General features: G+C 43.4%; 2 protein-coding genes and 1 long non-coding RNA gene across 8 annotated transcripts; 1 reads left to right on the top strand and 2 right to left on the bottom strand.

Moving 5' to 3' along the window:
- Positions 1–12,595: 12,595 nt before the first annotated feature.
- On the bottom strand, positions 12,596–56,363 carry LOC111946880 (uncharacterized). 6 transcript variants are annotated; one of them, XR_013659498.1, is made up of 7 exons: positions 54,133–56,363; positions 49,725–49,860; positions 25,997–26,079; positions 14,597–14,692; positions 14,346–14,427; positions 13,551–13,660; positions 12,596–13,446 (listed from the first exon to the last, which is right to left on the bottom strand). XR_013659498.1 is itself a non-coding variant. In XM_078956198.1 (2 exons), exons 1-2 carry the CDS (start codon positions 55,192–55,194, stop codon positions 49,810–49,812), a joined length of 1,113 nt encoding a protein of 370 aa, XP_078812324.1. In that variant the 5' UTR covers positions 55,195–56,363; the 3' UTR covers positions 48,883–49,809. The 6 variants fall into 6 exon arrangements, 2 of the variants coding, with proteins under 2 accessions (XP_078812324.1, XP_078812325.1); XR_013659500.1 differs by lacking the exon at positions 49,725–49,860 and having other exon boundaries at positions 12,598–13,446; XR_013659499.1 differs by lacking the exons at positions 12,596–13,446; positions 13,551–13,660; positions 14,346–14,427; positions 14,597–14,692 and adding an exon at positions 25,249–25,901.
- A 12,494-nt stretch (positions 56,364–68,857) lies between these two features.
- Positions 68,858–72,869, top strand: LOC144996599 (uncharacterized). The gene is made up of 2 exons (XR_013659511.1): positions 68,858–69,113; positions 72,549–72,869. It is a non-coding gene; the product is annotated as an uncharacterized LOC144996599 (long non-coding RNA).
- Positions 72,870–105,617: 32,748 nt separating this feature from the next.
- LOC144996750 (uncharacterized) lies at positions 105,618–109,673 on the bottom strand. Its single transcript, XM_078956441.1, has 5 exons — positions 109,239–109,673; positions 107,824–109,154; positions 106,849–107,045; positions 106,211–106,410; positions 105,618–106,126 (listed from the first exon to the last, which is right to left on the bottom strand). The coding sequence occupies exons 2-5, from the start codon at positions 108,901–108,903 to the stop codon at positions 105,618–105,620; spliced, it is 1,986 nt and encodes a 661-aa protein (XP_078812567.1). The 5' UTR covers positions 108,904–109,154; positions 109,239–109,673.
- Between the last annotated feature and the right edge of the window lie 12,223 nt (positions 109,674–121,896).

Here is a 121,896-nt window from a genome sequence, read left to right as displayed (position 1 = left end):
CGACGAGACGGCCTACAGAGACGAAGTCCTGAAACTCTCAAGGTGGTGTCAGGCTAATAACCTCATCCTGAACACCACCAAGACCAAGGAGATCATCCTGGACTTCAGAAAAAACAGAACAGATCCACCCCCACTCTACATCGATGGAAACTGTGTGGAGAGGGTCCACAGCTTCACCCTCCTGGGCACCACCATCTCTGCTGACCTCACATGGTCTAACAACACCATGACTGTCATCAGGAAGGCCCAGCAACGCCTGCACTTCCTGAGAAAACTTAGGAGGAACGACGTCAGCCAGGAGCTGCTGGTAACGTTCTACCGCTCAACCATTGAGAGCATTCTGTCCTATGGCATCACAGTGTGGTTTTCCCACTGCACTGAAGCAGAACGGCAGAGTCTCCAGAGAGTGGTAAAGACAGCGCAGAGGATCATCGGCTGCCCCCTCCCCTCACTGAAGGACATTTACCAGTCTCGCTGCCTCAGCAGAGTGACTAGCATCACCACTAACTCCACCCATTCTGCTTTCCCTCTGTTTGAACTGCTGCCCTCTGGAAGGAGGTACAGGTCCATCAGAACCAGGACAAACAGACTAAGAAACAGCTTTTTTCCACAGGCAATTATCATACGGAATGCACATACGTCCACCAACCACACCTCACTCTAATTTTACTACAATGCGTGCAATATCCTGACTGTCTAACCGGGTCACTGTGCAATAACTTGATATTTATTAAGCTGTGCTCACAGCAACTCATGTAATTCCATTCTATTTTATTCACAAATATTTAATATTTAACAGTTTCTGTCCATATTGTTCATTTTTTGTTAAGAGTTGTAAATACAGTATTTCTTTTTCTATTCTATTTTTATTTTTATTTTATGTAACTCCTTCACTCCAAGGCTGCTGCAATTTCATTGTATCCCCATGTACAATGACAATAAACGATTCTGATTCTGATTATATCACTTAGACACAGATGGAGAACCATATCAACTGGATTGGTAACAGCAACAACCACCGACCAAGCCGGCAAGCCCTGGCAGAAAAGATCCCCACAAGAAACACTGCAGGCTGTTCCATAAAAAATATAGTTTTACCATTGCCTTGCAGATCACAGTTGAAGTGGTTTAGTTTTCCTAAAAAAATTCAGAATGATTGAAGTTACAGGTGAACTTTTAGACAACATTTGATCCAAAAAGGTCCGAAAACGTCTTTTTAGGCAAAACTGCAAACACCTATTTTTTTGCATAACTTATCTTTCAAATATCAGCACAAAAAAATTAAAAACGGTAGGGATCTGTGTTTGCTGCCTTCCATATTTTTTTCAGACTTAAAAGTGTAACAGATGATTTATAAAAAATCCTTTTTCATCCAAAAACCTGTGTTAAATCTGTCTAGACTTAGTATTAAAAACTCTCCAAGATGAATGTGCCTGACTCCACCTGCAGGTGGATCACAGACTTCCTGACGGACAGACAGCAGTATGTGAGGCTGGGGAAGCTCGTCTCAGATACTCGGACCACAAGCACCGGATCCCCCCAGGGCTGTGTCCTTTCACCCCTGTTACTCTCCCTGTACACAAACAGCTGCACAGCTGGTCACCTGTCTGTCAAACTCCTGAAGTTTGCTGACGACACCACACTCATCGGCCTCATCTCTGACGGAGATGAGTCGGCCTACAGGAGTGAAATAGCCAGGCTGGTGTCATAGTGCAGCGCTAACAACCTGGAGCTTAATGCTCTGAAGACAGTGGAGATGACAGTGGACTTCAGGAAGGCCCCAGCCCCCCTCCCCCCTGTCATCCTCTGTGACTCCCCGGTGACCTCTGTGGAGTCCTTCTGCTTCCTGGGAACCATCATCAGCCAGGACCTCAAGTGGGAGCAGAACATCAGCTCCATCACTAAGAAGGTCCAGCAGAGGATGTACTTCCTGAGGCAGCTGAAGAAGTTTCACCTCCCTGAAAAGATGCTGGTAGACTTTTACACCGCCATCATCGAATCCACCCTCACGTCCTCCATCACAGTCTGGTTCGCTGCGGCCACGGCCAGAGACAAGGCCAAGCTGCAACGCGTCATCCACTCAGCAGAGAAGGTGATCGGCTGCCACCTCCCGTCTCTCCAGGAGCTGCACATCTCCAGGACCTGGAGGCGGGCAGCCAGGATTGTAGCCAACCCCTCTCATCCAGGACATAATCTCTTTCGGCCCCTCCCTTCTGGCAAGAGGCTCCGGTCCATCAGGACCAGGACCTCGCGCCACAAGAACAGCTTCTTCCCCACTGCAGCCAGCCTGCTGAACAGAACCCCAACTCCCCCAGGTGACCCCCCTCCCCCCCCCCCCCCCCCCCCGCCCACCAAAGGACTGTCGGTGCCACTTACAGGCCCCACCATCCCAGCCCATCTGTGCTCCCACTTTAATTCACCTTACTCTACTGTATATAGTGTGTTGTTGTTAACTTAATTTTTAACTTATTCTTAATTGCACTATACACCAAGTCAAATTCCTCGTTTTGTAAAGTGCGCTCTACTGAACCTGGCAATAAAACTTTTTCTGATTTCTGATTCTATTAATCATTGTTTTTTATTCATTCAAAATGCAATTAAATCAATATTTTATCTTTTTTCTTTTCCTTTTTCTTTTTTTTATCTCTTATATCCTTTTTTATAATCAATGTTTGAACTTCTTTTCCTTTCTATTGTCATGGTTTCAGTTTGTTGTCTTTTTTTTCGCTTTAGTTCTTGTTCTGTCTTGTTTGGTTCTGTTTCCTGTTTTATTTTGAAAGGTTTCCTGTCTTGTCATGTTTTTGAGTTTTACTTCCTTTGGTCCCCATCTGCCCTAATCGTGTTCACCTGTGTCTTGTCTGCCCTGTCTGTATATAAGTCTTGTCTCTGCCTTCCTCCTGTGCTGGTCCATTAACTTCTGCTCATGTTGATCACGTCTTCTTGTCTGGCGTCCATGTCCCTTGCCATGCCACAGTAAGTTTTTGTTTTTAGTTTTGTCATCCTGCTCTGCAGCGCTTTTTGTTAGTTAAATAAACCCACTTGCCCTGAACCCGTTTGCCTCCCGTCTCTGCGCCTGGGTCCTACCTGCTGTCGAGCCTCCCCCCCACACGACATCTATACATCCAATGAAATTAAACTACAAATCAACAAACACAACTGATAACAAATGTCTCTAAAAAATGATGTGTATATTTGCAGAACCTTAAAAACACCAAACAAATAACAAATGCTTCCCAAATAAAGCACAAAAAATGGAACACAAAATGTAAAACCCAAGTTAGAAATTGCAATTTGAAAAGATACTTTTTTCAGCAGCTTTTCAAAATCAATCACCAATTCTACTCTTCTGTGGATGAAACAAAGAACTCCAGAACAATGAAGCCATTTCTCTAAGTCTCTCTCACCTTCAGTTTTAAACAAGGTCTGTGAAAATCCACCATACATTGGTCACATGAACTCAGAGACCTGCTAAAAGTGCACAATTGTAAAAGCTCTTTTATATAGACAACTGTTTGTTTGCTTAGAGCTGTAAATATAAAAAAAAATGCTTTTCTATCACCTAGACACAGATGGAGAACCATATCAACTGGATTAATAACAGGGTGGCATGTTTAGACAACATGAAGCTGTCCATCACATTTTTGACCTAAACATGTAAACACATCCTTGGCTCTGCGGTTAGGAAATGGTATTTGGGAATCTCTTTATACCAGGAGCCAGCCTGGCCATTGGAACATCGCCACAGTGCCCATCCAGACTGGGACAGCAACGGGGTCCACTTCAGAGCCGTGAGCTGCTGTGTTTAACTCCAGCTGTCCCAGCAAGGGAGACAACTGCAGCAACATCCACTGACCAAGCTGACAAGCCCTGGCAGAAAAGATCCCCACAAGAAAAACACTGGCTCAGGCAGGCTGGTCAAAAAAAATAGTTTTGCCATTGTCTTGAGGCTCGCAGATCAAGTGGTTTAGTTTTCCAGTAATGTCAGTCAAGAATGCAAGTTCAGATTCACAATGTTCATATTCACCATATTCAACAGACATCTCCTCCAATAGCACCTTAAAAATCCTGTGCTGTTTTGCTTTGCAGCTGATGTTGTTTACGATTTTCAGAATAAGAGTCATTATATGTCCAGAGCCAATCACTTCTGCACATAAGGCCTGCTGGTGAATGACGCAGCAGTAATGCAGACATTTTGGAAAGTCTGGGTCAGCTTTACAGTGAGTGATGAAACCTGTTTGTCTATTGATCATAGCAGGAGTCCCATCTGCAGTCACTGCTACCAGCTTTTCTAATTGTACCTTTTTCTGCACAAAAACTCCTTCACCGTGTTATACATTTCAACTCCTCTTGTAGTTGTCTGTTAGGGCAGATGTGTCAGGAGTTCTTCTCTTGTGGAAACCAAAAGCTATGCTGTACTGTTGCCGTCCACAGACTCATTACACTGGACGTTAACCACCTGCACTTTGCAAGATCCCGGTCCTGCTAATTGGCCAAGTTATCAGACATAGCTGACACTCATCTAGACATTGTAGTGGAAATTGAATGAGTTCTATTGTTCTCATCCTTAGGGACAGTGATAGCAATTATCATCATTGCTTGAATTTTTTTCATGCTATATGCAAAAGTCTTTGTCCCTTAAGGCAACAGATTACAGCCCCCCCCCCCCCCCCAAGGCTGCTGTCGTATTAACAATAGCTTGGAGCTCCAGAATGGACAAGAAAAAACGACGAGAATGGCTCGAGCAGGGCGTTGCTCACGGGGCGGTCGCTCGTGCCATGCGGTCGCACGTGCTCGGGCCCGCTAAATGCTACTTGTAGCTTTAATTTGTAAATAAATTTGTCATATTTTTATGGAGACATTCATTTGGTGTTTTTGTTACAGTTAAATTATTAGCCAAAACTTTACTTTGTTTATGTTATGCCCCCTCGTCGCCCCTAGACACAAAGGGGGCGTAACATTGATACTTTATCATTTAATTTCTGATTTATTTTTCTTGTTGGGGTTAGGTTTTTGGTCTTGTGCTTTTGTTGTTGTAAAGAAAAATATAACCCCTTCATCTTTATCTGGGCTCACTAACTTTTTTCTTTTAAATATTTTTTGATACATTTATGCACAAAAAATAAGTGGATTATAAGGGATAGTAAGCACAACAAGAGTACAAAGTAAACTGAAGTTATGTTGACATAAAAATAACTTCCTCTGCCCATTTGTCAAGCACACAGTAGGATTTATCTAAGATACAACCATTACTACCTTGCATAATTTCCCTCCCACGTGCCAAAGGGGACAGGATTTTATGTCTACAACCTCTGTGCTGTCTTTGTGACCCCACCCGTACGTCGAAGCGTTATACCTCCAATGGCAAAGGTGGACAGGATTTTATGTCTGCTGGGACGCCAGTGGAAATAAGCCTAAAATAAAATAGTTCACGGCACTGTCTTTTGGGGTCCATATGACCCCACCCTTTTGTTGACGTGTTATCCCTCCCATAGTAAAGGTGGAGAGTACTTTATGTCTGACAGGAACACCAGTAAAATTTAAAAAATTAACAAAAAACATCAGCGCTCTGTGACTAGATGACCTTCACTCCAATGTTACCTTGCTGAGGTAAAGAATGGTTCAAATGCAGTACAGCTGGGATAAAAAATATGAAAAAAGTCAAGGGCCCAGACGAAGGTCAGATCTCAGTGCGGAAAGAGAAAAACAAATGCCAAGAGCTGAGATAATCCCAAGGTGAATGTGGAGAAATGGAAAAAAAAAGGATGACCTGGTAGTTGATGGTGGAAAAACAAACTGTAAAGTTGGCACCATCTGGTGGCAGAGAGGGAGCATGGTGCCTTCTTGTGGACTAAGACAAAAAAGAGATGTCTGGTCCCGAGTACCCCTAGAGGCAAGGGGTGGAAGTAGACAAAGGAAAAAAGACCTCTGCTGGCCAAGAGGTGGAACATAAATGACAGTAATGGCGCACCCACGTGGACAAAGAAAAGAAAAGACAAAAAAAGAGACGTGCGCTCCCGAGTGCCCCTAGAGACAGGGGTGAACGGGGAAACAATACTTCTAGGGGCCAAGAGGTGGAACGTGAATGATAGAAATGATTCCCCCTTTTGGACAGAGAAAAGAAAAAGACAAGAGACATAGGGTCCCTATTATCCATGGAGGCAGGGGATGGAAGTGAGCTAAGGAAAAAAGAACTTAAGTGGCTGAGAGATAGAATCTGAATGACAAAAATGACGCCCCCTGGTGGCCAAAAACAAAAAAGAGAAATGGGGTCATTTTTGGCATCATGGAAATAAGAGTAACAAAAACAGTTCAAAGTGAACAACTAACACAAAAGAAAGACAAAAACGTAAACAATCCTCCATATCGAGAGGAGCTAGTTGAAGTGGCTCAAGCAACTAGTCCGTATGCCTCCTGGACGCCTCCCTTAGAAGGTGTTCCGGGCATGTCCCACTGGGCGGAGGCCCTGGGGAAGACCCAGGACCCCCTGGAAAGATTATGTCTCTTGGCTGGCCTCAGAACATCTCATGATTCCCCTCCAGAGGACCAGGAGGAGGCTGTTAAAATACTAGAGTGTAACGATTTGCTAAAATCTCAATTCAGTTCGATTCACAATTTCAAAGGGCTCGGTTCGATACATTTCAGTTCGGTACTGCTGTTAAACAAATCTGCCTGAAATGAACTGCCAATTTATGAACTATTTTTTTATTGTTATTTAGTGTGTGTTTTGCTGCCGGACACCCGGATTTCTCCCTTGGGAGATTACTAAAGTTTTTATCTATCTATTTATTTTCGGTACAAAAAACTAAGGCAGAAAAAAAATTACTTACAAAATGCATTTGTTGGCTTTTGTGGTCAGCAGGGTAGTCATTGCTTGGTGATCTGTGCGGAGAGTATTATGTTGTCCCCATAAATATGTTTGTCACTTCTCAGTTGCCCAGACACATGCAAATGCTTCTTTCTCAACAGTAGAGTATTTCTGCTCTGTGGCAGTCAATGTGCGGGAGGCAAAAGCCACCATCTTCTCAGTGCCATCAGATTGCTCTTGGGCTAACGCATCACCCAGTCCACAGTCACTGGCATCAGTGGACACCACAGTGTGTAGTGCTGGATCAAAAGGTGCCAAAGCAGCGCTAGTCACCAGGAGTTTTTTAACTTTGTCGAAAATGGTTTGTGCAGCTGAGGTCCAGGTAAATGTGTTCTTTTCCTTGGCACAGATATGCATCGGGGTTGCACAGTTGCACAATTAGGCAGCAATCTGGAGGACCAGGAAAACAAACCCAGGAAAGATCACAGTGAAGCAGCATCAGATGGAGGAAGGGCTTTCAGTACAGCCTCAATGTGGTCCTGATCAGGAAGAATGCCATCTGTAGTAACATGACCCAAAAGTGCAGTACTGATTGTCCAAAATTTCATTTTTGGTCATTGAGCAACAGTCCAGCTTCCTTGAGCCTCTGGAGGACAGCATCAAGGTTCTGATCATGTTACGAAATGGTTTTGCCAAAAGCAATGAGATCATCCAAGTAGTTTTGGAAGCCGAGAAGGTCTCTGAGGATTTCTCTAATTATTTTCTGGAAAGCTGAGAGTGCAGAAGCGGGTCCATGCAGAACCCTGTGACATCTGATAAGACCATCATCAGGAATGAATACTGTGAGGTCTCTTCTGTCTTTGTGCAGAGGCAGCTGATAGTATGCATTAGGCAGGTCAATTGTGGAGAACATTTTTGCACCCTGTATGTTAGCAAAAAGTTAATCCATTTGTGGCAATGGACAGCAGTCAGTGCTGACTGCTTTGTTTCGTTCCCTCAAATCTGCACACAGCCCTCCACCATTTTTTACGTCCAGTGACAACAATAGGTGAAACCCAGGGTGATGCATCAACCTTCTTCTCTATGACACCAGCCTTTAGTAGCAGTTCTAGTTCAGCTGACACGGAAGCCCTCACAGCAAGTGGCATGCGGCGCAGCTTCTGGCGTACTGGTTTCACTGAATGGTCTATTTTCACTTTGTGCACAAAAGCATGGACACATCCAATGTCAGTATCAGTAGGGGTGCAAGAAGGCAGTGATGGTTTTGCTGTCATCACAGGTGATGGCAGAGCTTTGTGAGGAGAAAGGACAGTATTGCCAAAGCCTCCATGAAATCTCGTCCCAGGAGAAGCGTGCCTTTCTTTTTTACTATAAAGAAAGTAGCTGAAGCTGTCTTGCTTCTTTGCCCACTGTAACATTTAAGCAGCCTATGACAGGAATTAACTTCCTTTGTCTATGACACCAGTTGAACTTTTTTGTGGGCATAATGGTGTATCCCAAAAATACTGCTTGTGGTATGGCAGAATAGAGACTGCAGAGCCTGCATCATGAGTAAATTCAATGTCTTTAGCAGAAGATGCAGAAGTACTAACTGTAATCTCACACTGTACACGGTGTCTCAGATATAGTACAGTCAGTTAAGGCAAATGTACTTCACGCACCTGTCTGGTCTTGGATGAACAGCAGACACGAGCGAAATGCCCCACTTTGTGGCAAAGCTTACATGCGGCCTACCAGCAGGGCACTGAGGAAAAGTGTTAGATCTGAACCACACCTAAAACAGCTTTAAACAGGTTTTCGGGCTGCAGCTGGATGAGGACATAAGCGTCAGGGGAACTATTGGGAACATTACAACTATATTGTTATAACTAATATTGCTTAAAACCCAATGGAAAGAGGACTTGGGCTTAAATATCACTAAGAAGATATGGGAAAAAGCTCTAGACAGAATATAATAATAATAATAATAATAACAATAATAATACATTTTATTTAAAAAAGCCTTTCAGAACACTCCTCCTGAATTTGCTTAATCACATGATCACTCAATTTAAAATTGTACATAGACTCCACTGTTCTAAAGCAAAACTTACAAACTTCATTCCAACTATTAACTCCTTTAACGATCGATGTAAACAATCAACAGCTACTATCTCACATATGTTTTGGTCCTGTGTAAAATTCACCCTTGTGCTATCCTTGGCACTTTAATGTTGGGAGTTGGGTCATCTAGACCAGTGTTTTTCAACCTTTTTTGAGCCACGGCACACTTTAACCTTGACAAAAATCCCACGGCATACCAGCATCCAAAAAAAAAAAAAAAAAAAGGAAAAGCTCATAGTCTGTATTGATCTACAGCCCCTCTGCAATCTCACATGCATTTTTGTGATAATTGTTGCAGAAAAAGCTGGAAGCTGCAGTTGTTTTTTTCTAAAATATGTACTAAATGTTAAGTTAAAAGATTCAAAAACTGTTTGATGTGTGTTCGTTGTTTTAAGACGTTAAGAGGAGAAACTCATTGTGCGCTAAGACAGTCACTTTAACCCAATGCATCATGGGAGATGTAGTGGAAAAATCCGCCGACCGCAGAAAGACCAGCGTCTCTGAGCTTCATTGTTTTGTTTACTTGATCCACGGTCTGACACCGGATTCTGTGGAAAGCTACACCGCTAAAGACGAACTTTAGCTGGTATTTTTGTTAGAACTGAGTGACTTTTTGAGCTAAATCGAAATTCTTATCAAAATGTCTTTAATAGAATCAAATAAACACAAAGAAAAAATAATTTTATGATCTTTTATATTCCTAACTACTCAGTGTTTTATCAGGGGTCTGTTTGGATGAACAAAGAGCTGATTTCCTGGAGATGGGAAATGTTTTTAGATCAGTTAATGAGGGCATTTTCCCACAGCACACTTGACCATCTCCCACGGCACACTAGTGTGCCGCGGCACACTGGTTGAAAAACACTGATCTAGACCCACTAGACAGTGCTCTGAACCTTTTTTCTTCAATGATTTGTGATCTTCACTGGTGTCCATGGATTACATGAAATCTTTCCACCTTTATCCACCTTTGTCATGGTAGGGAGAACACGTCAATGTAAGGGTTGGGTCGTCTTAGAAAGCCCAAGGGTTAAGTTGCTCTTGAGAGTCAATATTTAAAGTATTTTCAGATGTTCTACAAAGGCCTATAAAACCTTCGGTAATTTCTGTAATATTTGGTGTAATACCCACAGGATCTTAATCTCAACCAGAAAGCACAAAATATAATTATCTTTGAGACCTTGATGGCAAGGAGACTTATTTTCCTCACATGGAAGGATCAATTTTCTCCCACTTTAATGATGTGGATAAATGATCTCTTACATTATTTGGTTTTGGAGAAAATTAGCTTTTCTGCTAGAGGTTGTTCACAAGATTTCTATACCACTTGGTATCTCTTCTTAAATTATATTAAGAACTTAGACTACACTGCTGTTAAAATATGTAACGGTTAACTCTGTATTTTGGAAATTTGTGTAAGAGGTTTATTTTCTTTCGAAAATGTATATTTTACAAAATATTTGCAGTTTGAAAGAGTGGTACAGTACAACCCGGCCATGTTTTTTGCTCACGGCAGGCCAAACCTCCAAAGTCACGTGATCCTGAGAAGGCTCGTAGAAAATGAATCGAAAAATGAAACGTATCCCCCTCACAGTTTAGGGGGCGTTTTTGTAAAACTCTCACGCATTTCCATGTGGACAAATGTAACTACTACACATTTTAGGATGAGACTGGGTTGCACAGTAATGGGAGGGAGGGGAGGTGTGTGGAGGTGTGTTATCAGTTTTTTAAACTTTGTCAAACTTGTATCTTTGTACCCTCTATCTAAATGTGAAATACCTATGAAAAAGACTTGGTGTAAAAAATGGTTCAAGCAAAAGTCTTTCTCTTATGCTGGAGCTAGAGACGTGTTTGATGAGCTGGTCACAAATCATTTCGTCCATCTTGTCATCAAATCCACATTTGGAAGCAAAATCCCTTAATGCGGCTACATACTGCATAACTGTCTCATGTGGTAAATGTGTTCACTGTCGTAAAGAGTGTCTTTCGATGTTGAGTTTGGGCAAAAAGTGCCTTTCCAGAGCAGCAACAGCTGAAGCAAAAGTGTCACCTGTGTCTGGCAGAGAGTAGAAAATCCACTGTCCCTCGGTTCCAAGGCAGTGAAGTAATGTGGCTATCCGTCTGGCTTCCGGCCACGTATTACCCGAGGAATTTATCACAAGCAAGTAATTGTTGAACATATGCATCCACATGGTGTGCGGTAGCAGCGGTTCTCCGGTACACGGCAAAAACACTGGTGGTGGTGCACCTTTTAAAAGTGAATTTGGCAGAAAGTAGCACATGGACTGCAGCACAGCGCTCCACCTGAGGACACTGAGGATAATCCACTCCTGAACCAGGTTATCACAAAATCATATTGTGTAAAGTTTCATCTTGTTTGTGATCCTTATGAATGTAACTGTGTAAACACATTAAATAGACAAAAATGCTGCTCTTTTCTAAATTGATTAAACGAGGTGATGAACTCAGCAGCAGTGAGTGGACAGAGAATGGGAGCAGCACTGGTGAAGACTGATGAGATGCATGATGTACTGTATATCACAACCCACTAGTGCCGAAGCTGTAGGAGGAAAACCAGCAGCTTCACCTATCTGTTGAACAGCAGTTTGAAAGGAAGAACCGCTGAGATGCCACCAAAGCCATTTCTGCACAGGAAGTCCAGACGGATCATGAGGGACACTGACCAATGGTGGCAAATAAGCGTTAGCGCTCAAGAGCCAGACACAAATTTTGAGAATGCAACATTCATCTTTGACCACACAAAAACAACAACTGCTTTTCACAGTTGGACTGAAGCAATGCACACTTACTGCATTGAAATGGCAATTCTATTGACCTGTGTGCGTCTGTTTTTTAGTTAATTACAGTGGTTTATTTGTTCTGTTAGCATTAGAGTGAAGACACAGCTACAAGTGGGTTTTTTTAATCATCCGGTAGATGCTGGTTGTTGCCAATTTGTGAAAATCTTAAAACGATATCTATCTTATGTACTATTATCAAATTTATTATCTAAACTTTATTTGAGACATATTTTTCATAATTGGAGAAAAAACTCAGGTGTCGAGATAAGAAATCATTACAACAGGCATCTTTAAAAGCACCTCAGCTAAAAGAACTGCTTTCCTTTCATTTGTAATGGCCCACTCCCCCACTCCCACCAACCCATATAAAATGTTCTAGCTTTGCCATTGACTATCGCCTTTCCCAGGTTTGGCTGGTGTTGGTAGACGCTTTCGGCATTCTCACCCCACAGTTGTGGCTGTTTTGGTGTATGATTGAAGTGCGGCCTAAGGTATTGGAGGAGTGCGTGAAGGGTACATGTGTACCAGTTTCTCATGTATACATTTTCTCAGGTCCTCTAACATCGAAGCCCCTTTTTTTCGGGGTGGGGGGGGGCACTGCGTAGGCTTGGACACTTTACAACCAACATGTCCTCCAGGGACACCTTCATGGCTTGCTTCACAGCGAAGGGACCAGTGTCCTGGCAGACCACGGAGTAAGCGGTCCTGGCCAACAAAGGCTCTTTACATAGCCACCACATACCATTATTCATTATTCCTTTACTGAATATGTGAATAGACTATATATTCATGTCATGGTACCTCCATTAGTCCTCTCCTCCCCCCTCCCCTCTCTACTTCCTTTACAGATTGAACCCAGCTGTTGGCACTTACCTTATATCTTGTCCAGTATTCATCGCCAGTTCATTGCCTTCTATGGTGCAGTACCTGGTGATTTGTTATCTCGTATCCAAAAGGTAATCTTGTCTCGCAATTATTCTCGTAAGTTTTCGATCTGCCTACAGGACATCTACTCCTAAGGTGCCGACCTGGGTTCAATCACAAGCTCCACATCTTCAAGTCCTCCTTGCCTGTCTGAACCTCCAGCCAAGCCACGACTCCAGCCATCTCTCTTCCACTATCAAGCCACGACCATGTTCTACGCCCAGCCACGTTGCTCCCAGCCCCAAACTCCATTACTCGTCGTCTCATCAAAATCCCCGCTCATCACAGAAGAAAGACTCACCTTCATATCCACGCCTCGCAGTCCTCCTCTCTGGTGACGACTCATTGCTACCTCCACAGACTTTAATAAATCCTTTCTCGCCAAGCTCTGTGCGTGTCTTCCTGAGATCCAGCGTTTGGGTCTGTTCACGACTCAGCCGAACATGACAATTAGTTCAATGTCCTTTATGTGGTCTTCTATTCACACATATTATATTAGTCTTTTATAATCACACTCAGCAATATGTGTATTCAGTACAACACAACACCACAACATACATGGGTGAAGGAAACAATATTTTAACCAGAATCTGAAAGAAATTCTAAAAGTAACTGATGGAACCTGAATTTAAACATCTGAGGCAGACTGTCAATTAATGTAAAGAAACTACTGAAATAGCGTTCAGTGTCTGATGGCGAGTGGGGTGGCCGTGGGAGAGGCCCGGCCTGCAATGCACGGAGGATCTCCAGGTCTATCTCCGATGGCTCTTCATGGGCCCGTTTCAACTTTCGTTTGAAACCTATGGGACATGACTGTAGGATTATAATTAGCTGGGGTGGTCAGACATTACAAACGCAAGTAGCTATCATACAAACAATGTAGTCATTTTGTGTTATCTACAAATGCCTGCACATACCCATTGGTCCATCTGCAGCTGATGGTCCAGCTGCAGCGGATGGCCCGGTTTCAGCGGATGAGCCAGGAGGGATTGAGGAGCCAAGCGTGTCCTTGTCTTGCAATGCTCCACTAAAATCAAAGTTTGTTTGGTGAGGCTAGAAGCATGCAACATTTAATTTCATGTTGCTCAGCACATTATATTTCGGAACCACGTTGATTGTCTATACCAGCTGGCACTTCCGTCTTTTGAAGCGGGGGACCCGATACATCACAACTAAATCCAAGTACATAATGGTCACAGTGCTACATTGCAGCGATTTCTAGCGTGAAAAAGTTCAACCAGTTGAACTTTCAGTGCGCAATCAATTAATGCCCTATTTGTACGTAGACCGCACACAAAATCTTGCGTAGCGACGTGTGTTCTTGTGTGTTCCAGACGCGGAACCCCAAAATTCTGGTCTATGCGTGTTAGCACAGACTTTTTATTGAAAGTGGCCGGTTGAATGTGGGTCGATGCAGCATGTGTGGATGCACCTTAAGAGGTAAATGATAAGTTAAAGTGGTAACATTCATCCATTCATCCTTCTTCAGCCTGCTATATCCCTTATGAAGTCACAGGGCTGTCTGAGCCTATACCAGCTACTAGAGCCTGTACCAGCTACTATTAGGCCTTCACCTAATAGTGGCACACCCTCCACAGGTTGCCAGTCTGTGGCAGCTTAAAGTGGTAAGTTTATATTTTATACCACAAACTACCTAGATGTGCTTCAGTCAAGTATCTTTTTTCATGTATTAAAGTTTAACTTTATCTTACCTTGGGATATCTGACTTTCTTTTCAAAAATCAGGGCTGTTCCAGGCAAAAATCTGACTGTAGCCACAACAAAAGCATCAAAGCTGAAAGAAAAAAAAATTTCTTTAAGGAAAAACAAAATTCTTCAAAGCTGAAACCATATTTCTGCTGGCAGAGCGATTAGGATTCTGCTTTAAAAAGGGGCGATGAGAGAGTCTGATGTAAGCTTCAAGGGATAGAGAAGCCAATTGCTCACTGTAACCCCATTACTACCCTTGGCTGAGTGAAGATAGCAGCCTGCAGGACCTCCATCAACATTTGTGCTGACTTCCTTCACAGCCGGGAGGAATAAGCGCGAGGAGCACCCTCCTGTGGGACCAGAAAGCAGTACGCCTTTTCAGTGTGAGCCGCAGACATAGTGATTATGTAACATGGCCTGGGAAGTGTTTTCTAATTAAGTATCCCTCCGTTTGCTGTGAGACAGAAATAAAACTTAATCTCTGAAAGCAGCAGAGATGCCTGTGGAAAAAAAATCTGCAACGCTTCTTCTCTGTCTTCTTTATCATCTGTTTTTTTTTCATTAAAAAATACATGTTCAAGGAAAATAACTGAAATTATTTAAAAAATATATGTGATTGGTTAATGAAAACTCAATAAAATCAATAAAGTCAGATTAGTGGTTTGCCAAATTACTGTAGATGGAGAATATAGCTCCAACAACTGTGACGATTGACTGTTTTAATTACATTTCTATCTCTTAGTTATATGATAACTTAAATGATGAGAGGCAATAAAAATACATATAAAATAAATATATAAATATGACTCAGCTGTCTTTATTTTAATGTGAAGTCTGGAAGTAAGAAGAGTAGAGTGCAGCTGTGAATGCATCTGCTTCTCCCACCCATCCTCAGCATGGCGTTACAGGCAGCTGACGTTGAGGCTCTCAAAAGAGCAGTTTTGCTAACAGTGACCATTTCTGGTCTGGGAGTCAGAAATCTTGTAACAGATGTTTGAGATTTTTTTTTATGAAAAAAGAAATCTATATTTTAAATGAAGAAGTGCCAAGAACTGGTGGTGGACCAAAATGCAGGAGTCCATGGTGAAAGAAACAAAACATTTCATAAATAAACCAAAACATGAAATAAACTGAAACATGAGAAAACCACAGAGAAACACAAAGGTGACAGCAGAACAGAGCAGATGACCTGACAGGGTAAAATTGAAAACCAGACATTTAAATAGACTGAGGGCTATTTACCCTTGTGCTATCCCAGGCACTTTAACATTGGGAGTTGTGTCATCTAGACCAGTGTTTTTCAACCAGTGTGCCGCGGCACACTAGTGTGCCGTGGGAGATGGTCAAGTGTGCCGTGGGAAATCACCCTCATTAACTGATCTAAAAACATTTCCCATCTCCAGGATTTCAGCTCTCTGTTCATCCAAACAGGCCCTGATAAAACACTGAGGAGTTAGGAATATAAAAGATGTAAAATACATTTTCTTTGCGTTTATTTTATTTTATTAAAGACATTTTGATAAGAATGACTGTACAGTACCGCGATTCAGCTGCACCTTCGGCTGTATTTTGGAAAAGTCCCGCCCCTTTAACTGTCTCCACCAATCATTCTTGGGGAGCTTAATCACATGTCATCGGTCTGACCAATCAGAAGTGGTTAAAGTCTTCACTTCCTTGTCCCGATTTAGCTCGTAAAGTCGCTCAGTTCTAACAAAAATAGCAGCTAAAGCTCGTCTTTAGCGGTGTAGCTTTGCACAAAATCCGGTATCAGACCGTGGAAAAAGTGAACAAAACACTGAAGCTCCGAAAACCGATCTCCAGCCGTTTTATGCACTACATCTCCCATGATGCATTGGGTCATGAGATTGACAGCGCACAAGGAGATCTGTTGTTAAACGTCTTGAAACAACGAACACACATCAATCTGTTTTTAAATCTTCTAACTTAACTTATATTGCATTTTTTAGGAAAAAAAACAGCTGCAGTTTCCAGCTTTTTCTGACACAATTATCTCAAAAATGCATGTGAGATTGTGGAGGGACAGTAGATCAATACAGACCATGAGTTTCTCCTTTTTTTTTTTTTTTTTGGATGCTGGTGTGCCGCGGGATTTTTTTTAAGGTTAAAGTGTGCCGTGGCTCAGAAAAGGTTGAAAAACACTGATCTAGACCCACTACACAGTGCGCTGAACCTTATTTCTTCAATGATTTGTGAACCTCACTGGTGTCCATGGATTACATGAAATCTTTCCACCTTTATCCACCTTTGTCATGGTAGGGAGAACACCTCAACGTAAGGGTGAGGTCATCTGAGATAGCACAAGGGTTAAGTAAAATCAGGACATCTGGAATACCCCCCCTGGATCTGGGGGTATTCCTGAAGGCACGTTTAAACCACCCTGACTTTAACCCTGAACTCTGGCTGAAATCTGCCTGAACTTACTTACTCTGGGTATGTCGGTTCCAAAGACCGGATATGAGTTAGCGTAATTACGCCCGACTTGGTAACCCTGGGTTAATGCGTGTGCACGTCAAGTACGTAAAGACATTCTCAATGGATCGCTGATTTTCAGAGTCACCATGGAAACGCGTGGAGAAAAAAAGGGAGCACTATACTTCAGTTAGACGGAGTCAGAGATTTAAATGACGGCATATGAAGATCATTAACCCATCACAAAGGTAATACGGCTGCATCAGCAAAATAAAGAGTTTCTGAAAAAGAACAGACAAGTAAACGCAAGAGTTTCTATCTCATTTTATTTACATTGTGATGCATATATATATAACTTATCCAATTTTGCCAACTTAAATGAATTAATTCAGTTGGTAACAAATAATTGAGTTAAATTTATTCAACCTAATTTCTTACGTTTATAAAACTTAATTAGTGTTTATACAACTCAAATTTACATATTTATCTAACTAAATGTCATATTACTCCAATTCAATTAATCTTTTTTCCATCTTAATTTATTATAATTCTGGAACTGTCATATGTCTAAATTTGAGCCAGCAGATATACTTATTTTTATAACAACAGAAAAGAAGACACAATATTCACGGGAGGCAAATATTCATTTACCAACCTTCCAACGTTATCTTTACAAGAAAAGTATATAGGGGTGCTATATAAACTCATCATCCTCTCCTTCCCTCTCACTCATGGTGCAAAGACATAAGCACAGTAGGACAAAATAAATTGGCAAAACACAGTAAATCAGCAAAACAACTAAACATATTTGGTCAAAAGCTCACACTTAAACCCAAATTCGTCCAGACAGGCAATGGGAATGGTATCCCACAATCCCTTGCAGTGCCGATACAACGGCAGCACCAAAGTTACACCTACTTAATTGAATTAATTTGAATGAAAGTAAAATAACTGTCTGAAAACTACGTGTTATTTTTAAGCTGACATAACTAAAAAAATGATTTATCTTAACTGAAGCAAATAATTAAGTTAGATCAATTTAAAAAGTTTATCTTTCCAACAAACGTGGTCTTATCACCCTCTCACGGTGGAAAAAGTATTATCTGAGCTTCTTCATCCACTAAATCATCTTGAAATGGACACGCCATGCTGCTTCACCTCTCTGAAAACAAACTAACATTCAAAGGTGGGAGCTAGCACAACCTGCTTTCTGGAATACCCCCCTGGTGTGACAGACACAGAGCATCTCAACAACAACAACAAAAAACAAAACCACATAATCCTCACACAATTTATTTTTTTTAAAAGCCCAGTGAAGTGCATAAATAATTAACAGTTCACAATTTTTGGATTAAGGATGTTTTTTTTTTAACCCTTTGATGAAATCCACAAAAAGAAGGTAAATATCATTTATTTAGATAGTATCCATTATGATAGCTTTGGGGCTTTTGTAAGTTTGTATTCACAGCAATGTTAGCTTAACCCAGTGGTTCCCAAACTTTTTCTGCAGGGCCCCCCTTTCTGAAGATTAGAATATTTTCAAGCCCCCCTACACTGACACAAACATACAAATCCTTTGTTTCTTAATTCCACCACGCCCCCCCCTGCAATACCTCCGCGCCATTGCAGGAGGTTTTAAACCACTGGCTTTACCCTTGTGCTATCCTATGACCCCACCCTTACATTGACGTGCTATCCCTACCACAACAAAGGTGGATAAAAGTGAAGAGGATTTCATGTAATCCATGGACACCAATGTAGATCACAAATCATTGAAGAAAAAAGTTCAGCGCACTGTCTTGTGGGGTCTAGATGACCCAATTCCCAATGTTAAAGTGCCTAGGATAGCACAAGGGTCAAGATGCAAAACTGACACGAGTGTTCATCAAAAAGAAACCATATTTTTCCACTGTCTCAAATTTGATGCACAACTTTTGCTTCCTCTAAATGCAGCAATAAGTCATTTAAAGAAATGAATAACAATAGATGAGATATTTTCATTAGCTAAACCTTTTCCCACCAAAGGTGTTTTGTGAGATTTCATTGAAGCAGCCATTTGAAGTGACTTGACAAAAAAAATTATTCTGGGGATTTACTTATTCATTTTAACTGGGTTTTCATGTAAGTGATAGTCTTTAAAATTCTGTAGGTTATTGTTGATTGGCTGCCCCATTAAAAAGCCTGTCATTTCAAGGCTAATCAAACCTAAAAATGTGTGTTTTGTTGTTAGAATTATGAAGATAATTACAATAAATGCCATTTGTTATGGTTACTACGTTTTAAGAAGACACCAGTTTTCATTGTTGAACTGCGTTCACACTGAACACAAGTCCCGCAGCAGAAGCGGCTAGTTTCACTGTTTAGCCCTTGTGCTATCCTAGGCACTTTAACGTTGGCAGTTGGGTCATCTAGACCCCCTAGACCAGGGGTGGCGAACAAGTTTGACACCAAGAGCCGAATTTTTTCACTGTGAGAGTCAAAGAGCCACACCACACACTGACCTGCCAAGACGCACACACACACGCACACGCAATTACAGCCGTATTATTGTCCTTAACACACTCCTCTCCCTACAACAGAACAGCAGTATTGTACTTGTGTTTATTTCAAGGAAAGAGTCCACCTTCAATACACACACCAATGCAGCTTAGCCAGAGTTAACACAGAGACTACCCTAGAGGTCAGATACCCCCTCCACACACACAGGCACCTCTCTCTCATTTCATACACACTCTCTCTCTTCATCTCACTCTTTTCTCTGCCTCTCTCTGACACACAACTACTCAGTGACAGGCAGTAAGGTTGATGCTGGTGAGAATGTGACTCCTCTGAAGTCAGATTTATGATGATAAAACTGAATATTTCATTGTTTATCCAACAGACCTTTAACTGGTAATTCTTTGTGTCTCAACATTCCTCTTTCAATGATACTTACACCAAAAAAAATACACAAACATCTGGACAGAACATCCTTTTGGTGTCTGAGTCATTCATATTCACAATAAACACATTAAATACATTACATTTCAGTTGTGTGCAACTTAAATTAATTTTGACCTTCATAAGAATATCTTGCTTTTATATGTTTTTTAATTCAAAATTGTATGACTGACATTTGCATCAAAAGCAAATAACTTATTAAATATTAATACATTGTAATGAATCAGTTTATACTAAGGAGTAATATTCCAACAAGTGCTGAGTCATAATTTAACTGACTGCGTCATTCACGTCCTCCCCTTCCTGCTCACATTAGGAACCCGGTAACTTCGATACACACTCATTTGCCCAAACCGCATGCAACTCAATTCTGCTAACAGCTACCTGGCTCGTGGTTTTACACTGAAAATCCCCCCCTTCCCATGAGTCTCAGGGGCTGAAGGCGGGGCTAAGCCCCAGGCCAGTTGTAGCCTCTCTGATCGAGTAAGTTGCTCTGATCAGCTCCTTTAAGGCCCGTACACACCGGGACGAATGTTCGCCAGGCGTTATTCGCCAGCGTTTTTCGCCACGTTTTTTGTGTTCACACCCAGGCGATTTTCGCTGACGATGAGCCGAGCGAACATGCAATTTCATTCCCTGACATTAGATGGCGCTTAATGTAAACAGAAATACTCCTGTACACAAGGTGGCGCTGCGCAACTTTAGGCTTCTTAAAATCGCTTTTCACTCAGAAGAAGAGAGCAAGTATTTACGCGCTAGTCAGAATAATACAAAGAAAACATGAATATTTCAAGCACCAGTAGCTCCAACTGGTGCTTGGTTCGGGGATATTTTAGAATGTCCGTCATTGTTTCTTCGCGGCAGTGTAGACGCTACTTGACGTCTATCTTCTTCGCTGGTATGTGTGCTCAGCAAGGCAGTTTTGTGTTTGAGCGCCCCCAAGTTGTGTTTTACTGTAACTTCAGAAGCTCCAGACACGTGTGCAAAAGCGGCATTCTTATTGGTCGAATAGATTTCGACGCGACGCGTTGAAAAAAAAAAAAGAACCCAAGGCGGGTTTTTTTTTTTACGCTTTGACGCGTGGCGTTTTTTTGCGTCGGTGTGCACACTCTCATTGGTGCCCTTTGTTTAGTCACGAGGCGTTAAACGTTGGCGAAAATCGCCGGTGTGAACGGGCCTTTACGTGAGTGTCGGTCAGAACGGACCGATGTCTGTTCTCCAAATTATAACAGGGCCTTCTTTCAAAGAGATTTCTGCTCATTTATCTCCGGTTCTCTCGCTGCCTCATCAGTGACCAGCAGGGATCTCAGGGAGTCAGTCTCTGCATTAAAGGATCTATGAGAAAAGGGATCTGCGGTCGTTTCCGTCCAGTTGCGCAAGCAGCGTGACGTTCTGCGCTTTATTCATTTTGATTGCAGCTTTCTGCTGTGAGCTCCGCAAAGGAGAGTGGGATGATTGCCGTTTTGAATATGCACTTTGAAAAGCTTCAACTTGTTAATAAAGGAGACAATTTGTGTCAGATCAGGAAGTTTTTTGTTCTTTTCTGCCATGACCAATGTTACTGCTTCCAAAAGCTCATAATGATAAACATAGTGAGTTGCCATTCTGTCCAGTAAAAAGTAAGAATCTTCCCGTTCTTCCAGAAACATCCTGTGTTTATCTGTATACTTTACCATTTTGACCATGAGGGTAACGGTCTGCCGCACATAAATCTTTATCTATGTGTTCCGGCAGTGGGCGTAACCCGCGCAAATGATTGGCGGTCACGCATGTGTCGGGGGCAGAATCAAACACACACACTGCCAAATTACTTGTATTATTAATTATTTATTTTTAATACCCTCTGATGGTTTGAGTGTGGTTTAAGAGGGAAAAAATTATGAAATGAGGCACAGTATATGGAAAATACGATGAGACGCAAAGAGCCGCATGCTCATTGTCCAAGAGCCGCATGCGGCTCGAGAGCCGCGTGTTCGCCACCCCTGCCCTAGACAGTGCTCTGAACCTTTTTTCTTCAATGATTTGTTAACCTCACTGGTGTCCATGGATTACATGAAATCTTTCCACCTTTGTCCACCTTTGTCATGGAAGGGAGAACATGTCAATGCAAGGGTGGGGTCATCTAAGATAGCACAAGGGTTACTCAATGGTACAGATGGGATCTGAGGTCCTGTGTCGCAATTTGAACAGCGGAAGCAGTGCAAAAGTCTGGCAACCTGACTTAGGCAGCACGGCACAAACTTTGGCAATGCAGCCAGAGTTGTTCAAGTATCTGAATTTTGGCTAGGTTGCCACCAGATGCAGCTTTGGGCATGTGACGTTTTCAGTGAATCGATCAGCTGGTAGAATATACATCTAATGCAAGCGTTTTTGTACTGAACTTTCATCTATTTTGTAAAGCCGCTGGGGCCGCAGGGTTACCGAAGCCTACTATTGGGCGAAGGCGGTATACACCCTGGACAGGTCACAAGCCTGTCACGTCCATGGTGGCTCGCTGTCTGTTGGCCAACCAGCTGCCTGAGGGCTGGCGGAGCTTGCTCGCTTGCTACGCTGGAAGACAAGGAGCTGGGATGAGAAAGCAGCCTGCTCGGGCCTCCTGAGCTTTGCGATATTTTTCTTGTCTTTTTAGAGACAATAATAAAAAAGTCCCCCAGTTTGATTTTTTTTTAATGCAGGACAGTGAGTCTTCAAACTCAGAAACACAGTGGAAGTGGCTGTCATACAGACACAGCTCCAGGAGTGATTCTCCAGGAGAATCTTTGAATGATCATTTGAACTCAAACATGGAGACGTGATTACCGATGTTTTTGTAGAGCTCTTCATAATAAGTAAACCTGATCTCTCAAGGGGAGAGATTGGCAGTCTTCCATACATTGTAAACAGCATTAACACAGACACTGCTCCATGTAGCGATCAGGCTAAAAACAATAGCTGGAAGCTCCTCCCACAGGCGGCTGCTGTGTCAAGTTCAGGAAGCTTTGGACTGGTACTTCAGTCAACTTGTCTGTGATAGTTTTAAGGCAGCCTATGTCTGGTGTTGAAGTTATTGCAATTTCAAATTATAGTGTTGCCTCAAAAGCAGATGTGTCCTAATTTTCAGGACAACCGAGAGCGGGGGCACACATTTTCTGCAAGCTGCACTCACCCAGCTGGAGATGAAACAGAGCGGTCAAGTGAATCCAGGGGAATGACATTAACCTTTCCCACTTCCTTCAGTTAGATCCAAATGAATCATGATGAAAGTCAGATGAAGATCAGTCACGGACAGATCACCTTTTGTATCCTTATAATATATTGAATGAATAAAACAAAATTAAATAAAATGAATGTTGTTCTTGAAAGGTTACTATGCATTTTATGTGTCATCAGTGTCTTTTTCTTATTAAATTACCTCAAAATGATTGTAATCAAGTGCATTTGAACGTACTATGCATTGTCATGTTGGTTAATTTTAGTCTTCTAATCCGACACTTGCGTAGTAAATATTTTTATCTTTGTTACTTCTGCAGGTTTTATCAACCCCCGCACCCCCCCATCTGATGCACTATTTTACATTTACACTTGATGGCAGTCAAGTATCAGTCATAACACATATGGAGGCTTTATTTATTTTTTATAATTAACTTTCTACAAAGAATTTACACAAAATGAAAAACTATTTTCTTATCTCTTTAATCTTGAATATCCCATCCACATGGGACTGCAGCTCCCAGATGCATTTTAGTTTTTGGCTTTGTTTCAATCAGCCTGACAGAAAACTGAGTGCTTCTCTCACTTTGAATAGGAACACAGCACAGTGTGTGTTGTTGAACTGCAACATCTGAACTAAGCTGCATTTCTGGGTAGACCTGAGACATACATTTCACAGGATGCTCTTTATTGAGAATAAATAATCAAAAAAAAATTTTTTTTTAATTATTTATCTTTTCCCCCCAGATTTTTTTCTTTGTTCTGCAAAGCAGAATGCAGAAAAAGTATTTATTGCAGAAAAGAATTGTCCCATGTGGGCCAAATGATTGCAGGTAATTAACAGATTCTTGTTCACAGGAGCACCAGGATCAACACAGTGTCGCACACGTTATTGATCATTTTGACCCAAATGGCTACCACATCATGCATTACACTGACCTCCAGAGGACTAATAGAAGGAGCTTATTTCATATTAGAAATTCCACTGGGATTTTTGGCTGTAGCAATGTAACAGATTTAGGAATTACTGAAAACCCGGACTGTACATGCGCTGCAGCCGGGTTAATTTTTTACCTGAATATTCGCTTTTATACTTTTTGGAGTTGAGTTTTGATGAAAACTTTTTGTTGCACAGTCAAAATTCTTGTTTTTGGTTCATCAGAATTTGTATAAGTATACAGTGGGCAAAAAATAAGGTTGAGCGTGTCTATCTTTTAGCAAGATTTTTGTTTAATCCCATAATGTATACTATTATATTGCCCCCATCTGTATTTGGTGGATTATCTTGCAGGAGCTGAGGCGGTCATTGAGCCACATTCACCACTAGTACGTACTCCCCCAGGGTCAGCTTGTACTGGTAAACCCATGTAGTTGGCCCTCCCGTACACCACCCACACCCCATTATCAATGTGGATGGAATTGCAGTGGCTCGGGTAGACATGGAAATCCAAGCAGTCTCTGTCGCATTCATAGCGGTGACTCTGGAAATTCTTGTCCTCATTGAAGATAATCTGACAGCCTCTCTGGGGCTGTCTAGAGAGTTTTTATTTTTCTTACTTTGTTTATTATGTGCTAGAATGACCCCAATTGCAACACGTTATTGTTTGTTACTCTAGTGTCAATTGTCTGTAATTTTTGCATGGTAACCCTTGTGCTATCTTAGGCGCTGAACCTTTTTCTTAAATGATTTGTGATCTTCACTGGTGTCAATGGATTACATGTAATCCTCTTCACCTTTATCCACCTTTGTCATGGTAGGGATCACACGTCAGTAGCCGCGGTTACATGGGCAGAATATCTTGATCGGATCAATGGTCGGGTTAAAATTCACCTTGCACATGGGATCAGAAAACCTTTTTCCGATTAGAACAAACGTTCCCATGGCTCACACTTTCGGTCGGAATGAATCATTTGGGCATGCGCAGTAGTGTTGAAAAGGACTGAGCGACATTTATTTCTGCTTCCCCAAACTCGCTGCGTGAGCTGGCGGCTCTCCTGAGTCCTGCAGCTGCTAACCCAGAGCGGCGGGACGGCTCGCAGTCTGAATTCTCCCACACATAACAAAACAAAAAACGCACACTGAACAAGCATCCTCCCCCCCTCAGACACGAAGTTATTAATCCAGCTCCTCTGCTCACTCGGGTGCCAGTGGACCGAGTGAGCGTCGGGGGGCACGAAGCGCTCCTTCCCCGCATCTCCCTCGTGAGGGGTGAAAGAGAGGGGAGAGCAAGCGGGGCGAGAGCGGAGCGGCGCTTTATACACTGATGGTGGCTCTGCTCCTGAACACTAATCATCAGGAGAAATGTGGGGTTTAGTGTCTTGCCCAAGGACGACTCAACACATGGGAGGGCAGGCAAGGCAGGAAATGAACCTATGATCTCCCAGTGAGAGGTCAAACATTAACTCTGCACCACGCTTGCCCATTGACTGTTATACAGATTAAGAAAACTTGGAAAAAAATTTAAAGCAACAAGTTAAACCACAACACATTTCCCTACTCTTTCGCAAGAAGTTACTTTCATGATTTCAACTCAGTATAGCATTTTTAAAATCAACCAATTAGGGATTTAGTGTTTTTATGTGTTTTTATCTATTCCTTGTCTTAGATACATACGCTCACTCCCTTTATACATAAATGTCCTTGCGCTTGACATGAAAAAAAGACTTCCTTTTCAAAGAATGTTCAGAGGGTCCTTATGTTGGATCTGGAACTACACAGGTCACAATATTATGCAGGCTTAGCTGTTGCCTTTCAGACTGTAAAATTCAAACTCACTGCTTTGCCATTTACAAGAAATAACACCCTAACTTCTTGAATTTCTCAGAAGTGTGTTTTTGAACGTGAAAATTGCTGTATCTGATCAAAAATAACAATGGGGAAATACCCCTTAGAAAAAAAGAAACAAACACATTTTGGCATTAAGAACAAAAGTCAAAATGAAGCTGGGTGTGCCACAAACTTGCTTTTAAAACTGGATGTGTTTTTAAGGGGCCGGGAGTCTGCAGAAAAAGAAAAAGCTGAGGTATAGTTATGAAAAACTATGTCTGCTGAATTCTGTGTGGAATAAAATTATGACATGGAGGAAAATACTTACATTTTTATGATGATGTGCCACAGAGGCCATGTTATTTAGCTCAAACAGCTGGTCAGCAGCCAGGCACGTCAGGTTGCCCTGCTCTAAACAAAAAGAACGAATTGACAAATTGAGCAATCCAAATTACTAAAAGAAATTAGACTGTTTGACACATATTTGGTTAAGCACAGCAACTGTATCTCAAATACAAGTTGCTTTTATCCAAGCAAATTCATAGTGCTTTACTTTTGGTTTGTTGTATACTGTATATTTGTTCTTAAAGGGAACAGTAAAAATGTTCTGATTTACACAAGAAAATATTTTTAAGTATAAGAAAAACAAAAACAAAGAATGACTGTGCCTTAACTAATACAGTTCTAAAACTATGATTGAGGAAATAAAGTGTTTATTTCCAACATTGATAAATGTACGTGGGAATGTAAGTGTGCATGGGTGTGTGATTGTGGCCCTGCGACAGACTGGCGACCTGTCCAGAATGTTTCCCGCTTTCGCCCAAATGTGGCACCAGCAGCCCCGTGACCCAGAAAGGGAACAAACAGTTTAGAAGATGAATGAATGAATGATAAATGTAACTTCTCCAGTACTGTAGCCTACTTTTAAGCAGTTCAGGAGCCTGAGCGAGGCTTGAAGGGGTACTTGTAAAATAAGGGAAAAAAATAATAAAAACACCACTTCTCTCCAGAAACATCAAAGTGTGATGGGTAGGGCTGGATGACGCCAATAATTTCCAGAATCGATTCAATTCACCAGAGCTTGGATTGATTTGATTCACGATTTTTTGTCAATTCACTTAATTCAATTCAAATGATTCTGTTTTCAATTTGCATGGTTTACAAATTTAGACATTATGTGTATAGAAATACATTAATAATCTATATCTGTTTTGAATTGGATACAGTTTACATACTGGAAAATGTATTAGGTAATATATAAACCAGTGAGATTGTTAACACCACACAGTGTTACATGGTTTCTCAAATGGAGAATCTCCAACAAAAATGTGCAGATCATTAACATTGTAAAGGCTCTAGAATGGCTCATATACAATAATACTGCTCATATATAAATATATATTTTTAAAGGTGTCCTTAAAAGAGTTTAGAAAATTCATCTCTAAGTATATAAAGCTATTCATTTAGTCAGCCATGTATATGTTTAGGTCGACCTTCTAAAGGGAAATTCCAATATATGTTAGCATCAAGCAAGCGGACTTTGGTATTACTGCTATTGTTAAAATTACACTGTAGATGTAACATATATTCTATGAACCTTCAGATTGCTTATTGTAAACTGTCTAGCACATATGTGTCAAACTCAAGGCCTGCGGGCCAATTGTGGTCCGCCATGTCATTTTATATGGCCTGCGAGTGCATAAAAGTTTTTATTTCTTAGAATAAAAAATAAAAATTGGTGTATATTTATTCATATCTAGGGGGAATTAGACTTGAAATATTTGACTGGGCAACTAGACATTAGGACTTAAACACTGTCAATATAACCTAACCCGACAGAATCAAACTTTAAAGGATTGATGCTAGAGTAACAAACAAACAAACATATGTTTTCTATGCAACTGTAATTGTCACTTTAAAAAGTTATAGTAAATAAATAATGAGTTATTTAACATTAAGGAGTAGTTACATTTATTTTTTATTACATTTAGCTATATGTATAAGTTTTATCTAAACCTTCGAGGACAGCCGCTATGCTGATGTGGCCCTCGGTGAAAATGAGTTTGACACCCCTGCTCTAGCAGTTTTACAGTTGTACACCATGATTGTTTCAAAGCTTGATCTCGCCAAATCTCATAAAATCTCACCAGAGTAGCGTTAGGTCACTCACTCAGTGGATCACTCTCCACTTTAATGGATTGATTATTGATTTATTAAGCTTGGATCGATTCAGATCAATTCATCGATTTTATCAACCCAGTGATGGGGCAGAATGACAGGGTGAAGGAGGGCTAAGAAGCTCTATTCACATGGCAGTCTGCACTGCACTGCACTGCAACGCTGCAGCTCCATTTTTTCACACAGAGAAGTAAACACGTATTTCACTGCTCATCGCCACAGCGTTGGCCTTTTTTCAGAGCGTTGTACACGTCACTCTGACTCCATCATGTCACTGAGCTAGAATCTATTGCTGAGATGTTATGCAGAAGTTTGGCATACTTTGCCAACAAATTTTGACTGAGGCTACGTGCATGAGCCGCACTGCAGCTTCACTGCGTCACTCGTTCTTATCTGAACCCGCTACGATGCACTACGTTTTTATTTTCCCTGGGTTTCTCAGCAAAGCCCTATATGATTTCTGAAGAGCTATGCTTCATTACATATTTTAAGTATGTCCATTATCAGCATTTATAATCCAAATGGTGTATGGTTTGTTTCCAAAAAATCTCTGGTGTCATAAAACAAATGTCTTTCTATAATGGACAATTTGATTAAATGAATGTATCTACCAACATGCTAAGCAGTAAAACGTTTTTTGCTATTCTCTTCCCAGAAATATTTTGCTGCTCATATCAGATTTAATCAGTTTACTGATTTGTTTTATGACCAAAGGACTCCCAAGCCTTTTTTGCCAACTGAATTATAAGGAAAACAAATAGATTTTGTTGAGTAAAAATGTCGATGCAGCTGCAGATTAATATACATGTGTGTTATCTAAACTGCCTGAACCCTCACAGTCATCACAGGACTGCAAATGTTATACTATTAGGAAGGATGCTCCAGAGATGGAAGCAGCTGTGCCCAAATATGTTCCGGGCAGTAATGCAATCTGTTCAGCTAATACAAACAATGCTACGATTCTCATGTCAAAGTGAGTAACTCATGCTTTGCCTTGAAAAGATACAGTTGGAGTAAAGCTGGTTTCAGCCAGAATGACTGCTTTTGTGAATTAGCTACAGAAGCATGCAGACAGGCAGAGCTCTGCTAGAATTTCCTGCCTGCATTCGTCATTCCTTGTGATACTGCCTGATCTCGGCCATATTACATCAGAGCAAAAACACTTCAGATTATTTTGCAAACCTGATATTCAGGAAAGGATTAGAAAGTACCTCGGGTGCGATGGGACACCATATCTTGTCTCGTTTTCTTAGTTTAATATGTAAATAACATTTAAATTGATATTATCAAATGCAAATGTTATGATTAGATTAGCAATATCTGCATTTGCACTGTGTTAAATAAATGGGGAAAATGGTGAGTCTTTGACTAATATAGAGGTTTTTTCTGAAATATTAACCATATTTAAGCTTGTGGAATTAGTGGCTGGCCGCAGACAGAGGGCTGCCGCCAGCAGATACATTACAGCCAGCTCGGACCTACCAAATGTTATGATAATTTTCTTATATTCAAAAGAACAATTATAAAAAGATCCTCTACCTTGATTCTTGTTTTTATGTTTCCCCTCTTGAACTAATGTGGGTCACAGAGACACGGAAGTAGCAGCAGAATGATGTTTTTGCAGCGGGAAACTGAATGATCTGATAACCAATGGAGACATGATTACAGAGGCTTTTGAAGAACTTTTACTAATAAATAAATCCGATCTCTAAGCATCCTTTATTCCTTATTCATAGTTATGATTTAATGGAAACAGTGTAATTGTGAAATTCTGTTTTTTCAACAGTTCTAGAATTTTAATAGTTTTGCAGATTTGTGTAATGTAAACACAGACTGTATTCAGCTTTCCCTATACAGTCAATTATGTGGGTTCGGGGGAATTGTACAAGCCATTGAAAGAGGACCATTTGAAAATTTTAATCTGAAAATGGTAATTTAGCATTTGTTAATCTTTATTCTTATTTTTAGCGTTTTTCATTCCTGGTTCATCCATGTTTAGCCTGATAGACAGGAAAATCGTTGTGGTTTTTTAATGCTTTTAAAAGAATTGCAAAATAATAAAGAAAAGACTTTCACAGATGGCATGGATCAAGTCTGCTGCCATTGGTTAGCCTAAATCTGTAAAACAGCTCAGACGTCCGATGTCATACCTACATGCAGGCATCGGATTGGTCAGATGCCCGTTATTACACTTTGCTAAAAAAGTTTTTAAGTCCGGTCATAAGCTCTACGTACATATGTACAGCTAGAGCTGTGACGGTGTGCGATTTTGATGAAGTAGCAAAAGCCCCCCCCCCCCATCAAACATTAAACCCAAGAACGCACGCAGCTTGTAATGGTAATGAACACAATGGAAATTAATAATTAGAACGCAGTATATTTAATAACAAACAAACAATTAACAGTACAACGACTAATTAACTAACTATAAAACAGGTTGCTAATATTTACCTGTAAAGTGCAAAATAGAACAAGAAGTGAACAAGTGCAGCTGAAATGAGTCATGCTGCTGCTGCTTTTATTTGACCGTCTTCATGTTGCATGACAGGAACACCAACATGTTAACCTTGTCAGGTTTCAGCGAAGACCTCAATGGGTTAACGATGTTGCCAGCCGCACTGAAGACACGCTCCGATGGAGAGCTCGTAGTGCATACAGAAAAATATTTTCTTGCCACTTTTGACGGAAGAGGGAATTGAGCCTGATTATCCCGCCACCAGTCTCTTTTGTCTTGCTTAATTCACCTTATTGTTTGCCTGCGCCATATATGACATAACTTCCCAAATAGCCCATTTATTGATGGTCTGCTTTATAATCTGGTGTGCCTCATAGTTAGGAAAAAAAGACTGTAAACTTTCTCATGGGTGCTTTACTCAGATTACAGAATCAAATCTGAAAATCGTATCTCATATTCAATTTTTCATTGGCATAATGGCATTTGATAATTCCCTGCCTCCTTTTTTTCTTCCTCTGAATTTCATTGTGTCTGCATAATCAGCCAGAAGCAGAAATGATCTGCTAACATTTCTTTGCTCTATGAATATTTGATTGTCAAAGATGGGGTGGGGGGGGTTGGGGTGGCAAGGGTTTGGTTTTGATTTGTGATTAAACTATCAAGAAATCAATTTCATCTGCTTTGAATAATTCAAGGTTTAATGGAATGAGAAATGGCAAAATGAGCATGGGTTTATAAGATGGCCTAAGCATATGAATATGAATATGTGTGTGGTATGTGAAGAGGAAGAGCAATGCTTTGGAGAGATGTGCTTCCAGAATTTAGGACCACGATGAGAAAAAAATCCTGGAGGATATATTTACATACAGTATATGTATGTAAGTATTTTTTTTTCTGTTTCTCACTTAAAATATCCAGATTAATGTCAAAATGGCAAGAATAAAGTTCAAATGTTGAGATTAAAGTCGAGATCTTGAAAACAAAGTCAAAATTTAGTTTCGAGAAATAAATCGAAATGTTGCTCGAGAGAAGTCTGTAACCCTTGTGCTAACCTAGGCACTTTAACTTTGGGAGTTGGGGTCATCTAGACCCTACTAGACAGTGCGCTGAACCTTTTTTCTTCAATGATTTGTGATCTTCACTGGTGTCCATGGATTACATGAAATCCTCTCCACCTTTGTCATGGTATAACACATCAATGATGGGGTCAAAGGATAGCACAAGGGTTAAGAATAATTCAGTCTTAAGAAAACTGAATAGCTAGTGTTTTATATGTAAAAGAAGTAGCTCAGAGACACATTTGGGTGTAGAGGACGGTAACTTTATTTTCCCTTTCATTCACATACCCAGAAGTCCATTTGTTGCCTTACTTCATTAACATGTCATGCGCAGAACACCAATGCGGAAGGTAAAAAATTTTGAAAATGCTAAAAAGTGCGCCCTCTCAGACGGTAGCGTCACACAGACGTAATAAATCATAAATCAAATAAATGAGCTTCCAAACAAAGTAACGTTACCTTCATTTGCTCATGTCAGTTCAAACAGACGCAGCACTTCTGTTCCTTGGCAAGTCACAAATAAATAGATCTGCAATGTTGTACTGCAGATCTATCCAAACAGAATTTAAAAAAAAGGTAGATCGGATTCATATTCTGGCATAATAGTGAAAAAATTAAAGGAACTGCGCGTTAAAAGCTGAGATGCTTCTTGCTAAGCTCGAGCCTTCAACTTGAACTCTGGTGGAATACGTCAACATGCTTTGTAGTTCTTTAAAAAAAACTTACAAAACATAACTCCAGGAAGTCAACTTTATGTAGTTATCCTTGAATTTCAATCATCCGCTTCTTCTTTTTTTAGGGTTTCTCTTTTTCAACTTTATTTCAAAGGTTTTTAAAATTACAGTGGTGCTGAGCGACAGAAGTTGTTGAACAAACTTTTCCAGAATTTCTTATTTTAGGTCCCATCACTTGCTGGAGCAAAAGCATATTAACAGAAACCTAAAAAGACCAGTATTTCTGTACTACAGAAGCATTTCTATTAGAGAAATGTAACTTAATATTTAGGAGGTAGGGTAAATTTAGTCTGCATTTAGTTTGTGTTGAGGCAGATGAGGTGTTACGTGTCACTCGATGTAGGTGAAGATCACAATTAACTTATTTAGTTAGTGAATGTCTCTGTTTCACTCATCTTTTTCTGGACTTTCTCATGTTGTGTTGTCTGTTTCATTCCAATTAAAAGTGTAGTCTCTTCCTCTAACTTTTCCTGAGTATAATCTTTCTCCATTTTACTCGTCTATTTGCCAAACTTTCACATAAATCTGGTGCAGTTTGATGATTCTCTACCTTGGTTTTCAGTGAATAATCTCTGCCTAAATTGCCTCCAACTCCTGTGTCTGCTCAACTTTTATAACCTGTAAAGCACAGATTTGTTTGGCTGACACTCATGCAATTTCTAGACACTCATGCAATTGGTCTGTAGAGTTTCTAAAGTCTGCACAGGTTAAATCTGAAGTGCCCCATAAAGTTTTTCCTACATCTACACATGGTTAGTAAGGGCAGCATATGACAGGATTACCTGTACGTCCTAAGTGTGTATTCCTTGCATTCACCTTACAAATACGTCACAATACACTCACCCCACACTCACACGGCAATGGTATGTCCCATTTTCATGACATCCCTTAGGGTGTCCCCAAGAGTCTCAAGGGAACTACAAGACACACCTGCACTGCCTTTAAAGATGTGGCTACTCCTGTCAACAAACCTCTATGCCCCGGGACAATCCAAAAACCCGCAGCACCCGTGTCGGTCAACCCCTGTACGGATGCATGTTATGTTAAGCCTTTAAGAAAATGTTTGCAGGGGTCAGCATGAGGGAGTTTCTGAGTGCACCTTTTAGTGACGTTTGAGTAATTCTTTCCAATGTTGCTACATTTCAATGACAGCTTGCAAAGTAAATGAAATCTGGATGAGAAAATAAGGCCGTAGATGTTTCACCTGTATTTTGCAGCAAGGATAGTGTAACAGATAAAAAGTTGCTCATCCACTGCATGCTTATGTGGATCCCTGCTTCCTCCACGGTCCTGTCCAGCTCTAACCCGTAATCAGTAGTGGGACAGTTTATATCCCACACTGGTTTTCAAAACAACAGAAAAATAAAGTTTTATGAAAGATTGAGAGTTCATTCATTCTGGTGTTTATATAAAAAAAGTGTTTAGTTTTACAAAAATAATAATGTGTTTGGGTTGCTTGAGAAAATACAGCACTAAGAAATCATTCTCCTGAAGTGATGCTGCACCGACAGCATGCGCCCTCTGCACATCTATGCAATCCATATCTGTCCAAAATCACCACCCGGCTAATGTGACAAGAGTTCCTAATAACCCATAGAAGAATTATGAGTAACATTAGGATCCATGTGGGCTGAAAATACATTCTGCATTTACTTTTCATGGCTCAATCCTGTTTTGATGAGTCCCTGAGAAACCCACGGAATTCCTTCCAGCAATGGGTTCTGCTGATATGTATTAAGAGTGATCTGCTTACAAAAACAAAAGAAGACTCTGCTCTTATCCTTATTACTTCATTCAATTAAGTACAAGGCTATGCTTTTAACCCCGGGATCAGATGGAAGAATACTATTCCTTCAGAACTGCAAAGTGCAAGGAGGTGTTAGTTCTTGCTAAAAGATTAGAAAAAAAGTAAATATTCATTTTATTTAATAAATGGAGCATTTCATTGAAAACTGTATAAACAATCTGTTTCCAAGGTCCACCAGAGAATGAAAAGGAAAAATGGGTTTCGTAAACACCCAACATGTACATTGTACAATATTTCACTTTTGCAATTCACCCAACATTTACATTGACTATTCAACTACCATTTTCTAAGTTGCAGATTTTGTTTCAAGCTTTTTTGAAGATGACCTTTTTTTAAGCGGCACTCAAAAATGTCAGTCTGTTTTTTTACAAGTTGCAAACAAGATTGCTTTTTATTTTAAATATGCTAACATGGCTTACATGTAGCGGTGTCTGACTGTTTTATTTTTACATGTTATTACTAAGGTTGAGAGCTACCATAGAGGTATCAGTTTTTTCTTTTATGTCTCACTAACATGGCTGAGAGTTGCAGGTATTGTGAATACGCCAATAATGCTAACATGAAGCATGTCACAAAAGAGTTCTAGAATGACAGTGAACGCAGTTACGACTGACTGAATTCTTGTTGACTCATGTAATCATTTTTTCTCATGTAATGCGGCTTATAGATGACATAAGTTCGAAAATAGACCATTTTTTAACCGTAAACCTTACAATCGAGGATGCCATAAAGTGTGGAAAATACGGTATAAAAAGGAAATATGTATCACAGAGGTCTGTTTTGGACACTTACTGTGGCAGGATAACAGGCTGTGTTATCTCATTTGAATTCACTCTTTTGTAATGTTTCAGGGCTTGACTTCTGACCTCTTGTCAGCAGTTTCTTCATTCTGGATTGCTGAGGCTACATTGATTAAATGGTCATGAAAAATCAACTTTTTTGAGTTTAGAGTGTAATAAAATGTTATTCCTCGCTAAAAACAACCCCAAAGCGGTATTTTGCTCCTCTGAGCATATGGAAGCATATGTGACTCATATTTTAAAACAGTGACGTGCGGTGAGGTTAATGGCTGGTGAGGCACTGACGTCAGTCAGATTTACAAACATATGAACTATACTGAGTAACTTATTCACCATTTGATTGACAACAGTTAACGTGTTTTGTTTAAAATATCATTTCAACGTGTTTTTTTTTTCATATACAAACTGCAGCATAGAAAAAAACACAAACGTTATTATCATCTTACTTTACTTGTAAATAAAGTCCATACGCCGCTCCTTCTGAAGAAAATGACTTGCTATCACTTATTCTATTGTTTTTTAGCGTCATAATCTCAGGGCTCACCGGCGCCCCCTAACATCAGGCACGAGAATGTCTGGCCTCACCCAGCGGCTTTTTCGCCGGCGTTTAGCGCTCAGCACAAGAAACACGTCCCTCACATACAGTTATTTATAAAAACAAACACTGTACATTATATACATCTTCTAAATTATGTAAACTCAGCTCATACAGTACAAGTGATTGAACCGACACACAGAGAGACAGCAGTACTGTCTGACTGCATAGGTATTGCGCAATCTAAGGTGAGGCTCAGCGGGCTGGTGCCTCACCGCACGTCACTTCTTCTTATCTGAACGGCAAATGCGGAAATTCAGCGATTTTGAAAAGAAAAAACACCCAAAAATGGTACATTTAAATGGAAAATGACTGCAAAGCACAAATTACTGATTAAATATAATAATTGAATTTATTTTTTCTCTTTTCTTCCCATAATGACAGGTGAGGCACAGCCTCACCTGCCTCTCCTGACTGCACGTCACTGTTTTAAAAATAAAAGTCAATACCGGAAATGCTTTTTCATTTTCACAATTAAGCTGCATCTATTGACTCAATAATAAAATGTAAAAAATCAAACCGCCAAACGGCTTTTTCTTTTTCTACTTTAACACCGCTCATCCTGTCACTTAATTGAAATGATAAAGAAAATAATATTCGAAATTTCATTTTCAAAATGTTCTCTAGTAAATGTGTACCAAAATTCAATTAGAAATATCTAATTTGACAATTAAAAACATTTCTTTTCTACAGGTTTATCGAATGGTCTATGACCTTGATTTTTTGTGCGGGCCATCTGTGTGTCCCATTACCTATTTTTTGCCAGCGAGCCTGTATCCATCAGTAAGGGCAGTTGTGACTTAGGCTTAATACTGGTTTCTCTTAACAACAGGGATCTTTTTTTGAACTCCTAATCAATGACTCTCTTCAGCACCTCTGCCACAGTGCAAAGGAAGTTAACTTTTACCCCCTAGATGTTGATTTCCTCTTCACAACCATGGCTCTAGGTAGAATTCAAATGTAGAGCCTTCCCTGTAGCCTTTTTCTTAACCACAGAGAACCATTCAGGCCAATAATTGCAGTGCAATGTCTGAAATACAAGGAACATTATGTTTAGCTCAAAAATGTTTTATGCTTAAACACCACCCACTTCAGCTTCAAGAGAATTTTTCAGACAAAAACAAAGCAGTATTAGGAAGTCCCCTGTGTCTCCAATCATTGCAAACCTATACATAGAAAGTGGAGAAGAAAGTTCTAAACTTCCATGGCATTATGCTAACCCTCTGGTCCTTAACTGGGTTAAATTATTATGACCAAGAAGTATGGCCCTTCAGAGGCAGCATAAATGCAGTGGACATTGGCATCTGTTTCACCAGAGAAGACAATGAAGACAATTAGCTGACCTTCCTGGACTGTGATGTTCACAGGAGAAAGGATGGCAAGCAGGAATTTAAATCTACAGTAAACTACTCTCACATGAACACCTGCTTTTTGACCTCCACCATCCTTCACAAAACTGGTAGATATTAGGCCATTATAACACAGAGCGGAAACATCCCCATTTTTACATATGCCACACAAGGAAACTTAAAAACAATCAACGTGGAGGTTATCTGAGTTTGGGTTTAGTTTAAAAGGTCTGTCAGTTTATTGTTATGCTGTTTCAATGATGCTCTTAACTGAATTTGTTTGATAAATGTAAGCCCTCAATGAAATCATAGTTTAAACATTGTATCTGTCATTTCAGTTGAGGGTGCTTGTTCTTCTTGTGCATGTGCTTTTGCTTTGAGTATTTCTAAGAGTCCAACAATTTTAATTAAAGATTCTAAGGAATACCTCCTAAAGAATGACATATGTGTTATTAAGTCTTTGTATTTGCGTGAATTCTAAGTACCCCATATAGTAGCGCACATATGCAGAAAATAAAACTATCCTGACAGACCTCCTAAAAATGTATGGTAATTTTTCACTGTAATGGAATATAAACAATATGTGTTAATCTTTACACTCCCTGGTCACTTTATTAGGCACACCTGTCCAACTGCTCACTGCAAATTTTGTCAATCTACCTAAGATTATTAATCTTAAAACTAGCTGTAAAATCTTATTGATCTTAATTTTAGATAAAAACAGCAGCACGTGTAAGATTATTAAACTTGTTTTAAGAAAAATATGCATTACCTGTCTTGATCAGTTTGTAAATCTAGAAAGTACCGTAAATTCCGGACTACAAAGCGCACCCGATTACAAGCCGCACCCACCCATATTCACGTGTTTGACTGTTTTTATACATACACATGCCGCGTCAGAGTACAAGCCGCGCATGTGATAGCCGATATTGTCATCCTGACAGATCACGCCCAGCATCCCAGAGTGAGTGCAATTCATTAGCACATTGTGGGTGGTGCCAATTTTGCCTCTGGGTCACGTATTTAAGTGTATTGACATCTGACAAACAGCATGGAGCTCTATTCTGTTCACAAGTCCCTCAGTTATGGTGTTTTTATTTCATTTTTTTTTTTACTTATTGACAATCTAGGTATCTAACATAAAATTACAAACAGTAACCATATAATCAACATTACATCCCTCAGTTATAATGAGGAAATTTACATCCGCGATTCCACATTTCCCATGAGTCTTAGGGGCTAAAGGCGGGGCCAACGCCCGGCTCGCCATTCTGTTGTACGTGTTTAAGAATTAGCAGCAGTGCATGGAGGGGTGAACGGGAAAAGCTCTCCTTCCGCTTGTGTCGCAGCAGCGTTATGGGAGTAACAGGACTGGTTAGAAAACACAACGGTAAAATAAAGCAGCGGCGACTGAAAAGCGCGCACCTCAGCGCGATACGCGCGCCTCAGTGCGGCGCGTGCGTCAGAATTCAGAAGCCTCTGCACTCCGCGGACGCCTCTGCGCTCCGCTCCCGCCCCGCGCGCTCCTTGTCTCCCCTTCCTATCTACTCCAACACCTCTGGCCAGGGCGGCTTCAAGGAGGAGCACTTCGTCCCCGTTGCGCCGGTGGATGGAGCAAATCGTTTCTGTGCAGAGCAATCGGACTTAAAACTGTACGTTTTGTGTATGAGGGGCGGGTGCGTTGTTACGTGTGGGAGCCTTCAGACTGCCATCGGCCCCGCAGCTCAATCAGCAGGAGAAGATGTCTCCAGCTCACACGGAGGCTGTGAGTTTTTCAAAGCAAAATTCCGCTTTTACTGTTTCCTTAGAAACCGTAAATGGAGTGTAAATTCACTCCATGCGCTGTTCTCTCCGTCACGCAGCAAACCGGCTTTTCCAAACCCGTTGGTGACGGTGGACTTTTTTACGCTGCTTTTAACGATTGCTTTTAACTTGAAAGCTTCATCATATTGTAGCGGCGATCACGTGCACGTTGGGTCTAATGGCCCCAAAGGATTCTGGGATGCGGCCGGGCATGCATGTTTCGTTTTGTTGAACCATGACTGAAGTGTCTAAGACCTGAAGTCAAGTCCATGCTGTTTGGGTGCTAAGAGGTGTGTTGAATAAAAATGCCTCGTGCTTGGTGTTGGATAGAGAATTCAAACTATTCACTGAGTTCGAAAATACGTACATGGCGGCCGCCAATTAAATCCACAAATTAGCCGCGTCACTGAAAAAGCCGCAGGGCTGTAAGCGCAGGAAAAAAGTAGCGGCTTGTAGTCCGGAAATTACGGTAGTCATTTTACATGCAGAACAAGAAAAAAACACTGCAAGCCTGATTTAAGGACAGGAAAACGTCCTAATTTAAGTTTATTAAACTTGTTTTAAGACAAAAATATGCATTTCCTTTCTTGATCAGTTTGTAAATTTAGAAATTAATCATTTTCCATGCAAAACAAGAAAAAATACTGCAGGCCTGATTTAAGCACAGGTTAAGGTCTTAAGTTTATTTTAGATGTAACCATATTATCTGATATCCAAAAATGTACTTGAATACTGATGTTCAATAGCTCATCCAATATTTATAGGATAAACAATAGATACGTATTTTTGTTTTTAACTGCAATATCGTCATCAACATTATATTTGATCAAAACACTGATTTTGAAATGATATGATAACCAAGCTTGTTTTCAGCATTTATAAACGTAAGCAAGATTAGGTATAGCTAGTTCATAAGCAAGAAGGTCTCTGTTAAAACAGTGTTTCATAAACCTTTTTTTTTTTTTTTCAACTTGTCCTGTCCAACAGCTGGGCAGACAGATGAGAGCTGAGGGCCTCTTGTATTGGACATATTTTACTTTAACAAGAGGGGTTATTAATCTTGAGACAAACCAAAGGTATGTCTGAATAAACCCCTTTTGTAATTGAGGCCAAACTTTATTAATTTCAATCATGTCTGAAAATCTTTGGTGTTGGACCGGACGGAAAAGGAAAGAGGGGAAGAATTGAGAGGGACGTTAGAGAGAGGGGGGGTAGGGGGTGATAATAGGAGGGGAAGGGGGATAAGACCATGAAGCAGCATAAAGCAACAAGTTTACGCGTTGTTAATCATTATGGTAAGGTTCAAATGTAGTTAAAAAAAAAAAAAAAAAAAAAAGGGCGGAGCCTGTCCACACACACACTCAAATGTTATAAACACACCTGCTAGCTGCAAAAATGTCCACCTGTCAACATGTACACAAAACAGATAGTGTTCACACGCATACTTATGCCTTAAAACCAACTAGTGTGAAATATTTCAGTCATTCGGTCATGCAAACTGCATGACTGAATGACTGAAAGGTGCAAAGGTGAGCTAACACCAGTGCTCAGGTGAGTGTTTATGTTCTTCTAAAATGGATGGTGGAACGTGAAAAGAAGGAGGGAGAGTGCCCAGCCATCCCCACCCCAAGACCCCCACCGCAGCAGCAGCGGCAGCCGGAATCCCCCCAACGCCATACGTGAACCGGCAGGGAACAACCGCCGCCCGGGCGACCAAGCCCGCCACCCAGGACAGGGCCAGCAGGGCCGCCGCAAGGCCCCCAGAGCCAGAGGCCAGGGAGGCACGGAGGGAAAGAGAGCGCCGCCCCAGCCCAACCAGGAGAGCAGCCCCCCCGCCGCGCCGGGAGAACCCAACGCAGGGCCCCACCGGAGAAGGACGCCCACAGCCCCAAACGAGCACCCCACCACCACCCAGGAGTTCCGGGCATCCCCCCGCCCCAACCCCAGGTACGAGCCAGGACCCCCCAAGGGAGACCCGCTCTGCACTCCAGGCAGCCATCCGCCCGGCCCACGGTTGGTCCAGGGAGGAGCGAGGCAGGGGCTCGCCGCCCCCGCCCAGGAGGGGGGAACCCCGGGGAAAAAAGAGGGCCCACAAGGGGTGTTGTAAATATGGCCCGACCAGGCTCGGCCACAGTTGGAAATTTGGCGGGGCCCAGCACTCAGGAGCGAGGACAAGAACCCACCCCCAGGGACCAGACACCCTCGGCTCAGATGTAATGTGAACCCCCCCACCGCGCGGAGAGAGCACCGCCGGGCCCAGGAAGCCGGCACCCCGGGGACACGGCCGCCGTTGCAAAGGGGCCCATACCCCCCACCAGGGAAGAGGCAGGGGACAGATGGACCCAGGTCCCACCTTCCTTGCAAAATGTGTGTGCGTGTATGTGTGTTTGAGAGGGTGTGTGTGTGCATGTGTGTGTGTTTATGTTGGGATGTATATATTGAGGGGGGAGGGGTGTGTGTACTAAGGGGGGTGCAGTTAAACTTGGCAGGTAGGGCACTAAGGGGACATCTCCAGATTACTCACAGTGACGTCCCCTCACCCTCCCCACCAAGGGGCCCTAAATGTCTAAGGTGCGGTTAAAATTGGCGGGTAGGGTGCTAGGAGGACATCCGCTGCTTGCTGGCAGTGATGTCCAAGCACCCCCCCTACCAAGGGCCCTACATGTCTAAGGTGCAAATAAAACCGAAAGAGGGGGGGCCCACTCCATACGGCAACCATAGGAGGGGGGCCACTGCCTAGTAAACCCCCCCCCAAGGCTCATCGCAGGCTAAGCCCCCCACCCCCTCACCCTATTATGAGGTTATATGAGGAAGGGGGTAAGTTGGGGACAGCTGATAGACTGTCCCCCGGTGGTCAAACAGCTGTCCCCCGCCCCTCCCCCAGCAAGGGGGCTAGGCCCACCCAGCCCAGGGGCCCCACCCCCGGAGGCGCCGACACCCCAGGCCCAGCACCAACCCCCCACACAGAGAGAGAGGAGCCAGAAAGCGCTGCCCCCCCCCGGAGCAAGCCCAGGCCTCCACCCCCAAACGCCAGCCCTAGAAGAGCTCTGGTCAGGCCTCGACGGGACCGAGGCAGCCAACCGGCCGGGGAAACCGCCGATGGCCTCAGCGGAGACCCCGACCCGTCAACCCCCCCTGCCCCGTACCAGTAGTGCCCCCCCCTCCCCCAGAATGCCCCCCCACAGGACAGGGCCGACAAGACCCACCACCCCACCCCCCCCCAGACCCCGCAGCCGAAGCGGATGACACCCAGAGCGACCGGGGGCCCCAAGAGGGTTGTCCCGTCCCGCCCCAGAGCCAGGGAAGGGCCGATCCCAGCCCCAGGTGTAGATGGGAAGCCCATCCAGCGCCGCTGGGCCCCCCCCCGAGCAGCGCCCCCTGCCAACCCCCCCACGCACAGGCAAAGGGACCACCCCCCCAAGCCAAGCCAGACCACCACCCCACCCCCCCACCACACACCCCCACACCCAAGCCCAGAGGACCACGCAGCGCCCCAGCCCGCCCCACCCAGGCGCCGGACCCGACCCCCCGACCAACGGAGCCCCCACCACCCCCCGCCAGGCACCGGAGGCCCCGACCCCCACCCCGGCCCACGGCAGAAGGGCAAGGAGCAGCGACGACCAGCCCCCCCCCCCACCCCCTAAGTCATGGAGTTAGCTATGGGAGACCAGAGAGACCGAATTCTTTCAAAGTTACTTGAACTTTGGGCTGACATTTTTTCCAAGCTGATATGATCAAGCAGCAGATTTCTGTGTTGACTTATATTTATATATTTTTTGCTTTTCCAATTTATTAAAATAGTTTTTTTTAGCAATGCAAAGAGTTATGAAAATGATAGAGCCTAATCCTCCTTCTACATCGATGGCACTCATGTCACCAAGCACACAAAGTGACGGTGAGGCCGTGATTGAAACCTTAAGCCAGACTGATAGATCGGCACATACCTGCTGCCAGAGAGCTTGGACAGGCGTGCAGAACCATAGTGCATGCATGTAATTGTCGGGTAGATTACTGTCACAGTGCTGACAAATGTCTGAGTTACTGAGACCCATCTTGAACATCCTTTGTCCAGTGTAGTAAATTCTGTGAAGAGTTTTGAAATGGATTAGCTGCAGATTTGGACTTTTTGACATTTTAAAGGTGTTTAGACAAAGTTCTGACCAAAAACTTTCATCTGTGCTGATGCTCAAATCCGCATCCCATTTTGTTGTCGGAAGTGAAATATTGTTATCTAAATTACATAAAAGTTTGTATATTTTGGAGAGAGTTTTATTCATTGAGAAATTGATCAGAGTGGTAACTACATCTGGTAGCTTTAAATCGTTGTCGCTGTATTTAAACTTTTTAGTAATAATTGATTTAAGTTGCTGATATTCCAAGAAGTTATATATTCCATGTTTGTCTTGAAGTTCCTGGGGAGCTATGAATCTTCTATTAATAATTACTTCCTCTAGTTGTTTTATGCCCCCTGCTTGCCAAGCTGGGAAGTGGATAATTTTTTTGTTTATGAGGATGTCTGGGTTGTTCCAGATGGGTGTCATTTTGCACGGTTGAATTGATGATTTTGATATTTTGAGAAATTCCCACCAGGCTGTTAAAGTGGCATTTATATTAATACTTTTGAAACAATCCTGTTTTTTAACTATTTGGCTAATAAATGGAAGATCTGACAGGTTGATCTTCCCACATAACGCCTGTTCCAAGTCTAACCATGAGTTGGTTTCTGGATTATTTTTTAACCATTTTAAGATGTATTGTAATCTATTTGCAAGAAAGTAATTGTGGAAGTTAGGTAATTCTAATCCTCCACAGCTTTTTGCAGATTTTAAAGTTTTTAGACTAATTCTTGCAGGTTTATCGTTCCATAGAAAGCTTGATATGGATGAGTCTAATGTTTTGAACCATTTTAATGGCGGTTGTGTGGGAATCATTGAGAAGAGATAATTAACTTTGGGTAAGATTTTCATTTTAACCGTGGCTACCTTGCCCATAAGGGACAAAGGTAGGTTGGTCCAGCGTGTTAGATCGTCCTGTATGTTTTTCAGTAATGGGGTGTAGTTTAGCTGCACCAGTTCTGATATTTTGGGGGAAAAATAAATACCTAGATATTTTATATTGCCTGATTTAACTGGTATTGTGAGTCCTTGCTCCGCATTACTGTTCAGTGGTAATAAAACAGATTTATTCCAATTAATGGAATAGTCTGATATAGAAGAGAATTCATTAATGGTTGTTGCCGTTTCATTTACAGAATGTATATTACTTAAAAACAGTAATATGTCATCTGCATAGAGACTAATTTTATGATGGCTGTGTTTGGTTTTAATTCCTTTAATACTCTCATTCTGTCTTATTGCTGCAGTTAGAGGCTCGATAAATATTGCAAAAAGAGAGGGGGAGAGTGGGCAACCCTGTCTAGTTCCTCTTCCAAGAAAAAACCTGTTGGAAGTCTGTTTATTAGTTCTAACTGATGCATTGGGGTTGTGATATAATATTTTGATCCAATTGATGAATGATTCTCCAAACCCAAACTTATGGAGGGCAGCAATGAGGAACTTCCAATTTACTCTATCAAAGGCTTTTTCAGCATCCAGTGATAGTATAGTCTTTTCCTGGTTTTTGATGGTGGCAAAGTCTATTATGTTAACGAGTCTGCGGACATTGTCATCCGAGTGTCTGCCTTTGATGAATCCAGTTTGATCAAAGTCAATTATGTGAGGAGTGACTTTTTCTATTCTCTGTGCTAGTGCTTTGCAGATAATTTTTACATCTACATTAATTAAAGAAATGGGGCGATAGCTTGAAGGACTCGTGGGGTCTTTGTCTGGTTTTAGAAGAAGGATAATGTTGGCGGAGTTCATGTTAGGTGGTAGAGATTGGCTTTCATTGATAAATTTTACCGTTTTATAAAACGTTGGTGCCAGTTGTTCCCAGAATTCCTTATAAAACTCTGCAGGAAAGCCGTCAGGCCCTAATGTGTTTCATAAACCTGGCTTCAATACAATGTTGTCTGTCTTGTCAACAATCCATTGTTACCACAAAATCTTTTGTGTAGGTCCAAAAGTAAGTATTGTTTTATTTGCAGAAATGATAATTAGTGACCTTTCACATACATATTTGTTAATATTGAGAACAAGCAACTTCACTCTAACAGCATGGTTATCTGATTTAAATTTAAATTATAAACAGTACTTTGCAATCCACAGATGATGCAATCATAATTCTACCGCGCTTGGTTTGGGCAATACCAACTCAATATTTTGTGCAAAGATCTATTTTGAATCGAAAGATTGTACAAATCAGACAATGATTATCTTCCTTAATAAAAGAAGTTATTTGTTATATCAACCAAGGTTTACGTAGAATATTTGATCTTTTATAATATGTATTTTTCATGTTTTGTCGTAATTTTTCAATGGAACATTCCGGCGGGCACAAGCAAAAATGGAAAAGTCCATTGTGACCAAATGAAGGGGGATTAATATGTTCAGAAGACTTGCTTAAGATAAACTAGTAGAGCCAACAGGTTATATGCTGTTTTATAACTTATTTATTTTCATAATAATGGCATAAGGAAGTGTAACACAAAAAAATTAATTCTATTTATTGCATTTTTGGGATACCCTTTGAGTATTTTCATATTGTGACCGACCCAGCGCCATCTTGTCACATTTGCGACGTACATCTGATGATCCAGAACAGGACGAACAGGAAAAACAATTAGGAATATGATATTCGGCGGACAAGATAAAAGGAGGTAAGCTATATTAAATTATATGACATAGAATAAATCACCATTACGCTCCACGCAGCTGGTAAAGATTATAAAGTGGGTTTAAACATCTTGAGAAGCAGGCTAACGGAGCAACTAGCTAGCTTGCGCTAGCACTATTTTAGCTACTCCGTCACTTTTTTGTAAGTATCCTGTATACATCATAAATATACTTTAAAATACAATTAATGAGATTTTGGTTCTGTTTAAATATGTTAAATTAATTTTTTGTTTAGTAAAAATGTATTTCAGTGTTAAGAAGTATGCTATTGTAGTAAGCTAACTTGAGTTATTGCTAGCCCAATACTGCTCAACTGTAACTCAGTTTTATGCTAGGGTTGCTAGATTGGGCAGTTTCCCACCCAAATCGGCCAGTTTGAAAGACTGTTTGTCATGTATGCTTGATGATCTTAAAGTTAGAATGAAAACTTGCTGTTATTAAAAATTGTGACTTTAACATTTTTAAGTTTGAGAATTACTATTGTTGGCAGAAATTAAAACACAATTTTTGATCACTTCTAGTGAATAAGGATAGTATACAAGTACAAGCTAGGCATTATAAAACTCTGCAGGAAATGTACAAAAAGTAGAAGCCCTAGCTGATCTTAACAGTTTTTTGATCTGGAGTTTCAGGCCAAACGAGCTTACATTGATTGTGGAGCCATAAGAGGAGATACCAGAGCTTCATCCATCGTGGATGTTTATCCAGAGAACTGCATCATGCAAGTATTATGTAAAAAGTATAAAGTAAAATTTTAAATGTATATATATTTTTCATCACTTGGTTTGTCATTGCAGGTGCCTAAAGAAATGCATTGAGTCTTTGCTCCCCACTATGAATTCATTGAGGAAGTCAGAATGTGATGGGAAGATTGCTGCGCCAGGGTCATTTTACAGAGTATGAAAGAAGGCAATAAAGCCACCAATCAACAGGGATAAAAGTAAGTTTATGCCTTTTTGATACATGTAGTTAGATGCGTGAATGCTTCTTCTCAGAAAACACTAGGTTCTATGTGTTTCTTCTTCAAGAAGTAAAATTTATTTTATTGTGTTTCAGTGGAAGCCAAATTTGCTCTGGTGAAGGCCCTTCCCATTCTCTTTCCCCCAGTGGCACCTCCATCAAAGAAACTGGGGTGTGCTAGTGAAGCTTTACTGCATGTTCAGGAGGTAAATTTTTATTTTTGCCCTAAGCAGATACATAAAGAAATTACTACATTGGAGATACTAAAGGAAAAACGTTTTTTCTGCTTTATAGTCAACAGAAGATCCAAACGTCTTCATCCAGAAAGAGGCCTGTCAAGTCCAGTCTTGGTGTTCGATGGCAGCAGATGAATCGTTGCTATTGGTTTGATGCCAGTGACGTTTGAAAAAGAAAAGCTTCACGAGGGTCTGATTTTCTAAATGGCATATTATTAGACACTACATCTGACCTACACAAATTGCGTGGCCACCCTTCTGTCATTCAGACAGAGATCCTTCAGGATACAAGTCACAAGTGGGACATCACCACCACATGAAAGAGCATTAAAGTAAAGAATTTGTTGGAAGATAAACTGCTTTTGCAGTTCAATGTTTATGTCTGTTCTTTAGATGAGTATTCTAATTGTGTTGTTAAAGAAATAGTTGTATTCCTAGTGCCTTTGGGTAAATTTGTATCACAGATATCAGTTTGTAAGTTGAATAAAAGAATCGAAAAGTGAATTTGTTTTCATTCTTTTTAGTATTGAAACAAGAAAAAATATCTTTTGCAACAGCTTGTTTCAAGATGTATTTTCTGAATTTTAGTAGGCAATAAATTTTAATCAAGCTCCTATATCCTAGTTTCTAGTTTTTTTTGTCTTAAATTACTGCTTAAAATAAGTGTTTTTGCCTGATTTCAAGATTTAACCGATTTACTATGGCTTAGATATTTTTACTTAAATCAAGACATCTTGTTAAGTAAAATTTACTAGCTGCATGGACAGATAATTTGACTTATTTCTAGTCAATTTCTACTAAAAACAAGTACTTTTTTCTTGAATTAAGATGGTGGTTTTTTGCAGTGCTCATTAATGCACATTTCTACTCAGCCAAACACAAGGAAGCAACTCAATACAATTAGGCATGTGGACACAGTCAAGTATGGTGTCAAATTAGCGCCTAAAGTGTTGCGCATCAAAACAGTAAAACCGCGCATCAAAACCCCAAATCTGTGAATCAAAATGCATAAATTGAGAACCAAAAATCACAATTTGCAACCAAAAGCTATAACCCAAAGCACAATCCTATTTCTCAGCTGGTGATTTGTTTTCTCGCCTTTCTGAAATCCTGTTTTTGAGTTGCAGTTTTATTTTGAAATTGTCCTTTTGAGTTGCGCTTATATTTTTTGAGTTGCGCTTTTATTTTTTGCGGTTTTGATTCTAAAACCTGTCGACACGTAAAAACAGCGACATGTAAGTCAAGGGGCGGGGAGGCGGGACCTCCCCTGATATCCAGAAGCTCATTGGCTGCCGAATAACACAGAGTCTTACGTCAACAGACCAGTTCAGAATGTGCCGGTAAGTTTTTCATGTTTTTCAAATCTTTTACTATATTAAACGATCAAACTTGTACTTTATTTAACCAGAGGACGCCAGCACAGTCAGATGAGGAGCTCCACCAGTAGCTGCTAGTGAAAAAAGATGTTAGAAAGTTAGATGTTGCATGACAAACTACCACCATTGTTCTCCCGTGTTAGCTTGCTAGCTAGCTCAATGCTAGCGGGGTTTCCAGCTCTTTTCATAACTTTTATGGATTAAACAACACAGTGTCAGGATCGGTCATGTAAACCTGGGAATAAATGCCCATGAATTGTCACTAGGGTTAATCAAATATGTTATAACCTATAAGGTTTCTCAATATTTTTCAGGGTTTACAGACAGAGGGAATTATTGAACAGAGCAACAATATTGCTGTGCCATATTTACAAAATGCATGCGTCTGCACTATGCAGACTGGCAGAATTCTAAGTAGTAAATTGTAGCAGACCAGTAAAAACGTGCTTTATTCCCCTTAAAATTACTCCAGTATTAGACATCAATAAAATTATTAGTTTCTTTTTAATTAGGTGGTGGTTTTAAAATGGACTATTGCTGTATGTCTGTTGTTTTCTATAAGGGCCGTTGTTATGCATGCCATAACAAAAAAGGCAGGAATACTGAGGCAGCTACGACGTGGTTGTCTACAACTTCTTGAAGGTAAAGAAAACAATTTTAATCTTAATTTTTCTCTTCTTTTTTTGGTTAATTAACTTTGCTGTTTTTGTTTCTTTCCACATGCAGGCCCCAAAGACGTCCCTGGTGTGATGCAAAGGCTGTCCAGCAGGCTCACAGAAATCTCCTGTCAACTGAAAGACAAGCATTTAAAATAGTTGTCCATTTTGACCATGATTGCATTGAAAACATGCCCAGGCACACTGTATGCTTCCCATTTCTCAGTGCCTGCATGAAAACAGTGACTTTTCCACCTCAAGTCTTTTGAGGAGTTTTAAAAACAGTTATTTTAATTTCTCTGAATTGTGGTTCAGAATTTCACAGAATCTAATACACTTGACTCTGTGTTTCAAAGATATTTGCAAAACCATCAGTCTTTTGTACAAAACACATTTAATGGTCAAACATTAAAAAATTAAGCTTTACAAAATACCAGTGGTGATTATTAGCCATTTATTTTCTTAAGGGGGGCAGTATTTTGTAAGGCAGATGAGATCTGTTCACATTGTTAGTTTTTGTTACATCCTGCTGAGATGACATGCATAGATCAGTACATAAATGTTAATGACTTGGCCATGGTTTTCCGATGTCCCACAAGGGTTGAACAGATCTGAGAGGAGAGAGGACAATCTACATCAGACCGATCCTGACACTGTGTTGTTTAATCCATAAAAGTTATGAAAAGAGCTGGAAACCCCGCTAGCATTGAGCTAGCTAGCAAGCTAACACGGGAGAACAATGGTGGTAGTTTGTCATGCAACATCTAACTTTCTAACATCTTTTTTCACTAGCAGCTACTGGTGGAGCTCCTCATCTGACTGTGCTGGCGTCCTCTGGTTAAATAAAGTACAAGTTTGATCGTTTAATATAGTAAAAGATTTGAAAAACATGAAAAACTTACCGGCACATTCTGAACTGGTCTGTTGACGTAAGACTCTGTGTTATTCGGCAGCCAATGAGCTTCTGGATATCAGGGAGGTCCCGCCTCCCCGCCCCTTGACTTACATGTCGCTGTTTTTACGTGTCGACAGGTTTTAGAATCAAAACCGCAAAAAATAAAAGCGCAACTCAAAAAATATAAGCGCAACTCAAAAGGACAATTTCAAAATAAAACTGCAACTCAAAAACAGGATTTCAGAAAGGCGAGAAAACAAATCGCCAGCTGAGAAATATTTCAGAAACTGCTGATCTACTAGTATTTTTACACACAACAATCTCCAGGGTTTACAGAGAATGGTCCGAAAAAGAAAAAAAAAAAAAATCAATGAGCAGTACCGTAATTTGCATGTGCCCACATTGAAACTTGTGATGTAGAATGAGGATTGTATGTGCTCGACACATGTACCGTATTCCCCTTGTCTCACTCTTTCCTTTTCTGCTCGACCGCCCTAGCGGCCATTAGAAAAAATGCCTAAAAAAAAAGAAAAAAATGCATAAATTAGCTGCATCATTGAATAAACCGCAGGGTTGAAAGCGTGTGACAAAAGTAGCGGCATATAATTTGGAAATCACGGTAGTTCTGTGGACAGAAATGTCTTGTTGATACCAGAGGTCAGTGAAGAATGGCCAGACTGGTTCCAGCTCATAGAAAGGCAACAGTAACTCAGAAAACCCCTGGTTACAACCGAGGTTTGCAGAAGATCATCTCTGAATGCGCAACACATTCAACCTTGGGGCAGATGAGTTACAGCAGGAGAAGACCACATCAGATGCCACTCCTGTCAGGTAAAAACAGGAAACTGAGGCAACAGTTCAAACTGCTCACCAAAATTGGACAATAGAAGATTGGAAAACGTTGGATGCTCTGATGAATCACCATTTCTGCTGCAACAATTTAGCGTCAACAACATGAAAGCATGGATCCATTCTGCCCAGTGTTACCGGTGTCGGCTAGTGGTGGTGTAAATGGTGTGGGGGATATTTTCTTAGCACATTTTGAGCCCCACAGTACCAACTGAGCATGATTACAACATCATAGCCTACCTAAGTATTGTTGCTGACCCTTTATGACCACAGTGTTCCCAACTTCTGATGGCTACTTCCAGCAGGATAACACGTCATGTCATAAAGGTGTAATAATCTCAGACTGTTTTTTTGTAACATCACAATAGCTGCAGTTACATGGACGAAAATAATCGGAATGAACACCTGAACAGAATAAAAATGTGTCATGTAAACAGGCCGTTCGAATTAATCTGCCCCGATCAGACTCATTTGGATTAAAATTTCTTTACGATCGAGGTAGGTGGGATATGGGATTGTTGATCCGATCAAGGTGCATATAAACAGTTTATTCCAATCGTGGGTCATTACTGCACTGACTTTGCGTAATGCATAAATGGTGCGGCGCTCCAGAGAAGGGTTTGGAGCGCAAACAAGACCAATCACCTGCTCCACACGTGTAAAGCATGTCTCTGAGCAGTGTTTGCGGGCAGGGGAGGGTGCTTTGTTATGGTGTGCACCCCAAAGGAGGCTTTGGACAGCAGTCCGTCCGGCTGCTCTGCTAGAGCTACCTGCTGAACACAGCTTTTGAATGGAGAAATGCTGCGCAGTCCTAAGAAACCATGTAAACAATCCTATGAATTCATGTTTCCAATCGTCTTGACAAAATAAAGGCTGATCTTATTCCCACATATTTACGCTCAGTCAAGATGCACATTGCAGCATTGCCCGCACAGATTTTAGGTGCATCCAAGGCTTAATGTTGTTGTTGGCATGTATTAGCCTAACCCTAACCCTTCCTATCCCGTTCCACCAATAAAGCACAGATTTTAACAGTTATGAGCGAACAAGTACATATTAATAATCATAACAATAATAAAAACACGTTTAGAAGATCATCTTTGTTCACAACGGTACGGTGGCCGAGAGGGCTCACACTACATACAAAAGAGACAACACAACGGCATTAAGAGACAACGCAACGGCATTAAGAGACAACGCAATGGCAATACCCGAAGCACAAAGGCATTACCCGGAGCAGAACGGCAGTACCCGAAGCATAACGGCATTACCCGGAGCACAACGAAAGTAACCACAGCACAACGGAATTAACCGCAGCATGACGAAATTAACCTCAGCACAACGGAAATGAGTACTATTTTTTTTCCTACCGGGGGGAAAACATTATTTCAGTTTCAACCTATTCGGCGCTCCGTACAATATCACGTACAATATTGATATTGTACGTGATATTGTAAGATATAGTGTGAACAGCCCATTCACTATGGATAGGCGACTAAATTCAGTTCACAGCTTCCTTAGTCTAATGGATGACCCTCTCCTGCGCACTGGGGGTGGACCCGTCCGACCCTGGTCCAACCAAGTCACCACCACACTAATGTCAGCATCTTCCCTCTGTAACTGATGCAGCTCCGCATCATCGACACTCAGAGAAGGTAGAAGGAGCTCCTGATCAGCCGTGGAAACACAGGCAGAAACATTCACCTCACCCAAAACAGGGCGTCGGGACAGTGCATCAGCGTTCCTATGTTTCACCCCTTCTTTGTGACTGATTGTCCAGTTGAATGGGTCCAGTTCTAAAATCCAGCGACCACGACGTCCTGAGGGATCATTATCAAGAGACATCTTTCTGAGCCCAAGTAGGGGGCGATGATCTGTGATGATCATGAAAGCTGAAAGTCCCACATAGTGTTTAAACTCACGAACTGCCCATACTATAGCCCACAGCTCCCTGTCAAAAGTGGACCACCGTTTTTGAGTGTGCGTTAGAGCCTGACTGGCATACGCCACAACACGTTCCAAACCTTCCACCTCCTGAGCTAACACAGCCCCAACAGAATGGTTAGACGCGTCTGTATATATTTTGAAAGGTAAAGAAAAATTAGGTAAGGTCACTACCGGTTCAGAGGTAAGTGCCTTCTTCAGGTGGGTGAAGGATGCTTCACACTCAGCTGTCCACTCAAAGGGGACATTCTTACCTGCCAGGTGATTCAATGGGGCGGCATGATCCGAAAAGTTCCTCACGAATCGTCTGTAATATGAGCATAAACCCACAAAGGCTCTCACCTCGGACGGTGTGCGGGGAGTTGGCCCATTTTTCACTTTGTCAGTGTTTCGTGGGTCTGGCTGAAGCCCCTCCCTGGAAACAACATGACCTAAGAAAACCACATTATCTCTGGCAAAATGGCACTTTTGAGAGTTAAGCTTCAACCTTGCATCCTTAATTCTCGTTAAAACCACTTCCAAGTGGTGCATGTGATCCTCAAAAGAGCGGCTGTAAATCAGAATTTCATCCAAATACACCATGCAAATATGCCATGGCAAGCCTCGGAGCACGAGCTCCATCATCCGCTGAAATGTGGCAGGCGAATTACTTAGACCCATGGGCATAGCCCGCCACTGATAGAGCCCCCTGCCTGTCGTAAAAGCTGTCTTCTCACGATCTTCCTCAGCCACTTCTACCTGCCAGTAACCATTCGAAAAATCCAGCGTGCTAAACCACATGGAACCGGACAGGGCATCTAGGCTGTCATCCACTCTTGGCAGCGGGTGCGAGTCTTTGATCGTGACTGAATTTAAACGGCGATAATCAATGCAAAAACGCCACTGGCCTCCCTTTTTCTTCACCAGCACCACAGGGGAAGCCCAGGGGCTGCAGCTCTCTTCAACCAACCCATCAGCTAGCAGGTTTGACACTTGCCGTTCAATTTCAGCTTGTTTATTTGGCGCAGCCCTGTATGCACACTGTTTAATGGGAGGATGGTCACCCGTGCGAATATGATGTTTGACCAACGTGCAGCGACCCAGATCTTTGCCGGAGGAACAGAAAAGAGAGCAAAATCTCCCTAGAAGGGCAGAAAGTTTAGCTCTCTGCTCTTCAGTAATTGGGGAGTCTTCCAGGGTGAATGACATGTTTGGTTGAGCCTGAATACCATTTACTTCGGGGACAGACAGAAAGGGTCCAACCTCAGTTGGAGTTAATGCATACAACTCACCCAAATGTAGTCCCCGTTTTAACTCGACCGTGTTACCCGTGGGGTTAAGGACTCGTGCCACAGAAGCTCCCCCTTTGACTGCTGTCACTGAATGCGCGACCACCAGTCCAACTTTCTCCGAAATATTGGGCTCCAAGTAACCATCAAAGTTCATAGTTGCTAGGCTTGTGCCTGTTGAAGAGGAAACCGTTACAGGGACCAGAGCTTCACTCAGTGGTGGAATCATCACCATGTTGGCCAGAGACACGTTACAACGCTCAGGGACCATTTCTTGACCTCGCAACAGAGGAATACGCTGAAGCTGAAGTTGACCCCGCCTGAGGTCTAGTAACGCATGGTGCTTGACTAGGAAGTCCATTCCAAGCAGCACAGCCTGTGCAGATTCACGAAGCACATAAAATGTGTGTTCCCAACACAGAACCTAACCGAAATGTAGTAGACATAGTGCCCAGGGTGTCTAACATTTGTCCGTTAACTGCCCGTGAGAACACAAAATTTTTCTTCAGGGGTCGGTTCTTCAATGAAGGGACTGACATGCGAAACTCTTCACTTATGAGTGACACTGAGGCGCCTGAATCAATTAAGATGGGAACCTCGGCACCTTCAACCACCCCTCTCACATAAGAAACAGGGCAGTTAGCTGAATCAATCTCATTCACCGTCTTATTGTCCTCCTGATGCATGTTGTCTGAAGAAGAACACGGGGTCTGTGTACTGACTCTCACCTTAGAAACATCCCCGCGATGTTCGCTGTCGTCACGTGGTCTCTGAGGCAGGAAACGCACTCCTCGTTTTCTGGGAGTCGAATCATGAGAGGCTCCCCATCCTGGGCTGGGGCTCCGCGCTCTCCACCATCTTGAGTCGGAAGGCGATGAGTACCGTTGGCGCATGGGAGCTTCGTAGTCCCATCGTGAGCGAGGTGGCTCTCTGTCCGGAGAGTGGCCCCGATGACTTTCAGGAGTTGGCCTGGGCTGGCAGCCACTCTCTTCACAGGCACAGCGGGACACGGATGGAGGAAAAGCTCTCGGGGCATCCCTCAGTCTCCTGTTCTCATCCGAGAGTTCTTTCATTTCCATCCTCATGTGAAACACGTCCTCAGTCAGTTTGTCTATGGCTTTATGCAGGCCCTCAGTAGTAGACACAGACTGTACTTGCAGCTGACCCCCAGCGCAGGAAGCGCGGCCATAGGGAGCTGCACAGTCTCTCTGCAGAGCCTCTCTGGCATTCTCACACCTCTCTGCAATCTCCTCCAAATCAGTGGCCCCCTGCTCCAAACACTTGGCTTTAAGTGCGGGATCCAGACCAGCGAGGAAACGCCGGAATTTCTCCTCTCGTTGTGCCACGTCTCTGTACAGCGGGAACGCCGCCATGACGAGCCGACTCACATCCGCGGCGAACACCTGCAGGCTTTCTCCAGCCGCCCGGGTCCGCGCTGCCAGGCTGGTCCTGAAGCGCTCCAGCGCCTGCCGCTGACCGAACGCCTCTTCCAGCTTCTCCTTTGCGGCCTCATAGTCCGACTTCACAAAGTTCAGGAGGCTGTCCCACAGCAGAAATGCGACTCCGCTGAGGCGGGTGGGCAAAATGCGCGCGAGCTCACCTCCACGAGGTCCGCCGGCTCCCGCCGTTGCACCGACAGCCACCTCCAGTTGTCTGATCCAGCTCTGGAAAGTCTGTCCATCATCTCCAGCAAATGGAGCAGGCAGATACATTTGAAAGTCCCCGCGGGGAAAATGCCTGCCGACGTGTCCCGCGCCTGGTTTAAACGGGTCCTCGTCTCCGACCCACATGGTTGGCAAGCTAGCTCCCGGAAAAAAAAAATCGCCAATGCTGTACAAGCCGTGACGTTAATCTTCAGCAGCGCACGGTCCATTGTCACTCGACAAAAATAAAATAAAACCACCACTGCCACCAATGTAGCCGGCCTCACAGGGTTCGGTGTCGGTAGATGTGAATGAAATTATGGCGCTCAGACATACACGTTTGTTCATTCCACAGGTCTCTTTATTATAAATCTTGCACAGCAGAATACATGCCCCCTACAGTCTCACTACCGTAACTGCAGTAGTAAATGCATGAACATGAGACACTGCATGGGCTGCTACATTGTCAACTGCTTTACCTTCAGCAGTATTTCATATGCTCTGAACTCCTTTTGGCGAACTCTGCATCCACCACCAGCTTCTGTACGTGGTCTGTTCGACACGCACACAGTTTTTCCAGTTGTCCCACCCTCCGATGTTGTGATTGGATTAAAATAAAAAAACCAACCAATAACACTCACAGAATCCGTTGATAGACAATCTGACATCCAATTAGGTTAGCCTACACATTGAGCACACTTTATACACTCACAGTAACTTAAAAAAATAATAAAACAAATAATAAAACACTGATAATACTTTAGTTAAATTCCTTGCCAACAATTTAACTTAAAATAGATAACTTCACTGTTTATCTAAAGAGAACTTAAACAAATATAGATATTTTTATGACAAAATACTATTTAAATGAACAGCTAATGTTTTTCGTCTTTTAAGACCGGGCTACATCTCGATATGGGTGGCCCAAAAAGAGAATTTCTCTCCCTACTCATGAAAAGGCTAAACCAGAGACGCATTTTTGATGGATGTGTCTATCGTGCATGGTGGACCTGGACCAAATTTCCTCTCAAAGGATCTGGTCAGCTACATGTCAGGGCAGTCCAGCTTCAACTCATCTGTAGAAGACATCAAAGATGAAGTTATAGGGACAGTGCTGCAAGAGGTACAATCGTCACTGATCTTGGTAAAGGCAGATCTGAGGTAGCTCTTAAAGGTCGATATGTAAGATCGCGTCGGACGGTTGCTTCTGCGAAGTGCGTTAATTTCTGATAATGCACACTTGGTCTGCCATTAACCCTTACATAACTTTTTAAACATATGAAATGAAAGTTGTAATTTTTCAGATACTGAATGCATCCTCGCTGGAAAACCTGCAAGACCTAATGCTAAGGCACAGCACAATGCTGCAAACGGTAGGGTGCTTTAAAAGCGTAGCATCAGTACAGGAAAAGCACTCAGTTCCGAGGGAGTACCTCAGGTGATACATAATTGAACGGAACCACAGTGCAATTGAAAGGTAGCTTGGTTTTTTACTTTACTATTTGTAAGGGAACATCCATCAAAACCTTTGACAAAAGTGCTAGCTTCTATCCATATGTGAAGTCATTCTATTCAGTTTTATGTGTGTTGATAACCGGGAAAGGCAAATGAGTTAATCCATTTGGGATTTGAACTTTGTTATAAGATATAGTGTGAAACCTTAATGCTGATATTTTAATTATTTGTTACACATTAGACAGGAAAAATGTGAATGCTCACTCATTACCTTCTCAGAAAATCCTACATTTAACCTTTTCATGTGACCTGTTTTTGAATTCCAGATTCAAAGATGGTCTTAATTGCTTGGACTTTTTGACAGCACTGCAGCAGCACCCTGCGGTCATGGCCCCTCTTCTCTGCCATGTGGATAAACGGCTATCTGCTTTGGATATTGAAAATCTGTTCAAACCAGACCTCAGTGAAGCTGGAAGCAACAAGAGGAACCAGGACGAAAAAACAATCAGCTTCTGGGCAGACTACCTTCTGGATTGTGAAGGTTAGTTTTCTCTGTGTAAAATCTTATTTCTACACATTCAGAAGCCAAATTGATGTCATGAATTCTTTTTACTTTTAGAAAGTGACAGTGTTATGTTTGCTACGGGAGTGTCCGACATCCCTCCTGCTGGCCTGGAACCTCTACCAAAACTTGAATTCCTTGAAAGGTCAAAGTTTCCCATGGCAAACATATGTGCCAACATTTTAAAGCTCCCTCTCCTGCACTGTAAAAAAAGTCCGTAAAATTTACAGTACATTTTTGTAAAATACCAACACAATTTTACTGTAATTGAGAAAAAAACAAGATGGTGTATTTTTTACGTGCATATGTAGTATTTAAAATAAGTAGATATCCTTGTTATTTTTACAATAAAAACATGTTAAATATGTAGATATTTCCTTGTAAAATATATGGGTCACAATAAAATAAACACATTTGATTTGTCATTTAAAAAACAATATAATCTCCTGCCACCAACAGCATAAATTTGTGAAAAATACATTTGTCCTTTGTTAAGAAAAGACATTGCTGTGTGTAAATGTTTTTCATTGCTGATGTATTTTTTGTTTTCGTGAGACCACACTTTTATAAGTATATTAGTAATTAGTTGTTAATTCATTTTTTTTTTTTATCATTGTCTTTATATACTAAACATTTACCTATACCTCTGCACTTTGGCAAATGAAACCAGTGGAACAGGTCAGATAAAGGGCAAAAAGATCTTTATTGGTGAGAAAGGGGCTGTCCTTTATCACCGGTTCTGTTCATAGTCTTTATGGACAGAATTTCCAGGCGTAGCCAGGGCTAGAAGGCGATCTAGTTCAGGGACCACAGGATTTCTTCTCTGCTCTTTGCAGATGATGTTGTCCTGTTGGGTTCATTAAGACAGGACCTTCAAGATGCATTGGAGTGGTTTGCAACAGAGTGTGAAGCAGCTGGGATGAGGTTCTCAGACATAGCGGTGGTAAGCCTGAGACGACTTTACAGCTAAATCTGGGGCCATGGTTCTTGATCGGCGAAAGTTTGCCCTCTCTGGATGGGTGGAGTACTCCTGCCCCAGGTGGAGTAGTTTAAATATCTTGAGGTCTTGTTCACGAGTAAGGGAGGATTGGAGCGGGAGATCGAAAGGCAGACTGGAGTGGCATCCGCCGTTAGGCAGGCAGTATACTGATCCGTTGGGGTGAAGACTGAGCTAAACCAGAAAGCAAAGCTCTTAATTTAACAGTCAATCTTCATTCCTACACTCATCTACATGATCCATGAGCTCTGGGACATGACCGAAAGAACAAGGTCCTGAATACAAGCAGCTGAAATGAGCTTCCTCGGCAGGGTGGCTGGGCACTTCCTTAGAGATGGGGGGAGAAGGTTCGTCACCCAGAGATCTCGGAGTAGAGTCGCTGCTCCTCCACATCAAGAGGAGCCAGTTGAGGTGGCTCAGGCATCTGGTCTGGATACCTTCTAGACATTTTCCTATGGAGGTTTTCCAGGCATGGGCAGAGGCCCCAGGGAAGACCCAGAACAATCTGGAGAGACTATGTCTCTCAATTGGAATGGGATGCCATGTGGTCCCCCTCTACGAGCTGGAGGAAGTGGCTGGGGAGAGGGAAGTCTGAGCATCTTTGCTTAGACTGCTGCCTCTCCAACCCGGTCCCTGGTTGAGCAGAAGAAGATTGATGGTTGGATGGATGGGTGGATCAGAATTGGCCAAAAAAGTACAAATTTCGAGTTAATCTTTAGTCATAAAGATGTGGATGTTAACTAGTTCTCATTAAACATGTTCACCTAAAATAAACAAGGCCTGTCTGAATCACATGATTTAGCATTTTTATATAAAATTGGAAATTAATAAAAAGGACAAAAACAAACAAGCAAACAAAAATTCTATGTTGAAAAGAACTGTTTCTTTAATGTAGTGAAACATTAATTTGTCATTTTTGCTTATTTCAGTCCAAAAAGTTTTTTTTTTTTTTTTTTTTTACAAATGGCAATTATTAATAGTTTCTTTATCTGTGCTCTAAATAACATTTGGCATTTTTCATTAAATATAGAAATGAATGAAGAGAGTAAAAACAAACAATCAAACATACAAAAACAATTGTAATTTTCAAAAACAGTTTTTTTTATTTTAGTGAAATATTAATTTTTCACGTTTGCTTATTTTAATGCAATATTTTTTTGTTTTTTACACATGGGATCGATTAGTCGTTACCTTAACACAGGAATTACAATGCAACATTCCCTCCAGAAAACTGGGTTAGTCTTTAATTTCAAATTTTAGGCGCCTCACCTCCCCCCTATCGCTGTGCAGATTAGTCTGCTTCTGTTTGCTGATTGGACCAACAAGAGCGCACAGTCTGCCCTCCTGCTGCTGGAACTTTCCATACGTGACTGACAGCCACAACAGAAGAGACTTTCGTGCGGTAAGCTTTTCTATTCCTTCCAAACTCTGTAAAACGCTAATATTTTGATATTTTGCCGAGGTTAATCTCATGTGTTTGTATTTTTAATGCTCCTTTATGCTACTGTATTTTTAATGCTACGCTACTTTCGCTAATAAATACCATGCTAACAGGTTTGTCATCGTTTACGTGTATTTCTGCTGCAGACCGTCGATGTTAGCTTAACATGCAGTCATGCTGTAATGTGGCGCTAATGTTTGTTTCATCCTCACAGACAGAAGCTTCATAGAAAACTCCACAGATATGTGGGATTTATGACACGTTCTTCTTTTTAGCTGTGGTAAAAAATGTAATGATATTGTGTAATAGTATTTATGAGTTGTTTTTTGTGATAAAGGTGAAGTTCATTCAAATGCATGTTATTAGTGCTGAGAAAAGTTATATTTTATACTGGGCTCTGAGTGTTGTCAAATCACTGAGATTTTATAGAAAAGTCTAAAATCTACATATTTTTATTTGACTGATTAAATTAAGATGTTTTTATTTATTTTATTTTTTTCCGTCTTAGAGCTTTTAATTTTAAGGGTTGTTAGCCAGGACACACCAAGAATTTATAGAAAATTCAGGAAGTTGGCACAGGGGAATGTTCTGACAATAAATATGTCAATGTCTCTTGAACAATTTTGTCTTTGTACAACATTTCTGCATAGTTTTTAATTAATTTTTTTCTCTCTCTTGTTTCTGTTTTTCAGGTGCAGTTATTGGGCCTTTCCTAAAGGACTACAGTTGGTAAATATGATTACATGTCAGTTTTGCAGTTGAACATTAGCAAAATTAAGGGGATTTGCATTGTATTGTAATGTTCACAGAAATGAACCTAATAGTGTTTTTTTTTAAGTGCCATGGCCCAAACTGCAAGCGAAGATTTACTACTTATGCTGCTTTTAGGGCCCATTGTTATCAGGTTTACAGTTTTTCCACACTAAAACTAATGCTTCTTGTGTTGGCATAGATTTAAAATGTGTTTTTGACCTGTGTGTCAACTTAAGAGCTTGTAATTTTAAAGACCTGGTAAGGGAGGGTTGCTTTGTATCATGTCCAGTGAGTGGTTTTAAAAACACATTTAATGTGATGTATTTATGTCCAGGAAAAATAGAATATTCACATTGGAAAATATGTATGTAGTATTCAATAAAACAGTTACTAAGCCTTCTGATGTCACCTATGCAGTGATCTGCTGCTGCCCGACTTGGATGAAAAGGAAGATGCAATGTTTTACCATGTGGATGACGTGTGCCTTCCAGAAGAAGTACCGGTAAATACAGAGGACGTGAATTTGACTCTTTGTTGTTTTAGTATGCAGTAAGTAATCCATTTTATTTTTTTATACTGGCAGGTGCAAATAATTGATGATGGTAAAACAGATCTGTGGCTCAATGAAACTGTTTGCACGAAATTTAGCCTTTCACTAATTTCTCCTCAACCCTTTGTTTAAACTATAAGCCAAAACTAACATTAGTTTAGCAAAAACTGGTGAACAACATTGGAGCAATGCAGCCGTACAGTTTTGATCCAAATGACAGCTGAGAGGAGAAAAATGAAGACCAACATGGATCTTTTTTGTCTCCAAGTGGAGAATTCAGAATTTGAATGGAAGACTTTCACCCACTCATCGCTTTTTCAAAAACAGGGTTTTTATCTGCTCCTCATCCAACACAATTTGAATAAATAAATACTCAGAAGCCCAATTTTAATCTTAAACTATTTTATATATATTCCTCATCATGAGAAAAAGGCTACAAGAACCTGTTAAAAACACCCGAAAAAGGGGGGTCTTGGAAGACCCACTCCATTGGAAAATCATGTTCTTGCTGCTTTGTGGTGCAGTTTAAAAAAGTTTGTGTTTGTGACACAGCAACTGCGATGGGCGAGCTAAAGTCTCCCTGCTCTGATAAAATTGCATCTGGCTCAAAACTGTACAAATGGATTGCTCCAATATTGTTTCCACTTTTTTGTTTGCTATGTTAATGTTAGCTTGGGGTTTTGAGGAGCTGTAAGCTAGCGAGAGAGAGTCTAAACAAAAGTATTTGCTAACCCATCCAGAATCCAGAATCAGGTGTCCGGATCACTTGGTCTGGCCGCAGGTGCATTAAATCAAGCCTTGGGTTTTTAAAATTACATAAACCTAACCTGTTTTTCTACTCTTCCTCATTTTTAGGGCATTCATGCCTTTCTACAAGAAAGTTCATGCTAAGTCTGGATCGAAACCTTGTGCAGGCCAACAATGCTTCTGTAACCGTTTTCTGGTCTCTGCTCTGCGTTGTGTGATTTTTGTGCACCATGAAGCCACGAGACACCGGAGGAACTTTCTTGGAGCAGTTTTCTTTATTTTCTTCTGCTGCTGCTGCATGTAACAAAATATGGCATCAACACGTGCTGCAGTCAGATAATGCCCCAAAACTCTTCCCGATTAGAATGGCAAAAAGGGAAGAGAGGGAGGGGGAGCATGAATTTATACCCAAGTCTAAAGGACCCTGATGGCATGCTAATTAATTGCCAGATGTAAAATAAATTAAATAAAAAAATACAATTTTGTGTAATTATATAATACTTCTGTAAACCCGTTACATTCACCCCCCTAGAATTACACAAAATAAAGCATGTATAAAGGAACCCAAACACACCGGTCCCAACACTCTGAGGAGTAGGTACGATACAATTACAGTTACAAATCCCAGTTTAGAAAAACATCCCAAAGGATCAGCGTGAAGAAAGGAATGGCCAAAACCCATCCACACACATAGGGAAAAGAATATGCCCACTTACATATCACAAACAAATGCAACTGTAATACATGACTCCAGGAAAGAAGAAAAAAAAACTGAAAACACAAAAAGACAACATTACAAAAATGTTGCAAACACTGTTAGCATAAAAACAAAACAATCACACTCCTACATTCAAAAGGCCGACGCAGATCTCTGGTGCATCATTTCAATAAGTCGAGTCACTGGTCTCAGAAAACGTCCAGCTCTAGATCTGCGGGGAGGGACTCTGTCAACTGTGAGCACAGTACAGTCAGTAGTCAAAACAGAGTCAGGGGCAACAGTCTCCAAGTCTGGGCATATTGCAGGAATAGGGTCGCACACTCCAGCATTCGCGTCTGATGCGTCATCACCCACTGCAACACCCTGCGGACCGTTTTCCTCAATCGTCAAAACACTGCCAGATGCTGACGGCAGCTCAGACACCCAAACTCTCGTTCTGAACTCAACTGATGCAGAGGAAACATCACTTGCAGACCTGTCATCCCTAGCATCCACAGAGCTTGAAACCAAAGAAATACTTGGTTCCTGGGCAGTGATGTCAGAGTCATGAAGAGGCAGAAAATTAACAGGCATGAGCAGATTACGATGAACAACTTTCGAACGCCCACTCGTGGGGTTCTGAATCTTGAAAGTGTGGCTCTGATCATTTTTCTCAAGCACGACATAGACTGTATTTTCCCACCGATCAGCGAGTTTTCTCTTCCCACGTTCACCCTTGTTGGCTAACAACACATGATCACCCACATCAACTGGTGCACCACGCACTTTCCTGTCGTACAGTTGTGAATGGCGCTGAAGTTGTTTCACTGCCATTGACTGCGCCACGGCCATAGCCTCTTTCATGGTCTTGCGCAGGGATTCAACGTAACGGTCATAGTCCACAACCTCCTGATCATGAAGAACAGAGCCAAACATAACATCCACCGGCAAACGTGGCACTCGCCCAAACATTAGCAGAAACGGGGCGTAGCCTGTTGTTTCGTGCACAGTGCAGTTATAAGCAAATGTTAAGGATTTCAAGGCATTAGGCCAACGATGTTTCGCTCTGGGGGGCAGTGCTCGAATCATGTTGCCTAGAGTACGGTTCATTCTTTCGCACGAACCGTTACCCATTGGATGGTAGGGGGTAGTATGCGATTTTTGTACCCTGGCAACACTCAACAACTCCGCGATGAGCGCACTCTCAAAAGTGGCACCCTGGTCAGAATGTAACCGTCTAGGAAATCCATAGACACAAAAGTAGTTGTGCCAAAGTTGGTGAGCAACTGCTTTGGCCGACTGATTAGGACACAAGAACGCGTGCGCCATTTTGGTGAAATGGTCAGTGACGACGAGCACATCCAAGGACCTGTTGCTGGAGTCTTCAGCCGACCAAAAGTCAACACAAACCAGTTCAAGAGGTTCAGAGGTATGAATGCTCTCCAGAGGCGCCCTAGCTTCAGGCTCAGGTGCTTTAGAAACCACACACCGTCTACAGTGTTTAACATACTCCGCCACATCGCTAGAAAGCCCAAGCCAATGAAACCTCTGTCTCGCCAGGTAAAGAGTCCTATGCTGTCCCTGATGACCCGCTTCATCGTGAACACCACACAAAACTTTGCGGCGCAAGGAAACAGGAACAACAAACTGGTAGGATTTCTTTTTAGTCACAGGATGCACAGCCACACGATACAGAACCCCATCTCTCATAGTGAGTTTCCCCCAGCTCCTCAAAAGGTTTACGACCCCAGCAGATTCCATGGCTCGCTCCCTCCTTGATGGTCTTCTTCCTCTTTCTAAAAAGAAAATCACTCTGCTCAACTCCAGGTCTGTCCTTTGTTTTTCTGTCAACTCATCGAGAGAGAGAACTGCTGAGCCAACATGTGGGGCAATCAGGACTGTCTGGGGAAACTGAGGCAAAAGCATAGCATGCTGGACCAACTCCGAGTTAAAATTTCCGACGCGGTCGAACACAGCAGCAACTTCATCGGACGAAACAGAACCAGACTGAACAACTGTTGCGCACTGCATAGCGACAGGTTGACCACACACTGAAGTCACATCACGTGGGTTAGCAGACCATCGAAAAGCATCCTGGATGCCAGTGGCCCCCACTGCAGCAGCCCCAGCAAGCAACTCAGCATATGGCATTCTGGTTAAGAGATGAGATGCGCTGGACTGCACAAATGGCTCCCTGCTCAGAGCATCAGCAACGACATTACGAGGTCCCGGAATGTACTTGATGACAAACTGAAACGGAGCAAGTTTAGCTATCCACCTCTGCTCACACGCATCCAGACGAGCTTTGGACAAAATATAAGTTAAGGGGTTATTATCCGTCCACACAGTGAACGGATGACCCTTTAACCAATAGAGAAATTTATCACACACTGCCCATTTGAGTGCGAAAAACTCTAATCTGTGCGCAGGATATTTTGACTGAGCAAAACTGAGGGACTTGCTTGCAAACACTATAGGTCTCGCTATTTTACCACCAACAGGAACTTGTGACAAGACAGCGCCTAAACCGTCAGCAGAGGCATCAACAGAGAGCAAAAATGGTTCATCAAAGTTAGGATGAGCAAGCATGACCTGGTCCAACAATGCCTGTTTGAGTTTGCTAAAAGCTGACCTACACTCATCAGTCCAATCATCAGCACCAAGCTTCGTTTGAACATGGCGCTTTCTGCCAACTCCGCGTGGACGTCCAGAACCAGATGTCAGTCTGAACAGCGGCTTAGCTATGGCGGAACAGCCCTCAATAAACTGTTGGTAGTACACCACCATACCCAGGAAAGAACGGACCTTGCGGCGTGAAGGAATATTCGTGCCGTTCTCCATAAGGTCAGCTTCCGTTATGGATGTGATTGCCGCCACTTTATCTCGGTCAGACTGGATGCCATCGGCACTGATGAAATGTCCCAGGAACTTAACTGAACGTCTCAAGAAATTACATTTCTTTGGCGCGAGCTTGAGGTTGTGTGACTGGAGTCTCTGAAAGACCATTTCCAAACGGTCAAGGGCCAGACTCTCAGTGGGAGCAAACACCAAAACGTCATCCAAATAACACAACAGACTGAGAAAGTTCGGATCGCCAAAAATGCCCAACATCATCCTCATGAACGTCGCCGGACTGTTACAAAGGCCCTGGGGCATCCTGTTGTACTCATACAAACCAAATGGCGAAGGGAAGGCTGTAAATTTCTTGTCGTCCTCATGAACTTCTACATTGTAATAGCCAGAGGTCAAATCCATCGTTGAGAAGAAGGCATTACCACCTAAAGCAGACAATGCATCCGCCGGATGGGGAAGCGGATGTGCATCCTTGACTGTGCGAGCATTAAGCCAGCGGAAGTCATTACAAATTCTTAAATCCCCATTTTTCTTTAAGACCACCACAAGGGGTGACGCATACTCACTGCTGGACTTCCTTATAATGTCACGCTCTTCCATTTCATTCAGAGCTTCTCTGAGTTTCTCATACTGGGTCGGTGGTATGCGCCTACATGGAAATCTGAAAGGTTTGTCATCTGTTACTCTGATACGGTGTAGGCAACCAGTGGCCTTACCACAATCTAACTTCTCCCTAGAAAAGATAGACTGGTATTTCACAATGAGATCTGTCAATTTAGCTTTGTACGCCGGAGAAACTTCACACGACTCAACATCAATGACTGATAAACCCAGTTCACCCAACTTTGACTGAGGTGAACTGGCTACAGTGAGTGGTCCGACTTGAGGACGGTCTGGCAAGGTGGACGTGTCGGACACAAGGCTGGACACGGTCACACGGAACTGCACTTGCTGACTAACTGCAGACCGATCAGCATCAAACTCCTCAACCGTCTCACAGAGAGACACATCAGCCAACTTAGCGTTTCGTTTAATGGTTACAGGTTTGTGAGATGGATTGATCACTTTGAGAGGCAGCCAACCATCCTCCCTCAGAATAGCAACTGATCTTCCGACTATAACTGATCTTGGTCTGGTTCTAGCACGCGTAGGCTCAACTACCACTACACTGCCTGCAACCTGTTTGTCCACCAACTGCAGCTTGGCCCACACCAGATGTTCGGTCACAGGCTCCAGAGTGACAGCTTTCCTGAGTTTGACAGTTCCCACCGCATCTGGGACCTTTGTCTCCACTCCAGCTATTAAACTCAGCAGTTGCTGTCCTGAATCACTCTCGCAGTCACGCGCTGTAGTGTCACTGTCAAGACGTTCCTTCTCCAGGCCACTAATCACGTACCTTAACAGGTTACTGCCAACAATCAAGTCCTCGCTCTGGTCATCCACCACCAAAGTAGGGACTAACACACTGCATCCATAGAGTTCCATCGCAATGTCACACATGCCCACTGGTAAGGTCTTCGAGCCCCCGCACCCAATTAGCACAGCGTCCGTAGGTTGGAGGTTGGGGTCCTTCAACACAGCATGTTGTAACAGCTGAGGAATTACTCTAGAGCTTAGAGTACAAGCCATCGAACCACTGTCCAGTAATGCCGAAACAGTCACTGTACCACCCAGCATCACCTTTTCATAGAATAAGTCATCATTCTGTTTGAGTCTTCGAACATTCTGAATCACCGGTATCCGTCCCATTTTACTCTCTTGGCACACACTTTGATACACTTGATCCATATCAACTCTGTCATCTTCAGGGGGAACACATTCAGGCCCAACACTTGCCCCTACCACATGCAGGCCACCTAGTTTTCCTGCTGCCGTACATTTTGTTTCACTGGACTGGAACACTCTGCCTTCGTGTGATCGGGTGCAAAACAACGAAAGCACAGACGGTCAGACCTGCAGTGGTAGACAGTATTGTGCTTCGAATCTCCACAGACAGCACAGGGCACGGTGGCTTTAGCTCCAAGTTTCCGTGTGGGCACAGCGCTCGTGCTATGCGACCTAGGCTGTTGTTGCGCAAGAACACGTTCAAGCATGGAAATGACCTTGTCCAGGCGATCCTGAGAGCTCTCAATTGGCTGTTCGACAGGAGGCGCCGCAGCTGCAGCTCCCGCGAAGACAGGGGGTACACTTTGCTGCGTAGGAGATACACCCTGCTGTCGCAACAACCAAACACTGTCACCATGTTGCATGGACTTGCGTTTGTGGACCTTACAATGTTCAACCAGCCTTTCATGAATGTCTGCAACGGTCCAATGAGTCATGGGCTTACACCTCAATATCAATGACAGTTCAGGGTCTGGACAGTTCTGAATAAACATTGTGACCAAGTCACGTGACAAACAGTCAAAAGTCACATTCTGTCTTTTTAAGGTGTCTTCAGTCAACTCCAAAGCCCTGTTTAGTCGCAGCCAATAGTCAAACAGGTGTTCACCAGAGTGGGGTCTTGTCGCATAAAAATCAGCTAAGGGCAGATTAGAGTTCCCTGTGTCACTGAAATGCTGTTTCAATAACTCAAAAATCGGCTCTGGGCCTTCAGTCAACGTTAACACTGGCTTGCTACGTATGCCCACTTTAACGACCTCACGCGCCCTCCCAGCTAATTTTGATAAAACTTCTTCAGCTTGTTCAGGCACAAGGATGCCCCTTTTTTTCACATAGGACAGCATCAAAACTTCCCACTCGGTAACAGAACATGTGTCGGTACCATCTCCTCTAAAACTCACTGGTTCCTTGACATCCTGTCGTAAAATGACATTTAACATGGAGGAGTCATTGATGGCTGACCCAGACACACCTGTAACAGCACCACCAAATCGTCGCTCGATACATGATGCAATGCTCTCACCAATAGAAATGCCCACCTGAGAAGCTATCTCGGCTAATAGTTGACACCATCAGTGACACCATCCTTCGAGTTTGCAGTCGCATCACATTGTGAAGAAACATCAGCATCAGCGACTCGGGACGATTTTTCAAACTGTGGTTTAGGTGTCGATGCATTTGGAGGAAACATGGCTGTACCTCTGCCTCTACCATGTGCAGGAGAGAGAGCAAAAGATCCAATAGATCTGTCCTTATCCATAGTTTGAAGAAAGATTGGGAAAAAAAACAATGCAGCTTGTGGCAAAACTAAAATAACATTATCATCTAACACTCTCTAAATCCCCTATTTTTTTTATTTTTTTTCTTCAAAAAAAAAATACTCAAGGAATTGAAACCCAAAATGTCACATCACCTGTTGCATGAAACCTTTCTCACACACCTAATTTACTGACGTCAACCGTCCACGCAGGTGGAAATCAGCTCCACCGGATACTCTTGTCAATCACTGCTGAAGCCCTCCGCTGCAGCGACGCGCGTGCTCGGCGCCACGTGCACGCGGCCCAGGTTCGATGACGAACTCCGCTTCGATTCCTCTGCTGCGCAGCGATCCCCCAGATCAGGCGTGTTGGGCGAGGAAAAACCTTCGCGCCCGCCTGACGAATCCGAAGAACGGGTCACGGCACCAATGTAACCGTTTTCTGGTCTCTGCTCTGCGTTGTGTGATTTTTGTGCACCATGAAGCCACGAGACACCGGAGGAACTTTCTTGGAGCAGTTTTCTTTATTTTCTTCTGCTGCTGCTGCATGTAACAAAATATGGCATCAACACGTGCTGCAGTCAGATAATGCCCCAAAACTCTTCCCGATTAGAATGGCAAAAAGGGAAGAGAGGGAGGGGGAGCATGAATTTATACCCAAGTCTAAAGGACCCTGATGGCATGCTAATTAATTGCCAGATGTAAAATAAATTAAATAAAAAAATACAATTTTGTGTAATTATATAATACTTCTGTAAACCCGTTACACTTCCCACATTTCTCTGCTATGCATGATCTTCGCAAACTACTACAGCTTCAACATCCACTATCCATCCACCGGAGCTGGCATCCACTTGGGAGTTTCTACAGAGGTTTGCCTTTTAACTTCAAATTCTAATCTTACAGATTTTGATGGCTCTAGAACAGTGTTTCTTAAACTTTTTCAGACCAAGGACCACTTAACCCATAATACAAACACTCACGGACCACCTAATTCTGATTTGCTCCCAAAACAACAGCTTTACCAATATCAAAGTCTCTACTCACTCACTGTCTTTTTTGCCATCTTAATGGGAAGTGCTGCTTTTTCTGGGCCATGAGTGAAGCAATGTCTGGCTCCAAACTGGAGAGTTTCAGTCTCATATCTTAGTCCACACTGATTCGGTTGTGCTGCTTTGTTTTCAGGCCAACAAGTGTGGAAAATCCAACTTCACAGGAAACGGCATCAACAGTTTCAGAGCAGAGTCAGCCAGCTCGGGATGCTCAGGTTGGATGTGGAGCCAAAAGTCAGTCAAACCTTTCTCCCTGAAAGTTGTCTTCAGTGTCCCATCTGATGCAATGTCCACAAGGCTGTCAACCTCTGTTGGTGAAAGCTTGGAAGTGAATTGCTCAATGTGCGTTTTGTCTCCAAATGGATTTCTGATCCAATTAAAGCTTGCATCTAATTCTGAGAAATATATTCCTCGCTGTGAGTGTAGGTCTTGCAGATGTTGTTTGAAGGATGCAACTGTGCTCCCATCTACATCCTCTCCAGCAGCAAGGAGAAAATCAGCGAGTGTTGGAAAACTGTCGAATTATCTGCGATTGAGACGGCCACACCACAATTCCATCTTGAGGCGTGTAAGCTTTCATTTTGTCCTGGACATTGAAGATGGTGACAGTCTTCCCTTGCAGTGCCACATTCAAAGTATTGAGAGTGCTGAAAATATCAGCCAAGTATGGCAACTTTGCAAGCCACTGGAAATCATGCATTCTGTCGTACAGTTCATCACTATGGTGCAGGAATAACATTACCTCATCTCGCAGTTCAAACAGACGGGTGAGGACTTTTCCACGCGACAACCAGCGAACTTCAGTGTTTTGTGTGTTCACTTCCCATTTCTTCACACACAGCTTTAAAAAGACGCGAGTTGAGTGATTTTGCTTTGATCTTGTTAACTATTTTCACACTCTCATCCAGTACTGATTTTAGGCAGTGTGGCATTTTTTTCACAGCCAGTTGTTCACGGTGGATGCAACAGTGTGTTGCTGCTGCAGATGACGCTACTGCGCGAATGCGCGCTACGAGGCCTTTCTGTTTTCCAGTCATTGAGGTTGCACCGTCGGTGCAAATCCCGACACATCTTGACCAGTCCAAGTTATTCTTCACAATGAAATCATTGAGTGAAAGAAAAATTACTTCTCCTGTTGTGTTGGTTGGTAAGGAACAACAAAAGAGAAACTCATCATGCAATCCAGCGGCATAAATGTATCTCACAAAACACAACAGATGTGCTTCATTCCCCAGGTCAATAGATTCATCCAACTGTAGTGAGAAAAACTGACTTTGGCGTAAACGTGTCACCAACTGATGTTCGACACTTTCAGCCATAGCTTTTATGCGCCGCTGGACGGTGTCATTGGAGAGAGGAATCCTGTTAATTTTGTCGCCGGCTTTTCCCCCAAACAATGTTAGCCATCACCTTTGCAGCTGGTTTAACTAAATTCTCACAGATTGAATGAGGTTTTCCTGCTTTAGCAATCAAGAGGGATACCTTGTATGACGCCTCTGTAGCCTTCGCATATTCTCCAAGTGCAAAAAACTGGGAGGTCTCTTTCATCATATGTTTCTTCAGTTCATCGCGTTTTCAATAGGTTTCCCCTGGTACTCCTTGTGCTTAGTTTCCAGATGCCTCTTTAGTTTTGCAGGTTTCATAGTATTAGCTAACGTTTCATAGCACAAAACACAGTGTGGTTTGGGATCCTCCTCCTCTCCAGTCCAAAAAATCCCAAACTGTATGTAGTTGCGGTGATATTTTCATTTCACCTTAGCGGTGGATTTTTCACGCTGATGGCGATTTTCACAGCTTTGCGGCGGGGGGGCTCATTTGATGACTTCGCTATGACGTTAGCGACATCTTCCTGGGACTACGTAGCGTTGTTAACGGAACTACTCGAATTTCCATCAACTCGTAGCACCTTTACAGTTGTGTCAGATGTTTCATCTGAGTTTCTTTTAAGCGACCCTGTCCTAAGCCACTGATCCATATTTTAAGTTGACGTTCAACTCCATTGCAGACTAACTTTCCCGTTTGCCGCCGTACCGCCTCATGGACCACTAGGGGGCGCTCACGGACCACCAGTGGTCCACGGACCACTCTTTGAGAAAGGCTGCTCTAGAACAGGGGTGCTCACAATTTGTCAGCATGCAAGCTATGTTTGACACTACAAGCTCCAAAAGATCTATATATATAAATTTGAAATGATCATTTCTGTGCTTAGAAGATAACATGATAAAAAGTTTCCAGCATTTTCCCTTCAACAACTTGTTGATTTGTATCGTGTCAGCGGCTCCGCTCGGCTTCTGTGTGCGTTCTGTTCTAGTTTTTTCTCCTTTTTTGAGTGACTGACCTCAGGCCTGTCGAGACGAAATAACAGCTTCATCTACGGTTAGGAGTCTGACACTGAACCTTCACACCTCTCTGAAGACGAGGAAGAAAAACTCCACTTCTGGCGCTCATTTTTTTACTTTTAAACTTTGAGACAAGCATATGCTATTGGTAGGATCAACCAGGCGTCCCCCAGGAGCTAGCCTGTATGGGAAGGCAGTGGGGGGGGTCACTGTCACTCACTCAGGCTCTGTAATGGATGGTGGGGCTGGTGGTGAGAATTGGTGGCGACAGATTGCTTGCCGTGCAGCCCAGCCAGGGCCCCGGTCCTTGGGTAGGGCTTGAGAAGCACATGCTTCTGGACGACGCTGCTGCCTGAGTGGGCTCGGATCCCTTGGGCGGGAACTGCGGACTTCCCAGCAGTCGCCATGATAGGACGGCTTGATCAAACGGGGCATTTCTGTCTCGCTTCTAATTAAGGATAAATAAACACTCCTGCGGGTCGTACTGAGCCTCTTCTGGGACCTGTCACACAGCTGGGCCAATAGAGGCTCTCTCCCATGTCAGCCACAATTTGCTAGTCAATCACACATCTGGCACTCAGTGTAGTTGAACACGCATGTGCAGTGACATGTATCAGAGGATGTTTGACTGGCCATTGTTCACGTCAATCAAGTGACATCATGGTGAGGAGGATTATTCCCTGACGGCAATGTTTTAAAATGTAATATTTGTATTTTTTTGAGTATTTAGTTTTGATGTCCCACGGTTTATTGGGTAACACGATTGACGTAATGAGCACCCCTCCTCTAGAATACTGGAACTGTTCACCCGCAAACTTAATATTTATTTAAAGTGAGCCCTTTCATCGAGTGTGTATTAGTAATGACTTGCACATTACTTTCTAACTTTGACCCTTTTTTTTCTCTCTTTCTGAAGATGCTTTTTCTCCATCAACCCAGAGAGAGAGAGACCAGAGTGGACAAGAAGGGCAAATCTCGTCTCATCTTGAACCCAAGAGTCCTAACCTTGATTCAGGAACGGTCAGATTTTGAGTGGAGAGGCGTGTAAACACTGTAAGCAACATTGCAAGCATAGTTTTAAGGTTTCTTTGCTCTTTGTTAATCTTTTGCAAAAAAGTGATTACATAGTTTTCTGTTTTAGGTGCAATGTTTTTTAAAAATGTTTTATTATCTACAAATGATAAACATTTGCTGTGTTTAGAGGCAAAAGGTTGAGTAAAATAAATGAATGTAAAGACGTCTTTGTATTGAAGTGATTCTTCGGTTTGAATTTTGCTACACAGCAGATATTTTGAAACTGGGTTACATTTTCAGTACATTTTGTTTCTTTTTAGGTCTTAGCAAAGCAAATGAGCAAATGTAATAGACCTCAACAAAAAAGTAAACCGTGCAAATATTTTTTATCAGGATTGTTGAGCAATGCTTTAAATTCATCAGTAAGATTAGGAAACACCTAAGTTCAAATTTCTAAATTACATTTTATATTCTCTATTTGTAAAAAGTGTCTTGGTTTCAAAAAAGTAATTAAACACAAGAGTATGTTACTGTGATTGCATTTTTAAGAACAACATGAAAAAAAAAGAAAAATGTTGTTATTTTTACGAAAATAAATTGGCAGCAGTGGTTGCCAGAATAAAAATGTAGAAAATACGGTAAAAATGTAAACAACTTTACAGAACATTGTATAAATTTAACGTCATAATCTTGTAAATACAACAACATATCCTAGACTGAGAAACATCAGGTTGCTGGAGATAAGACATCATTTTATGTGAAATAAATGTTTATTGCTGTTATTTTTACCCATAATATTGGTCAAATTAATCTTAAAATTCAGTATTTTCTCTAAAATATGACTGTTATAATTACAGTATAGCCCAGTAAATTAAAAAAACATTTATCTGTACTATTTATCAGAAAATAATTTTAAATGACAGCTTATTTACTTAAATTAAAACAATAAATTATGTCATTTTAACGGTGTGCTTGTAAAGTTGTTTACATAGTCGATGTATTTTTTACAGGTTTTTTCTGGCAACCACAGCTGCCAGTTTTTTTCTGTAAAAACTACGGAATTTTTTTTACAGTGTGGACAACTACAACACATTTAAGGAAAATATGACTTTTGGGATCAGGCACTATCCTGGATTTAGATGCATTTAACCATAAACCATCAGCCATTTTAAAAGATTTAAAGATTCAAAATATTTTTTATATATTGTTATACGTACCCTAGCTAGGCAATGTTACAGATTAGCCATGTTCTTATGTCTTAAGTAGTTCTCAATGGCAGCTTCCCAGTTGAGAGGAGTTGGCAATCCACTTTGTCTCTGCAGCTGAGATGGGCGAGCTTCCAGATCCTCATCAGCATTTCAGAGTAGTTGCAGGTGGCATCTGGCTGCTGAACCGTCTCACGGCCTCTGCAGATGTTGGGAACCCACAGTTCCTTACGTTGAACCTTGGAGGAAAATTTCAAGTACAGACAACCTTTTACTGTAATCACACCATTTATTTTTTGTTGAAATAAATAATTACCGTAAATTCCGGACTACAAAGCGCACCCAGTTATAAGCCGCACCCACCCATTTTCACGTATTTAACTACTTTTAAACATATACAAGCCGCGTTAGAGTACAAGCCGCATGTAGTAGGCAACAAGGTGAACCTGAAAAGTCACGTCCTGACTCCCAGAGTAAGTGTGATGCATTAGCACACTGTGGGAGGAGACAGCCTTGCCTCAGGCTCATACATGTGGCTATACCCACATCTGCCAAACAGCATGGACCTCTATTCTGTTCACAAGTTCCTCAGTTATATATTTTTTTTTAGTTTTTTTACTTATTGACAATCTAGGTATCATACATAAAATTACAAACAGTAGCCATATAATCAACATTACATCCCTCAGTTATGATGAGGAAATTTACATCCGCGATTCCCCATTTCCCATGAGTCTTAGGGGCTAAAGGCGGGGCCAACGCCGGGCTCGCCACACTGTTGTACGTGTTTAAGAATGAGCAAGTATCAGCAGTGCATGGAGGGGTGAACGGGAAAAGCTCTCCTTCCGCTTGTGTCGCGGCAGCGTTATGGGAGTAACAGGGCTGGTTAAAAAAACACACCGGTAAAATGAAGCAGCGGCGACTGAAAAGCGCGCCTCAGCGCAATACCAGCGCCTTAGCGCGGCGCGTGCCCCGCGCGCTCCCCTTCCTATCTTCTCCGACACCTCTGGCCAGGGCGGCTCCAGGGAGGAGCAAATCGTGTCTGTGCAGAGCAATCGGACTTAATACTGTAAGTTTTGTGGATGAGGGGCAGATGCGTGTAACCTGTGGGAGCCATCAGACTGCCATCGGCCCCGCAGCTCTATGTGATGAGCAGCAGGACATGTCTCCAGCTCACACGGAGGCTGTGAGCTTTTCAATGCAAAATTCCGCTCAGTTCTTAGAAACCGTTAAAACGATCACGTCGATTTGTGTTTCCAGTCGTGTCCCGACAAAATAAAGGCTGATGTTATTCCCACATATTTACGTGCAGCCAGCCGAGTCACTATGACTCAGAGGTAAATTCACTCCTGAGCATGCGCTGTTCTCTCCGTCACGCAGCTGACCGGCTTTTCCAAACCCGTTGGTGATGGTGGATTTTTTCACGCTGCTTTTAACGTTTGCTTTTAACTTGAAAGTTTCATCATATTGTAGCGGCGATCACGTGCACGTTGGGTCTAATCCCACCAAAGGATTCTGGGATGCGGCCGGGCATGCGTGTTTCGTTCTGTTGAACCATGACTGAAGTGTCTAAGACCTGAAGTGAGGTCCATGCTGTTTGGCTGTTTAATGTGTTGAAAAATAAATGACTTGTGCTTGGTGTTAGAAAAAAATTCAAATCATTCACTGAGTCCGAAAGTACGTACATGGCGGCCGCCAATTAAATCCATAAATTAGCCGCGTCACTGAATAAGCCGCAGGGCTGTAAGCGCAGGAAAAAAGTAGCGGCTTGTAGTCCGGAAATTACGGTACTTCAAATAAATCCGTTGACTTTGTCATAGTGATATTCAACACTTACCTGTGAGGCACATGGTACATTGCCTGTGGTTTGCCAGATGGGCACTGGGACTGACGAACTGGGCGAATGGTATGAGTGTTCCAGAACTGCTTGTATTCGTCCAGTTCTTTCTGCAGGACATCCAGGAAGCAGAATCTGACTAAACAGGTGTGCAGATTGCTGCCATTGAAGAGATGTCGCTCCCTCAAGTCACCAAAGGAATCCACCCAGAACTGACTCCTAGTTAAGAGTACATATCTTTTTGACATCACAATAGCCTTTTAAAAAGGTGTCCCATTTGAAGAGGTGCTGCAGAAAGAGTGTTTAAATCTTGTGCCCTACTTAAAGAAAATCTCATTGTGGTGTAATGGGACAATTGTGTTTACATCCAGTCTTCCATAGAGGCACAGTGTATTGAATTTTATATGTCATCAAGCAAAATTCAATCATATTCAAAATTTTTAAGAATCCTAGATTTTCTCGATTCAGATCCAACTCTATAAAATTATGTTCCAACAATAAAGGAGTAGTGGCATTAAGAGATGATGGTCAATATGTTTTCAAACCTCAAAAAAGTACAAAAAAAAGGAAAATACAAGATGTTGGCTCAAGTAAAAACAAAATAAGTAATTGAAGATAGGGGGAAGAACCGTTTCTTTTGGAAATAGGACCGCCAGCTTTCAATGCGTTGGTTGGATGTAGACATTCCATACATGTGGCTTTTGGCTCCTGAAAATTCATCTCCATGCTCTGATCTCAGGCAACAGTGAAGGGCTGCCATCAGACAATTTTCTGTGCCACAGTCAGTCCGGAGGCGCTTAGGAATAACACCAAACTCAGCTGCACACTGTATGTACATTTGAACAATGTTTGCTGGATCATTGTTGGACTTTCCACATTTGAGCCACATAATTTTTCTGGAGTAGCCATCCATACACCCAGTTATTGCTATTCCAAAAGGTTTAGGTTTATCGTAGCCATCAACGTGCCAGACATCATTAGGTCCCATTGATTGATAAACTCTTCGAACAAATCTGCGTTTAGATCGGTTTTCCACTCGAATCGGATCAATTTCTGCCATTAGGCGCATTACATCATCTCTTCTGAGTACAAAACTGTATTTCTGCTTAAGAGTCTGCCACATTGCTCTGTAGCCAAAAAGCTGGCCTGATCCCTTCAGTTCATCTGTAATTGCTGCCTGTACTATTGGAAGTGGAGTGTAGTTTATCTTCCTGGTCAGGCCAGCATCTTGCAATCTTCTCTTTAGGCTGCTAAGACTCAATGAAATGCTGTGCTTGGTGGCTAGAAAGTCCACTATTACTTCATAACTGTGACCCTCAGTGAAATACTTGGCAACAAGTTCTTCCACCATTGTAGCGTCATGGCCTGAGGAGAAGAATTGAGAACACTGAGAGAACAACATCTACTGGATTTATGCTAGTGGTTTTAAATTACCACCTAAGGTGAATAAAAAGTGTACAAAACAGTTTATAATCTATGTGGAAGTTCTTACTTGACAGTGGTATTAAGATGTACACAAAGAAAGTTGATAAGTTAACTCTAGCACCATGCAAGTACTACTGACGCTTTAAATTTTCATTTGGATGATATAATAACTCAATTAAATTTCCATTCTATGTGTGCTTGGTGACATTAGTGCCATCGATATAGAAGAAGGATTAGTATCTACTATTTTTCTATTATTTTCATAACTCTTTACATTGCTAAAAAAACTATTTTAATAAATTGGAAAAACAAGAAAATATAAATATAATTCAACACAGAAATCTGCTGCTTGATCATATCAGCTTGGAAAAAAATGTCAGCCCAAAGTTCAAGTAACTTTGAAAGAATTCGGTCTCTCTGGTCTCCCATAGCTAAATCCATGACTTAGGGGGTGGGGGGCTTGGTCGTCGCTGCTCCTTGCCCTTCTGCCGTGGTTCATGGTGAAGGTCGGGGCCTCCGGTGCCCGGTGGGTGGAGATGGGGGCTTCGTTGGTCGGGGGGTCGGGTCCGGTGCCTGGGTGGGGCGGGCTGGGGCGCTGCGTGGTCCTCTGGGCTTGGGGTGCGTGGGGGGGGGGGGGGAGTGGTGGTCTGGCTTGGCTTGGGGGGGTGGTCCCTTTGCCTGTGCTGGGGGGGTTGGCGGGGGGCCCTGCTCGGGGGGGGGGGGGGGCAGCGGCGCTGAATGGGCTGCCCATCTACACCTGGGGCTGGGATCAACCCATCCCTGGCTCTGGGGCTGGACGGGACAACCCTCTTGGGACCCCCGGTCGCTCTGGGTGTCATCTGGTTCGGCTACGGGGTCTGGGTTGGGGTGGGGGGGCTTGTCGGCCCTGTCCTGGGGGGCGTTCTGGGGGGGAAGGGGAGCTCACTATTGGTACGAGACCTTGGGGGGTTGACGGGTCTGGGTCTCCGCTGAGGCAATCGGCGGTTGCCCCGGCCGGTTGGCTGCCTCGGTCCCGTCGAGGCCTGACCAGAGCTCTTCTAGGGCCGGCGCTTGGGGGTGGGGGCCTGGACTCGCTCCGGGGGGGTGGCGCTTTCTGGCTCCTCTCTCTCTGTGTGGGGTGGGTGGTGCTGGCCCTGGGGTGTCGGCGCCTCCGGGGATGGGGCCCCTGGGCTGGGGGGACATGGCCCCTATGCTGGGGGGGGGGGGGCTGGGGGACAGCTGTTTGACCACCGGGGGACAGTATACCAGCTGTCCCCAACTTACCCCCTTCCTCATATAACCTCATATTAGGGTGAGGGGGTGGGGGTTTAGCCTACCATGCGGCTTGGGGGGGGGGGGCTACTTGGCAGTGGTCCCCCTCCCACGGTTGCCATATGGAGTGGGCCCCGCTCTTTCGATTTTATTTGCACCTTAGACACGTTATTTACCTATTAGCAAATTAACCCTTGTGCTATCTTAAATGACCCCACCCTTGCATGGACGTGTTCTCCCTAACATGACAAAGTTGGATAAAGGTGCAGAGGATTTCATGTAATCCATGGACACCAGTGAAGATCACAAATAATTGAAGAAAGAAGGTTCAGCGCACTGTCTAGTGGGTCTAGATGACCCAACTCCCAGTGGTAAAGTGCCTAGGATAGCACAGTGGTTAAACACATGGATTTTTCTGTATTTTCATTTTTTTAAATATTTTTAGAAAACACAAACAAAACATTAAAAGAAATTGTGACCCAAAAACCCTAATATTTGCTTCTATTGTTGTGATTGTGAGCACTTGTTTGTGCAACAGTGAAAAAGAAAGTCACTTTAGGATTTGGTTGCATACCTTACATATATTTAGGACGTTTTTTTTCCTGTCATGTAGATTATCTTATCTTTTGATTAAAAAAGCAACAAAAGGTCTTATGGAAATATTTTTATACTTCTCTGTTAAAATAAAAATACATTTTTCAAAATATTTGCTCCTCTAAGTGTGTTGCATGCCTGATATCCCCCCCAGGGGTCAGTTTCCGTAATTCCAGAAGAAACATAGATCGATGTCAAAACCAGTTATATTCACAGATATGCATTTATTTTTTAAGTCCTTTTGGCCACAAAAATACTGAGGCATGTAAAAGGAATGTCTTCCTTTAAGTAATGTCTCTGTGGGCTGTTATCTTGAGATCCTCTCCTGTCTAAATAATTCACTGAATCCAGAACATACTGTGATTTTGTAAATTACCTATGTTTGGCTTTGTTGCATGAACTCAGAAACCCCTGTTTTTGTCTGAAGGTGATGAAAATATTCCTACCCCCTCATTTCAAGTTTCAATATATGCTTTATGAAATCTAAAAGCTTGGCTGTGTTTTTTGCTCAAAGAAGTATTCACTACCAAGCCATAAGTGCACTTTTCTGGCCTCGTCTTCTAATTAAATTTTTTTTTTTTTAGCTTTGGCAATCCTGCAATGATTCATCCTTTTCTTTGCAGACTTTTTTTTTTGACCAAGTCTGTATTTACAGGCACTTTTTTAATGTGCATACAGATTTTTTTTGTATTAGTGTTTTTTATTCTTTTAAAGGCAGGAACAATTGAAACAAACTGGCGGGAATTGCTGGAGAAAATCCAAGGCTACAGCAGATTCTGCCATCCTTCACCCATGTTTATTCTTCTCTTTTTGCCTCTGTTGGTGGGAAAAAAAAGGCCCAGACTTTCACCCCCTTATGAATCCTACTTCAGTTAATTGAGAATTCATGATCAACTCCCATTTAAGTGCCCTGTTTTGAACATAAAGGGGGTACTTGTGTTTTAGTATTATTCAGTTTAATACAAATACTCTTTTTACCAAAAAACAAATACATGTAAAATGGCAACATGCATGACAGAATGCTGCCAAGCATGCTCTCAGTGGTCTTTTATAATTATAATTATAGCATTTTTAGCCCATCTCAAAAGATCTTTCGTCTTTTAGGAAATAGCTTCTGCAGAGCGGCAGGAGTTCAATAGAAATTCGCCTCTGGTGTTTTGTTTTGTACTACGCTCTTACTTGCGATCAGCTGTTTTCTATTTTGTCATTTGTGTTGTAGATTTTTAAGGAACCCTCGTGTCACTGGTGTGGGAATGTTTTGGTTGGTTTCCTGTGTATCATGCTCCAAGTTTTTGGTAAGGAACAAGTAGGACGTGCTAGTTGCCTTGACATTCCCCTGCCATCCGCGGGCGATCTACCGCCTTGATGGGTTTTTTCTTTTATTTTTCAGGATCTGTGGGGCTGCATATCGAGGATGCAGGAGCAAGATGGATACTTAACTCCGCTGGAGAATTCTTCATCACCCCCCGGACATATTATACTCGGTTCCCCGGAACCTTATTTTGCCTCCCTTTTGTGTCTAGGGGTAACATAAAAGTAATGTTTTTGTCACTAAATGTAAATGAACAAAAGCACCAAACAAATGTCTCCATACAAATATATAACAAATTTATTCACAAATATATAAACAACAACCAACAATAACTAAAAGTGAAGCAAAAAGGCTTCAGGGTGAACGAAGGCCAAAATAACAAACAAAACCCCACCTAACTGAAATATGTAATCTTACCTGTAAATGAAAGAAAAGGGAAATCAATGACAAAACACTAACCTCCCTAGACTAACAAAAACAGGAGAAAACAAGTACTAAAGAAAATGGCAGTTCACCCCTACAGCTTCACTTAACCAAAACTACTACAGTAACAAAAGACTAAACAGAGTGGGCCTTGACACAAAACTACAAGTACAACTAAGTGCAACACACAACAAAACAGGTGGAGACCTAACAAAATTGGAGAAGAGGGCCAAGCTGCAGTGGAGACCGGTTGCAGCCAAGCTCCCTTCTCACAGGCTTGAGGCCCAAATAGCACTTTTGAAAGTTGTCTCCAACAGTTTGGGTCCAATGGGAGCCACGCCTTCATGCACCACACCTGAAAATAATCAGACAAACATACAGACAAAGATCCACAAATATCACAGAAGTCCCACTCTGATATAGAAAGAAAATACACAACACACAGAGCAAAAAGAAATCCAAACCAAAAACGGCCACAGCCGTAACACCCTCCTACCCAAGATAAAACTTCTTTCCAAAGAAGTTATTATCCCAAGAAGTAGCGCATAGATAAAGCGATAGCTCTCACAGAGTACGCCACACAAACTCAAGATGTGCCACACAAAATGCATGTCACAAACTCAAGATGTGCCACACAAAATGCATCTCACAAACTCAAGATGTGTCACACAAAATGCATCACACAAACTCAGGACGTGTACGTGGGCCCTGCAAAGCACGCGCCCATCAGCTCAGGTCGCACGCCCCGCAAGACATGCGCTCATCAAGATAAGGATGCGGGGTCCAATAGGAGCCACGCCTTCATGCACCACTCCTGAAAATAATCAGACAAACAAACACACAAAGATCCACAAAAATTACAGAAGTCCCACTCTGATATAGAAAGAAAATACACAACACACAGAGCAAAAAGAAATCCAAACCAAATACGGCCACAGCCGTAACACCTTATGATGGTTGGCCTTGCCTCCTGCACACTGCATTTTCAGTTCAACCTGAGCAAGTTTCCTTCTAAACGGAGCTCGGTGGCGTTTGCTCTGAGCTTCCTCATGGACAAACCTAAGCGGTGAGAATATAACGTCACCGGGAGCACTGAGGACCCAGAAGCAACAAGGCCAGTTTCCACAAAACACTAATACAAAAACCTTTAACCATGATACATAGGAAACTAACCAAAACATTCCCACAGCAGTGATTCCATGTGTAAGGGTTCTGTTTAAGTTTGGTTTTTATGTTTTTGATTTGGTTCTGTACCGAGTTGCCCTGTCTGTCAAACCGGGCTCAGATTGTTCATCCGCAATTGTTGTCATCATTTCCTTACCCTCTGTGTATGTAAGTGTCTGGTTTTCAGTTCCTCAGTGTCAGGTCATCTGCTCTGCCCTGCCCATTTTTTTGTTTCTCACTGATTTTTGTTATGTTTAACTTTATTTATTAAATGTGTATTTGTATGTGTATTAAATGTTTATTACATGCATTTAGGGTCCTAGACCAGTCCTGACACTGTGAGGGTTACTTAGCTACAACAGAAATAACAAAATAGAAACACCCCTGTCTGTGATGAGCTCGGATGAGGAAAACAAAGATGTACATGTATCTAGTCATGGATACATGAAGCTGCGTTTACAGCAAATGTGACTCACACAGCACAGGAGGCCAATTTTATTCTTAAGTCAATGGTACAGACGCAATACGAAGTCCTGCGGTTTGTTTGAGCAACAGCCACGCCTCAAAGATCTGGCAGCAGGGCAATTTGGGCTGTGTAACGCAGCACGCCAGAGCTAAAAGGTCTGAACTCTGTGAGCTCGCTGCACGCACCAACCAATCAAGGAATCAAATTTAGGCTTGTGACGTTTTCAGTGACACTGGTAGAATACACATCCATTATGGTGGATCGATCCAAAGCTCTCCTGCTGAACTTCCATTCATTTTCTTAACCTGCTGTATCCCTTCGGGGCAACAGGGTTTCCGGAGCCTGCCCTGGCTACTGTTAGGCGGAGGTGGGTACGCCCATGGGGCTGGAGCGATCATGATCACTATGCTATGGAGCGGAGCAATGAGCTTGTGGCCCACCCAGCATATTTTCTATGTAACCAATAAACTGTTTTTCAAACAGCATTTTTTTATCTGCTCCTTGTCGCGGGGTCCCGCTGGGAATAATGCAGAGGCACCAAGGTGAGTGGGTTCTTTCTTTATTACAAGAACCATGAGCATTACGATTGCTTCATGCAGGGCCACAACAGGTCATGTCACCTCCATCACTCATTCATTTTCACTTCCTGTGACACTTCCTTATACCCCTACGCCCACGGGAGGTGCTCTCCATTAGGCCACAGGAAGGAAACACGGTTAAACATAAAATATACACACGGTGTGGGCCCCCTCACGATCTGATGGGGCCACAGCGTCACACTCCTGTTCCACAACGATTAGATAAAGAAATACTCAGCAATACAACTTTACTTCATCAAAGTGGATCTTTAATAAGATAGCAAAAACATTATGAAATTGGTACAGAATATGGTAGAAACATTGGACCAAAAGGAGTATTTGCACGAGGTACAGCAGAAATTTAATTATTTAGTCCAATAATAATACCCCAGTGAGTGAGGACCACAAAGCACACACTGCTGGGGCTGTAATGGGGTTTTGAGGATAGTCAGGATTTTAGATCAGAAGTGATCTAGTGTCAGGGGTAAACACCAAGGAGAGACACTGGAGGATTTAGTCGGAGAAAGCTGTCCTCTCCACGTGAAACTAGTATCACTGTGCTCTAAAGTACAGCCGTTTCCCACGGTCATTTTCTCAAGCATCTCCAGTGGGGATTTGGTTATCCTCTCTGAAAGGGCACTGAAGTCTTATAATGTTGCTCCTCCACAAGCCAGGGTGAGACGGGGAGACAGATATTGCATCTGCAGTAGACAGGGATGAACGGATAGTCAGCATGAAGAGCAAAAAATGTAAAAAGTCATAGAAAAGCCTTTCCTGTAGAGTATCTTCAAATAAATTTCATATGAGGCACTTTTTCTCTAGTAAATTTAGGAAAAAGTTGCAGCCAGCATTTAAAAAGTTTAAATCTTCTCAATAAAATATCATTAATAAACATTTAACAAAATGAAAGCTGCAAGCAGCATTGTATCACCCGCAGGCGCTACCTGCCCTCACTGCCGCCCCTACACACAACCGGCGCCCTTGCCACCTGGGTCTAAAGGCGACCGCTGGTCTTACCAACCACCCTTGACTCGACTTCACTAGCTGGGACGCAACTACGCACCTCTAACTCCCCCTTCTCTTTCTGTAAGGCTGTCTGAGCTGCATGTGGTTGAAAGTGTGTGCATTGCTGTCAGTATAATCGCCGGTCACAAAAAAGTACATTGCTTATGATGCTAATTAAGCTAACTATGCTAGTTATGCTAATATGGCTAGAAGTGCTAGCATTGCCTTTAGCATCGTCAACTGACTCAGAAAAACACATGCCTATTATTCAAAGTCCGAACTGTAGGGTGAACGTGATGCTGTAGTATCGCGAGACCCAGCGAGACGAGTGTGGTGAGTCGACTTGGCGGCGCATAAGCATTTGAACAAACATTTTCGATCTTGTTTCATTTTTCCGCCATATTAAAATATTTCCTGCAAACTAACATAACCTGTTAAGAGTATTAAGCTTCTGTCAGCCTGGAGGACCTGGAGAATTTCATTGACGAGTTTTTTAATACCTGCAACATGGTGAAGCCCAGAACCGCCACCACCACCCCCTCCGCCAGGCGTGAACGGCCTGAGGACTCTCCCGGGGCTGTGTCCTCTCCAGGCAGCGGAATGAGCGATATCCTGGATTCGATTGATAAAAAGCTCTCCAGCTTTGATTGCCGCCTCAATTTGCTGGAGATCCTCCATAGAGAATTTCAAGGTCTGCGGGAGTCTCTGGAATTCAGCCAGCAGCAGGTGCAGGAGCTCGCAGCGGAGAACCAGGCCCTCAGAGAGACCGTCAAGATCCTGGGCAATGACACCGCCCGTCTCTCCGAGGAGAACCGATCCATACAGGAAACCCTCCTGGATCTTCAGTCGAGGAGCATGAGGGACGATCTAGTGGTCGTGGGGGTTCCAGAGGAGGCAGGAGAAGACCCCGAGGCCACCGTGAGGTCCTTTTTAGAGGTCCACCTGAAGCTCCCCAAGGAGGAGGTGCAGAAGATCTCTTTCCACAGGGTTCACCGCCTCTGAGGAAGAAGGTCCGACCACCAGCGCCCGCATCCTATTGTGGCTAAATTCGAACATTTCAAACAGAAGGAGTTGGTGAAGGGCCGAGGCCGAGAACTGGAAGGCACGCATTATAGCGTTAATGACCAGTTCCCGGCAGAAATCCTCCGTAGAAGGAAGATCCTGTTCCCGCTGAGGAGGAAGCATCTTGCTGCTGGTTCGAGAGCGGTTGTGGCCGTTGACAAACTTTACGTGGACGGCCGGCTGTTCCGGGACCCGGAGATCACCCCCTGGCTGTGCTGAAGGCTTTCAGATCCGCGCTGAGAACATCTGCGCTGCCCAGAAGAAACCCGCTAAACTTACATCAATGAATGGAAAACCGGATCATCAATAATCCACACCTCGATCTCAGGAAAACAGTCTTTTTTTTCTTCTTCACCTCAGTCCCACTCATGTTTCTATTGTTGTTTTGTTGTTGTTTTCATTTTCCCTTCTATATCTTTTTTTCTTTCCTTTACTCCCCCCCCCTCTCCCCCCTCATCATATGTAAATCACCTGGAAGCAACTCATCCTCGGTAAGTATTTATTTATGCACGGAACGGGCGCACGCGCACACAAGCGCACACACGGGCGTGCACATGCGATCCCGCACACACACGCCGACATACTGCAAAGACCTCACACAGGCTCTCATAGGACGCACGCGACACGCAGCACACATAGCCAGAAAACATTCACGTGCACAGCGCTTCTCAATGCGGGCACGCGCACACGGACTGGTACACAAGCACTACTTAGCTTTACACCTTTTCAGTCAGAGCAGTTATGAACAGTCTTAACATCGTTAGCTGGAATGTGCGTGGACTTGGCTCTGAGCCAAAGAGATTGAAAGTGTTAAATCACCTGGATGGTCTAAAAGCAGATATAGCTCTACTGCAGGAGACCCATTTATCGAATTCTTTGAATCACCTTATGTGCTGCTTACAATTTCCAGTTATATACTCTGCCAGTTACAACTCCAAACAACGAGGAGTTGCTGTTTTAATTAATAAAAATCTTAATTTTACTCATAAGGATACAGTTACTGACCCAGAAGGCAGATTTGTAATCATTAATATATCCATTCAGAATAAGGACTTTTGTATAGCGAGTGTTTACGGCCCTAATGTTGACGACTCTTCCTTCTTTCACAGATTCTTCACCTCACTCTCAGTTCACTCTGACTCCCCAATCATTATAGGAGGAGACGTCAACCTTGTTTTGGACCCTGAACTTGACAGACTCAGCACAGCAGCAAATCAGCGTACATGGGGGTCTGCAAGTATTCTAAAGCAGTACATGAATGATTTGGGTCTCTGCGACGCGTGGTGCTCATGTCACCCAAGCACTAAAGGGTTCACCTTTTTCTCTCCAGTTCACCACTCACACTCCCGTTTAGACTATTTATTAATCAGTAACTCTCTTTTAAAAAATATTCAAAGCTCCAATATCCATCCAATTATTATCAGTGATCATGCACCAGTCTCTGTAAACATTTCTAGGGAAAAATCCACACCCTCTGGTACAACCTGGAGGTTTAATACGTCTCTGTTAAAGGACCAGGAATTTCTTGAATTCTTTAAAAAAGAGTGGGCAACCTTCTTAGACTTCAACAATACTCCAGACATCCCACCGTGCATTCTTTGGGAAACAGCAAAGGATGTCATGAGAGGGAAAATCATTTCTTATTCAACGCACAAAAAACGCAAAGAGAAAGCAGATTTATTAGAATTAGAAAATAAAGTATTCCCCCAATAAAGTATTGACTCATTTCTTAATAATGTAAACCTACCCAGGCTAAATGAGGATCAAATCACAAACTTAGATTCTCCGCTCTTGCTGTCTGAACTTCATGAAGCTCTGTTACTTATGCCTAATGGTAAAGCACCAGGGCCTGACGGCTTTCCTGCTGAGTTTTATAAAGAATTCTGGAAAAACTGGCACCAACATTTTATAAAACGGTCACATCTATTAATGAGAGCCAATCAATGCCACCTAACATGAACTCAGCCAACATAATTCTTCTTCTAAAACCAGACAAAGATCCCACTAGCCCTTCAAGCTATCGCCCTATTTCTCTAATCAATGCAGATGTAAAAATTATCTGCAAAGCACTAGCACAGAGAATAGAAAAAATCACTCCTCACATAATTCACTTCGACCAAACTGGATTCATCAAAGGCAGACACTCGGATGATAATGTCCGTAGACTAGTTAATATAATAGACTTTGCCACCATTGAAAACCAGGAAATGACGGTACTATCGCTGGATGCTGAAAAAGCCTTTGACAGAGTAAATTGGAAGTTCCTTATTGCCGCCCTCCATAAGTTTGGTTTTGGAGAAGCATTCATCAATTGGATCAAAATATTATATCACAATCCCAATGAATCGGTTAGAACTAATAAACAGACTTCAAACAGGTTTTTTCTTGGAAGAGGAACCAGACAGGGCTGCCCACTCTCTCCTTCTCTTTTTGCTATATTCATTGAGCCTTAAGCTGCAGCAATAAGACAGAATGAGAGCATTATAGGAATAAAAACCAAACACAGCCATCATAAAATTAGTCTTTATGCGGATGACATATTACTGTTTTTAAGGAATTTACATTCTGTAAATGAAACAGCAATGATCATAAATGAATTCTCCTCCATATCAGACTATTCCATTAATTGGAATAAGTCTGTTTTATTACCACTCAACAGGAATATGGAACAAAGACTCACAATTCCAGTTAAAACAGGAAATATCAAATATCTGGGTATCTACTTTCCCCCCAAACTATCAGAACTGGTGCAGCTAAACCACACCCCATTACTGAAAAGCATACAGGACGATCTAACACGCTGGACCAACCTGCCTCTGTCACTTATGGGCAAGGTAGCCACGGTTAAAATAAAAATCTTACCCAAGGTTAATTATCTCTTCTCAATGATTCCCACACAACCGCCATTAAAATGGTTCAAAACATTAGACTCATCCATATCAAGCTTTATATGGAACAACAAACCTGCAAGAATTAGTCTAAAAACTTTAAAATCTGCAAAAAGCTGTGAAAGATTAGAATTACCTAACTTCCAAAAATACTTTCTTGCAAATAGATTACAATATATCTTAAAATGGTTAAAAAATAATCCAGAAACCAACTCATGGTTAGACTTGGAACAGGCGTTATGTGGAAAGATCAACCTGTCACAGCTACCATTTATTAGCTAAACAGTTAAAAAACAGGATTGTTTCAAAAGCATTAATATAAATGCCACTTTAACAGCCTGGTGGGAATTTCTCAAAATATCAAAATCATCAATTCAACCGTGCAAAATGACACCCATCTGGAACAACCCGGACATCCTTATTAACAAAAAAATGATTCACTTCCCAGCTTGGCAAGCAGGGGGCATAAAACAACTAGAGCACGTAATTATTGATAGAAGATTCATAACTCCCCAGGAACTTCAAGACAAACATGGAATAAATAACTTCTTGGAATATCAGCAACTTAAATCAAGTATTACTAAAAAGTATAAATTTAAAGACAACGATTTAAAGCTACCAGATGTGGTTACCACTCTGATTAATTTTTCAATGAATAGAACTCTCTCCAAAATATACAAACTTTTATGTAATTTAGATAACAATATTGCCCTTCCAACAAAAAAATGGTATGCAGATTTGAGCATCAGCACAGATGAAAGCTTCTGGTCAGAACTCTGTCTAAACACCTTTAAACTGACAAAAAGTCCAAATCTGCAGCTAATCCATCTCAAAACTCTTCACAGAATTTACTACACTGGACAGAGGATGTTCAAGATGGGTCTCAGTAACTCAGACATTTGCGAGCACTGTGATAATTTATCGATTGCCGATTTATCAGTCTGGCTTAAGGTTTCAATCACGGCCTCACCGTCACTTTGTGTGCTTGGTGACATGAGTGCCATCGATATAGAAGAAGGATTAGCATCTATCATTTTCACAACTCTTTGTATTGCCAAAAAAACTATTTTAATAAATTGGAAAAACAAGAAAAATATAAACATAAGTCAACACAGAAATCTGCTGTTTGATCATATCAGCTTGGAAAAAATGTCAGCCCAAAGCTCAAGTAACTTTGAAAGAATTCAGTCTCTCTGGTCTCCTGTGGTTGACTCCATGACTTAGGGGGTGGGGGGCTTGGTCGTCGCTGCTCCTTGCCCTTCTGCCGTGGTTTGGGGTGGAGGTCGGGGCCTCCGGTGCCTGGCGGGGGCGGTGGGGGCTCCGTTGGTCGGGGGGTCGGGTCCGGTGCCTGGTTGGGGCGGGCTGGGGCGCTGCATGGTCCTCTGGGCTTGGGTGTGGGGGTATGTGGTGGGGGGTGGGGTGGTGGTCTGGCTTGGCTTGGGGGGGTGGTCCCTTTGCCTGCGCTGGGGGGGGTTGGCGGGGGGCCCTGCTCGGGGGGGGGGGGGGGGGGCAGCGGCGCTGGATGGGCTGCCCATGTGCACCTGGGGCTGGGATCAGCCCTTCCCTGGCTCTGGGACGGGACGGGACAACCCTCTCGGGGCCCCCGGTCGCTCTGGGTGTCATCCGCTTCGGCTGCGGGGTCTGGGGTGGGGTGGGGTGGGGGGCGCCCTGTCCTGTGGGGGGGCGTTCTGGAGGGGCCCATTATTGGGGCTAACGGGTCTGGGTCTCCGCTGAGGCAATCAGTGGTTGCCTCGGCCGGTTGGCCTCCTCAGTCCCGTCAAGGCCTGACCAGAGCTCCTCTAGGGCCAGCGTCTGGGGGTGGGGGCCTGGGCTTGCTCCGGGGGGGGGGCGATGCTTTCTGGCTCCTCTCTCTCTGTGTGGGGTGGGTGGTGCCGGGCCTGGGGTGTCGGCGTCTCCGGGGGTGGGGCCTCTGGGCTGGGTGGCCCTGGCCCCTTTGCTCGGGGGGGGGGGGCTGGGGGACAGCTGTTTGACCACCGGGGGACAGTCTACCAGCTGTCCCCAACTTACCCCCTTCCTCATATAAACTCATATTAGGGTGAGGGGGTGGGGGGTCTAGCCTGCGATGCGCCTTGGGGGGGGGCTACTTGGCAGTGGCCCCCCTCCTATGGTTGCCGTATGGAGTGGGCCCCCCCTCTTTCGGTTTTATTTGCACCTTAGACATGTAGGGTCCTTGGTAGGGGGGGTGCTTGGACATCACTGCAAGCAAGCAGCAGATGTCCTCCTGGCACTCTACCCGCCAATTTTAACCGCACCTTAGACATTTAGGGCCCCTTGGTGGGGAGGGTGAGGGGACATCACTGTGAGTAATGAGGAGATGTCCCCTTAGTGCCCTACTCGCCAATTTTAACTGCACCCCCCTTAGTACACACACCCCTCCCACTTCAATATATACATTCCAACATAAACACACACACATGCACACACACACCCTCTCAAACACACATACACACACACACATTTTGCAAGGAAGGTGGGACCTGGGTCCATCTGTCCCCTACCCCTTCCCTGGTGGGGGGTGCGGGCCCCTTGGCGATGGCGGCCGTGTCCCTTGGGTGCCGGCTCCCTGGGCCCAGCGGTGCTCTCTCCGCACGGTGGGGGGGGTTCATATTACACCTGAGCTGGGGGTGTTCGTGTCCCTGGGGGGTGGGTCCTGGTCCTTGCCCCTGAGCGCTGGGCCCCGCTAAACTTCCAACATGGCCGAGCCTGGTCGGGCCATATTTACAACACCCCTTGTGGGCCCTCTTTTTTCCCCGGGGTTCCCCCCTCCTGGGCGGGGGCGGCAGACCCCTGCCTTGCTCCTCCCTGGACCAACCGTGGGCCGGGTGGGTGGCTGCCTGGAGTGCGGAGCGGGTCTCCCTTGGGGGGTCCTGGCTCGTACCTGGGGTTGGGGCGGGGGGATGCCCGGAACTCCTGGTTGGTGATAGGGTGCTCGTCTGGGGCTGTGGGCGTCCTTCTCCGGTGGGGCCCTGCGTTGGGCTCTTCCGGCGCGGCGGGGGGGCTGCTTTCCTGGCTGGGCTGGGGCGGCGCTCTCTTTCCCTCCGCGCCTCCCTGCTCTCTGGTTTTGGGGGCCTCGCGGCGGTCCTGCTGGCCCTGGCCTGGGTGGCGGTCTTGGTCGCCCGGGTGGCGGTTGTTCCCTGCCTGTTCCCGTGTGGCGTTGGGGGAATTCCGGCTGCCGCTGCTGCTGCGGCGGGGGTCTGGGTGTGGGGGTGGCTGGGCGCTCCTCCTCCTTCTTTTCACATTCCACCATCCATTTTAGAAGAACATAAACACTCACCTGAGCACAGGTGTTAGCTCCCCTTGCACTTATAGTTTGCATGATTGAATGAATGAAAGATTTCACACTAGTTGGTTTAAAGGCATAGGTATGCGTTCGTGAACACTATCTGTTTTGTGTACATGTTGACATGTGAACATTTTTGGCAGCTAGCAGGTGTGTTGATAATATTTGAGTGTGTGTGAACAGGCCCCGCCCTTTTTGTACTACATTTGAACTGTACCGTAATGATAAACAACCAGTAAACCTGTCTTCTCTATGCTGCTTCATGGTCTTACCCCCCCCCCCCCCCCCTCTCACTATCACCCCCCCCCCTCTCTGACATCCCTCCCTCTTCTTCCCTTCTTTCCTTTTCCGTCCGGTCCAACGCCAAATATTTTCAATCATGGTTGAAATGAATAAAGTTTGGCCTCAATTACAAAAGGGGTTTGTTTAGTCACACCTTTGGTTTGTCTGAAGATTAATAGCCCCTCTTGTTAAAGTAAAATATGTCCAACACAAGAGGCCCTCAGCTCTCATCTGCCTGCCTAGCTGTTGGACAGGACAAGTAAAAAAAACAAAACAAAAAAAAACACATGCCTTAAGATCCTAATAATGCTAATATTTTCTAAAATTGTTTCCTTAGACGATTGATAAAAATCCCAAGCACGAGTGTTTGCATCTGTTACTAAAGGTGTTTTTTTTTTAATTCAAGATGGCGGGCTCTTCCCAAGGTCCACGGTCAAAGGTCAACGAAATGCTGTGGTGTTTGTAGACTGGCAGCATGTTTGTAGAGCTAGCGGCCTGTTTGTGTGATTTCGTGAAAATCGAACGAATATTGTCGAAAAACACATAAATTGGCAATTCTCAGAGTTCGACACAAAATGGCAGCCAAGCCGTAGGTTGTGCGGCCATCCCTTTATGATTTCAAAACGTCCTTGGGGTATCCCCGACACGTGTGTTTAGGTTTCGTTACAGATTTTTTACTTTTTTCTTTTGACTCCATTTGCGTTTTTTGGCCCATTCATTGGGTTAGTGTTTTGCCTATTCATATAAAAACACGAAAGCTCCTCACCATGCATGGAGGGTTCCATCCCAAATCCAGCACCCTGAGACTGTATGCTAGCCGCAAGGAAGGAGGCCGAGGACTAGTGAGCATGGAAGCCACTGTCCAGGATGAAACATCCAATATGCATGAATACATCAAGCTCAAGGCCCCAACTGACAGTGTGCTCAGTGAATGTCTCAGGCAATGGAGAGCAGAGGATACAGTGCTGGAGGACAGATCCTCATGGGAGGACAAACCCCTGCATGGGATGTACCACCGGACCATAACTGAAGTGGCTGATATCAAGAAGTCCTACCAATGGCTAGAAAGTGCTGGCCTACAGGACAGCACTGAAGCACTCATCCTGGCAGCTGTTACGCCCCGTTCTGTGTCCAGGGGTACCTATGGGGGGCATAACATAAAAAAGTAAAATTTTGGCTACTAAACTTAAATTAACACACCAAACAAATGTCTCCATACAAAAGTACAACAAATTTATTTACAAATAAATAAACCACCAACAAGAACTAAAAGTGAAGCAAAAAGGCTTCAGGTTGAACCAAGGCCAAAATAACAAACAAAACCCCACCTAACTGAAATCTTGTTTTCTTACCTGTACAAAGGGAAAACAAAGACAAACACTGACCTCCCTAACCTAACAAAAACAGAAGAAAACAAGTACTAAAGAAGATGGCTGATCACCCCTACAGTTTTACTTAACATAACTATAAACCAAAAGACTAAACAGAGTTGGCACAAAACCACAAACTACAAAAAACCACAAAGTACAAAACAAGTGCAACACAAACAAAACAGGTGGTTAAGTCCAAACCAAAATGGAGAAGAGCAAGGCTCCCTTCTCACATACTGGAGGTCCAAGTGGTGCTTTTAAGGCGGCCTCCATCAGCTTGTTCAATGGGAGGCCACACCCTTTCCAGCACACCTGAAAATAATCAGACAAACAGACACAGAAAGATGCACAAAAACACAGAAGTCCCTCTCTGATACAAATCCAAATTCACAAAAAACACAGAACAAACAGAACCGAATACGGCCACAGCCGTAACACCCCCCTACCCAAGATAAAACTTCTTCCCTAAGAAGCATTTATCCTAAGTGGAGCACATATACAAAGTGGTTGCGCTCACAGCACGCCACTCAAACTCAAGATGCTACACAAAATGTACCACACAAGAGGCATCACAAACTCAGGTCAGGTCCCCCTCGAGACACACAACCCTCAAACTCAGGACATGCGTCCATCAACTCAGGATGCGCGCCCCCCAGGACATGCACCCATAACCTCAGGGTGCGCACCTCGCAGGACACGCACCAATCAACCCATCAACACCATGACACGCACTCGTCAACTCAGGACGCGTGTCTCGCGGGGCACGCGCCCGTCAAGACTAGTCTTAAACTAGTCTTAAGGCCCGTACACACCGGGACGAATATTCGCCAGGCGTTATTCGCCAGCGTTTTTCGCCACGTTTTTTGTGTTCACACCTAGGCGATTTTCGCTGACGATGAGCCGAGCGAACATGCAATTTCATTCCCTGACATTAGATGGCGCTTAGTGTAAACAGAAATACTCCTGTACACAAGGTGGCGCTGCGCAACTTTACGCTTCTTAAAGTCGCTTTTCACTCAGAAGAAGAGAGCAAGTATTTACGCGCTTGTCAGAATCATACAAAGAAAACATGAATATTTCAAGCACCAGTAGCTCCAACTGGTGCTTGGTTCGGGGATATTTTAGAATGTCCGTCATTATTTCTTCGCGGCAGTGTAGACGCTACTTGGCGTCTATCTTCTTCGCTGGTATGTGTGCTCAGCAAGGCAGTTTTGTGTTTGAGCACCCCCAAGTTGTGTTTTACTGTAACTTCAGAAGCTCCAGACACGTGTGCAAAAGCGCCATTCTCATTGGTCGAATAGATCGCGTCGAAAAAAAACAAACAAACCCGAGGCGTTTTTTTTTTTGACGCTTTGACGAATGGTTACCCAATCCCGGACCTCTCGCACCCGAAGCGAGAATCATACCCCTAGAAAAAAAAAAAAAAAAAATTCGTAACAGCAGCACAGGAACAAGCCCTGAGCACCAGAGCCATGGAAGCTCAGATCTACCACACCAGACAAGACCCAAGGTGTAGGCTGTGCAAAGAGCCACCTGTGTCATGGTGGCCTGTCAGGCTCCTCCCCCTCCCAGCTCTGCTCACGACCTGCAGCTGTTACTACTCACCTCATCTACACACCTGCTATTTAAGGAGATCCACCTCAAGCTTTCTTCGCAAGTTCGTTAACCTTGATGGGGCTTACCTCACCTCATTCCACGTCTGGCCACCTATGACAAGCTTAACCTTGCTTACCTTGTTTTTGCTGTGCTTCAGGTCTGCCTTTTCTCCACGAGAGTAACCCGAGTCCACATCCATCTCGAGCAGAAGCTGAAATCCTCCATGCTCCTCAAGAACTCCAGCCACGCCACCGTCAAGAACTCTGGTCTCGCCACTGAGAAACTCACGTGCTCACCGCAGGTCGAAGACTCCTCGTCAAGCTCCACGCCACATCCCCCTCCTGGATCCGCCGGCCCTTTCTGAATAAAAGCCGATTACTTACCTTTCACCAATCTGCCTCTTTCTTTCGGGTTGCAGCATCTGGGTCCACCTAGTTCAGATCATGACAGAATTACTGGCCAAAACCCAGACCCAACTGACCCGGAAGGACTCCGTCTGGCCATAAATCAACAAGGCATCATGTTAGGACGCCAAGACGACGCCCTTTCCCAAATGGCTTCAGCTCAACAAAACCTTTTTCGCCGTCTCGACGGTATGACACAAACTTTATTAGAATTAACTGGACAATTTTCTGGTTCCACAGCTCCAGTCCCCGCTCCCCCCTCTGTCAACCTGGGAACTTCCGCTTCCTCCTCTAACACGGAAAACTACAGTCTCCAGCCAGAACGGTTTTTGGGTGATGTAGAAAATTGTGGGGGTTTTCTACTCCAATGTCAACTCTTATTTCAGCAGGCTCCCAGATATTATCACTCGGACCATAGCAAGATTACTTTGGTTGTGAATTCCCTGAGAAGTAAGGCACTCCAGTGGGCTCAAGCCTTCCTCGCAGCCAACTCCTGTTACGGGGGGATTAGGAGGGACGTACCCAGGCGCAGAGAGGAGAGGAGGCAGGAGGTTGAAGGGGAACAGGATCTTTAATAACTAGAACTAAACAAACCAAAAACCACTGCAGAGCAGGCTAGAAACACTCAAAACTCGAAACTCGAAATACACTGGAACAGGGAAACATTAACCTATGGAGCAGAACAGGAGGAAGGGAATGACAAGACTTAAATACATGCAGACAAACGAGACACAGGTGGAAACACTCAGGACTGATGGGGAAAGGTAAAACTCGAAACAACAACAAAACAGGAAATACTACAAAATAAAACAGGAAATCAAGGAACAAAACACAAAGAAACTAAAACCGTTACATTACCCCCCCCCCCCCCCCTCAAGGAACCGCACCGAGGTTCTATCTAAAAACAGGGAGGAGGGGACCCAAAAGGTTAACCCAAGGGCCAACAGCAGTCTGGTGAGACGGGTCCGGGGGACCACCGGGAGGCCGCTCTGTCCGGCGAGGCGGGTCCGGAGGACGGCCGGGAGGCCGCTCTGTGGGCTCGGGCCAGATGTCCGGTGCAGTAAGTGGTTGAGGTGTCTCCGGTTCCCTCCGGTCTGCCTTCTCCCTGTCCAGGACTCCCCTGGGAGCAGGAAAGGGTCGTGGTGGGTCCGGCACCCTCCTCGGAGCAGGAACGGGGCGTGGTGGGTCCGGTACCCTCCTCGGAGCAGGAACGGGTCGTGGTGGGTCCGACACCCTCCTCGGAGCAGGACCGGGTTGAGGTGGGTCCGACACCCTCCTCGGAGCAGGACCGGGTTGGGGTGCTTCCAGGCCCACCTCCGGAACCAAGACGGGTAGTCGAGAAGGGCGGCGGCGACGACGGCGGCCCCCTCTTACAGCCAGACGACTCCCGTCAAAAACGGAGGTGGGACACCGGAACCAATCAGCCGAGTGTTCTCTCCTCCTCCTGGCAATAGGCCTTCCACAGCCACATATCCTGATCAGCTGTGTCGAGGAAGAGGGCCCCTTGGAGTGCGTCCGGCTCCACCACAGGAACAGGAGAGGAATGTCGCTGGGGGTGGTGGCGATGACGGCGATCCGCCCTCACAGCCAGGCGACTCCCCTCAAAAACGGAGCCGGAGAACTGGGGCCAGTGGCATCTGGTCCTCTCTGCCTGCAGGCAGTAGGCCTCCAGGAGCCGCATGTCCCTCCTCCCCGGGTAGAGGAACTCGTCAGGCTGGTTTTCGTCTGCCTCCTGACAGAATGCTCCAAAATGCAGCATGTTCCCATTTATTGTTTGGACTGATCATAAACCCTGCTGGGTTAAGGTTTGGCTGCTCCATAATGTTACGGGGGGGATAGGAGGGACGTACCCAGGCGCAGAGAGGAGAGGAGGCAGGATGTTGCAGGGGAACATGATCTTTAATAACTAAAACTAAACAAACCAAAACCACTGCAGAGCAGGCTAGAAACACTTAAAACTCGAAACTCGAAATACACTGGAACAGGGAAACATTAACCTATGGAGCAGCACAGGAGGAAGGGAATGACAAGACTTAAATACGTGCAGACAAACGAGACACAGGTGGAAACACTCAGGACTGATGGGGAAAGGTAAAACTCGAAACAACAACAAAACAGGAAATGCTACAAAATAAAACAGGAAATCAAGGAACAAAACACAAAGAAACTGAAACCGTTACAACTCCATCACCCACTTGCCGTTCGAACGCTTCATTGGTGAGTTCAGACTCGTTTTCAACCAGCCTCGCAAGCAAGAAGAAGCCACCAGGCGGCTTCTCAATCTTAAACAATGCAACCGGTCAGTCAGCGACCACGTGGTAGATTTTCGCATCCTGGCGGTGGAGGCAGGCTGGACAGATCCCGCCCTGCGAGGTGTTTTTTACCAGTCACTCAATGAAACCATTAAAGATCACTTATGTACCCAACCAGAAGCCCTCTCTTTTGAGGAACTTGTAGCCGCCGCCTTACGCTCTGATATCAGGCTAAAAGAACATCAACATGAACGCTCATATCCTGCTCGTAAGACCACCACGGTCAGTTCTCCACAGCTGCCCCTACTGGAACACCCACCGCAGGTTTATACGTAACTATAGCTCTATAGCCGCTCCCCTCACTCAGCTCACCTCCGTCTCTAAGCCCTTTACCTGGGACCCTCAGGCCCAAGAAGCTTTTGACCGGTTAAAGTCTCTTTTCATCTCTGCTCCAATCCTTATTCAACCTGATACCACGAAGCAGTTCATTGTTGAAGTCGACGCCTCGGACACGGGTTGGGGCCGTCCTCTCCCAAAGAGAGGAGTCCTCCAGCAAAATCAAACCCTGCGCATTCTTCTCCCGCAAACTATCCCAGGCGGAACGTAATTACGACGTGGGAAATCGGGAACTACTAGCCATTAAGTTGGCTCTGGAGGAGTGGCGTCACTGGCTGGAGGGAGCTACTCACCCATTTATTGTTTGGACTGATCATAAAAATCTTGCTCACCTGCGCACAGCCAAGAGACTGAACTCTCGTCAAGCTCGGTGGTGTCTTTTTTGACCGCTTTAACTTCACAATTACCTACAGACCCGGAAGCCGCAACACCAAACCCGATGCTCTCTCCAGAAAGTACAGTCCAGACGATGCTCCTGAACCCGCTCTGGAGGCTCTGAGAGTCCGAACGGGGTGTTAACGTGCCTGCGCCTTAACACCCGGTGCGCCTTTTGTATGTGTCAAAGACTGAAAAATCACCCATAACAGAGACCGCGCCTTATAACCCAATGTGCCCTATGGTCGTGAAAATACTAGTATTTATTGGAGCAACCGTTAGCTTGTTTTGCTTCATATTAGTTACATCCGACAGCATTTTCCATATTTACTTCGTTGACATAATATCATGTTGTCAATTTCATAAGCAATACTCTTAGGAACATCCATTAGATGAGAGAGAATGAACAACCTCTTTTTTTAGGAAACCTAGCAATTAATACATTTTAACTTTCCAATGTTTTTTGTCATTTGACTGTTCTTCAAATGAGACTTGCAATCGTTTTCTGTGATACTTGTAGGATTACCTTTTCACTGCAAGTTGCTCATCTCATAAAAGTTTTATATTACACATTTCTTCTAAAAATAATGTATGTGGAACTACTATCATACAATTTTCTTATATATTACCAAACCATACAAGTTTTATATCGTCCAATTTTACTAAGGATCTTATAAGTGTCACAGTCTTCAGGCCCCGCCCCTTCTCCTGGTGCTCTCCATGTGTGGCACTCAGCTTTCTGCAGTTAGGCTAATTTGTTTGTACACTATTTAAGTCTGTCTGTTTCTGCCTTCTGTGTCGGAGTGTGTTTCTTGTTTGGTCTGTATCATGTTGGTTCCTAGTCCTGTTATGTTGTGGAGTTTTTTCCCCCCTAGTGTGGTGTTTTTTTGTTATTAAAGACCTCTAGATTTTTTCTCAACTTTGGAGTCTGGTCCTGCATTTGGGTCATCCTGAGATACCGTAACATTACACTCGGACCATGTCTGACCCAGCAGGACAAAGTAAACCCAGTGATTTTCTTTCTCCAGCAGAGGAGAGGAACTCTGCCTTTATTCAGGACATGCGCAGCTGTTTGTCTGGAATGCAGCAGCTTCGTGATCGTCTCTCCATGCTGGAGCACGCACCTCCATTTCCACTCAGATAGATTCGTCTGGGCCACCCTGAGCCATTTGATGGGACTGCTGAGGACTGCCGGGCGTTCCTTACCTCCTGTCGCCTCCATTTCGAATTCAATCCAAGTGAGTTCCCCTCTGAACAGAGCAAAGTGGCTTTCGCTTTGAGTTTTTTGACTGGTCGAGCTAAGCGATGGGGGTTGGCAGAGTGGGACCGCAGAGCTGAACTGTGCCGCTCTTTTCGGGCATTCTCCAACCAACTTTTGACTGTGTTTGATCCAACCACTCCTCACGGAGAAGCTTCTGAGCTTCTCCGTCTCCAACAAGGAGCCCGCAGCGTTTCTGATTATGCAGTCGAATTCCGGACTCTGGCTGCCAGCACCGGCTGGTCGGACGACGCGCTGGTTGACGTTTTTCTTCAAGGCCTCTCCAACGTACTCAAGGACGAGCTGGCGGCGAGGGAGGTTCCGGAGCAACTGGAGGGGCTGATCGATCTGACCGTGCGCATCGATCGGAGGATGAGAGAGCTGGGTCAAGAGCAACGCAGCATCGCAAGCCTTAGGATGCCGCTTCCTGTGTGTGTTTCACCACTCCATTCCAACACCTGTATTCCACGTCAGGATTTCCCTCCTTCCCCAGAGCCCAGGCAGCAGGGATCAGGACGACTAACCACCGCAGAGCGACAGAGACGCATGAGTGGTGGCCTGTGCTTTTATTGTGGGCAGTCACGTCACTACATCAGAGGTTGCCCAAAGAGACCTCAGTCACTAGCAGCGGGGCAGCTGGTGAGTCGTACTTCACTTTTTTCGTTGCCCACTCAGGAGGTTGTGAACAGACTAAAGATTCCAGTAGAGCCTCTAGTTCCTGCGTTACGGATAAATGCTATAAATGGCTCCTTGATTCACAAGGTCTCGGCAAAGACAGTACCAGTTACTGTAACTGTATCTGGTAATCATACTGAACTTATGTCATTTTTTGTGGTAGAGGCAATGAGTCCTCATATTATCTCAGGTTTTCCATGGCTTTGTAAGCACTCTCCTCACATTTACTGGTCCTCAGGAAGGGTGTTATCCTGGAGCACTTTTTGTTTAATGAACTGTTTGAATGCTGCTCCTGTTCGTTCTTCTGTCTCTTTCTCTCTGCAACCTCCTCCGAACCTGAGCAGGGTCCCTCCTGAATATCATGATCTCGGAGAAGTGTTTTGTAAGACTCGGGCAAAGTCTCTTCCAACACATCGGCTGTATGACTGCTCCATTGACCTTCTCCCTGGAACACAGCCACCTAGATGACATATATATCCTCTGTCCTCCCCTGAGCGGGAGGCTATGGAGCAGTATCTACAGGAAAGTCTCCAGGCTGGCATACTCCGACCTTCCTCTTCTCCAGCTGGAGCAGGGTTTTTCTTTGTTGGAAAACATGATGGAGGATTACGTCCCTGTATAGATTACCGGGGTTTGAACATTATCACTGTACGCAACACTTACCCCCTCCCACTCACGAACACTGCTTTTGACTTATTAAGGGGTGCTAACATTTTCTCCAAGCTGGATCTCCGTAGTGCATATCATTTGGTACGCATCAGAGATGGAGATGAGTGGAAGACAGCCTTCAATACCCCCACTGGACACTTTGAGTACCTTGTCATGCCATTTGGTTTAACTAACGCTCCTGCAGTTTTTCAAAGTTTGATCAATGATGTACTTAAGGACATGATCAATAAGTTTGTTTTTGTTTATCTGGACGACATCTTGATTTTTTCTCCAGACCAGGTTACCCATGTGCAGCACGTCAGAGCCGTCCTACAGCGCCTGTTGGAAAGCCAGCTCTTCTGCAAGGCTGAGAAGTGCGAGTTCCATACCACTGAAACAAAGTTTCTCTGGCATGTGGTCACTCCAGGCGCTGTTCGTATGGATGTTTCCAAGGTTCAAGCTGTTTTGGAGTGGCCTATCCCTACTGGCAGAAAACAACTTCAACACTTCCTGGGTTTTGCCAACTTCTACAGGCGCTTTATTAGGGGCTTCAGTGGCATTGCTGCACCTCTCCATAGGCTGTCTTCCGAGAAGGTACGTTTTGTCTGGGATGAGGGGGCCAACAAAGCGTTTACCAAACTTAAGAGATGTTTCTCTGAGGCTCCTATTCTGGTTCAACCTGACATCTCCAAGCAATTCATTGTGGAGGTGGATGCGTCTGACTCTGGGGTGGGAGCCGTATTATCACAGAGAGCATCCGATAATAAAGTCCATCCCTGTGCGTACTTCTCCCGCAAGCTCTCTCCTGCGGAGAGAAACTACAATATAGGGAACAGAGAACTGCTAGCAGTAAAGATGGCTCTCGAGGAGTGGCGTCACTGGCTAGAGGGGTCCGAGCACCCTTTCCTTGTTTGGACCGACCACAAAAATCTAGAGTACATTCGCACTGCTAAAAGACTCAACTCCCGGCAGGCAAGATGGTCGCTGTTTTTTGATAGGTTCAGGTTTACCTTGTCATATAGACCTGGCAGTAAGAACCTTAAGCCAGATCCACTCTCTCGTCAATTCCAGGAGGAGGAGAAGGACAGAGCTAGTGGTTCCATAATTCCACAATCTATTGTGTTGGGGACAAATTGCTGGGCCCTGGAACGCAAGGTTAAGGCTGCTGTACGTGATGAGTCTGCTGTTCCTGCAGGTTGCCCAGCTGGTTGTTTATATGTCCCTTCAAGTCTCCGCCCCCAGGTGCTGAGATGGGGACACTCATCTCGTCTGGCATGCCACCCTGGTGTTACGAGGACTGCCTTTCTGGTGGCACAGCGTTTTTGGTGGCCTTCCATGTCCTCGGACATAAGGGCCTTCGTCTCTTCGTGTCCCGTCTGCGCCAGCGTGAAGGTGCCACGAAGACCCCCGGCTGGACTCCTTCAGCCTCTACCTGTGCCTTCTCGACCTTGGTCCCATATAGCTATGGACTTTATCACCGGTCTCCCCAACTCAAGAGGTAAAACGGTCATCCTGACCATTGTAGACCGTTTCTCTAAGTTGGTCCATGCCTTTCCACTGCAGAAACTTCCCTCAGCCAGAGAGCTAGCCATGGGGGTCAGGGTCAGTCTGAGGTCAGGATTCCATCCACAGACAAACGGCCAGGTAGAGCGCTGCAACCAGGACCTAGAGACCACACTACGTGGTCCACCCAATTAACTTGGGTGGAGTATGCTCTTAACACTCTCGTAAACTCCACTGGATTCTCACCTTTCCAGGCAGCTTATGGATACCAGCCACCTATCTTCCCCCACCAGGAGCAGTTGGCGGCTACATCTGGTCCAGCTGCTTTAGTACGGCGTTGTCAGCGCACCTGGAGGACCTTCAGGAGTCGTCTGTTGAGGAACCAGAAGAGGTTCACGGTTGTGGCGAACCGTCGACGGACTTCTCCTCCAGTGTATAAGGTGGGAGACAGGGTTTGGCTGAGCTCAAAGGACATTCCCCTCAAGGGTGGCTCCAAGAAGCTGCACCCCCGCTTCATCGGCCCCTTCACCATCAGCAGGATCATCAACCCTCTGGCCGTGAAGCTGGACCTCCCGCGCACCCTGAGGGTACACCCTGTGTTCCATGTGAGCAAGTTGAAGCCAGAGAGAGTAAGTCCCCTCCATGCAGCATCAGAGGGACTCCCTCCTCCCCGTCTCGTGGATGGTGGTCCAGTGTACACGATCAAGTCTCTTCTTGATTCTCGGAGGGTGGGTCGGGGTGTCCAGTACCTGGTGGATTGGGATGGTTATGGTCCGGCTGATCGTCAGTGGGTCCCTAGCCGACACATCCTGGACGAGGACCTGATCTTCCGGTTCCATCGGGATCATCCGGACCGGCCATGTCGTCCGTCTCGTAGCCGTACGTAGGGAGGGGGGTTCTGTCACAGTCTTCAGGCCCCGCCCTTTCTCCTGGTGCTCTCCATGTGTGGCACTCAGCTGTCTGCGGTTAGGCTAATTTGTTTGTACACTATTTAAGTCTGTCTGTTTCTGCCTTCTGTGTCGGAGTGTGTTTCTTGTTTGGTCTGTATCATGTTGGTTCTTAGTCCTGTTATGTTGTGGAGTTTTTTCCCCCCTAGTGTGGTGTTTTTTGTTATTAAAGACCTCTGGATCTTTTCTCAACTTTGGAGTCCTTTTAATGGTCCTGCACTTGGGTCATCCTGAGATACCGTAACAATGAGTGGTTTGATTTTCTTATGCTGAATTTACAGGTTTCAGATAAAAGAGACAAAAATCTTTGAACATTCATATAAATCATTTCCGTATGGGTTCATATCGGTGGTATATAAGAACAGCGCCATTTTGGACCACTGGTCGTTCGCAACCCAGAATTTGAGCATGCAACATGATCATGTCGATTTACAAATTTTTAGACAACATGTCTTCCAAGAAACCCAGCAAGGGCAAAGCCCCAGCGCCAAATACAAAGAGATCCAAGCTGTCCAACCAGCACGGGGCAGGGGGGTGGCAATCTGAAATCGTCTTATGAGATGATTGGAGGTCCTCCTACCACCTGCCTGTCACTGGAGTGCCACCACCAAAATGTGCCCGGGCTGCCACTGATCGATGTCAAAAATGTATCTGGTTGCCGTAAAATGTTTACTTTTTCTTAAAATCCTGTAAAAATGTGACTGCCGCCCACAAATTACAAAAGCTGTTGTGCGGCCACCTGCCAAATTTGCTGAAAAACTTGCATTTAGGTCGCTGTGTAGCGGCATTTTAGGAAATGTGACAGAAGTCTTACCTATAGGTTAAAAGCCTCTCTCACCACAAAAGCAAAATGTTTTTTTTAACCTTCTCATGCTGATCACTTCAGTTCCCTCAGCAGGGGGCAGGCTCCTTACCGGCAGCCCCAGAGTTGCTGATGCCGTTTCATCTTATGATTGGCTCAAATTCACTGAAACCACAGCTCTGTCTTACAGCAAAGCAGCAGCTCACCAAACAGCCGCATACGGAAACAGATGGAGAGCATGCCGGGACTCACTGAGATGAGCTTCACATCTGCCGCTCACAAGGAATTGAGCTCACAGACGGTGGGGGGATTACGCAGCGGAAAAGGAGTCATTGGTAGGAATCTGGATTCAACTTTAACCCCTCTGACCCGGAGGTGTAAGAGTCTGGCAGCAGTGCAGAAAAGCCAAATAGACAGGTCAGGTTGTGAGATTAATGAACGCATCCATTCGGGAATGGTAAGATTCTGCTTGACCTAGATGGAGATACATGCAGCAGTTGATGCTCACAAGGCTGTATTTAACCAATGAAATTGATAAAACACACAGTCAGCCTTTGTAGACAGCATATTTCTCCAGCACACCTGCCCTAATTAAAATTAATTAGCACAATGCACTTGATAACTGGAAAGAAGGGCGCCTTGCAAGACAGGGGAGCAAAGACTAATGTGGCAAATGTATATCATGAAAGAATTGTAAAGAAACATTTTCTTTGGGAAATCAATGGTTTGATGTAAAGTAAAAGTGACCTCTGTTACTGGATATCATAGAGGACGTTGATTGAACATGCGTTTCAAAAAGAATTATCATGCTAAATGCAATCACAAGTGGCTAACGATTCAGATTCAAGATTCAAAGGGTTTATTATCATATGCACAGTAAAGAAACGGGTTTCCCTGCACAATGAAATTCTTTCTTTGCTGTCTGCTCCAAATGCCAAACGTATAGACCATGACAGGTGCATTATATAGTTTGTTTTTGATAAATTCCAAATCAAGACAATGCACTTTAATGTCACACAAGTTTCAACATTCATGGAAATGCTTTTAGATAAAGACAATTAAAAGACTAGAGGCATATAGTTTGAAAATTATGCAGTTTTGATTACTCTAATCTATTGGTGATCATCAACCACGCTGTGCAACAGTTGTACATTTGTTTTTTCAAACGTTACTAAGAGTGTAACAATTAATCGACTTAATCGATTAATCAATTTTTATTCCTTTGACCAGACTGATCTGTCTGAGATTGATCTGTCTGTGGCAAGTTCAAATTGGATTCGACCTATACCATTAAAAAGTTGTTTCAAAATGAAATAAATCCAGCCATCCATCCATATTCTTCCGCTCATCCAGGACCGGGTCGCGGTGGCAGCAGTCTAAGCAAAGATGCCCAGACTTCCCTCGCCTCTGCCACTTCCTCCAGCTCCTCTGGGGGGACCCCGAGACGTTCCCAGGCCAGCCAAGAGACGTGGTCTCTCCAGCGTGTCCTAGGTCTTCCCCGGGGCCTCCGCCCAGTGGGACATGCCCGGTACACCCCCCCAGGGAGGCATAAATTAGGTATCTGAACTAGATGCCTCAACCAGCTCCTCTCGATGTGGAGAAGGGGTTCTACTCCGAGTTGATGGCCCCTATTTCAGAAAGAGACGTTTGCCAAACAAAAATTGAAGATGGTGCATACAACAAACCATGCCCCATTCAAGAAAGTGCTAAACGAGGGTTCTTCAACAACCGTTTAGCCAATGCTGTTCACACTTGACAAGTAAAGAGGGGGTTCCTTTTTCTTTTTCTACTGTTTACTAGTGCAGGCCCACCACCTACAGTTGAAAGAGGCTTTGTACGAAATGTTGAAGCAGTGATCTGCTTTCCAGGCTTCTGCCTCTACAACTCTATTCCAATGTATGAAAGATTTGGTGTAGATGTATTGATCTTCCCAAAGGATGCTGAAAACTCATTCATACCATTGATGATGTCATGACGTGGGACCAGGGGCGGCTAGGAGTAGACAGGGGATGCAGGAGACCAGAGGGTGGAGAAGTGGAGGACTTGGAGCGAGCGCAGGTGGTGCAGGCAGCAACGTACTCCTTAACGTCCTTATGCATGGATGGCCAAAAGAAACGACGACGGAGGAGGTTGAGGGTTCTGGTAACTCCGCCATGACAGGCAATGCGTGAGGCATGAGCCCAGTTGATGGCATCGGACCTAAGGGAACGGGGAACATAAAGGGTGCCGTTAGGGGGGTCCGGGTGATCGGGATCCTCACCTTGAGCCTGTAGAACTTTATGTTCAATGTCCCACGTGATGTTCCCGATTATACTGGTCGAGGGGATGATGGTGGCCTCGGTGTTGTCCTGGTCGTCAGAGGAGCAATATTTCCGGGAAAGGGCGTCTGGCTTGATATTGCGGCTTCCTGGTCTGTAAGTTATGGTAAAGTTGAAACGATCGAAGAAGAGACACCAGCGGGCTTGACGGGAATTCAAATGCTTGGCGGAACGGAGATAAGAGAGATTTTTATGATCAGTCCAGACTATAAATGGATGAACCGCACCCTCCAGCCAATGACGCCACTCTTCAAGAGCAAGTTTAATAGCCAAGAGTTCACGGTTGCCCACGTCGTAATTGCGCTCTGCGGGTGTAAGTTTCTTTGAATAGAAGGCGCAGGGTTTTAACTTGCCAGTCTTCTCCTCACGTTGGGACAGGATGGCTCCTACGCCTGAGTCTGATGCGTCGACTTCAACCACAAATTGTCTGGTGGGATCCGGTTGAATAAGAATGGGTGCTGAGACAAAAAGGCTTTTAAGGGTGTCAAAAGCTTCCTGGGCTGCAGAGTTCCAAAGAAAAGCCCGGGCCGTGGAGGTGAGCTGTGTAAGGGGGGCGGCAATAGCGCTGTAATTTCTGATAAATCGTCTGTAAAAATTGGCAAACCCCAAAAACTGCTGCAGTTTCTTGCGCGTATTGGGGGGTTCCCATTGGGAAACTGCTTCAATTTTTGCAGGGTCTGGACGGATGCTACCAGCCTCGAAGATATATCCTAAGAAAGGGATAGTGGTGGCGTGAAATTGACATTTTTCAGCTTTAACAAAAAGCTGATTTTCAGATAAACGGAGAACTAGACGAACATGATCGGAATGTTGCTCAGGATTTTTGGAATAAATGAGGATGTCATCGAGGTACACAAAGACAAACCGGTTGATATAGTCCCGAAGGACGTCATTAACAAGACGCTGAAAGATGGCAGGAGCGTTGGTTAGCCCGAATGGCATTACAAGGTATTCATAGTGACCAAGTGGGGTATTGAAAGCAGTTTTCCACTCGTCGCCCTCCTTGACCCGAACGAGGTGGTAAGCATTGCGCAGGTCAAGCTTAGTGAAGATGCGAGCTTCCTGAATGGAATCAAACACAGAGCTGATAAGTGGAAGGGAGTATTTATCCTTAACGGTGATCTGATTAAGTTCTCTAAAGTCAATGCACGGTCTGAGGGTTTTGTCTTTCTTCTCGACGAAGAAAAACCCCGCCCCGACTGGAGATGACGCGGGACGGATGTGTCCCGAAGAAAGCGCCTCCTGGATGTAATTCTCCATGGGTACTTTCTCGGGACCGGAAAGATTAAACAGCCTACTCTTGGGAAGAGGGGCACCATCTAATAAAGTGATGGAACAGTCATAGGGCCGGTGAGGGGGTAAGGCACCGGCCCTAGCTTTGCTGAAGACTGTGCGTAGATCATGATAACAGCTAGGTACATTGGAGAGGTCAATCTCCTCCGGGGATCTTAACGGGGAAGAGCTAATCGGAGGTACCGCCGATTGTAAACAATTGGCGAGACAAAACTCGCTCCAACCGGTGATGCGATGACGCACCCGATCAAATTGAGGGTTATGACGCTGGAGCAAGGAAAAACCCAAAACGACTGGATTTTGAGAGGTGCGAGTGACAAAAAAACGAGTATATTCTCTATGATTACCGGAAGAAACAAGTAAAACAGGTTCGGTGTGGTGAGTAATGATAGAGAGATGCTGACCCCCCAAACCAGCGGCTTTAACAGGCGACTGAAGGGTTTCCGTGGGCAAAGACAGACGTGACACGATACTGTGATCAATGGTTTTGTTCAGCACCAGAATCAATTAAGGCATGGAGTTCTAAAGTTTCCGAGGCATGACATACCTTGATGGGAATTTGAAGAAAATCTTTAGGAGATGATCTGACATAACCCGCCCGTGGCTGGTCTTCTAGCGGGGAAGCTTGGGAGTTTGAACGTAACCCGCACTGGTGTACCTGGTGTCCTGATTGTCCACAGTAAAAGCATGCTCCCTCTGCACGTCGTCGCTGCCTTTCCTCTGCGGAGAGCTTGGAATGCCCGATTTGCATCGGTTTGACAGGTTGGCTGTGGGGATTTACAGATGGAATTACTGGTGGGACGTGTGGCTTCGTACCTTGTGCGGGATTAGATGAGCTCTTGCGTGTGGGAGGAGGACTCTCATGCTGTCGTACACGCAAGCGTGTGTCCGAGCGGAGAGCTGCAGTGACGAGTTCCTCGAAGGAGTGAGTCTCAGGTTGTAAACAAAGGTGGTCCTTGATGGTTTCATTTAAGGATTTGTAGAAGACCCCGTGTAGCGCTGGATCCGTCCAGCCTGCTTCCACCGCCAGGATTCTAAAATCAATAACATGGTCGCTGACCGACCGATTACGCTGTTCGAGAGCGAGGAGCTTGCGTGCAGCTTCCTCCTGCTTACGGGGTTGATCAAACACCAGCTTGAATTTGTCGATGAAACATTCATATGTTAACTGAGAAACAGGATTGATGGCTAGAAACGCCTGAGCCCACTGTAGGGCTTTATTACGGAGTGAATTAATAATCAAAGTAATCTTGCTGAGGTCAGAATTATAGTACCTTGGGGCTTGTTGGAACAGCAACCGGCATTTCAGCAGAAAACCTCTGCAAGCTTCGCCGTCACCGAAATATGGCTCAGGTTGTAGGCGGAAGTTTTCAGGTGACGGAGCGGAGGTTGAAGTAGCGGCAGTGACGGGAGCAGGAAGAGTAGATACGGGAGCAGAGATTTGGCTGGAAAAAATCCTTATAGTATCGTTGATACCGTTGATACGTGAGAGAAGATCCTCTTGGACTGTGGTGACACGGGAGATGGCGCTGTACAGGAGTTCCAAATATAAACTGTGTTGGTTAACGGCGAAGCGGAGTTCTTCTGGGTCAGCTGGGTCCGGGGAATGGCCAGTTCGTTCTGTCATGACGCTCTAGCGTGAGGACCCAGATGCTGTAACCCTGAAGGAAGACAGGTGAGGGATTTGGCGAGAAAAGGTTTATTATTCCTGCTAGGAAGATGGTAGGAGTTGTAGCTGGGTGAGGTCCGGACTTGACAACGGCTGGTGGCGTGGCTGGAGGGCTTAGTGCGGTTAAGGAGAGCCGTGGGATCCTCAGGATGTCTCTGAGCAGCAGGAGGGAAGAGAGCGCTGACGTCACTCGTGAGGTGCTGGTAATCCTGAGACAAAAGGCAATAATTAGTTTGAGGCTTGGAACAAGACAAGAGTTTGCAGAGCATAAACTTAAGACCAGGCATAGTCACCATAAGGGGTAACGAACTGGCGTTGAACTGATGAGTAAGGTCTCCTTTTAAGCAGTATGGCCGATGAGGTGAGTGGCGTCAGCTGGTGGCAATCAGGGAGCAGAGCAGGAAGAGCTGGAGGGGGAGGAGTCTGACAGGCACCATGACAGATGATGCTATCTGAATTTGGAATGTTATTGGGCTATAAGCTCAACATATCATAAACACAAGTGATGACGTTGAACCTTAGGGCCCCAAAGCCGTACAACGTAAATATAAACTGAACTGGAACACAGGCTTATTCAAATATTAAGGGATCATTCTTAAAAAAGAGCCTTCTTAATTTTAGCAAGTAAATTATGAACCTCTATCTTTAAGCATAAAATTGGACTTGCATTGATGGAGCCCTATTCCCTCCCTTTATCTAACCTCAAGAATAAACAAACTAAAAATCAATATCCTCCCATGGCTTCTATTTGTTTATGACCTTACGAGGTGAGTGACAATCAATTTAGGGAATGGGATAAATGGATATCTCATTTCATTTGGCAGTAAAAGAAACCTAGAATCCAGTTTTCTGTTTCGCAATTAGGAAAAGGGGGGAAGCAAGGCTCCCACGTCTAAAATATTGCTATTATGTCTCACAACTAATCCCGATGTTGCATTGGTGTAATCCAAACTATAAAGCTAATGGTAAAGCAATAGAGTAACCTCTAAATTTTCTTTACAGGCTGCAAAAAAATCACACACCAATTTGGTTCAGGTGCGTGTGCGGTATAAAGGGGAACAGGCGTGTGTAAGTTTAATGGCAGGTTTTGCGGTTCGTTATACAGTTGCTGCTTATAGTATGTGTTTGTTTTCACATTATATAACATGTTTGTGTATGTCATTGTGCATATTTTTGTATGTCACATTATTGTGTATGTCATCTTCTTTTTGTTGCAGTACCAGTGCTTTGGTTTGGCTGTACAAAATAAATAAATGGATGTGAACCTGTCCAATTTTCTTCACTCTTGTTTCTGCCGTCATGCCACGCACCTGCTGAGGTACTTCAACATTTGGCGCTATGAGCAGAACCATTGCGTTACGGAGCGGGAGGTGGCCTGAGTCCGATATGCAAACCAAAGCAGCGGCTCGATCAGGTCATCTGCGGGTGACATCACAGGATTCCAGGGATTTGCCACAGTCATCATGGAGGAGCTGCGGGCAGAGCTGCAGGCTTTGAAGGAACGAATAGCTGTGGACAAAGCAAGCAGGGATGCTTTGCGGAACATGAATGACATGTTGACGAAGAGACTGTGGGGGCAGGAATCTTCACCCGCTGGGTCTGGTTCGTCGGCCGCTGTGGCACCCCAATTGGTCGGAGCAGCAGGTGGTTCTTCCTCAACTGGGCAGAGAGACCGTGTGATTTACCTCACTAAGGGGAAGAAATGCCGCACTTTTTATGGGGGTTCATGTGCAGATTTTTATGAGTGGCTGGATGAAATCAGCTCAGTGCTAGGCTTCCGTCATGTTTTATAGAGTGAGAAAGCGATGTATATACAGTAAATGACCATCTTGTGGGCGAGGCAAAGCAGGACATAAAATAGCGGTCTTCCACAGAAAAGGCTGACCCTAATCGTGTGCTGGTGATACTAAAAGAAATCTATGGACAGCCGTCTTTGTTGACTTGCCCGCAGAGACTTTTCTTTGACAGAACACAACATGATAGGGAAACGATCCGTGAGTACTCGCCCGTGCTCATGGTCATCATTGATGAAATTAACTGCCGTGGGGTAAACTACACTTAGCAAACTTATATGGAATTACGTTTCTGCCATAAACTGAAAGGGCGTAAAGACAACTAAGCAGGCGTATTTAGGAACTGAGTGAGTGAACCTTAAAACCGCGCAGGCGCAATTCTAACTGAGAAGTGATCTTGCGCGGTCAATTCCTTTTTGCGCGCTCATGTGGATTTACGCTCAGTGTTAAGGGGGCGTTTTTGTCACTTTTGGGGCAGGAACATTTCTGGTTGATCTGATTGGCTGAAATTTGCATGCCAAGCAGCGGGGCGGGACTTTCATTTTGGGGATTTAATAGAAAAGGAACGGTGGCTGTAACGTGGATTAAAAGCATTAAAACGGTAACAAATGCAGTGAATTTCACATGAGAAAAACTTACACCACAAATAAACCAGCTGCACTTTCTTACCTCAGTTTTGGGTCGTTGGTTAATGTTTTAATCCACGTTACATCCGCGTTTTTTTTCCTATGATTGCCTCTAACGGGGGGGGGGGACAAACAAGTTTGACACAAAGAGCTGACATTTCTAACTGTGATATTTAATGAGCCACACCACACACTGACCTGCCAGACAAACACACAATTAAAGCCATGTTATGTGCCAAAACCCCCTCCTCTCATTACAACAGCGCCGTTTCAGTTTTGAGTGTTTTTTCTGTATTTAACGTTAACACACATACCGGTGAAACGTGCACGCTGGAGTGTGTTTTAAAAAGGCAGCGAGCGCAAAACTGATTTGGTTGTGATTTATTTTTTCAGTCATCAATCAGCATTTCTAATCCATCAAAAACTCATCTTCTGGATCTGAAACAGCTGGACTACATCTCTATCAGACACGCCGGCTTCCCTTTCCTCATCATCAGAGTCCGTCTCTTTGCTATGCGGCTCCAAAGAACAGTGAAAGCAGACACCTCAGGCCAACTTTATGTCCTGCAGTCCCAAAGTGTGGCGTAAGTCGCCGGCGCTGCGTCCCGGTAAGGGGGGAGGATGGTCAGCTTTTCACGGTCATCTGCTGGAAGTAGCAGCGCTGAGCCTCGAGTCGATCTTCCTTCACAGGCCTTTCCTTTTACGCGGAAACTCAGCTGCTGCTGCGTCTTCTTGACTTGTCGGAGTTGGTTTTCCAGCGTCCTCACTTGTGAACCATGGATTCATCATTTTAAATTCTCTGGCAGCTGAGGTTCGATAAGTTAGAAAGATCTTCACAGATTCAGACTTCCTGCTTCAAAAACTCTTCTGATCAACGTTCAAATATGTCAGCAAGTATCTCAATACTTTTGTTTTAACACAGAGAGTGAAACACAAATGCATTTCTGAAGAAAAAAGATCGTTTTGTGCCTTTTAATCAGAATTGTTCGCTTCAAGCTGTGAATGCAGACATGCAGCAGCCGGCTGTCAAGGGACCGTCAACAAAGTGCAACCTCTGTGAACTGTGAAACACCACTGTGTAAAAAACAATAATCTTACAAAAAAATCATAAAACTATTATAAAGCATATTCTTGTTACAATACATATTTTGTAGGAAAGTCCATCTTTATTTTATCTCGTTTCATATACTCAAATATCAAATTTTAATAGATATGAATCATGACTAAAGTTATCAGTAACTTGACATGACCTTATTGTCATACTAAAATAAAGAATGTCAATAGTTCACTTTGTTTATTTATAGGAATTTTTCATAATTACAAATGGATCAGATTTGGTCAAAAATCCTGAATAGCTCTGAAGGTGCCAAAATTGTTTTTTTTTTTTGTATAATCTTTATTGTAGTAGGAAAATAAGGTCATGATTAGTCAGTACAGGAGGTTTGGTGACAGAAGCTTTAGTATCTTCAGAGCTATTGAGCATTTATGTTATGATTCATATCTCTATTAAATTTTAAAAACTATAAGCAATAAAATAGAGGTTGACTTTCTAACAAAATTTAGTATAATAAATAATAATGTAGCATGACTATGCTGACGAGTCTTCATTACCAGTTCATATAAATATAGACATTTATTCACTTTTTAAAAGTTCACTGATTTTTACAGAATGGTGTTTCACAGAGGTTGCACTTTGTTGACGGTCTCTTGGCAGCCGGCTCGCTGCTCTGTTTGCATTCACACCTTGAAACGAACAATTCTGATTAAAAGGCAATAAAAACGATCTTTTTTCTTTAAAAATGCTTTTGTAGTTCACTCTCTGTGTTAATACAAAAGGATTGAGATACTTGCTGGCACATTTGAACGTTTATCAGAAGAGTTATTGAAGCAGGAAGTCCGAATCTGTGAAGATCTATTTTAACCGAACCACAGCTGCTCTATTCCCGTGTTCCTCCGCGTAGCTGATAGCTTGCAGTTTAAACTATGCCTCATAATCGTGTCTCTTTGCATTTCCAGGGTTTCCAAAACGAAGTATTTCTGCATTGTGCTCATATCTGCTCCTTTGTACTATGGGGGGGGGTCTTCTTCCACGTCCTCTCCTCTCTCCGTACCGTCATCATGCTGTTCTCTCCTAGATCCTCTTTACCGAAATAACGCAATAACACATTAGGGCCGCTCTGTACATTTTGGAGAAAATGTAAGACTTTCACCTTATGGTTGTGAAAGTAGTGAATATAGAAAATATGATAAAAGGCAGAGAGCTGCATGCAGCTCAAGAGCCGCCTGTTAACCCCCCCCCCCCCCCCGCGCACTGAAAAAGGAAAGTCCCGCCCCTCTGCCTCGGCGATAAGCCATGCAAATTTCAGCCAATCAGATCAACCAGAAAGGTTCCTGCCCCAAAAGTGACAAAAACGCCCCCTTAACACTGAGCGTAAATCCACATGAGCGCGCAAAAAGGAATTGACCGCGCAAGATCACTTCTCAGTTAGAATTGCGCCTGCGCGGTTTTAAGGTTCACTCACTCAGTTCCTAAATACGCCTGCTTAGTTGTCTTTACGCCCTTTCAGTTTATGGCAGAAACGTAATTCCATATAAGTTTGCTAAGTGTAGTTTACCCCACGGCAGTTAATTTCATCAATGATGACCATGAGCACGGGCGAGTACTCACGGATCGTTTCCCTATCATGTTGTGTTCTGTCAAAGAAAAGTGACAAACACACCCCTGAATACCGCCCCCAAGTGACAAAAACGCCCCCTTAACACTGAGCGTAAATCCAGGTGAGGGCGCAAAGGAGAACTGACCGAGCAGGATCACTGTTCAGTTAGGATTTCAGCCGTTCAGTTGTAAAATACGGGGTCGCTTGGTTAGAATTGCGCCATCACAGTTTTAAGGTTCACTCACTCAGTTTCTAAATACGCCCGCTTAGTTGTCTTTACGCCCTTTCAATTTTTGGCATTTATGTAATTCGATAACTTATCATGCAAGGCAAAATCACTTCACTGAGAATGTACGGGACTCAGTTCTGAGACGGGAGTTGAAGCGCATCATCTGCCAGGATTATGCCATTTTTTAACCTGAGGAAAGACTGTGGGAGGATGGGGATGTGGCTGCGTCTTACGGCTGACTTAGAGCTGATGGCTGTTACAGTTACAGTTAAAACTGTAATGGATCAAACTGCTGAATTAGCCAAATTTCTGAATTAGCTATGAAGGTGTCAGATCTGATAGTGGAGACAAGTAAGACAGACAGCTGGCTGGGGGCTCCACCCACACCCTGACTCAGAAGGGAAACCCAACTGTTTTGGTTGTCAGCAGGTGGGGCATGTTGCTCATCAGTGTAGATGGGGAGCTCCGGGTGAAAAGACCATTTTTGCATCACGTAATGCTTCCGGTCGTTGCGACTCAGGCATTGTTCAGGCATTGAGCAGCAGGGAAACTCTCTGCCCCTGTGGTGAGGAGGCCAAATACAGGTGGGGATGTGATGGGCTCTGAATCAAAGAATTCTGACAAACTCAAGGTTGAATGTTTAATTGGAGTTTGTCCCTCTGCCAATGTTTTCATTGGTGATGTATAGGTGAAATGGTGAAACAGCGGTTCAAACGTGTCAACCGAGTCACTGAGTCATTTTTTAACAAAAAATTCCGTCCGTCTTTGAAACATTGTGAATGGCTTTCACTCTGTGGATGTCATGGAAGAACAGCTGACTGTGGGTTCAGATGTGGGCAGTCTTGACGTAAAGGGACTTGCATTAGAACAGTCCAAAAAGGTTATGCAGCTTTTGAAAAAGCATGAGGATGTTTTTGCAAAATCAGAGTTAGACTTGGGATTCACTAACCTTATAGAGTAGGGGTGTCAAACTCCGGGCCTCGTGGGCCGACCTCCTGCTGGTTTTTCAGAAAACCTGCGTCATCTGCTGTTGATTACCTGGATCAGGTGTGTTTAGCCAATAAGGAGCTTCAATGGCAGGTTGGTCAGAAAACAATGCAGGACACCAGCTCTTGAGGCCTGGAGTTTGACACCTGTTATATAGAGCATGCAATCCCTGTCCTGAATGATGCCCCATAAAACAGCGTTACAGACGGATTCCCCCGAATCAGTATGAAGAAGTCAAAGCACACATTACTCAGTTGTTGCAACAGGGCATCATCAGTGAGAGCAGTAACCCATATTCTTCTCCTCTCGTTACACAAAAAAGAGGGTTCACTTCGGATTTGTGTCAACTACCGGCAGCTAAATGCGAATACATGAAAGTACGCTTTTCCTCTTCCATGGATTGATGAGTCTTTCGATGCTCTTGGTGGGACTAAATGGTTTTCTACCATCGATCTGGCTATTGGGTACCACCAAGTCGGAATGGCTGAAAAGGATTGCTGCAAAACAGCCTTTTTTACGCCGTTTGGTCTGTTTGAGTTTACGCGCATGCTATTTGGGTTGTGTAATGGGTGTAAGGCTTTTGAGCAACATCTGGAGCAACTAAATCTAGTGTTTTCCTGTCTAAAAAAATACAACCTTATAGTTTGACTACATAAGTGTTCCTTTTTAATATCTCAAATGACATACTTTGGACATTTGGTTCCTGCTGGCACAGACCCAGACAAAATAAAAGCGATAAAATTGATATTAAAGCCCCTTTTAAGCTTTGCAAGTTTTTTGCAGGAAATTTGTAAAGAATTTTGCCAAGATGGTGACGCCTCTCCATGCCTTAACGCTGTCGGCAAGAAAGGGTGGTCAGCCCACAAATGGGTTTCGGCGATTATGGGATTGAGTACGTGAGGAAGCTTTTCAATGTTTGAAAAACAAACTCACTTCAGCACCTTTTCTCGCATATGCTGATTTCAGTAAGCCTTTTTTTCTGGAAATAAATACGAGTAACCAAGTGCTTTTGACACACAATTACATTAACTTTTCATTGGAAGTGGCCACTTGCACACTTGTTTACAAGGGTGGTGTGAGCGTAGCTAAACACTGACAATAGTTTTCCCTTTCTAATTCTCATTTTTTTATCCATCTATTATAAATATAAAAATACATTTAATAAAACATGAACATTTTAACAAACCAACAAATACATCTTTTATTTACTTACAACTATAGAAACATTGTGTTACAAGTAAATGGTCAAAAACAAAATTTGATTAAAACTATGAAGATTTATATGTAGAAACAATACAATTTTTCAGCACATGAAACCATCTGATTGGTTCTAGTATATGGACACATTCTTAATTTAAACAGAAATAATATTAAATGCTATTAACTAGATTATATTAACAGATTTACAAGAAACAAGAAAAGCTTCCTACACCATTCATTTAGGCGTCTGTAATAATGGCACAACTAAGGTTCGTCTTTATTCCATTTTCACTTCTCAGTTGCTAAATTCATGCAAATCTATAAAATTCCAGCCTTTGTGTGCAGTCACACTATTGAAGGAACACAAAGGGTGGAACCAGTGCATCTCGTCATTGTCAGCTGTTGCTCCAGCATCACAATGATCCAACGATGCTCTGCCCCAACCCTATCAAGCAGTACCCGTTTTCAGCCTTGGACCGGCCTTTTGGATCACTGACAAAATCATACTGTGCCTCTATACACCTTCTGAAGATTCCCCTTCTTTCCCTACTGTGCCTCCTGAAGGGAGATCACCACTCCATCTTCATTACAGTAAACTACAGAAAACTCTTGAAGAAGAACTCTTCTTCCTGTTGGCCATTGTGCACTTGTTCCAACTCTGCAGATTCCTGCACCTCCAGCTGGCTGGAGGAGGTCACTATGCTGATTTATCTGATCCTGCTAGTCTCCTTCAGTTTCAAATAAAAAACTCTGTTTTCAGTGGTCTTTTAATCGTGATTATTTCGTTTTTACCCAAAAACAACAACAACAACAAAAAAACTGTTGTTTTCTAGGACATAGTCTCTGCAGAGCAGCAGCATTTCATTAGAAATTTGCCTTTGAGTTGTGGACAGTTTTTGGGGAGTAAGCTCGTCTCCATTCCCCAAAAACATGCTGTTTTTTCCAACGGCATTTTTTTGTCTGCTCCTGATCCACCATGATTTGCATAAAGAGTCCTTTGGGGACAAAGTTATATACTTAGTTTTCTTTATATCTGTCCTCCATGAGAAAGTTGTTGCACGAACATGTTAAAAACTTTATTTTCATTGGAGTGGGTCTTAAAAAAACACAACCAAAAGCTAAGAGAAAGTAGTTTTTCGTCTTTATGCTTTATTTCCAAGACTGTCCGTAATACCAAAAAAGCAAAGAAAGACTAAAGAGAAATGATAAGAGCAAAATAAAAATGCAGTCTATCGTTAAGTGTTAAAATTGTATTCAAAAATAAAAGTTGCACTCTTCATTTTTTATGAAACAGGAAAACACTTGACACACGCATCTAGAACATGCCTGGAGTACCAAGTTTATGTGGGGCACCTGTGATCAAAAATGAAAGGGAATGAATCTTTCTTTGGCGCCTTTGCGAAAATGATCATTTCGGGGTGTTCAGCAGAACGTAGTTTATTCCAATTTGAATTTAGCATGGCCCCACATGCAAAGCTTTTCCTTAAAGCTATTTATGGTAAGCAGCGGAGGCTTTTGAGATGTAGCGGAACTAGTTGTTTGATGAATGAACAGAATGCAGGATCGTAGATTTACACAATGAAACAGATCCAGCAAAGTGCTCCACTGAAGCCAGGTAAAGACTGTGGTGAATGAAGAGTCATTGAGATTCATCCCAAGACACCTCAAAGTCAGATATCAATTTAAATTGTGGAGCTAAAGCACATGTGAGTTGCAGTGTAAAGGGCTCTTAGTGTGAAGCTGCAGAATGGGTGCTGACGGCGTGTCACAGCTGAAGAAACTAATTATGACATCAAAAAGGTTTGCAGGGGGAAATTCAGAGGACTTCTAGAGCCATGTGTGCGCATCTATTCATTTTTAAGAATCAGAGCTAAATTAAAGTTAAATTTCATTTTCAAGCAAACCCAGAAAACAGCACAAAAACTTCAAGTGACTTTTAAGACATAGATATTGTGCAGCATGTAAATATCTGTTTTAAGTGGGGTTGCTTTTATTTACATCTAAACTCCTAAATTTACTCTGATTACATATTTATGTCTGAACTGTTTTCTGGGTTCTCTCAAATTTGGTATTAGTTTTGATAAATAGGAAGCTGAATTTGTGAACCATTCTCTTCTCTGTAAATTGCTCATGCTCTGTTATTTTGTGTACAAAAAACTAAAGCCCTGTTTTTTTAAAGTATATTTTTTCTTTTTAAATTTGAATTAATGCATTTTGGTTAAATTCTTGTCATTAAAGTTTCGCTCTGATAATCTTTGGATCTTTTTTTAAAGCGTTTCCGGTGGTCTTTTTTATTAAGATTATCTTGGTTCTAGCCTGAAAAAAAATAAATAAAAAACTGTTTACTAGTTTCTGCAGAGCAGCAAGAGTCAATTAGAAATTTACCTCTGGGTTGTGGGTAGAATGGTTGATGTGGAATTAGCCCGCCCCCGTTTCTTATCATCCATCTGTTTACATCCTTTCATGCTAGCTTACAGTCCATATACCCCAACATAACATTGCCATCAATAATTCATTAGAACAACGAAAATGGCCAGATGTAAAGTTTTGAGTCAGGTGCAAATTTAGATTTTAGATTTGCCTCACCCGCACTTGGCCACCACAAACATCTATCCCAGAGTTTGTTCAAACATTTAATTCTGACTTTATTGCACATATTTAACATTCACATATGCTGGAGCACAAGGTGCATTCAGGAGCTGCATGGAATTTCCACACTTATTACATTCATTAATGGAGCTTGCTGTTGCTGCATTCAGGTCTGCTCGGAATTTCTAACAGGCAAGTATACGGGTTGGGAGTCGGGCTAAAAGCTTGAGATTAAATAGTGTGAAAACAGGTAGGTATATGGGCTGGTAGTCAGGCTGAAAGCTTGACATTTCAGCTGCAAATAAAGCGCTGTCGCAGTAATTTAAGTGGAGGCGAGCAGGTGGAGGGAATCAGCATTGACGAGCAGCCGCTGCTCCCCATTTAAAAAAAAGGGAAGTCCACTCGATCAGAGGAGTATGTAGTCTGAACCCAGTCTGTTAAAAAATAAAAGAAGGTGCTTTTCTCTATTCTTCAACAAATCTGATCACAATTGCAAAGAAAAGCAAATGTAGGTATCCAATCCTTACCGGTTGCATGTGCGAAATATATCAATGTCCGGGGGGGATAACCGTTCTTTTAATGTTAAAACCGCTGTTAGCAACAATAATTACTTCTTCAAATGTGTCGCGGTTAGGATCAAGTTAATGTAAGTGACGTAATGGATGGATAAGCGGTCCCGAAGCGTGGTTTGTTTATGTTCCACCGCGAAAAAAAATTCTGACGTCCAAACTTTAGTCCCCCTTCCTCCCTTCCCAGCCTTGTGCCATGGGGTGACTTGCCTGATGAAGTGCCTCCTTGCCCCACCAGGGAGGCACGCTCCATAGTTTGAGAACTACGGCTGTAATATATCTCGACCAATTAACGTGTCACTGTAACTGAGGTGAATTCAAATACAACAGAATAATTATATATCAGAATATTATTTAGTGGGAACGAATTCAATATTTCGTGGGAACTAAATATTATTTTGTGGGAACTAAATATTATTTTGTGGGAACTAATTATGTATTTTTTTTACCCATGTCAGGTCACGGGCTCTGTATAAAAGGGTTCAGGAAAGTCTAAGAGAGAGGTACTTATCTGAAAGATTAAGGCTCGTGACGGCATGCTTTAGTCACTCTCAGAGAGCTATCTGTCACCAGCTTCCACTGTGTTTCTGTGACACACTTTGAAGGCTCTCTGTCCCGCAAAAACCCGAGAGGGGAAAATAAAAACAAAAATAACCTTTTTTCAAAATTATTATTGTCGCTATAAAAATAAGAAAAATGTCAGTTTAATCAAACTAGAAAGATATTCACAGATTCGAACATCCAGCCTCAATAACTCTTCTGATAAATGTTCAATGTCACAGCAAGTATCTCAGTCATTTTGTGTTAACACAGAGAGTGAACCACAAATGCTTTTTCAAAGAAAAAAAGATCATTATTTTTTTATTTATTTTTTTACCTTTTATTCAGAATTGTTCTCTTCCAGCTGTAAATGCATACACAGCTGCAGACGGCTGCCAAGGGACAGTCAACAAAGTGCAAGCTTCTGTAAAAATCTATAATCTCTCAAAAACAAATAAATGTCAACATTTGAATTAGCTGGTGACGAATACTTATTAGCATATTTATGCTACAATAAATACTTTTTAAGAAAGTCCATTTTTTATTTTATTGTAAATATTTTTTCACATTTTAATAGAGATATGAATCATAATAAAGGTGCTCAATAGCTCTGAAGATACTGAAGCTACTGTCACCAAACTTTCTGTACTTACTAATCATGACCTTATTGCCCTACTAGAAAGTTTGGTGGCAGTAGCTTCAGAGCTATTTATATACGAAGTGAACGACCCTGGGAGTATTTCTGGCAGACAGTGCGTTTACCTGGTTACTCCTCCCCGCGGGCGGTTCAGTCTAATCAACTCACCTGATTAGAGTCCTACTTAAGTCCAGGTGCGGTCCAATCCTCTTCTTTCATTTCCATGAGCTCTGCGTTCATCACCCCACCTTCCTCCCCGGCTTCCACCTGTGAACTCCGCTGGGGGTAGTTTAGATCCGAAGAGCTGGCTCTGTAATGGGTTGTAAAATGGACACATTTGAATCTGTGATGGAGAGGAGGACTTTAAATAAGCTTGTATCCATCATGGATAATCCTGAGCATCCTCTCCATCCTGTACTGGATGGTCAGAGGAGCTCCTCCTCCAACAGGCTAAGGCAGCTTTGCTGTCACACAAACCGCTTCAGGAGATCTTTCATACCTCACTCCATAGGACTCTATAACTTGTCATCCATGTGCAATAGATAAAGTCATTTATGGTCTGTCTGTTTTTCTCTCCTGATGTGGCACGCAATACAACTGTTCTAATTCACTGATGTTCCTTTCCGACTGATTGTTCTGGTTCTCTGTTGTCGTCTATTGTGTGTATGTTTGTATCTTGAGCCTAACGCCGACGCTGCAACAACTGAATTTCCCAAGCTGGGATCAATAAAGTATCTTATCTTATCTCATCTTATCTTTATTACCCAAAGTTTTCTATGGAGATCTTTGTTTTATGTATCTGAATGGAGCCTTATGCTTCATGCTTATCAAGCTAAGAGAAATATGCAAATAAATCTTCTGCAAAACAAAAATAATATGGATTAAATATTCTTTACTGCATGAACTGTCTGACTAAATATATACAGTAAAATAAAGATGGACTTTCTGACAAAATATTTATTGAGCATGAATATAGTGTCTAATACATATTAGACACCGATATTCATCTAGGGCAGGGGTCGACAACCGGCGGCTCCGGAGCCACATGCGGCTCTTTTATGCCTGTGCTGCGGCTCTCTGTGTTTTTGTAAAATAACTATTATGTTCTAAGATTGTCGTGGTGC

This window comes from Oryzias latipes, chromosome 12, assembly GCF_053564925.1.
Source record: "Oryzias latipes strain Hd-rR chromosome 12, Olatipes_Hd-rR_3.1".
In the NCBI taxonomy this organism is placed as follows: domain Eukaryota; kingdom Metazoa; phylum Chordata; class Actinopteri; order Beloniformes; family Adrianichthyidae; genus Oryzias; species Oryzias latipes.
The sequence above is the reverse complement of the archived record's forward strand: the minus strand, read 5'-3'. Positions and strand labels throughout refer to the sequence as shown.

Excerpts from the sequence above, each read along its gene's own strand:
- LOC111946880 (XM_078956198.1), bottom strand. The coding sequence starts at position 55,194 with ATGTGGGTCGGAGACGAGGACCCGTTTAAACCAGGCGCGGGACACGTC. Across the intron at positions 49,861-54,132 it reads ATCGCGGGGATGTTTCTAAG|GCATTTTTTCTAATGGCCGC; the intron begins GTGAGAGTCAGT and ends CTTTTTTTTTAG.
- LOC144996750 (XM_078956441.1), bottom strand. The coding sequence starts at position 108,903 with ATGACAGAACGAACTGGCCATTCCCCGGACCCAGCTGACCCAGAAGAA. Across the intron at positions 107,046-107,823 it reads TTCTTCAAATTCCCATCAAG|GAAGCTCGCATCTTCACTAA; the intron begins GTATGTCATGCC and ends GATTCCATTCAG. Across the intron at positions 106,127-106,210 it reads GTGGCGTCATTGGCTGGAGG|CCCGCTGGTGTCTCTTCTTC; the intron begins GTGCGGTTCATC and ends ATTCCCGTCAAG.